The 123,291-nt window shown below is 39.9% G+C and overlaps 10 protein-coding genes across 16 annotated transcripts; 9 read left to right on the plus strand and 1 right to left on the minus strand.

Moving 5' to 3' along the window:
- Positions 1-8,677: 8,677 nt before the first annotated feature.
- dnaaf11 (dynein axonemal assembly factor 11) lies at positions 8,678-54,938 on the minus strand. Of its 4 annotated transcripts, XM_042427827.1 has the most exons (13): positions 54,920-54,938; positions 54,404-54,487; positions 52,641-52,808; positions 52,484-52,561; positions 51,140-51,312; positions 50,131-50,354; positions 48,648-48,812; positions 33,572-33,649; positions 31,106-31,171; positions 30,129-30,198; positions 26,849-26,944; positions 26,003-26,094; positions 8,678-9,271 (listed from the first exon to the last, which is right to left on the minus strand). In XM_042427827.1, the coding sequence occupies exons 2-13, from the start codon at positions 54,411-54,413 to the stop codon at positions 9,085-9,087; spliced, it is 1,407 nt and encodes a 468-aa protein (XP_042283761.1). In that variant the 5' UTR covers positions 54,414-54,487; positions 54,920-54,938; the 3' UTR covers positions 8,678-9,084. The 4 variants fall into 4 exon arrangements, with proteins under 4 accessions (XP_042283761.1, XP_042283762.1, XP_042283764.1 ...); XM_042427828.1 differs by lacking the exons at positions 54,404-54,487; positions 54,920-54,938 and adding an exon at positions 53,510-53,585; XM_042427830.1 differs by lacking the exons at positions 8,678-9,271; positions 54,920-54,938 and adding an exon at positions 22,937-23,018.
- A 999-nt stretch (positions 54,939-55,937) lies between these two features.
- Positions 55,938-57,932, plus strand: LOC121908109 (tripartite motif-containing protein 16-like). The gene is made up of 2 exons (XM_042427822.1): positions 55,938-56,674; positions 56,756-57,932. The coding sequence occupies exons 1-2, from the start codon at positions 56,209-56,211 to the stop codon at positions 57,877-57,879; spliced, it is 1,590 nt and encodes a 529-aa protein (XP_042283756.1). The 5' UTR covers positions 55,938-56,208; the 3' UTR covers positions 57,880-57,932.
- Positions 57,933-68,990: 11,058 nt separating this feature from the next.
- Positions 68,991-70,742, plus strand: LOC121908113 (tripartite motif-containing protein 16-like protein; the record flags this gene model as incomplete). The annotated part of the gene is made up of 1 exon (XM_042427826.1): positions 68,991-70,742. A coding segment is annotated over exon 1 (1,665 nt), but the record flags the coding sequence as incomplete, so codon positions are not given.
- A 2,452-nt stretch (positions 70,743-73,194) lies between these two features.
- On the plus strand, positions 73,195-77,935 carry LOC121908118 (neurotrophin receptor-interacting factor 1-like). 2 transcript variants are annotated; one of them, XM_042427836.1, is made up of 4 exons: positions 73,195-73,709; positions 74,953-75,062; positions 75,398-75,518; positions 76,628-77,935. In XM_042427836.1, the coding sequence occupies exons 1-4, from the start codon at positions 73,436-73,438 to the stop codon at positions 77,452-77,454; spliced, it is 1,332 nt and encodes a 443-aa protein (XP_042283770.1). In that variant the 5' UTR covers positions 73,195-73,435; the 3' UTR covers positions 77,455-77,935. The 2 variants fall into 2 exon arrangements, with proteins under 2 accessions (XP_042283770.1, XP_042283771.1); XM_042427837.1 differs by having other exon boundaries at positions 76,634-77,935.
- Positions 77,936-82,919: 4,984 nt separating this feature from the next.
- On the plus strand, positions 82,920-87,823 carry LOC121908117 (zinc finger protein 648-like). Its single transcript, XM_042427835.1, has 3 exons — positions 82,920-83,919; positions 86,089-86,152; positions 86,752-87,823. Exons 1-3 carry the CDS (start codon positions 83,557-83,559, stop codon positions 87,681-87,683), a joined length of 1,359 nt encoding a protein of 452 aa, XP_042283769.1. The 5' UTR covers positions 82,920-83,556; the 3' UTR covers positions 87,684-87,823.
- Positions 87,824-90,215: 2,392 nt separating this feature from the next.
- LOC121908116 (zinc finger and SCAN domain-containing protein 31-like) lies at positions 90,216-94,678 on the plus strand. 3 transcript variants are annotated; one of them, XM_042427834.1, is made up of 4 exons: positions 90,216-90,694; positions 91,197-91,294; positions 91,376-91,466; positions 92,363-94,678. In XM_042427834.1, the coding sequence occupies exons 1-4, from the start codon at positions 90,376-90,378 to the stop codon at positions 93,217-93,219; spliced, it is 1,365 nt and encodes a 454-aa protein (XP_042283768.1). In that variant the 5' UTR covers positions 90,216-90,375; the 3' UTR covers positions 93,220-94,678. The 3 variants fall into 3 exon arrangements, with proteins under 3 accessions (XP_042283768.1, XP_042283766.1, XP_042283767.1); XM_042427832.1 differs by having other exon boundaries at positions 90,217-90,694; positions 92,360-94,678; XM_042427833.1 differs by having other exon boundaries at positions 90,219-90,694; positions 91,379-91,466; positions 92,360-94,678.
- Positions 94,679-97,906: 3,228 nt separating this feature from the next.
- LOC121908110 (tripartite motif-containing protein 16-like) lies at positions 97,907-99,722 on the plus strand. Its single transcript, XM_042427823.1, has one exon. It carries the CDS (start codon positions 97,985-97,987, stop codon positions 99,653-99,655), a length of 1,671 nt encoding a protein of 556 aa, XP_042283757.1. The 5' UTR covers positions 97,907-97,984; the 3' UTR covers positions 99,656-99,722.
- Positions 99,723-104,152: 4,430 nt separating this feature from the next.
- Positions 104,153-106,017, plus strand: LOC121908112 (tripartite motif-containing protein 16-like). The gene has a single exon (XM_042427825.1). It carries the CDS (start codon positions 104,302-104,304, stop codon positions 105,970-105,972), a length of 1,671 nt encoding a protein of 556 aa, XP_042283759.1. The 5' UTR covers positions 104,153-104,301; the 3' UTR covers positions 105,973-106,017.
- A 3,470-nt stretch (positions 106,018-109,487) lies between these two features.
- On the plus strand, positions 109,488-111,400 carry LOC121908111 (tripartite motif-containing protein 16-like). Its single transcript, XM_042427824.1, has one exon. The coding sequence runs from the start codon at positions 109,660-109,662 to the stop codon at positions 111,328-111,330; it is 1,671 nt and encodes a 556-aa protein (XP_042283758.1). The 5' UTR covers positions 109,488-109,659; the 3' UTR covers positions 111,331-111,400.
- Positions 111,401-116,331: 4,931 nt separating this feature from the next.
- Positions 116,332-118,080, plus strand: LOC121908108 (tripartite motif-containing protein 16-like). The gene has a single exon (XM_042427821.1). It carries the CDS (start codon positions 116,342-116,344, stop codon positions 118,019-118,021), a length of 1,680 nt encoding a protein of 559 aa, XP_042283755.1. The 5' UTR covers positions 116,332-116,341; the 3' UTR covers positions 118,022-118,080.
- The last annotated feature ends 5,211 nt before the right edge of the window (positions 118,081-123,291 follow it).

A 123,291-nucleotide genomic window follows, 5' to 3' on the forward strand; every position in this document is an offset into this window, starting at 1 on the left:
TTATCACCTTCTCCCTTCTTCACTTCTATTACTATCTACTACTCCAAACACACTTTTAATAATAACGATGGTTTAAGGATCTTTTTCTATACATAAATAAATAAAATCACAAATCACATTAGAAATACTGGCTCCTTTGATGGTTTAAATATATATTTTTAGTGATAAAAAAAATCATTCATAACAGACAATATATAACTAAAATAAACTGCAAAATCAGCACACCCATGACGACAAAAAGCACAAAAACTCCCTAAACAATTTAAATATTTATACATGAAATCATTTTAATAATCAGTCTCTTGTTGTTTCCTGTCTGTTTACGTTCAAAGGGGATCTATTATGCTTTTTGTGATTTTCTGTTATTTTTATCCTGTTATGATGTTAAACATGGTCAAAGTTTCAAAACTTACTTATATAAACTTATACATGTAGAAATGCTGCCTGCAAGTCAGAAGTCAGGGCTTCAACCTGCTTTGCCTCTAATTCCTCCTCGTGATCAGATTGTTCACACATGCCTTCAAACAGCCAATCAGAACAGAGTGGGCTCATCAGGAGGCGGGTCTTAAAGAGACAGGAGCTGAAACAGCCTGTTTCAGACAGAGGCTGAACTGAGGGGCTGAATAAAGGTCCAGTAGAAGATAAATAAGGAGATTTAACAGTAAATCATGCAAATATATTCCAGTAGAGCCTGATCTGCTGCATGCATACTCTGTACTGTTTAAAATGTTTATTTTTTCTTGATATTTTCTGCCAAAAGCTGTATTCTTTTATTGATTATTCACTCTTAAATATAGGTTTGTTGTTCAGACCATATATGAGGAATATTTTCACTGGAAAACAGTTTTAAACTGAGTCAGGTCCACAGCTGCAAATGTTTTTCATCACTCTGCAGTTTTTCCTGCTAAAAAAATTAAAATAAAGTGAAAATGACAAAAAAAAAACAAAGGATGGAAAACTAAAAGCTACACTGGCCAGTCAATCAGAAAGCTAACAAACTATCATGTTTTTATGCAGTTAAATGTTGTTTTTTTTAACTTCTTTTTTTACTATGTAGGTTTAATATATTCACTCATTTTTTGGGTTATGATTACATCAAAAAATGGTCGATTAACAGGCTTCATTAAACAGCTCCATTAACGAGAACTGGGGAGGTTAAAGAGTAACTCAGCTTTGTTACAACTTAATTTTCATAGTTTTGTTCATCGTTCTCTGTGATGTCACTGAGTTTGTCATGTCTTTGGTATCATTTATGAATATTTGGGGATTTTTTTTTTTTGACCTGAGGAGCACAAACTGTAGTAAATCTCAGGTTTCAGCCTGATGAACGTCACCTGTTCACGATTTCATCATTAGCATCATCGACGCCCCTAAAATGTCCATATCAGGCGACCTGTTCCGCTCCGTTTGTGGATGAGTTTCATTCACAAACATGTTCCCAAAGACTCAAAAGTAGAGTTTGAGGTTGGACACATTCATCAGTGTCAGTAGTCGGATTAGAGGAGCTGAAACTATTATAAAACATGAATCCATCAGAGCAGCAGCTGTGACAGAAATAAACTTTGACATAAAAAACGTCTTTCTAAAGCAAAGCGCTCCATGACTAATATAACTAACACTAATATATATTAAGGACTGGATGTCAAACAACTTCCTACAGCTCAATACTGACAAGACAGAGGTTCTCATCATTGCTTCTGACAGTAAAGTTCCCAAGGTAGCGAAGAGTACTGGGTCCCTTTCATCAGATGTTAGGTGACCAGGCTGTGCATTTTGATCAGCATTTTAAATCATTACATGTCCATCGTATCACAACCGGAACTAGAAATGATCATCCAGCCTTCATATCATCCTGTTTGGACTACTGTAATTCCATCTTCACTTGTTTCAGCAAAGCATCTCTGAACCGGCAACAAATGGTCCAAAATGCTGCTGCAAGACTGTTAACCAGCAGAATGACTCACATCACTACTATTTTAAGTTCTTTGCATTGGCTTCCAATCCGTTAGGATTCATTATAAGGTTCTTGCTATTACATATAGAGCCCTGCATGGACCTTATCTATCCCTACTGGCTGTCCTTCGCTCACGGCTGAAAACTAAAGGTGACTTTGCATTTGTGGCTCCAACACTATGGATCTCTCTTCCTGTATAAATACAGTCAGCAGTCTCTGTAGAAGCTTTTAAAAAACTATTGAAGACTCATCTTTTTAAATTGGCTCTTGTGTCTTTTTGAGTTGTGTGATTGGTGTGTGTGATGTGTAATGATCATTTGTTTATGTGTTTCTACTTCCTGCCTGTGGGGTTTTTTTTTGTTTTGTTTGTTTTTTTTGTTTTGTCTTTTTAAGGTTAATTTTAACTTGTGGCTCATGTTTTTACTCTATGTATGTTCTTACGGTCTTATTTTTAACTCTTATTCCCGTGAAGCACTTTGTGAATTTCATTTCTGTGAAAGGTGCTATACTATATAAACTTATTATTATTATTATCATTATGAGTAATATGAAAGTTGTTACACTGTCAGCTGTAACACAACATGATGCTGGACAGAGAGAAGCAGAAACACACTGAAGCTGCTCTCATGCATGTTTATAAAGCACCTATCAGTTTCTCTAAATCTGATCTCAGCGATGAAGTTGGTGAATAAAACGTTTCATAACTAACAGAAATGATCTGAAAGTGAAAACCCAGCCAGGATATATTAAATAAAACATATAATTTTCCTTAAAAGCAGCATCAGGCGTCTTCAAACATCAAAAAAAAAAACACTGTTTGAACTTTAAAACCCAGAAATCCTGTAAAGTGCAGACATGCTGGTGTCTGACTGGTCTGTGATGCTTTAAAGCAAAACAAACTGAAGAGACGAGAGAAGACGACACAAGAAAGGAAACGTCGTCTAATGGTGGGTTGGTTTTTTTTTTTTAACTCTGGATGTTTCCCATCATGCTTCACCACTCAACTGTTTGATGTTTACCAAAAACCACACACACACAGTCTTAGAGCTTTAATATCTGACACTGTGAGCCCCCCCCAACACTCCCACACCCACCTCCCATCATAGAAAACCAACTTTCATCTGGAAGTTCACTGGTTTTCAACTCCCTACAGAAAATATGTGAATATAAACGGACAGAGGAGAGTGTCAGATTAGAGATGTCACAAAAACTATTAATACTAATAAAAAAAAGTTCATATTAATGGATTTGTTTGTTCATTTTCTTCACTTTTGGGCTGCTCATGCTCCCAGTTTTGGAACCGTAATGCTTTGAGGGATGTAAACAGGAAGTTGCCACAGATTTAGTAAATCAGCTGTGAGCTACAACTTTTACATTTTGGCAAGTTGGCGCCATTAAAAGTATGCAGAATGACCTGTTAGCAGCTCCTGTTTGCAGTGTAATTATGGATAAACACACAACTATCACTGGATTACTTTGATACTGAAGGAAACGTAAAACTGTGAAGATTTACAGGTAAGTTCTGCCTGTAAAGCCTCTTTTATCTATTATTTCTAATCAGATTTATGGATATTTATTCAAGATGCTGATCAGAGATGATGATATCTTTGGGAAGTGTAAGTCACACTGAATATAAACATACGTGTATCATGTCTGCGCTCAGCTCGAAATATACCTTAAACATCAGGTATGTTGAATGTTGTATTATTATTAAATTAATACAATTTGTAACATGTGAAGAGATACCAGACTTTCTGAGGTATTTGTCTACAAAATGAAAGTGATCAGTGGATTTAAGGGTAAAGGAAAAGCTGCAAAAAGGAAGCAACAGTGTTCATGTTTTGTCAGAAAAAAAGTGTAAAATAAAAATCTTACCCTTTTTCAAAAAGATGGAAGTACAACTGAGAAGAATCGATGGAATAAAAATGGCTCGTGGGTAGAGAAGCTCAGGAAGCTTTTGTGTGTCGGGTAGGTCTGAGTGAACGTGTAAAGAAAAAAAAAAAAAAAAGAGGAACAGGAAAGTTACGAGTCAGATCTGTCTGACCCGGATCGACACAGTGAGTCGTCGCTGCGTACTGAAAACAAGAGGGACCTTCTGCTGTCATGGCAACAGACAAAAATCAATGAGGCAGCGATGGAGCTCTGGAAGATAAGAAACAGACAACTGAGCAGAGAGACAGCAGGTGGTTCGGGGTTTTTTTTATTTTTGTGTCTTTAATCGCACAGGAAACAAAAATCTGACTTTAGATTCTTTGCAGTTTGAATCTGATCTGCTTCATAAACAGGAAGCAGGTTTCTCCTGTTGAGTTAGAATTTAGACAGAATGACTGAACGACGGTATGAAGAAAGATCCTCCAGATGGCAAAAAGGTAAAAAAATGAAAGGGACCAGATCAGAATCAGCCTCAAACAGACAGACGGGTTCAGGCTCAGTCAGACAGACGGGTTCAGGCTCAGTCAGACAGACGGGTTCAGGCTCAGTCAGACAGACGGGTCCAGGATCAGTCAGACAGACGGGTCCAGGATCAGTCAGACAGACGGGTTCAGGCTCAGTCAGACAGACGGGTTCAGGATCAGTCAGACAGACGGGTTCAGGCTCAGTCAGACGGGTTCAGGATCAGTCAGACAGACGGGTTCAGGCTCAGTCAGACAGACGGGTTCAGGCTCAGTCAGACGGGTTCAGGATCAGTCAGACAGACGGGTTCAGGCTCAGTCAGACAGACGGGTTCAGGCTCAGTCAGACGGGTTCAGGATCAGTCAGACAGACGGGTTCAGGCTCAGTCAGACGGGTTCAGGATCAGTCAGACAGACGGGTTCAGGCTCAGTCAGACAGACGGGTTCAGGCTCAGTCAGACGGGTTCAGGATCAGTCAGACAGACGGGTTCAGGATCAGTCAGACAGACGGGTTCAGGCTCAGTCAGACAGACGGGTTCAGGCTCAGTTAGACAGACGGGTTCAGGCTCAGTCAGACAGACAGGGTTCCGGCTCAGTCAGAGAGACGGGTTCAGGATCAGTCAGACAGACGGGTTCAGGCTCAGTCAGACAGACGGGTTCAGGCTCAGTCAGACAGACGGGTTCAGGATCAGTCAGAGAGACGGGTTCAGGATCAGTCAGACAGACGGGTTCAGGATCAGTCAGACAGACGGGTTCAGGCTCAGTCAGACAGACGGGTTCAGGATCAGTCAGACAGACGGGTTCAGGCTCAGTCAGACAGACGGGTTCAGGATCAGTCAGACAGACGGGTTCAGGCTCAGTCAGACAGACGGGTTCAGGCTCAGTTAGACAGACGGGTTCAGGCTCAGTCAGACAGACAGGGTTCCGGCTCAGTCAGAGAGACGGGTTCAGGATCAGTCAGACAGACGGGTTCAGGCTCAGTCAGACAGACGGGTTCAGGCTCAGTCAGACAGACGGGTTCAGGATCAGTCAGAGAGACGGGTTCAGGATCAGTCAGACAGACGGGTTCAGGATCAGTCAGACAGACGGGTTCAGGCTCAGTCAGACAGACGGGTTCAGGATCAGTCAGACAGACGGGTCCAGGATTAGTCAGACAGACGGGTTCAGGCTCAGTCAGACAGACGGGTTCAGGATTAGTCAGACAGACAGGTCCAGGATCAGTCAGTCAGACGGGTTCAGGCTCAGTCAGACAGACGGGTTCAGGATCAGTCAGTCAGACGGGTTCAGGATCAGTCAGACAGCAGGTTCAACCTTGTTACCATCGATACTCTGAATCTGTAGATTTGGTGTGAAGCATCACTTTAAATCCGCTGCATTGATCTGATCCAACATGTAATTCATCACTCAAATATCTGTTCAGGTGTCAAACTGAAACGAGGTTACAACCAACCACAAGCAAACACACTCTGATATATGAAAGATGAAATGTTAATTATCACTAATGAAGCGTCTATCACACTGATTAAAAGCCGCTCTGATTGGGCATTGTGGGCATTTTTCATGAGCACAACATGTTTTATCTGCACAACCACATGACAGACGAGGAATATTATTTATCAATAATTAATGAAGCAGAGCAGTCTGTGCTGCAAACAGACCGCTGATCAGCTCCTACTGTCTCAGATCTGGGTCAGAGTAATATTTGAATATAATTAGTATTCTTTGTTCATTTCAGAAAAAAACTGTTATATTTCACTATTTAAATTTCCCCCCTCAGTACCGTGAGCCATCTGACTCTCAACACTCAATATTTTGACTGACTGAGACTCTATTTGGAAAATCTGGCATCCAAAAGATGAAGATGAAATCACATCATCAACAAGATAAAATCAATATTGTTTTTCTTAGAGTCACGATAAGAAGTATCAGGTCAGTCACAGTCCAGCAGGTGAAATGATGTGTTTTATGTTGATCGATCATCTTCCAGACCAACAAAGTAAAAATCATCTGGTTTAGTGATCGTCTGTGATGGTGAATGTAAATAATGTTAATAACACACGTTAGCAACAGAGCTCTTTCACCAATTTTTCACCATAGCAACAGTAGAGAAAGTAAACTCGCTGAGTTAATGTAAATTTATCCAAACATCATCTTTTTAATCTGATATCTGTGCTCTGATACACCCAACGAGCACTTTATTAGGAACACTTGATGCAACCCAATACAACATAAACATAAAGCAGAATTATCACCTTTCTGACAATGTCAACAAAAACTGAAAATGTAGAAGCTTCGTAAGAGGAGAATTATTGGCAGAACTGTTGTATGTGTATATGGATTACATCAGATTGCACAGGTGTTCCTAATAAAGTGCTCAGTGAGGGTTTATGAACACGAGTTCCCAACTTTGAGAAATCTATATCAGGCTGTGTGAACCATAGATGTATGAAGAGAACTGGAAACAGCGTCGGAGGCGGGGCCCCGTTCATTCCTATGAATTGTTGCTCAGTGGCACATGAAGCGCTACTTCCTGGTATGAAAGTACTTGGATCATTGTGTGGCCCATAGAGCTTGTGCACTAGTGACTTTCGCTGGCCGAGTCGGCTACTTCCGGTTTAGCCCTCCGGCTAACTTGAACTCGCGGGGGTTGTGACGCTCAAAAAAATGTATCCGCTGATTTACAGACGTCTCTTTCACAATGTACGTCTGTGGGAAAAAGTCTTTTTGGGGCCAATAGCATCACATGACGTAATTACACGGTTTAGCCGCTATGTCAAATTGGCTTCCTGTATCCAGTTCTCTTTATACATCCATGGTGTGAACTGATCAGGACCAAGATGTCTGACTTGTGTTTACTACAACCAGCTGCGGCAACAGGAAGTTAAAAGACAAAACAGGAAGTTGAATAAACAAAACAAAAAAAAATGGGCCACATGAGTTATCATCAAAAATATAGTTATAACAGAAATAGCTTGCAATATTGTGATATTATTTTAAGTCCATATCGCCTATTTAACACTCATTTGTTTGGCTGAAAACCGAGAGCTCTGTTTGTGCATTAAACACCCAAAGTAGCGCCGTCAGAAAGCGTAGAAAACATGGACTAAAGCCGACCGCTGTCTGACCATATCACCGTCTTATTTTAGCGGTGTGTGCTGGTGACATCATATCATCACAGACTGTATGTACCTGGATCTGGCAGCTAAATACATAAATACAAACTCTGCTTTTCTACAATCAGCTACATCTGCAAAGTAATCCGATATAAAACAGAAGTGATTCTGCAGCAGAACCACAGTGTTGGTCCGGTACTCTGCAGCATCATACGACACTCACACCTGTGTTTCTGCATTTAAAATATATAATATTACAACAATAAATCCTCAGATTCAAATCTAAATACATATAATACAGTATAAACCTTTTCTGGACAAGCTGTTTTTCATGAAACACACAAGCACAAACATAAAAAAAAAAATCTCCTGGATGATACGAGCCACGCACTCCAAATATAGAACGCCGGGATGATAAGAGAACAGCGGAGCTGTCAGGAGGAAAAATGGTCCGACGCCAAAACGGTCTCTCAAGGCGCTGCGGCTGTAACGGCGCTCGGAGCTGCTCTAGGGGGACGAGAGAGAGAGAGAGAGAGAGAGGAGGAGAAGATGGAAGTTGTGACCTCTGAGCTTTTCGGGTGACAACTCAGAGAAAAGTAAAAGGAGAGCGAGGAGACTTCAGCAGGAGTTTTCAAGGAGAGATGAACAAGCTTCAAAATATGTTTCGGTTCCTCTTCTCCTCTTGGCACAAAGAGGAGCCTCAGTGATCAAAGTCTGGCAGGATTTCGCTCTCTGAGCATTGAGGAGGGCACTCGGGACGAGCATCACAAGGAAAAAAAAACAAAAAAACAACAACCGGGTAAAGTACATCGGCTTCCAGAACAAATGGGCCACAGGCAAAGCAGACATAACTGATTGATTTTTGCCTCTCTGCAGTTTTGCCCTCTCAGCTGGAGTTTACAGGGTGAAAAACCAAACATCTGCAAGAAGTAACAAAGAAAAAGAACTTCTATTTTCTCCCCGATGCCTGTTTATTCTTGAGTATCAACATCAGGGTTTTACGGAGGTTCGAGACTCACTAAAGTTAAATCATATAATTATGGTACTTTCTCAGGTTTATTGAGGTCTTATTTGTCCAAAAATTTGTCCAAAATCAATGATCAACATCCACATTTTCCAACTTCTTATCTGGAATATTTACTTTTTACAACAACAAATGACGACATGTAAGAAGATATTCGGTTTACTGATACAAACGATGTGCAGGAACATCCGCGTCAGGATTTAACGTCAGTATTTTTACTGTTTCTTTGTGTGAAGTTTCCAATATTTTCAAGAGCTGAAAAATAAACAAGTTGATGAGAAATTTTGCTGAAGTTTAATGCTTATAAATGTCATCAGTGGCTTGTAGGTTTATTTACGTCTTTTAGTAGGAAACACAAAGTCATTTAAAGGTTCAAACAACTCTCAAAGACTCACATTTCTACAGTATTTTCATAGCGATCCTGCTCAGTTTAGACTGAATCAGGGGCTCTGACCACGCATTTACTCCCATAAAGTCTTTAACGACAAATTAGTTTTTTTAACACAACAATTGAAAGCTTTGTCAGCAATGTGTACCTGAAGGATTATAGGGTTAAACCTTCAGGGACGAGGCTTGTCTGTCTCGTTGGTTTTTTTAGTCTTATATGAGTGGGGGGACATCAGGATCGTCCACGAAGCCTTCAGAGCAGCTGCTGTGAGTCGTTGGAGAGACTCTAGATGTTTCCAGCGGACCTTCTTTGGCGCTCTGACGTGACACGATGTTGGCGAGGTCGACGGCCGTGTGCTTGCTAGGGTCCACTTCCAGCCTTTCGGGAACGGTATTTTTTCTGTGGAGTGAAAACGTCAGAGACTGAAATAAGTCAGAACTACTGACATTTTATTCTAATTTAATAACTTCAGTAAACAAAAGAGCACTCTGAAGTGACCATATGTCTGTATGGAGACACTATGATAACTTCCAGTTCACTTCATGGTTTAAACTGGTCATTTTAATCCATGGTGTGATTTACCTGAAGCTTCAGTATTGTTGCCATGGTTACCTGCAGTTTAAAGGTGCTAGGTGCAGTTTTTTTGAGCACTAGAGGCGCTATGATGAATCGTCAAGATGATATAATAGTACATGAGCACAGAAATGCATTCGACATGCTTGTGAAGCCTGAAGGACACAAACTGTGTTCTGGTGAAAACAGTGAAACAGGAGAATTAATAAGACTCCATTAAAGGTCTATCCACAGAGTACCTTTAGATGCAGCTGAAAGTCCTGGAAAAAGCTAATAAGTTGACCTTGAGCTCAGATTAACTGTTTCAAAAAGAAAGGATGAACTTTCAGGCTGAAAGACTTTGTTTGCAAGAAAACTCCACCAGATACCTCGAGCTCTGATTTAGAGCTGGAATTAAACGTTTGACTGGAGCTCAACTGGTATCTTCATTTTAAGATTTTCTCCATATGAACAGTGAAAGAGGTTTTCCTCGCTGTAATCATTCCTCCTGTTCATACTGGATATTAAAAGATCCTTCAAATGTGCTTTCATGTAAGTGATGGAGGCCAAAATCCATGCGTCCGCCCTGTCGATCGCACAGCTGTTCAGAAAGTCACTCGTGCTGCAGCTTGATTGGTTGTCTTGATGTGAGCAACGTTAGAATTTTTGAATTTGTCCTGCCTTCTCGTCGCACAGCTTGGTTCGAGTTGCCAAGTATCCCAGCATGCTTTGTGCAGACAATGAATGCGTGCAAATTTTGTCAGTTTGTGTACAGTGAGGCTGCACCATCAGTCATATCAAGTGGATATCTGACACATTTACAGTCTTTTTAGCATCAAATTCCCTCTTTGTGTTTCCTCGGACAGTGTTTCCCTGTTGAGCTGCAGGCGGAAGTATAGTAACAAAAAGAGGAACTTTGGCACTAAAAAGACTGTAACGTTGAAAGATATCTACTTGATTTGACTCATTTGGACGCTGAAGCTTCATATTAGCTTCAGATAAACTTTTAAATTAACTTCTCAGTGACTTTTGTGAAGCCAGCGAACAGTTTAACAACTTTGAATTTAAGCAATATTCTGCATGTACCAGTCATTTCCTCACAGGGATGATAAAGTTTAGGGCTGAAACTAAGAATTATTTTCTCAAATTAATCAATTGTCTATTAAAACATCGAAAAGAAGTGAAAAACCTCCATCACATCTTCCCAGAGCTCAAAGTAGTTCCCTTAAATTGCTGGTTTTATTCAACCAACAGTCAAAAATAAAAAAATAGTTTAATTTACTTTCACATGATAAAAACATGCAGCAAATCTTCATGTCTCAGAAGCTGGAAGCAGCAAATATTTGGCATTTCTGTGTTTAATCAGTTATCAGAGTAGTTGTTGATTCATTTTCTTTCAGTTGACTAATCACTGCAACTCTACAAATATTACCTGCTGTAATAAACATCCAATTATCATGAGAGTGACACAGAGCTCATGTTTAACAGATGAGAATCTCAACCTCTCGTCGGTTGTCTTGGTAACGTTGGTGCAGAGTCGTCAAAGTTTCATGATTTAGAGGTGAATGAAGGACCTCATATGTAGCTCATATCATAAAGACACAGTGCAGGACGTGTAGTTAAACCCCCAGACTATAAATATGACTTGTATGCATATTTGTTTTGCATTTAAGGTGTTGCATTATAAAGTCTCAAACCTCCAGTACATCAGGCTGTATGGATGGATGATATCTGTATACTGTGAAATAACAAATCACCGGATGTCAAATAAAGCAGGTTTCATATCTTTAAAGGACATAAATTCTCTTCAGTTTCCCCTCTGAAGACGTCTGATGTCGTAAATATCTGATGAAAACATGCTGCAAAGAGAAGGCTGATCTTAAAGGATACGTCTGGAGATATTCTTTATTTTTCTTATCATCAACAAATCCCATATGCAGACTAAAACCAACACTGAACTGATCTACTGACAAGTGTTGTCTGATACGTTTCTTATTCCTCTGTGTTAAAAACACGTCAGTTCCTTCATCAGCATGAACACAAACACTCTGCAGTTTATTTGGACTCAGATAAACTCACAAGAACACCTAATGTGGATTCATCCGCCGCTGAAAATAGTCCCGAACAAATGTACTATTTCCTCCTGTTTGTTTGTTAAAGAGGACGTGTTCTGCACATTTCCAGGTCTGTGTTTATATTATACTGGAATATCTATTATAATATGAATATGATTTACAGTTGAAAACACCTTATTTACATTTATTACACAGCATAACAGAGTCACAGGATCTCCTCGCTGTAGGGCTCAAGCATTCAGACATCACCCGTCACTCGTCTGTATATGAACTTGTTTACTTTTACATCATAATTTTACAGATGCTTATATTTAGAAAACATTTAATATTTGACAATTTTGGCTTCTTTTGCTCTGCTGATTGAGACATTTTTACCGTCTTTTAAATCTCTTCTTAAAACTTTCTATGCTGCTTGTTGTTCTGTGTAACTTAATTTTACTCTGCAGTGTTTTATGATCTCTGTTTGTTTTTAATTTTAATTGCTGTTTGTTTACTCTCCGTTCTCTCCTCACACTTTGTAACTTTGTTAAGAAAAGTGTTATATAAATAAAGTTTATTATCATTATTATTAATTATAAAAAATGGTCTTTTTTGGTAAAAACATGTTTAAATTAAAGTAAAATACTAAAAAAAAAAGTAGATATCTGCACCTGTATCATAAAATACATACAGTTGGTTAAAGCAGATCTAAGTGATCATGTTGTAGCTTCAGATGCAGCGCAGCCTTGTTATGTAATGAGTTATGAATGTCATCAGTCTGTCTTCCACTGCTGCTGACTAACCAATTAAACAGAAATAATTAACGACCTTTAAAAAGTCATTTGTTTCTCTCTGCTTGTGTTTAAATGAAGCCACTCGACTCCTGAAAACGACCACAGAGACTCTGCAGGGAGAGAAGAGTCCAAAGATCTCACTCTGTTTGGAGTTTAATCTGTTTAATCTGGTTTCAGAAGCTATAAGATTTTTAAAAAAACTGATATGTAATGACTTCATGCTGCCGTGTTACTGGATAGAAAGAACATCCATGAATTCATCTCCACTGGGATGATCTTACCACACGATCTGTTACCAGTAAACCCAATTGATCCCACTCCTCCCTCCCAAAACTCATCACTTCAGCCCACAACAATGAAGTCATTCCATTTACCAATTAGTCACTTTATAATGTTTAAACCAGAGGCCTCGAACCACACAGTCAGAGGAGCTGAGTGTGGCAAAATGATTTTAAGAACATCTCTGGGGATTCCTGTGATTACTCAATGTGTATGTGTGTGTGTGTGTGTGTGTGTGTGTGTGTGTGTGTGTGTGTGTGTGGACAATAATGTCAAGTAGTGACAGCGTGGGATTGGAAGGTCACATAAATGTCATGTATCAGACAGCGTTTTACAGTATGGACACATAAGGATGAACAGGAGTTCAATTTTTATGTTACTGTAATATAAATACAGTCAAACAAAACTATTAAAGCTATAATATGTAATTATTCCACATTAAAATGTCTAAAAACAACTAGACCTATGTTATATATTTTATATTCCAACATTTTTCAAACCCAGAGAAATCTGTAATTTAATCAAAGTAACGGACCGTTTCATTTGGTCGCCTGTCAATGGCGTCATACCTCCTCTACCAAAGAGTAAACACGCACCAGATGCATACGGCGGCGCTGTGTTTGTCCGCTACAATGACGTCTACCAAAGAGTAACTTACACACATACAAGATAATACATCGGCGTTGTGGTTGTTCCACACAAACTGTTATAAATGGACTTTTATTCAGTTTTAAGACACATTTTCATGATAAATTTAGGTGGTTTTTAACTTTATCTTTTAGCCGGAAGAAGGATTTTAGTCATTGGACGTCTGGATCTTAAATTATCAGAGAAATAAACTGGACAAACGTTAGCAGCAGCTCAGCTAACAGCCCCTCCAGGAAGTCCGGTGGTCACCAAACATCGTCGGAGAAATATTGATTTTTTAGATGAAACAGCATGAAACACATGTTTTTACCTGTAATCTCCGGGTCCGTTTGTTCTGGAGAGGAGGAGACCTCCGCGGGTAAAAACATCTCGAATGATGAACACTGGAGTAATCCTATCCCGGTGAAACTGGTCATTTAACAACGAAGACAACAACTCCCATGATCCCTTGCTACTTCACACCGTCATCACACTCCGTCTTTTGTTATTGTTTTAATTGAGACCCCTAGCGGCTGAAATTACATATTGTGTGTTTAAAGATCTATCAGGAACAATGGAAGGAGGAAATTTGTAAGGAGAGAAAAATTACATTCAAATCAAAGAATATTGATTATTACATGTACAGTGAAGTTAACAGAGAAGACAGAGGTCTCTGTGTGGTCAGGTAAGAACTGTTAATATAAAGATATTCCTGAAGAGCAACGTCTGTGTGTTTTTTTTTTTTTTTGAGATGTTAAAGTGACTTGAGGAATTATATGTTTTAAAAGATCCAATCAAAGAATTTGTTTCGGTTGTCTGAAGCTGAAATATGCTGAGTTGCCTTTTTAACCCATAAGAACCAACCAACCCTTTCAATGTTCTGGAAAATTCCTTATACAGCTTTTATCCTTGATTTTAACTCATGAAGTCCCTGAGTGACGTCTACTACATTCAACCTGTTCTGACCACGTTTCTTGGACAAATTGATATAAAACAAGTTAGGGAAATATTGTTATGACATGGTCCATTTGCTCTGTTTTATATTCCCCATAATTTTCCTTTAAGGAGAAACGGGTTCTTATGAGTTAATGTGGAGATTTTTGTTTTTTGGTGAAATTTTTTGAAAATGTAGGTAAGACAGAAAACACTGCGTCCATCATAACTGGACGTTTCTGTCATGGAAACTGAATGTTTTTCAAATGTACTCTTTTTGACTGTGTGGAACTGAACATTATCATGTGTCATGTGGCTCTTTTAGAGCTTTTTCTCTGAAAACAGCTGCCTGCTGTAGCTGAAAACGACGCTACGAGAGCGCTGAGAGTGAACCGAAACAGTAAAGTTGATGAGCTGAAACTCACTATAAAGCTCCGTAAAGCCGAGAGAAGCTGCCACAACCAACACATTACACACTGACAATATATACAGTATATTATTTTATAACCAGCCAACCTAAACTTAACTTATTTTAAAAACTGATCATGTGTTTTCTAAGTAGATCTACTAACTATAGCAGTCAAATAAATGTAGTAAAGCAAAAAGTAGAATATTATAAGTATAAGAAGTTCCTTTTTAACATTAATGTAAGTAAAAATACATAAATTAGGTGTATTTTAAATGGTTCAATATCGCAGACACCTTTGACCTTTGACCTTTCCCTGGTAATAAGCTACTCTGTCAACTACCCTTCCCCGTCGTATGATAAAGTCTACGGTGTGGGCACCAAAGGCGAGACAATATTAATGAAATATGCTGATTTTTTCCTGGAAGAGCGCTGCAATTATAATTTAATTTCCTGCCCAGCAGCTGACAGTAAGCATGAGCCGGACGCAGGAGGAGCTGCTGCTGCTGCTGCTGCTTCATTACTTTGTGCATTCTGCTGCTTGTTTATTGAGAGGGGAATAAAGCTGCCAGAGGACACACACGCACCAGTATACTGTACGCTGAGCACGACGCCGCTCACGTCACGTCTTCCTTCACTGCAGCAGGAAAATTAACCAGCTGGGCCACAGAAGATGGAGAAAGTAATTTAGACCATTTTTCCTGCAGATATAATCGGAAGTGAATCTTTATTTTTAGAGTAGATATACTTAATAAAACCGACACGGCGGCCAAACAGCGTTTTAACTGCCGCAGCTTGAGTCCTTCCAACAACACCGACACCAAAAAGACAATCGCTACAGTTGTTATTCATTGAGTTTAACTGTTTTATTATATTTTTGAGGGTTTTTATTTAAATTGATGTTAATTAAAAGTTCTTTCAAGGAACATCTGGAGATTAGAGCTGCAGTTTTAGGTTTTAAAAATGTCAGAAAATGGTACAAAAAATAATAATAGAATAGAAAAATGTCCGTCATAATCACCCAGAACCCGAGGTGATGTCATCAGATATTTTGTTTTGTTTTATTTACATGATAACAGAGAGAGAATACAGTCCACACATGTCATCATCGCCCCTCCCCAGGCCACAAACAAACAACCAAGCAAACAAACAAACAAACAAACAAACAGACACAAAGCAAAATCAGCACTTTAATTATATACAATGAGCCAAAATGACGTCTTCACCAATATCTTTTATCATAAATCATTTACTCTTTTTGGCATTTTTGCATTTTCCAAATATGAGTTAAAAGGCGAAGTTTGTTTTCCATTGATAACTTCTCTAAGGGGAAGAAAATAAGATATCTGATCAAGAAATACATTAAAAGTTGGAGCCGTCTTCTCTTTCCAACACAACAAAATACATTTATTTAGCAAAAGAAGTAATGATGGTAAGTATTCTTATTTTTTAATTTATCTAAATTGTGATGAGTTAATGGGATTTAACAAAAAAATAAACAAGGATTGAATTGAATTTCAGTATCAGTAGCTCTGATTTTGTGGAGTTATATATTGATCTCAAAAGGTTTAATATCTCTCAGTCCCAGAAAAGATGAACCAAAGTGCCACCTGCTGTCTCACATCTCAGACATTTTGGGGAGTTTTCTTTAAGAGAGCTTGTACATCCTGACTTGGTTTATATCTTTTATAGCTGTAGAAGAGCTCCAACTGTCAGTCACTTTGTCTACAAGACTTTTTTTACTGTAAACTCCTAAATCCCAGATGATGTGAAGCTTCAGTGGTAGCTACACTCAATATTAATGTAAGAGCAAGTCTCATGGACGTCCGCAGAAAGACGACGACGCTTCTGTCTTGACTAAAAGCTCCTATAAGGTTATCACTCTCTGTTCGGGGGACGGGGGGGGGGGAGCTAATTGAGTTGTAATCGGTTGCTGTAACGACATCAGCAGGTTCTGTTCAGCGTCTGCAGCCTTCCCGATCCGCAGAGGATTAGGTTTGGATGGGAGGTGATGTGATGTCACAGGTCTGATCTTAATCCCATCTGCTCACATTAAGATAAGAACCAGACTAAACAAGTCACATGGACTCAGAGAAGGCTGTCATGTTCTGCATGGTCTGCTTATCAGTCACTTTCCTGATACTTCAAACACTCTACTGTGATGTGGATGTTTGTGTTTTTGTGAGTCAGGAGCAAAAGAAAAGTCTTTAGGGTCGCGGTTCAATAGATTTTAATCGAGTACAAGATTCTGTTTACATCTGAAATCGGCTTTTATTGGCTAAGACGCCAGATATGTCGAATCTGATCTATGCTTAAAACTTCCAGCTACAACCTGCAAGAAAGATGAGCAGCAGAAGATATGAAATGATGATTAAATATTTATCTGACACGTCTGAAATAACAGCTGTAGTCTGCAGAATTTTTACACCTTCATCCAAAAACTGAAGGTCCTGATTCAGAATTTTTAAGTTGATAAAGGTCATAAAGTCCAGAGAGTGGTGCTTCTCTCTCTGTCGAAAAATCTGTGTTCACTGGATGTTATCAAGTTTTATTTTGGCTTTTTGGAAAATTACTCACAGCACCGACAAAAACCAGCAGTCAGCTTATCTAAAAATAAGAAGCTGCTACCTGAATGTTTTGCTGATACAAATGAACGAACAGAGATTAAAGATTAGATTAGAGTCTCAGAGGGAATCCAGGTGTTTCATCAACCAGGAACCAGATCCAAAACAAACACTAAATGTCTTATTCAACATTAAAAGGGCTGGTAAATTAAATAAAAAGATCAGATATACAGAGAGGTTGGAAAAGTCATGGCTGGTGATTGTTTAAAGATATTTCATGTCTGAAACTGAAAACAGCTGAGTCTCTTTATCGTCTTCACACAAAAAAGTGATGTTAGCTGTTAGCTAGCTAGCAACTAACGTCCTGACACAGTCTGCTGGAGTCTCTGCTTTTTCTTCTCGTCGCTGTAAGTTAATGAAGTAGATCTATAAAGAACAGGGATATGCACATACTCTTTGCTTAAGTTGAAACATTTTCTACTCTCCTTTTATGTCTTTCCATGACTTTGTATGCAGTCGTGCCTCTTCTAAATTCATTTAGCGCGCTGTCTGAACACACAGAAAGGTCGAAATACCTTTCAACCTTTTCTCTACTTGTTTATTCATCACTTGTTAATTTGAGGGTCACAGGATTTTCTCTAAACACCGGGTTTGACATGTGTTTGATTTTCATTTTGGTGATCTAAGAACTCAATCTCATTTTGTTGTTTGACTCATTGTTACTGTGTGTTGAGACAGAACACAAAGCAAATATTAGAGGCGGCGTGACTGCATATAAAGTCAATGAAAAGACGGGTAGTAGACACAGATTTGCCCGGGCAGCATGAGTGAAAAAAGTATGTTAGATTCTTATCCATAATGCAACACCATCAGGGAGGCGTCTGATCGTCTGCAGCATGACAACGAGCCCAAACATCCAGCCAGAGTCCTACAGAACTATCTTCATCAACAAGACAAACAAGGAGTCCTGCGACAGATGGTTTGACCCCCACGGAGATGCAGGAACAACCGACCTGCCGAGTCGGTCAACTTTAAATCAAGTTAATTGATAAATAAAAACTATTCATGACATTATTTTGGTAAGCAGGCTCACTTTACTTTTAGCGCCAAAAACTTTTTACACAGTCCTGTATATTATGAATCTGTTGTGCACAGAGGCGAGAGGGAAAAGGAGAGAGACTGGAGGGAAAGTTAGAAGTTAGAAGATGAACTGAACACAGACACACATACACTGCTAGCTAGCTGCTAGCTTACAGCTAGACAAACACAAACACACATACGCTGCTAGCTAGCTGCTAGCTTACAGCTAGACAAACACACATACGCTGCTAGCTAGCTGCTAGCCTACGGCTAGACAAACACAAACACACATACGCTGCTAGCTAGCTGCTAGCCAACAGCTAGACAAACACACATACGCTGCTAGCTAGCTGCTAGCCTACGGCTAGACAAACACAAACACACATACGCTGCTAGCTAGCTGCTAGCTTACAGCTAGACAAACACACATACGCTGCTAGCTAGCTGCTAGCCTACAGCTAGACAAACACAAACACACATACGCTGCTAGCTAGTTGCTAGCCAACAGCTAGACAAACACATACACACATACGCTGCTAGCTGCTAGCTTACAGCTATACAAACACAAACACACATACGCTGATAGCTAGCTGCTAGCTTACAGCTAGACAAACACAAACAGTCCAGCGGCCTAACTTGTAGGAATGACGCTTTCTGTCTGAACACACATTTAGTCGTGAATGATAAACTGGTTGCAATTATGAATGGAAAAGCGTACGGTAATGTTTCTCTGTTCATAAAAGTCTCCTTTACTAACAACATGAGAAGGAGGCTGAATGAATCTACAGTATGATCATGATAAGGAGGTGGAGTTAAGATTTATGACGCTTGGTCTAAGTTTAGCCCTCACACTCATCTTAGTAACAGGCAGGTAAACCTAATCGTCAGCACTTCCCTATGCAAGATGGATGGACTCATTACTCCAGAGCTCCTCTACTGATGCCCTCCCTGGTTAGGAAGTCCGAAATGGCTCCCTGTAATAGGTCACCCAAGGCAAAGGGCCCGCTGGTCATTATATCTCACAGGTAATGAGGTCTGTGGACCGTCAACAGAGAGGAATCAAGTCTCTCTCTGCCTTTCGCACCTTATTATCAGACACAGAAGACGTTATAATGAGAGAGCTGGAGACTGATAACTGCGGATGGTGCAATATTGATAAAGTCATTTGCTGTAAAGTTTGCAGCCTGGCCGATGCGGAGATCAGGAGGCGTGGAGGAGGAGGGGGTCAGGGGTTGGAGGATGAATGCAGCGGTTATTCTCATGATGGTGTAAACAAAGATAATCGAATCAGTCCTGAGGGACACCGTCACTGGGTCAGTTCACTCGTGCGTCATTATGAGTCCACTGCAGAGGCTGCAGGGCTGCCTGCTGCTAAGAAGGATGTGATATCTGTGATCTCCTTCTGACAACTCGCTTCTTATTTTCACAGTTTTTCTATCAGTTCTAATAAAATTACACTCAACAGGAGAACCACCGAGATCTGGGAACATGGTGACATCACTATGAGCAATCTGACAGGTCGGAAACAAACCGATAAGTTAGACAAAATTATTTAGAAAAGGAAAATTATTACACTGCATGTAGAAACATTTATGACAGCTTATAAACTCACTTCCTGCGTCAGCTACCGTACTTACTGTGGCTGTGTGCAATGATTAACCAGTAAAGTTCCCCCAAACTTTGTTATATGTAATAATCCATTATTTTTGTTTTGCTATAACAAAAGAATACATAATAGTAAATATATGAGCATATTTCCAGCTCATTTGTACATATATAATTACTGGGAGATTAAAATGTTTTCATATGATTTGCAAACAGTTGGGACACATTATTAAGTCTAGTTGATTACTGCCAAATGTTGTCTAGCTTCTGAAATGTCAGGATTTGCTGCTTTTCTATTTTAAATAATTTTAAATAATTCTTTAATTTCCCTTTTGGATTCATAAAGTTTATTGATCTGTAATTGAATCTCTGAGGGTGCTCTGACGTCGGACAAAACAAGACATTTGAAGACATCTTCTTGACATCTTGAGCCTGTTTAATGGACATTTTATAGATGTGATGAGTCATTGATTAATTGCATACATGACAAAATCAAAAAAACTAATTGATCGATAATGAAAATAATCATTGGATGCGGCCTTAGTCTCTGGATCTCAAGCTGCTCCGTCACTCTGCTGCAGGAAACGACTTCGATATAATAACATAAAGATCTGGCTTTGCAGTTGACCCTGACCTTTGACCTTTATAAACCTCTGGGGGGATGTGAGCGGTGGGTTTTAGATAATGTCTGATAAACCATTTCATGATACAATTCACACGTCGCCCTGCCTTGTGTCATCAAGCAAATCCATTTTAAACACAATCACGGCCTTCAGATCCATTTCCATCCACGCCAGAGGCTGGTTATAGAATTTGCGGGTAAGCCCGGGGTCAAAGGTCACCCCTAATCATGTCCAAATGATGCAATAACTCAGCAGCCGGCGGCGCTGCTCACCTGTCACCTTGCTGCGGTGCAAGCAGCAGCAGCAGCAGCAGCAGCTTAGCATTTTTATGTTTAATTTAAAGGTGCGGGATCGCACCGGAGCTCTTTACCGTGTTTGATGGGGCCGGATGAAGGACAAGAAGTGGACGGCGGTCATAAAATGTTAATGATGGTAGTGCATAGTGACGAGCGCACCTCCAGGCAGGGAGAGGAAACAGAGCTCAGTCAAACAGCACAGCGGTCTAATGTGAACATTAAGAGGTGAAGCTGCTCTGAGTGATCCTACACTAACCCTCACTGTCTCTACTGCACAGAGGAAACAGCAGAGTGACTGTGTATAATTCACTATACCGCTGATTCATACTGTACCTTTTTATCGTAATGTGTCAGATATAAACTTGTACAGATGAAAATTTTGTATCGAATATATATGTATATATATATATATATATATATATATATATATATATATATATAACTCCACAGAAGCTGAATAAAATGAATCCTAATGGATGGATGGATAACATATGTTATGAAATTGTTTCTTTCTGTGAAAAGGATCATTCTTATGAACTGGAAAGTAAGGAAATTAAATTGTTTTTGTATGAATCAGGAATCAGAGGCTTTATAGAGACAATGGCTTAGACGGAGCAGGGACACTTATAAAAGACTATATAAATAAGAGACTTCAGTGTTTTTGACTGTTTAAGAATAGAACCAGCATAATTAAATAGAAACCTGATCCTTGTAGGTAGAATGGAGTAGTCCTGTTGAATGTAATATATATATATATTATATATTTCCTTTGCTTATTGTCTGTAACCTGTCTGTATGTCAGCTGATTTTGGATCATTTCACCTGTTTGTCCAACAAGGAGAGCAAAACAACAGCAGTCATTTCAGCAAATATACAAAATTTGATTATGTTTTGATTATAGTCGGGTCAGCAGAATGTCAGACTTTGTTTCCTGCCGACAGTCAATGTTATTTTCTTTTAAATATCTCCTCCTGACATGTTTTAAGATTTATAAAAAATACTTCTTGCATGGAATAATAATTTGTGTCTGATATGGTTTTTCTGTTAACTAGCCTCTCCTCTTTCTTCCCCATTACAAAAACATCCAGAATGTCTGAATATGTAAATATTATTGATCTGTAGTTTTCCTGCTGGACACCAGATGTCTCAGTGTTTGTTCACTGGAGGCTTCAAGTTTCCACATCACACTTAACGTGTTAAGTTGAATACTGGACCACGATTGGCTCCAAACTAGCTGTGATGTCACAAATCTTGCTCATAGGTACACGTGTTAAACTCAGATTTAAGGTGAAACTTTCCTCCGACCAACATCCAGCTGACGGAACAAGAAGAAAAACATATTTTTGAGTGGAGCGGGACTTTAACCTGAACCTTAAAGCTGCTATAATCCATATTATTATAATAGTGTTGTGGTTCACTGTCAACGCTCTCATACAGAAAAGTTCCCCTGTTTTATGAGTTTATTCTACAATTTTGACAAAATAATCCAAATCCTAAACAACTGCGGTCATACCAAACAATGTCCAAATGCTGATGAAGACCATAACATATGGTTGAAAGCTCCAGAAAAGCCAGCAAGTGGGAGTTGAGATTATTTTGTCAACTATTCCCGTCATCAAGAATCATTTTAGTTTCCCTGTTTCACTGATCTGCTCCTGTTTATATTTATATTGTCTTATTTGTCTCTCTAACAGAAATATTGTTTATTTTAATCACTAGTTAATTTAAGTCAGTTCTACTTTGTCATTTTTTTTTAGTTTTTTTAGATTTTTTAGTTTTTTTAGATTAGTTGTTTGGTGGTGATCACAGTTTCCCAAAGCCCTAAAATGTCTCGTTCTGTCCTGACCGACAGTCCTCAAACTAAATATATTCAGTTTACTGTCACAGAGGACTAAAGAAACCAGAAAATAGTCACATTTAAGAAGCTGAAACTGTTGAATTTTGGCTTTTTTTTCTTAAAAAATGACTCAGAATGATTAATAGATTATTAAAATAGTTGCAGCTCTAAAGAAAACAGCAACTTGACAGAGTTTTGCCTGAACTGAAACATCTCTCTCTCCACACTGTAACTGAAATGTGTTAACAGATAAAAAATGAATTTGAGTTTCTTGGTTACTCGATCACTATCAGTCGATATCAGAACGGGATATGGGTCACATTTAAGAATAGATATGAATCCTGATCCAAAAAAGTATCAGAAAGCAGCAGCTGTGTTGCGTTTTGAGCCTGAGAGCTTGAAGCTGTGACTCACCAGAGTAAAAGACTTGTTCAGCTGAGTATTCGAGCGAGTATTCTCTCTCCCAGCGCGATGCTGCAGCTCCGGTCAAGGTTATCTGTGGCCGATACGCTGCCATTAGCAGGGAGAGCGCTTTCATCAACATAGCTGATAAAATGAATCATGCACAGTGTTTAATATACAACAGGAATCTATAATTAGGTCAACAGGGACCTGATAAGCCAGAGGCATTAGAATATGTGCGTATTCAACTCAAGGCCAAACAAATACTAACACCAGCATCAAGTGAGACCAACACTTGACTCGGATAAACTCATACAGACCATCCAGCTGCCCGCAGGCCACGGCTCAGCTGCTAGTCGCTCTTTATGCCTCATTAATATTATAAACATATTGTCTGTTAACACAACAAACAGTCAGATAAACAGAACTAAATGTTTATCACTTGATGAAATGACAACAGAACCTCCGTTTAAAAATCTGAACTCAAAACTTTAAACCATGAAGCAAATATATTTACCTTATGAGGAGAATATTCAATTAAATGAAAGGATATGGATGAAATGCTTTTATTGTGTAAAACTACTGTATATATCCTGTATGTGGGTGGTGACTTTATTTTGTTATGTGCTTCTGTTTCCTGTTTTCTCTCATCTATATACTGTGTAAATAAAATACTCAACATTACCACTGATGCTTTTTCACTGCTACATGTTACCGAGAATTATGAGAAATTGTATATTATTACACTACAGTTTATTGCACCTGCAGAGCAGCCGCCCTGCACGTAACTCTTAGAACAGGTCAAGTCTTATATTTTAGTGCCTTTAAAGAGGAACTTAACACCGTCTGAAAAATGTGTTTCTGAAGTGGTTTAACTTCCCACCTTGCTGCTGTGATGCAGGCGTACGTCAGGATACATGAAACAGCATGTCAGCCTGTTAAATTACTCTTTAATCATCATCTGTGATGTGAAGAAATTAAAAATGTGTGTCCTAATCATGGTTAAAGAGGTCATATTATGCCCCTTTCCTACTATTTACAAACATTTCCATGTTTTTTATGGTCAAAAAGCAGCTGTATAGAAGTCATGGATGCAGCGTCTCTGTCTCACTCAGCTGTTTTGTGTCTGCTCAATCCTTCTCTCTTCTGATTGGCTTCTGAGTGACGTACGCCCAGGCCAACCACAGGTAGCCTAACAGATTGTGGCCTACTGTAGCGAGATAAAACCAGGGCTCTGGGTAAAACTCACCGATGGCCGCCACTGAGGATAACGTTATTACCTTTCAGGAGGGAGGCGCTGTTGGAGGCGCGGGCCCCTCCGAGGCTGAGCGTATAGTTGTGACATCACAACCTGACGGAAGTCCAAACGGCTCATTTAAAGGCACAGTGTCACAGTTCCTGAATACGAGCTGTATGCATTTCTCTGTGGACTGAATGTTTTAATACTTCCACAGTATTTATAGAGCACACAGACCTGCTTTATAATCAAAAAAGAAATGGAAATCTCCCGTTCTACAATATGTCCCCTTTAAGTAATAACACTGTAACGCTCTGCAGAGAGTCTCTCCTGTGTGGCTGCTGTCAGCTGAAGTGTTGTTCCCTCTGGATGGGAGTAAAGGAAGTGGTAACTAGTCTGGTTCATCAGTAGTTTGGCTGATTTTGCTGGAACTCAGCAGTAAAGCAATAAGCAGAGAAGAGAATGAAGAATCACCAATCCTACTTTTTCTCTTCTGTTACAGATTCTGATGCTGATGTAACTGCTGACTCCACAAAATGTGCTTTCGATTTGATATCAAATAATACCAGGGCCCGTATCACTGATACCGATATTGATACTTCTGATTAATAAAAGTGGATTATGGTGGGGATGAGCCCTGTTTCACCATTTAATATAACTGCATAATTAATGACCTACTTCTCATTACTGCCACATGATTTACCAGACATCAAGCATTATTTCTACTATTCTTCATGAATCATTTAAACACAGAACAGCTTTAAAGGTAAATATTTGTCCTCTTCCTCCTCCTCCTCCTCTGTTCTTTTCTGTTGCAGCTCCAGGTTTTCTCTGTCAGTTTCTGGTGTTACCACAGTAGTGAACATCCTCCTTACACACCCAGTTTGCAATGTTTTCATTGAGAGCAGTGAAATGAAAATAAGTTGTTTGCAAGGACTGATCCTTTTTTTTTTGTATCAATCCTATTGATGCTAGTATTACTCAATACAAGACATGATATTAGATGTACCGATACTTTAGGGATCGATCCACCAACCCTCATTTTAAAATCTGTACAACAGGGACGCCTCCATGGTTTAAGGGGTTAAAATGCCAACCATGAACTCCTGGTTCAAATCCATCTAAAAACTGACAGAATAATTGCAACTTAAAGCAGGAACAGTGACATTGACAAGGAAGTAGGACGTGGATAAGCACGCCATGGCTGATAACCAGGGGCCAATACCCTTTCCATTAGTTTGCATCATGCATCCCTATCTGCACCCTGCTGCTCTGCTTTCCTTTCCCATCAGCCCTCTGTGATATCGTTTCAGTTAGTTGTGCAGGCAGGTCATTTTAAGACATGACTAGCTTTGTAAAACCTTCAGTTGCTCTACGTACAATGACGCTGAATGATTCGACTGACGTTATAACGTTGGAATTCGCGACTCCTCCGCTGATGAATCATTCATGTTTAGGAAGCAGCTTTAACACAAACATTAAAAATATCATGTCACAAGAAATGAGGCTCGTTTGTGTTTTTAATTCCTTGAAGTTTAAGTCAATTTTTCATTGTAATAATATATTTATTTATGAAATGTCATTTGAGCCTGCATGTTTATATTGTCATTATTGCGCTGTAAAGATAATTTAATGAAAATGTCAAGTAAAAAAAAGAAAAACATCCATATGAGCAACACGTCTAACAGCACGGCAGGCCGAGGATAAAATACCACGTAGTTGTTTGTTGGTTTGGAAGCTGAGGAGCGTTTCTGATGTTCATTTTCCTTCCCGTCCACACATTACAAGGACATCTGTATCATGAGCTTTGCAGCTGCAGTGGGTGTAGTGAATATCTTTACCTTTTATTGTCCTCAGGCGGGCTGCTGCGTCTGTTTTGACATGCTCTGGGTGGACGTGGGATGGTCTTTGTCACTTTGATTTCACCTTCAGCCTAAAAGCAAACAGAGAGAGAGAGAAAAAAAAAAAAACATGTTTATTTGTAGCAAACAGCATCTGCGCGTTCGTTTTCTGAGAGTTTACTGGCGCCGTGGTGCAGGATGCATCAGAAGCCATATGGAAGATTAATAGTAGCAGCTCAGACACTGCAGTATCAGCACCTGTCTCTCTTTATAGAGACTATATGAAGAGTTCCTTCATTAAAGGGGACGTTTCAAGCACATTTCCAGGTCTAGAATTGGTATATCTTTGCATGATTTACAGTTAAAAACTAAGTCTTTTTAGTATGAAATCCCCCTCTTTGTGTTTCCTTGCAGAGCCACAGTGAAGGAATAGTAACACAAAGCCAGAATTTCATAATTCTAAGACTGTAACTCTAAAACTCAGCTGCAGCTGAGCATCACAGAGGATTATTGATTTTGTCCTCATGCCTTACATTGTAATTGCTTTAAGAAGGCATGTTCTAGCAGAGAGTATGGGCAGGAGGAGTAATTACAGCAAACAATAATGCTTTCAGTGTAGATACGGATGTGTCTGTATCGTATTAAGCTACATGACATCACCATCTTTAGATTCACATCACTAGTGTGGCTGAAAGTTCAGCTTGTATTTGCAAGAAAGCACAAAGTGCTTCAGCTCCTGAAAGTTTGACATGTGCACTACTTCTGTCGCAGCCAGCAGCTTCTCCTCTGTTGCCTGCACCTGGCTCAGGTGTGCACGTGTACTAGCGGATGTGTGACCGTACGTACTCTGGGCATGGTGAGGACCAGGTGTCCGGTGGTTTGGGACCTCTGTGCTGTCGAGCTGTCCGGCTTCACTTCAGCAGGCAGGACCATCTGAAATATCTGCAGAGTAAATTATTCATAACTTTAATTAGCAAGATTAATGCGCTGATCTGGCACCAACACTGTCCCAGTGTGTCAAATGACTTTAATCATTAGCTGGGCCTTTTTATAGGTACACTTTCCAGAAAAGACTCGGGGAGAGAGAGAGTGACCAGAATAGCTCCGACTCAGAACGGTGGCAATCAATCATCAGAATGAAATCCCATGAGAGCCTAAAATGATCCATGTGGGAGGAAAAACAGCATATGATAATTATATAATTTCAATATTTTATCATTAAAGGGGGGAATTTAAGGGGAAACCACGCAAACAGCAGGACAGAGAAGAAGAAAAACCGCCAAAACTGAAGGAGCTGCGGTTGTCGAGATGTGGTTGACGTGATCTACGCACCTCACGGATGACTCCTCCGGTCAATTCCCAGCGCTGCCTTAAATGAGTTCATATTAAGAGGGGATTTTAAAGGCTTGAGTTGATGTATCACTGCGTAAATCACCGCACCCCCGTCCAATCAGGCTGACCCCCTTGGCGTAAAACAACCATCCATAAATACGCTAACGGCTTGAAGCGGAGCCATGACATTCTGCACTCTGGAAAACTGAGTAGCTGTATGTGTAATTTGTTTTCTGGAGGGTGAAAACAGGAACAGAAACAAAACAACAACAACAAAAAAGATTACAGGTCTTGGATTTATGCGTGGGCTAACAGCTGTTTAATCAGGCTTAAAGGTCGCTGTGGTCTGTTAGTGGGAGATTAAAACCTTCAGCAGCGGCGCTGAGGGAGATATGACGGATTGGACACCTGGAGGTAACTCTGTGGTTACGATGACATGCAGAACCGAGTCTCTCTTTACAATAAACCACGCTGATAAAATGCACACCTGACACAGAATAAATACTGCTCAACTTCTGCTGACACTGAATCTTCCACTTGTGGCAGGTAACTCAGCCGATTACAGGTTGTATTTTATTCTAAACATCAACGCTCGGCTGATCAATTTTTGGGACCAGAGAGAGAGAGAGAGAGAGAGAGAGAGAGAGAGTCACTGAGGGAAATCACTCCACAGCAGGTGTAATAAACTCTCTCCATAAATGTATCAGAACGTCATAGTTAGGAGCAGGTTTGATGATTCAGCTGCTTCTGACAGCCTTTTTATTTGCTTTAAATCTGACTCTTTATCCATCACGCTTCTCTCTACGTCAAACTCGGCATCATCGTCATGAATTCACAGCAGCCTGCAAACACATAGATCACTCTGAACTGTTGACAAATCATCGTATCATAAGGTTGTTAAAGCAGAAACCTGCGACATGCAAGAGGAACACTGGGATTTTAAAGTGAAAAAGACAGAAGAAGTCAAGTTTTATCCAAAATTGCTGCTTTTGTTTTACTGTAAAGGTGCGTTAAAGGATAAGTCTGGTGATTTTCTATATTTTTCTTATTGTGTGTGTATCCAAAGCCTGATATGTCTTATTCCTCTATGCTGTAGACCTCTGTTGTTGTACAAAAACTATTAAAAACATGTCAGTGAGTCACACGGCTGCACTGGGTGACATGTTCCTTCATTATGAGGAGTTTGGTTGTTTAGAAACGGCTCCAAAGACTAATAACAGCATCATGTTTTCAGTCTCCGGAGAGTAGTTCTGTGTAAGTTCAGAAGCCACTGAGCATGTGCAGGAACGCGGATCGCTTCGCTAGCTTGTTGTGCTACATATCACAACCTCTTAACTTTGTGCTAAATTGTTAATTTCTCAAAGAACGTAAGTGCAGTTCAGGTTTTGTTGACACTGTCAGAAAGGTGATAATTCTACTGTATTTATATATATATATATATATATATATATATATATAAAAATACAGTATACATATATATATATATACATATATTTAATATTGAGTTAGTCGTCGTTATAGTTATTTTTTAAGCAAACCTGCCTTTAATTGGCAAAGCACAGAAACAAGAGGTAAAAGATGAAAACATGGAGTTCCTGGTAAGGTGCATTGGCTGTTTGTGGTAAATAAACCCAACTGTACTGTCAAACTGTCAAACTGTCAAATTTGCTTGAAAAAGACGTGGTGGAAACACAGGAACAACTACACTCACTGTAATACTGAACAAATAGAACAGCCACACTGTAATATTTGGATGTTTGTCTGTGCAGAAACGTGTTAATTCTGACAGTCGATGTTTTCCTGACAAGCAACTTTTTGTGCTCGTGTAAAAATGTGAGTCTGAATAAATAATAATCTCCTCCCTTTAGAAGGATAGGTAAAACCTTTTAGAGAGGTAGTCTGAGTTGACGGTTGGATGTATAAATCATGTAACATCGACACTGGAGACAGTTGGTTTCTTTCAACCTTTAAAGCAAATCTTTCTCTGACAAACATCATCATGTGGTTAATCTGCAGGAGATGATCTTGGACTTGTCAGCTGCATCAACACTTCCAGGCACAGTGAGAAACGTCTACGTACTGTTGTGTTTCTGCAGGATCCAAACCAACAAACCTCTGCAGCTACACATATATACTACTGTCGACTGGTACTGTAATATGCCATCAACTTAACTCATCCATATTTGTGCTGTTGTCAGCTGGAGGGCCATTAGTTTTAATCTCCAAACTGGCTGAGAACATGACTAAGTTTCCTCGCCAAAACTACCGTCACAGTGCCCTTGAGCAACGACCTTCGCTGGCTGACAGCAGCAGTCTGGAACAAGCCACGTTTCTGTGGGAACATTCGGGACTGAACGTGTGGAGAATGAAACTGAAACTGGAGCTCTGAACACTTTTCCTGAAGACATGCAGGTTAAAAAGTAAAACGTCTCCAAAATACATGAAAATTACATGAAATCAATACATTTTTCATTAAATATTTTCCTTTACGTTAATCTGTAAAGAAGATCTTTTGTTCACTCTACAGATTCTTAATTCAAAAACACACAAGAATATGTAGACTGACTCAGCATAAACTCATTTTACATATTTATCGATGATGGAAACGTTTCTGAGCAACAGTCTGACCTATAAACTCCAGACGGTGACAAAGATTTAAGACCAATGTTTCAAAAAAATCTCTCCTACTGCCCTTTAAAGCATGAATGAACGTGTCCTTCGGAATGAAACGGTGGTTTTACCAGGTATGAAAGGTTTTTTTAAATGAATCTGATGATTAAAAGCAGCAGAGTACCTTCCCTTTGACGCTCACTCTGGCGTACGTCGGCTGAACATCGATGTCTATCAGGGAGGTGTCCATGTGTCTGTGAGGAGGGGGAGGGGGGGGGTCAGGTGAGTTTATACAGAGAGACACAGGTACAGGTGATCCTCCACAGGTGGACGACTTACACATAAAAATAACTGTAACGAGGATTAATACAAACGAGAAGGTGTTTGTGATGTTTTGGGACTCAGTAACTCAGGTTCACAGGTGCTCATATGATAATTAACAGATGTTAACTTCCCCTCCTGTGCTTTCAACGTAAGTGATCGGGGATAAAATCCACAGTCGTCATTTTGAGTAAAAATATACAGTATTTAAAAATGGATATGAAGCTTCTATGAGGCTCCAGCAGACTGAGTTAGTGGATGTCAGGGATGTGCAGAGAGCCCAGTATTTGTATTTGTATCTGTATTTGTATTTGAATAAAAGTAGAAAGAGGCTTAAAAATCCTGTTTTTGTTTTTATTGCACTTTTAATTTTAGAAAATTAAAGTGTTACAATAAGTGTATATCTTATGAAGGAGTTCCCCACGACAGGTTTTGAACTGGAGTCTCCCAGATCATAGATGACTGCGCTGATTACAGACCTCTACCTATTTATACCCCCATAACACAGAGACAGCACACCATGTAACATGTAGGGAGGAACTTCAAAGGTGATTATTGCTTTGCACTTTTCATTTATTGCCTATTTTTTACAACCTAACTTTGTGGAGAGGAGAAGGGGAACAACAGGTTATGGAGAGTCCTTTGGGAGCACTTTGCTTGTGTCAGTAGCTCAGCTTTATCTCTGGGGAACACCCCCAACACATAACTTTTAAAATATTTGTATGAAACAAATATCTGTATAAAACCCACTATTTGTGCTTTGCCGAACAATGTATTTGTATTCGGGCACACCCCTAGTGGATATCATCCAAAGTTACAGCCTCTTTGTGTGGCTCCTACCTGTACACCGCCAGGTCTAAGACAATCCTGTTGTTTTCATCATCTTCAGTCAGACAGAAGTCGAGCCTGGAAACACACACAGAGGCAGAAATCAGCTGTTAAAATGATAAAATCTCAACCAACTGCAGAGCTAAAAACAGAGTATTATTTGAATATTTAAATATAATTCACACATGGAAATATAAACAGTACAGCCTCTTTACTTGTAAGAAACATTCTGTCCGAGATGCATCGACCCACAGATCACGACTTTACGAGCTGCTCGTGAACGGTCGGTAAACGTGTTACAGATCAGATGTTTTTGGCTGTTATCAGCGGTGCTGCAGTGAACCGCGCTGTCCTGTCTGCCTGCTGATGTAAAGTGATACATCATATAAAGGATACATTGCTGACCTGAGTGTGTCCTCAGCTCAGATTACAAATGAAATCAACCGTGTTTTAGGGGGCCTCGACCCCTCGTGGCCTTGCTCTGGATATAAACCTCTGGCTAATGGAGGGAGACTGGGGGGGGGGGGGGGGGGGGTGGCCCACAGCTATCAGGTTCCCCCCCCCCCCCCCCAACAACACAACACACTGCTGTAGCTCTCCGATGGCAGCAGAGATCAAAAAACCGAAGGCTGCTAATAAAGCAATCGCACAGTACCCGTCCTCGCTGTCTGAGCGGTTTGACCCGGCGTCAAAGAAAACAGCTGTTATGAAGGACTGTGAGAGTAAAATGTGACAGAGGAGCCGTGACCTGTTTCCTTTATTGATTTTTTTTGATAACAAAATTGAAGCAGTTGATTGTTTTTTTTCTGGTCTGTCTGATCGGCAGAGAACAGAACTCGAACCAATTATGTTTCTTTGCGCTGCGTTCGCCGCTGCAGCGCCGAGTGGTTTGGTTGATTTTCCTCTCAGTCAATCAAAGCTGGAAACACTGAAACATTACAGAGCTGCTGGAGGTTCAGTCTACTGCACAACAAAACCTGTTTCTGTAAACAAGAAGGCGTTTACTGACCAGGCTGTGCTGCTCAATTCAGATCTTTTAGTCTGATCTGATGTTTTTGTGTTGATGGTTTACATTCATGTGTAATTTGTCATGTATCCGACTCCGGCATGAAAACTGCTGAGGTCCTAAACTGCCGCATATGTGCAGATTTAACTGGAATGTGAGCTGCAAGCGTATAAGAATAACAACGATAACGTCATTTGTGTGACTGTCGAATCATAAACAGAGATGACACGGCTGTGCTAGTTTACATCTGCAGGATTATTTGTTGTGGAGAAGCTTCTCCATAAGCGTCCCACAAATTTGAAACTTCCTCGTCTCTCTGTTCATTGACCCCGTTGCCGTTGTTTGTCTCCTCCATGTTTGTTTGTCTCAAGTGAGACGTTAAAAAAAAACCCAAAAAACACATAAAGTCTGATCTGATGTTCTGACAGCGGTCACACAGCCAGAGATCAGATATGAATCAGATCTAAGATCATAAATACAAGTGTCCCAGATCTGATGTGAAGATGAGATCAGACTCTGTTTGTTCACACTGAGTCATCTGGAGGCAAAATAATCAGATTTCAGCCACTTCAGCATTTAATGTGAATGTAGTCTATCAGTCACAAATCCAGAGATAATCAGTTTATTATAATAGAGGAGTATCACCTTTGAGAAGCTGGAACCAATTAATTTTTACAACTTTTGCTTTTAAAAAAATCCTTAAATGATGATTCGATTAACAAAATTGTTGCCTATCAATTACTACAATAATAATCAGTTAATTGTTGCAGCTCTACTGCAAAGAATATTAAAATAAGGAAAAATGCATCTTCAAAGTTGTAATCCTGTGTATCTGTGTTAATTATCTAACGGATGTTTACAGCTCATGTTTTGAACATCTGGAATATTTGCACACAAAGCTTTAAATAATAAGTTAAACTAACGGTCGTTGTTGACTGTTGACAGCGAGATCTGTGGATCATCACTGTAGAGTTTCTAAAACTTTACTTTGCTTCTCCAGTCACATATTAGTGTGTCAGCAAAAGTTTTAAGATTTCAAAACCAAGACTACACCCAGAGAGCAGATCTGCTGTGGCCCAGATCCGGCCCACACCCGACACTTTCATCTGGCCCTGCGTGGAATGATGACACTTGGGCCGTCTGCTCCTGTTTCCCAAATCTGGGCCACAAGCGAGCCGTATGTCAACCAAGAACAAACCAGATAAACCAGAACTGGCCCATATCCAGAACACACATACCTGAGAGCACCGCATCTTTACCAAAAAAGGCCCACGTTTGATTTGGGATATTTGGGCCATATTTACTATTTTACATGTGAGCCATATTGTCCGGACCAGAGGAAGGTCAGCAGTGCAGCATCAGAGTGGCCCACTTCTGTATGCTCTCTGGGCATCAGCACTGAGCTAAATGGCGTATTTAACCCTTTAATCCTGTATATATTGTGTGTTTCTGTGTCTGTGTTCAGTTCATACTTGGGTTCGTTGACATTCATGACTCGTCCATCAGCAGTTATCAGAGTCCTCGGCGGCTTCGGCTTCTTCTCTCTCTGCCTGCAAGGAAACAGCAGAGCGTGAGTGGGGTACGGAGTGTGTGTGTGTGTGTGTGTGTGTGTGTGTGTGTGTGTGTGTGTGTGTGTGTGAGGGTGGATTGACAGATGACAGTACCAGTGTTATGGGGTCTGAGGTCTGAGGGGTGAAGGAGAGAATCTCTCCTCCTCCAGGAGCCTCCATAAAGAGACGCAACAGATAACACTAACGATCATTTTCATTATCGATTAGTTGTTTGGTCCATAAAATGTCCAGAAAATGGTGAAAAATGTCGATCACTGGTTCCTAAAGCCCAAGATGACGTCTTCAAATGTCTTGTTTCATCCACAACTCAAAGATGTTCAGTTTACTGTCATCAAGGACGAAAGAAACCAGAAAATATTCACATTTGAGAAGCTGAAACCAGAGCGATAAATGGATTAGCGAAGTAGTTGGTGATTAATTTAATAGTTAACAACTAATTGACTAATCATTGCAGCTCTAGATAACACACACACACACACACACACACACACACACACACACACACTTTTAATGTACTTTTGAACTGACGCCATATTTTCCTCCAGACCTCCACCTCTGAGGTAAAAGGTTTCCTGTATTCTCATTACCATCTGCTGTACAAACAGTCGCTCCATTAGTCACATGAAACACACACACACAAACATCCGTCTATTAGACCCAGTCGGCGGTCGAGGGGGACGAGGGGGACGAATGTGACGGTATGTTCAATCTGCTGAACTTCACCACGTTAAGTTCACGTTTTTATTAGAGCAGTGGGCTGCAGAGAGACCTTTAATGAGTTTAAGTGGTGCTGCGGAGCAACGAGACGAGGCGCTAACACTTCCTGGGTTAATGCTTCCATTAGCGCCATGGTCATCCGTGTTAACAGCCGAACGGCGAGGAGGAAGCGGAGCCACCCTGCGTTCTTCCTCAGATATCATATCGATCCTCAGTTACAGTCATGAAAACATTGTGCTGAAGCTTTTTGTTAATAATCTGGCTTGCTGTTAATAATTTGTTTGCAACATATTTCTCATTATGCAGTGTAGTGCTGCACGGTATACTGATACTAGAAAGGTATCGCAATACTGTCATCTAATATATTATTTCAATACTTTTCCTGATGTTTCAGGTTTTTTCATTTCAGTACTGAGATATTAAAACACGTATCATATAAAAGTCATAACTTTGACATCATGACAACACTGACATGGTGAGATTTTTTCTTCAGTTATAGCCCCATCTCTCTCTCTCTCTCTGACACTGTCCATGGTTCTTCTTCTTCTCATCATCACCTCAACTGACTGGTTCATTTCTGAAGTTGAAATAAAGTGAATGAATTTGTTTTTAACCGTTTTACATTTTGTCTACACGTTCATGTAGCAATAGCAGAGTACTTCTAAACATAACTGGGCAATGACCAAACAGTTTGGACGTTTTTCTGACCTTGAAACTCGTTTTGTCCTTCTGTGTTGGTATTTCGGTCACCAGCGCAGAACGAACAGTGCGATGAAGCAGCTCAAAGTGAGTCGTTGGTATGTTGGTGGAAACTGAAAGAACGTCTGTTTCTGGCTCAACATCGTGACACTTGCAGCAGAAAATGTACAAAAACAGAATGATGCTTAAAATGTAAATAAACTATTTAGGTCTTTTTGTTACTATACTTCCACCGCAGTTCAACAGGGAAACACAAAGAGGGAATTTGATGTTAAAAAGACTGTAAATGTGTCAGATATCCACTTGATATGACTAACTCAGACTGCTGAAGACTCATATAAGCTTCACATCAACTTTTAAATGACTGTGTGGACACACTGTGGATTTTGGCCTCCATCACTTCCATTGAAAACACATTTGAAGGATCTTTTAATATCCAGTATGAACAGGAGGAATGATTACAGCGAGGAAAACCTCTTTCACTGTTCATATGGACACCTGACTGCTGGTTTAAGACACACTTGAGAAAAATGTGAATTAATTTCTTACGGTTGTCTGTTAGTCCATAGATTCTTTATAGTCTATGAAAAGCTTCTTCTTCACTTGAAACATGAACATGAACACATGAAATCCCTGCAGCACCTGAAGGCAGCAGGACAGATATGTAGATAAATCTGCAGCTTCTGATTTTAGAAGTGCTGCGTCAGAGCGCAGTTCCATTACGCACGGACGTTCATTGTGTTCATTAAATCACACCTACAGACGACACCGGGCCGCTACAGAGAACCACACACACACCTCTGCACACATCACACCGGTCTGTTATAACTCGATATTCTGCCTGTGAGGCTCATTATCTCCCTGTGCGTCATGACCTCCGGTGTTTTATTCTTGAAATGCACGACGGTTTAAACGTTGCTGTGTCACGTTTTTGCGATGTGACGTGAGATGACGACTTAGAGTCTGTAAAACACATGTGAACAGTGACAGTGTGTGTGTGTGTTGGTGATGAGTCGGGGTGAGACAGAGGGCAAGTATCTTCATCACTCTGACTCCGGCCCTCCATCTCATTCAGCGCCGTATACTGCTGACTTGTCAAGGTCAAACTGTGTGGCTCTCTGCGCTATAAAATCCTCTTCTGTAACTTTTTTTTTTTTTTTTTTTTTTCTCAGGGGTGTGACGGGGCATCTATCAAACTGCTGAGTCAGGGAGAGATCAGTGCTGACAGCTCTACTGCTGCTTTCTGAAGAGTCCGGAGAGCTGAGGACGATCTGTTCAGACAGCTTTCAGTTAGCCACCAACAACTCAGAGCTGCAGAGGAGTCTTCATCTGATTTATGTACAGCAGCACCATCTCAGCCGGGAGGACGCACACCTTTGTTCGGTGGCGTATTGTGTTCGTATACCGCGCACTGTGAGAGCCGAGCACGTCATGTTATCATGGATTAGTGGTGAAACAATTAACTGAAGCAAGATGCCAAACATCCTCAGGATTTGCTGCTTTTCTCTCTTTTATATCGCTGTAAACTGTATAACTTTGGGCTGTTGGTTGGATAGAAAAAGAGGATTTGATGGAAATGTTTCATTGGACATTTATCAGACTGAACAATCACTTAAATTAATGAAAAAACTAATCCATGAGTGTGAAAGTTCATTCTTACCATCAGAAACAGGAGTTAATCTGAACTCAAGGTCCAATTACAAGCTTTTTTCTGGGGCTTTCAATCAGAGCTGCAACAATTAGTTGATTCATCTATCAGTCAATCAATAGAAAATCAATCAGCAAAAGTTTTTTAAAGAAAAAACACAAAAATTCTCTGGTTGCAGCTTCTCGTGTGAGAATATTTCTGGTTTCTTTAGTCGTCTAAGACAGTAAACTGAATATCTTTGAGACACAATAAGACATTTCAGGCTTTGGGAGACACTCATCAACATTTCTCACCATTTTCTGCCACTTAACATAACAAACAATGAATCAATTAATCAAGAAAATCATCAACAGATTCATCGATAATGAAAATAATCGTTAGTCGCAGCCCAACTTTCAACTGCACCTCATGACCTTCATCAGCAGACTCAGGTCTCATTAAGTGACTTCAGTGTGAAACTTCAGTCACATTATAACAGGAAACACTAATACAACCGATCGATGTTGTTGTTGATAAATGTTTTTGTTCTTCTTTGTTTTATATCTTTGGGTTTTGAACTGTTAGTCGGATAAAATAAAACATTAAATTACCTACAAAGTGACGGACGTTTTTCAATATTTTGTGACATTTTATCACTCGTAAATATAATCAGGAGATGAATCTATAAGATGATACATATTAAACGATTGTTAGAGGCGAGAATCACTGCAGGGATTCAGATAAATCCACACAGGAAGAAGCGTTTCTGACGTCCGTCACTCATCCGACTCCTTGAACAGAAACATTTTATCAAATGTGTCTGACTCAGAGACTCGCTCGTGTCACATTTGTTCTTTCCTCTCCGGTGCACCAGGTGAAGTCTAATCTCCACAGACAGCTGTTTAAATCACACACATCTCCTTCTGTTTATTAATCTGTAGTGATTGATCAAGACTCCCAGTGCGCCTATGAGCGAGCAGATTCCTCCAAACAACACGGGAAATAAAAACAATGAATCAATAAATCAGAACAAAAGCTGCTTTTAACTTTGACGCCTACATTTGAAATATTTTTGTCTAGTAAATTTCAGTAAAACGTGGTGAAGACGGCGGAGACAGAAGGCTTCAACATCACTCACGTCTTGTTTTTAATGTGGATTCTCATTTAATGTTCATCGTGTGGAGGATTTTGTCTGTTTTAGTGTTATTTTGTCAACCAGGAGCTCAAGATATCAACCTGGTGTCTCAATCTCTTCATTTAAACATTCAACAACACATCACACGTTATCTCACAAACGCTTCCCGTCCGTCAATTATAACTTCCTCGGTTTATCGGTTTTTCCTCGACTTGTGGTTTTTTTTTTTTAAGTGGAGCTCTACTAGACTGCAGGTTGGATCTGCTGCTCGTCCGGGTGTTATCCTCTCCTCTCAGAGGGAAACAGAGCGGCCATTAAACACAGAAGCGTCTCCTGGCTGACCTTATCCACCAGAATCCACCTCAGGAGGAGGAAATTCATCTTTCCTGACAACCCAGTGACGGCACGACTGCATGCATCAAGTCAGCGCCGCTCTGACAGCCGCGCGCAGGGAGACGATAAAAACGGCAACGGCCATATCACCCTGATTTTTTATGCTTGGACAACATGCAGGCCCGCGATGGTTTTATATTATGGGATTAGGAACGCCAAAGTCACCGGCTGGCTTCTTCGCCGTCACGCTGGGTTTCTTCAAATCAGGCTTATCCGGGTAGAACCTGACTTCTTATCGTTAGAAAGGCCTTTTATTACCAACCTGTGGATGAAATATCATTAAAAAAGGATAAAGCATTTCTCTGCACGTATTACTGATGGAGCGATTCCACCAGGATTCAGAAACTCATACGATAACTGGTGTTATAAACAAGAAAGTAGGTTTGGTTTCGATTAATCGATCAGTTGATCGTCAGAAGATTAATGCCAAATATCAGCTTGATGCTTTTCTTCATCATATATGACAGTAAACTGAATATATTTGGGTATTTGAAGACGTTATCATGGGTATTTTCACTATTTTCTGATATTTTATAGACAAAATTATTGATTGGGAGAATAACTGGAAGATGATTTCTATTTTCAGCACTTTAAATATTTATATTAATCTAGAAAATAAGACATTATTATAAAAATTCATATCACGTGGCTCCAAATTAACAGTAATGTATTCAGGAAGTAGAAATGCTGCGTTTGTTGCTACTTTACGATAGATGAATATTGTATTATATGTATGACCTTTACTGTTGATATTTAATATTTGATTGATGTTTAATTCCAGCATTTTTATGAGAATATTGACCGTATAGAGGTGAAACGTTTTTGTTTGTTTTTGTGTTTTAGTTCATTTTATTTTTCTATCAACTTGAAGTCGATGAGTTGATATCATGAATTCTTAATGTCATGAATTCTTAATGTCATGAATCTTTAGTGTTTATTATCAGTAGTTTGATACAGGTGCAGTGATGTTAAGGTATAATATGTGACAGGTGCGTCTGAGGTAAAGCTGCAACAGTTACTCTATTAATCAATTAGTTGCCAACTATTAAATTAATTGCAGAATATTTTGATGGTCGATTAAAGGTTTGGAGTCTAAATTCTCTAACTCCAGCTCCTCATTTGTGAATATTTTCTGGTTTCTTTAGTCCTCTATGATAATAAACTGAATATCTTTGGGTTGTGGACATAACAAGACTTTTGAGGATGTTAATTAGGCTTTTTCACCAGAATAATCGCTAGTTGCAGCTTCCTGGTTGTAGGAAAGCACAACTTGAATAAAACAAGCAGAAAACTTCAGCACAGTCTCGCTTACTGCTGGAGTATTTATTAGTTTATGAGGTTTTAGTCATAAACCAATAATTGTTAGTTAAAAATAGAAATTCTTCTGCAGTCGTCCTCTCAGGCTGCAGGTGTGTATGTAGCCTGACAGGTGAAACTCAGGGCAAATAAAAGCCCAATGACTTACTGTTGTCTTATAGCTGTGAATGCACAGTATCGGCATTTTTATCACCTCATCTTTTCTTCTCTCATCTGGATTTTGACAACTGGACAAGCTGATATTATTTAAATAAATCTTAGTGACTAATTCTGCCCTAAAAAAAGCAAATTACAGTAACAAATATTTGGTCAAACATGAGTTATGATCAGTTTTGGGCCTGAAAGTCTGGAGATTAGGATCGATTTGGATAAAAAATGACGCCATGACAAGCCAGTAAACCATAATCTATCAAGTGTTTACACCTTTAGGTTATAACTGACACATTCTGCTGCAGAAGTGTGTCAGAAACAGCATCAGAGCCGGAGGAGGAAACGGACAGTGAAATAACTTGGAGCCGATGTAAAGAGTTTCCTCAGCAGGAGACGGAGCAGAGGTGAGAGCACTGACACAGCTGGATACTTGTACAGTATTCGTCATACGCGGCTCAGATATTCATGACTCTGTGGCTCGAGGTGTTATGAGAACTAAACGCTGTGAGTCAGCAGTGTCAGTGAGGTGGAGGGAGGGGGTGGGGGGGGGGGGGGGGGTGAAACAGAAAGGTTCGCTGTGGGATAGAAAAATGGGCAAGAAAAATATATCTGACACACCTTCACCCACCTTACACACAAACAACAGAAAAGAACAAATTCAGCTACTACTGCAGTCTGTTTGATCAAGACTTTGTTGAGTCGCAGCCAGAAAAAGCTGATTCTGAGTTTATTAAGATGCTTTATTCAATACTTGATCTACTTCCTCTTTCTGTCCAACTCTTAAACAAAATATACAGTATGAATCCCTGCAGGTAGAGATGTGAGAGATCGAGTAATTGGACGAGAGTTAACACTATAAATCCACCTTTCTCAGTTAATGAAGTCTATGTGCATGTTTACTATACTATCAGTTGATCCTGGTCTCGGTATCAACGGCAGTTATTTTCCCTTTTTTCCAGAGAAAGTCAAGTCATTCTGTGAATCTGTGAAATAAAGAATCTTCGAGCTCAAGCTGGTTGTTAATTTGCTCTGTAATAATTCTGTGCGATGGCAATATGGCACTATATCCATAAAAACTGGGTTTAATTATCTTAATTATCTTCAGTGGCAGGCTTTGGTTGATGTGAGGCGTGGAAAATGCAGAGTTTCCTGTCGAAATTACAACATGGATGTTGAAGTGAACGGTATTTATTTATTACTACAGTTGCTAGACGGCATCTGTCACTAAAACGTTACTATATGCAGCTTTTGGGTGCCTGATAATTACACCCTGTAATGAGAGTCTCCCTGTACCTGATCCCCTCAACGCATCAGCCAAAACATGATCAGATCACATTAAACACCATTTCTTTATCTAACCGTCTTACTTCTATCAGTTACATTCATTCAGTCATTGTGTCCCAGTAATCCCTGACCTCATGTTACCTCACATAAAGATTATTTGAATGACTTCCTTCCAGTGAAGTTTATAGATTTGATATTTGGGACAAAGACAGCTCTGGATCAGTACTCGGATACCTCCAGCTGATAGAAGTTGTATTGGTGTGAGGCGGAGCAGTGCTGCAGTTCAGATGACGTCTATATATATGTAGACAGATTTCTTCATTCAGAGGAGGAGGAGGAGGGGTGGATGAAGACATTAACCCAACGGTTGACTTTGCTACTCTTCGTTCCTGCTGATTACTGCTGATAGAAAACGCTCCTATGTGTCATTCTGGAGTCACATGGTCAAACCACGATATTTGGACGTTTAATTTGGAGGACTCGTTGGTACGGGAGATGATACCGATCCAGTAACTGGCATGAAAGCTGCATAACCTGACCCGAGGAGGACGGATCAGTAGTTATGTTAAGTTTTTTCTATAAATTTCTGCAGGAAAAAAACGTAAATCAGCGCATGCGTCTGTTATCTACATTTATACGAATATGTTGGAGAGGATGTGACAAGAAGATGTCATCATTTTTAAATGAATCAGTCTCTTCTGATCGATACGGATCGTTTGTTTTTGCCGGTGGAGTGGAGGCCAGCAGGATGAGCATGTTTTGTTTCAGTAGAGGAAGAAGAAAAAACAGGAACAGAAGCATTACTGTTCAAAAAATGTTCCATCGGCCTTTATCACTTCTTCTCCCTTTCCAACTTTTCTACCTCAAGCAAACACCAAAACGTTTTTCCAATATTCTTTTCAAATGTCAAGTATTTCCATCCCTTGAAAAAACACATGAAAACAAATAAATATAAGACTATCGCAGTGCCACACGTATTCTGTCCTGCAGCAGCCTGATCTACAGTAGAAGTGGACAGTTTGTCCAGGAACCAGAGGGCTGATGGTTTAATAATCAGACCCAGCAGGAGGTTTTATCCCCTCGTGAACCGGAGGCTCCGGGCCGGTATCACAGAGCCCACTTCCACTGTCAGAGTGCCCTTGGACAAAGCTCGGACCGACCCTGAATCCTCAGAGGAGCTGGATTGGAGTGTAGGAGGCTTTGTGTATTTATTATTCTGGAGATGTATTACATGTCAGGTTTATTTGTATGGTCTTTAATCACAGTTACAGTCCTGGCTTCACAACACCCACATCATGGAACAACAGAGGATGGTTGTAGCAAAGACCGAGCCGGCGTTTTAAGATTTATATACGCTCTGGAAAACTGTTTTGGAGGCAGAAAAAGAGAGAGAGAATGAGAGAGAGAGGGAGAAAGATATGTTTACAATTTAACTGGCTTATTGTGGATGTTCTCTCAGTAAAACTTCCCGGAATAAATCATAAAAAAAAACAATAAATCACTAAGTTTTGTGCCTGTTTGTTAGTTGTAAGCGACTGCTGACTAATGACTGATATAATCAGAGACTTGGCTGTAACTGTGGATGTCTCGGGGTCAGCCCATCAGTCCACTAGCTGCTCTCACTGAGTGAAACCTCACAGCTGCCAGCTGATATAACTGCAGTGACAGAGAGACAGAGGGTGTGTGTGAGTGTCAGAGAGAGAGAGAGAGAGAGAGAGAGAGAGAGAGAGAGAGAGGAGGCTCGGTGAGAAGAGGATGTGCAACACACACACCCAATTAACACCCCGGCACCAGGGTCACCTTAAGGGTGAGCACTAATTAGCGGCATGGCGGGAAAATTAATTAGACTTTGACAAATAGTTTCCTCACTCACCACCAACCGGCCTGAAACATGCTGAGGTTTTGATTGGTGGACACGACACGTCTGTTTTACATGTGATTGGTTCAGGAGGGCGTCAGCGGTGACTTTACATCTAAATTATTATTTTTTTAAACACTCCACAGACACACTGAAGTATTAACAACCAGCTGCTTACTTCCACATCCAGCAGACACAGAGCAGCATGAATGTTTTACGTCCACCTGATGAATGGAAGTCCAACGTCTGTTCACTCTCTGTTTAGCTCAGTTTTGGTCTCAACCAAGTGGCAACCTCCGGGGCTGTAAAATGAAGCCAATGAGGAAGTGCGAAAAACTGCAGTTCCTTGAACGACCACTTGAGACTCCAAAAGCGAGTCAATCCCCATAGACCCCCATGTTAAAATGTCCAACTTTACAACAGAAATAAACATGTTTACAGCCTGGTACAAACAACGGTTTTGGTCTCTGTAGCTAATTTCCTCTTTCATGACAACTGTACGGGGGGTGAATTCTTTTATAACTCACCCGTTTAAATTTTATTAAGCCGTAAAGTTCTGCATAATGAAGGACATGGCTGCTTTGAGTGACAGGTCCGCCAGCCGCTAGGTGGCTTGTTTCAGCCATTCGGCCCCGCCTCTTTGCCCATTTTTGATTGGCTGGGAATTAGACAGAGTCACGCACTGCCAAGATGGCGACGGCCGGAGCTTCAAAACCGCTCTTCAGAAACCAACGGGTGACGTCACGGTAACTACATCCATATTTTTATACAGTCTATGGTCTCAACGCTTAAACTGCAAAATGCTGCATTTTCTTCACCAGCCAGTCTCTAACTGTCATTTTGCTGCTGGGCAGGTAAAGTACAGTAGGTTTATCAGAATGTTCCTAAATCAGACAGGAAATATGCCACAGAAACAAAACTAGGCGCTAAAAGGTAGGTACAGGAAGCAGGTATTGTGCAAAGTTGTCCAAACTCAAGGTCCCACCCAAAATAAATTAAAAAAATCAATGCACAAAAGAATGTCCATATTCTACGATTCTGAATCGATTCACAAAGGTTAGTAAAAGGTTAGTTAATAATGTTATGTTGAAAAAAGGTGGAACTCAACTGTCCAAAAACTATTAAAAACACGCCGATGAGCCACACCGCAGCACTGGGTGACATGTTCCTTCATCATGAAGAGTTGACTAATAACAGCGATCACAGAGAGAAGTTCCTCGTACAGCAGAAGCCAATGAGCCTACAGACAATCACCAGTCTTATCCTTTAATAATGATCCTTCGGACAAAGTATTTAATGATTATTTAATGAATCCTTGGTACCTCATCACCCTGAGACTAACTTTAGCGGAGCAGAGCAGTGAACTCCAGCACTAACTGACCAAAAGACGCTGCAGCACTTTACAAAAACCTCTACCTGGGAAGAGAAGAAGTGTCTCTGTGGTCAGTTTCATTTTTACAGCGTTTAGGAGAAAGATGTCCCCGGTACGAGCGCTGCAGCAGAGAGAGAAGAGGCTCTCTTACTCCATCATACACACACACACACATACACACACACACACACACTGCTGTTTCTACTACAAACACTGAAGCAGTGATGTTGGTCAGATGGTCTGATTTCATTCTTCTCATACGGGCAGAAGACTGTTAAATGCTCTCAGACACTTTTTCTCTGCTGTTGTGACCTTCATTAACACCAGTTAGCTTCACTCTCACTTACGTTTCATATTGCAGTTCAGAGGACGAAGGACTACAAAGGAGCCTTCATATAATCCCCTCTTTCTATTTACTGAATCAAGAATTGATTCTGAATCAAATCGCGAGACACCCAGAGATTCACCGCTACTTTAAAGCTGATATGTGAATGAAATCATTTATTTTATGGTCTTTTTGGAGGCTGTACTTTGAGGTGTTTCTATTATTTTGTCCGTTTTATGAATTAAGGTAGACTAAATGGAGCTTAGTGTAAGTTCAAGCAGGAAGACTATTACTCATTCATTCATTCTCGTTCCTCTCTCTCTCTCTCCTGCTTCTCCTTCTCTCGTATCAGCTGATATGGGGCGTTACTCTTCATTAACAAATCAGATTCTGCTACGATCTCTATCAGCCTTTCATGTCTTAGCTGCAAACTTTAAATCTGTTCTTCTCTCTGTCGCTGTCAGCAGTCATTTCAGCGCGAATCGTCACGACCCTCGTCCGCCCCGTTCGCCTCCACTTCATCACGTCAACGCCCAGGTCTGAGACCACCAGAAGTCTGGTCCTCTTCTCATCATCCAGATCTCAATATTCCTTTATTTATCTGGACTCCGTTAGAGACATCCTTCTCTACTCACACCTTCACTTCCCCTTTATAAATATGATGACATCACGACGGGGTCTAATCGCCAAAGACTTTTAACGTTTTCATCTTATTATCTTACGTTACAGTCCGGTATAGTTCAACAGCTCCACAAACTACAACCTCTGAAATGACCATGAAATAAATCTCTAAAAATAGATTAAATAGAAAACTGAATATTGTAGCCGTCATGACGGGAGGATTTATTGCAGGCTGATGTTTTAGACCGCAGTAGTGTCGTCTAGCTGTACCTAATAAACAGTGTGTATAAATGAAATGGTGATGACTTTGTGTGACTTCCTCTGTCAGCCTTTTTACGGACGGTGCTGAGAATCAACATGACAACAAACTATGCCTTCACGTTGTCCGCAACATTCGAAACGTGAACATGTCAGCAACAATTATGCCCCCCCCCCCGAAACACTTCTGTTGAAAATGCTCCATTTATGTCTTATGAGCGCCGTGTTCAGAGTCTGTTGAGCGTCTGTGGCAGCCGGACAGTTTAACCTTCACAGTGTCACGTTCAGGTCTTATGTACATCAAGTGTGTACTAAAGGATGTGTCTGGTGATTTTCTATATTTTTTGTTTGCTGTCAGAAAATCTCATGTTGGGATCCAAACCAACAAAGAACTGATCTACTAACAAGTATCGTGTGTGTGTATACAAGCCTGATAAATCTTATTCCTCTGTGCCGTAGACCTCCGTTGTTTCTCATCATGAAGAGTTTGGTCACGTTAGTTTATTTAGAAACGGCTTCAAAGACTAATAACAGCAATAAGATAGTAATTCTCAGGAGAGTAGATCTTTGTAAGCCAGATGCCACTGAGCATATGCAAGAACACGGTTCTGTTTACAGCTTCGTTAGCTTGTTGCGCTACATATCACAACCTCTTGACTTTGTGCTACATTATAAATTTCTCAAATAACTTCAGTACAAGCTCTGTAAACTGAACAGCTTCTGATTATAGCTTATTTAATCTAATGTTACAGAGAAATTGTTAAGATTTGAAAGCAAGTTTTGAGGTGCTTTAAATCCAGTATTTCAGGTTAGTTCAATTAATTAAAATAAAGTTCCTCCTCTGGTCTCATACAGGCGTCACTGACAGTCTCTTCTGCTCATTGGCACACATGCACCGTCAGTAAATCATCCAGGATTATTGGCAGCCTCCACCTCACCGGCTGATTCATTAGTCACAAAGACATAAACAAAAAGTCAGAACAAAATCCTCTCTGACCCGCTGAATCTGCTCACGTCTCCTCCAGCTGACGCCACCGAATCATGACGGCACAGTTTGTTCCTCTGAAAACTCCTCATTAACCCGACAGATGAACCTGTACTGACGCACCTGAGGATGAAGCCTCATCTGTCCCGCTAATTTTGTTGTGTCAAATGTAATATTTATGTCTGATTTTGCTGTTGAACTGATGTCTCCTTCCATCTCATACTGAAAAACAAATGATTCCGACCTCAGATGTGTGGTCATTTAAGTGATTGATTGATCTGTTCCCTTGACGATTGACTGAGAAGACAGCAAGCCAAAATCACCTGTAGCCTCAGCACATTTCACAGTCAATATTAAGGACAAATGGTTTAACATCTAAATGAAGCTACTGAGGTATATAGCACTACATGGCCAAAGTTAATGGACAGCATTCAATGATATTTTAGAGTACGCATCTAACTTTAAGTCAACAGTTTGTGTCTCTGCCCTGCTTTAACATGAAATTGCTAATGTGCACAAAGCAGCCCCTTAAAGAAATGGTTTTCCCAGTTTGGTGTGGGAGAACTTGACCCATCCAACACCATCGAGCCAGGCCTCATCGCCCAGTGTTAGACCTCACTAATGCATTCAGCAAATCCCTGCAGACAGGCTCCAACATCTGCTAGAAAGACTGAAACCACAGGAGTGGAGGCTGTACATATCTGCTCTGTAAGTAACTTGTCCTGTGTTCTCCTTTGAGGAAAAAAACTGAATCAAAAGGGAGGAATTTATATTTTAAAGTCTTTACGTTTCATGGTAGTGCTCCCTACTTTTACATTATTTCAGTTAAATACAGTTCTATCAGCCACTTACATAGCTGGAGTTCTTATTTCCACACAGTAAGTCAAATGTTACATAAAGCAATAACGTGTCTTTCTATCATAGGCAGAGCAGACGGTCACACTGAGCCTGATTGCATCCTGCTACACAACACAAGAGCCAAAGACTCCGAACAACAACCCACGTTAGCTTATCTGCTCAAGTCTCCTTCTAATCTAACTTACAAACATGAACACACGTCTTGTCCTGCAGCTTAGCTTGAACAAGTCACCAAGCAAACATTCGCAGGGGAAAAGTGCACCGCTAATGTCAGTTAGCAGGCTAGATAGCTAAATAGCTGCTCAGCTGCAGCACATTAAATAGCATGTTAACATTCCTGCAAATGTCACTTCAGACCTGTTAGATGCCGGTTTGTTCATTTCTCTTCAAAATCCCTGTTAGCAACACATTGTCTGTCCATAACTTGTATCTACAGCATTTTGTTTAGTTTTTCTCTGTTCATACAGTGTGACACCGGTAGCCTGCCAGCTGTTGTCAATCAAACACAGACACCGACACAACCCACCAGCTGCAGTCAGTTAAACACAGACACTGACACGCCCCTCCAGCTGCTGTCAATCAAACACAGACACCAACACGCCCCTCCAGCTGCTGTCAATCAAACACAGACACCAACACGCCCCTCCATCTGCAGTCATTTAAACACAGACACCGACACGCCGCCCGCAGTCAGCTGAGACAAAAAGGAACATTTCTGATATTTCCCCAAAGACCTTTTTTCTTCATTCCAATAATACAAAACTATAAACAATACATTTAAAAAAAAACATGTTGACATTATTTCTGACTGCAAAGAGGGACGATTACATGTGTTTTCAGTAGAAGCTCATTTAACTGAAATGTTCAAGTGTTCACATACTTCTGGCCAGGAGGTGCATGTGTCAGGTTCAGTTATCTTGAACAACTGGTTTGTTCTGTTGAAGTGTCATTTAGAGGAAAACTGAACCTGCCTGCTGACTGTAAGTCAGTGTGTATTGCAGCATCAGCTGCATAATGTTTGATGTTACAGTGACATCCAGTGGTAAAAACAGAAAACTGCATCTCTACATCACTCTAATGTCTCCAGAGTCAAAGACCTGACAAAAACCTCAATAAATCTCTGATATTGTAAATATTGTTTAGTGTTATTTAGGTGATAGTCATTAATAATACCTTCTTGGGTTGTTTCTTCTCTCTCTGCTCACTGTTTTCAATGTTATTTTTATGTCCTCTGCAAATGATTAAAACTCAAAACTCTTCTGAAACACCACACAGGTGTTTCTGTGTGAGAGTTATAAATATTGATAATAAAATCACATTTACACGACAAAAACATCTAAATCATCTTCTAAGTTGGATGAAAGTCCGGTGCACTTACTTCTCTTTGGCCTTCCTCTTCTCCTCCAGGTGGCGGTGAGCCTCCAGACGAGATTCGGGGGTGAATGAACACGGAGTGTGCCAGAACTCCCTCTCCCGTCGCTCCTCATCCGAGTCCATGTTCTCCTCCACCTCCTGGTTCTCCTTATTCTCCATCGACCCTGGACTACAGCGACAGAAAACACTCTGAATTACAGGTACACAGTGATACTTCAGCTAGAGATCATTGTGAAAACTTTAATTCCAGGTCGGTGTAGTTTCATTTAATGTAGTTGAAAAGAAGCCGTGGTTGTTGACATCTCCTCCTGGTTTGTACCTCAGTATCAGATGTGAGAGACTTTCTACTCCTTTACGTTTATCTGACAGCTGGAGTTGTTGCTTACTTTGAATATTCAGATTTTATATTCAACATTAGATAAATATGGCTGTTGTGGGTTGAATCTTTTCTCTCTGAACTTAAACAAACTGGTTTCTTTCAGCTCAGTGACACAATCATCTTCCTCTTTCTTCCTTTCATCTTTCCTTCTTTGTCTTTTCATCTCTCTTTTTTCATCTTTCTCTTTTTTTCTCTTCAACTGAAGTGTAAAAATCCCCAAACTGGATATACAAATGTGGCAAAATAATCTCAATAATTAGTAATTTGGTTAATACACAAGTTTTTTCCAGACACTTACTATCACTATTTTTTACTTTTTATAGTTTTTACTGCTTGCACTTATTTAATTGTATTAATGTAAATGTTTAAATACAGTAGTTTTACTTGTAATAGAGTGTTGTTCCGCTGTGGCACTGATACTGATACTCCAGTGAGTGTTGCACCGCCATAAAGTTGTTGGACTTAATAACAAAGCTCAAAACTGAAGCAGCAGAGACTGTGATATTCTGATTCCTCTCCTACTAACAACCTTATTTTGGAAGTGTGGCTTACCGGCTTTTAACTATTAGTCATGACGCTGCTTCCTGATTTTTATTTTTTTGAAGTGTGTGTTTTGTTGTCTGAATTTAACAAACCAACTTATTTAGACTTCGACAGTGTTACTTTATGTTACCGTTTCAGTCTGACTTTGGTTGGACTTATTTGTAATATGCGGATGCATCCGTTTAATGATCTCTGCTTTCATCCAGCTGCTCTGCACTGTGCTTCCTGTCTGCAGTCTTTTGTTATGCACAAACTGTATGTACTTGTAAAAAGCCAAGTAATCAGCGTTCTCCAGGAGAATCTACATGAGGAAAACAGCTTTCTCTAATCCTCGATTATGACAACAAGGGTTTCGTTTACATGATAATTAAGAAATCTCCTTCATATAAAGGATTTGACTTCTTCTACCTCTTGCTTGTAGAAGCGGTGCTGTCACTGAATAGTTGCCCAGTTTTACACATTTAAAAGCTTCAGGAGTAGTATAGTAGTAGGAAGTATAAATGTGTTGATTTGCTTTTGACAAACGTGTCACGAGTCAGCAGGAAGTCATCGTGCGTCTCCTCACACTGTGTTGTTGATGTCAGTGTACCAGCGACCTTCGAAGTCCGGTTTCCCCTCCTTGTCTCCTCTCTCCTCCTCCGCTGCCGCCTTCCTTTGCGCCTCCTCTTTCTCCGCAGCTCTCCTCCTCAGGTATTCCTGCTCCCGCTGCCGGACTCCCCTCCTCACCTCCTCCAGGCCCTGAAGGGCTCGAATCCTCTCCGACCGGCTGATCTCCGTCCCGTCCAGACACTGAGGACAGAAACGAACCGCAGAGGCCAAAACCTTTGAATCTGCATCAGAATTATACAGATTTCCTGATTGTCTTTCATTTAAATCCAGCAGCAAACTGCTCTTGTTGATTTAGTCTTTAAGCTATGAATTCTAGCTTATTCTAACAGTTATTATAACATTATACTTCCTGCTTATGTTTGTCGCCTTGCCGTGTCTCTGAAGTGATGTGTGTTAATCTCAGCAATTAATAAGTAAGTTCAGTATTATCATACAGACAGAAATTACACTCAGATTCAGATTTATGGTCAAAAAGTAAGAAATGTTCTAATGAAGTGAGTTATCCTTTAAAATCTACAGTATATTCAAACTGTATAAGCCACATTTCTCATAATCTTCATTGTTTTGGTTCAACACTATCTGTGGATCATTTGGTTTAAAAACTGTTAGAAAATAGTGAATTATAGACATATTCAAAACACCCAAAGATATTTAATTTACAATGATATAAAACCAAGAAAATCAGAAAATACTCACATTTGAGAAGCTGGAAACAACAAACATTTTGGCTTCTCTGATAAAAAACGTGTTCGCAAAATTCACTGATTGTCAAAATTGATTGTTTTAGCTCTAAAATGTCATTAAACGCCCCCATCATCATCATCAACAGACTGATAAATATGTTTAGCATCATTGAAAATAAATAAAAAATGAATAAAAGTAAAGTTAGTCTTTGAATTGGTATGTTCAGAGATGTTTGAAAGGTTGGCGGTTTGTTTTAGAGTCTGCAGGTTGAGTAAAGTTACCTTGAGCTGAGGCAGAGACGCCACCACATACTGCCTGTAGCCTTCAAACTCAGTGCAGGGGTTTCCCACCAGAAACAGCTCCCTGAGGTGGACGTTGTGTTTCAGAGACTCCACGCTGCTCAGACGGCCGACAAAGTTCACCGTCAGATCCAACTTCTGGAGGCTCTCGCAGCCTGAGGACACACGGCGACGACACGGACACTGAAACACTTTATTTTACTGACTCAACGGGGATGTGAGGTGAGAGAACAGGAAGTTAAATAATGTTGCTCGACCAAATTTCACAATGTAAACAAAACATATAGTCCAGCGTTTCTGCAAGATCTTTTTAAAACTACACAAGCAAACCTTTCATACGTTTGGTGAAAGAGCAGCTGCAGAAAAAGTGGACAAATACAAACAGTTCTTCTAACACCACTGAAGGTTATCTTGACTAAATATTGCATGTTGTATAAACCAAAGCCTTCATTTAGTAGATTAAGATTTTATTTTTTCATTGAACTGGTCAGGTAGTTGTTTGAAATTGTCTGATTCAGATTAGTTTTGTGAACACAAGTCTTCAAAAGTGCATTTTTAATCTGACACCAAGAACTTGTTCTGTAGTCAGTACGAAGATAACAGTGATATCAAGTAAAATTTATTGTCATTTTACCTCATTTTACATCTCTGTGCAAGGCAGAATGAGAGAATGTTTCGCCTGCATACCTAAGATGTGTCGAGTGCAAGTTAAAATAGTTTAAACAATAGTAGAATAAGTATGAATATATAAACAGTATAAAAGTGTCCGGTACAGGTATCCAGAGATAAAAATATACAAATTAAGAGTCTTATATGAAGTTACAGCCTGAGCCGTGAGGGGCCGCCATGTTGTCTGCTGACATCATTGTAGTGTTTGGGGGATGTAGGGTCTGAATTCAATACTGACCTTCATCATGGTTTGCATCGTTTTTACCGTTGTGAAAAGAAACAACATGACAGCAAGTTTCCATCATGTATGTTTTTTTTTTCAAACTACAAAAAAGAAAAGTTTTAACTCCCAAACAATGCATGCTGGGAAATCTATTTATATACTGATCGTGTTTATTTAAAAAGTTAATGAGTTGAGTGAACTTACAGCAGTTCATTCATTCATCTCATCATTTCACGTCAAATGAAACTCTAAATATATCTTAAATATATAAGATACATATTATATACAGTATCTTATATATTTAGATGAAGTTAATGACAAAATATTAGTTGATTCCACTAAATGTCTGTCTGATATTTTACAGAATATACAGTTAAAACATCTTTAGCAGTGGATCCAAGTTTAAAAGAAACTCATCTGCTCCGTAAACTGACCTTCAAGGTTTTCAATGACTTCAATGTTGTTCAAGGCCAGATTCAAATACTCCAGCTTCTTCAGGTGACCGAGATTCTCTAAAGGAGGAAAAAATTTTTTTAGATGTTATAAGCATGACAGAGGAAAGTTATTTTCATAATGAGATGGATGTCTCACCTATCCTGGGGATCAGGTTGTTCTGCAGGTAGAGGATCCTCAGGTCCCTGCACCACCTGTCGATGTGCTCGATCCTCTCGATGTCCTGCTGATGCAGAGAAACTTCCTCCAGGGAGAAGATCTCACACTCGTTGTGCTCAGCCCGCCGGCGAACCATGTCCTCTGTGACTGGACGGACACACACACACACACACAGAGTCAAACATGTCTGCTGTGGATAAACTGTAATCTTTGTAGCATGAAATATCCTCTTTTTTGTCTCCCATCTCTTACACTACATTGGATTCACAGGCAACACTTCATGACTGAACTGAAAAGGAGGAATGATTGCAAATAACACACAGTAAATATCTCTCAACGTTACCGTCTTTTTAGTGCCAAAGTCCCTCTTTTTGTTACTATACTTCCATCGCAACTGTGGTTCAAGCTTCTCATATATGAACATTTTCTGGTTTCTTTAGTCCTCTATGACAGTAAACTGAATATTTTTGAGTTGTGGACATCATACATAGGTGGGTAAACTTAATGTTAATATTGGAAATAGCTAACATTAGCTTGGACACAGTTATGGAAAGTAACTAAGTACACTTACTAAATTACTGTACTTAAGTACAATTTTGAGGTACTTCTACTTTACTTGAATATTCCCATTTGATGCTACTTTATACTTCCACTCCACTACATTTCAGAGGGAAATACTGTGCTTGCTACTGCTCTACAGTTATTTGACAGCTTTAGTTACTACTTACTTTTCAGTTTTATTAGTTATTTTTCATTTGATTAAAATCTTGTGTGATATATCACACGCTAAGCCTATAAATTACACTGAAATGTAAAAAAAAAAAAAATTGAACCAGTAATTTCCAAACCTTTTGGCTTTTATGAAAAATGTGATGTTTCAGATGTTCCACCAAAGAGACATCCTCCCTCTAAACCTCTGAAATGGTTTCAAATAAATAACTGCTTGTGGCCTGAAGAGGTAAAACTTTATAATACTGTAATAATGTATCCAGATTTATGCAACAGAACTTTTTTTTTCTCCTTTCAAACACAAATGATCATCTCCTGACTGCTCAGCTCCACCTCCTGCAGCTGCAATAAAATGCTGCTTACACGCTGATGCTTCAGTAGTAATAATGTACTAATTATGTATCTTATGTACTTTTACTTAAGTAGGATGCAACCTGTTATGGAGTATTTTTTCACTGTGGTATTGTTGAGTGAGTGAGCCAAGTAAAAACGTATACAAACTGGCCTTCAATTGACTTCCTCCCCTACTGTGTTTGTTGTACTTTTGCACTTTAACATGTAATTTTTAATGTATCTTAATGTTTTGGGGTTACTTTTATGTATTTAAATGTCTTTCTTCCCTATTTTTAATGTTTTTCTTATGTGTTACAACTACTGTATGAAAAGTGCTAAACAAATAAACTTAAATTACAACATTTCTTCCATCACTGCTAATGGACCCAATTAACAAATAAGACTTAGAAGCAATATGACTAGCGTTAATTATCACGAAATTAGCTAAAAAAAATTTTTTAAAAAGTCAAAACAAACAGTTAAAGTTAGTTGAACCAGCGCTAACTACCGCTAACAAGCTTCCTAAACTGCAAACTGAATCGCTGAAAGATCATTTTAAGCGTTAAAACGGACAATAACAAGCCAGCAGTGATTATTAACAACATTACAAAACACAAAGATGTTCTAAGTTCTAGGTTCTAAGAGTTAAACTGGGTTTTAGTTTATCTTTTGTAACTTACTGTAAACCATCTTCCTCCTGTTGTCAGGCGTTGCTATAGAAACCAACCTGATGCTGCCTTCAGGCGCTGTGGGAAATACTACAACTACAAAGCCAAAAAGAGAGAAAGTATTACTTTTGGGCCGTTCCGCCGAATCGGTGCCATTTGCATGTTGTAACTTTTCAAAATTTAACTTAATTTTTTATCTTTTTTTTCAGCACTGTATCTCATAGTACACATGTTTAACTAGTCCAAAATGTGTTATGGTAAATTTCAAGCCATTTTATTTATTTTTAATTAACAAATTCTTCATATAAATAACAGGACTGAAAGTAACAGGACTAAGTTTTTAGCACAGTATTAGCAAATACATGAAATGTAGCCATATGGGATCAATGCTAATAGCGTGAGAACATTTAGCACCTTAAGGTGGTTTACCAAAACTGTCTTTAAAAAACAAACAAACATTATAACATCCAAGAAAAAAATTAGGTAACAGGACTGAATGTTGAGATTGACATCCTCAGTCATACTTACAATATGATAAAAAATACAGAAAATAGAGTGAGAGAACTTATTTTTGGTCTTCCCACTACTTACTGTTGATCGTGTGACTTGTGGGATGTCCCAAATTTTTAGAGTGGGGAACATGTCAGGGTAACAGGACTGAATGAAAACCTGGGAACACGACTAAAATCTGTATTGTAACTAACATATTATGAATTTTCTGATGGGGAAATATTTTTAATGTCTAAATTGGAAGTAGAGTGACACAATAATACAAAAAATAAGATTTCTGAAGGATTCTAATCGCAGATTCACCAAAACCTTAATGTCACCAACTGAACCACAGACCCAAATAATCTAGTGCATTCATGTTCTGTGGGATTCAAAGCTGCAACAATTTTACAATTGATTTATTTAAATGCATCTAACATTAAAAATGAACCTTTTACTCAAATTTACATTCTGATTTAACCTGTTTTTGCACAAATACTTTGAGAATGTTATCAAATACAGTAATTTCATTATATTTTTATTACGTTATTGGAATTTCATAATTTCTACAACAGTGATTCATTTTTATGTTGTTTATCTAATGTATTTGCTTTATTGCAATCAATATAAAGTTTAACAGAAATGAATACACCCCTGATCCAATGTATTTATTGATTGTTTATTGATTGGTCAGCTGGTCTGACGGGAAAGTAAACAGTAGGGCTGTTGTTGTAATACCACCACCGGCACCACCAGTAGCTTTTCATATTTATTCGGTTATCAGGTGTTCTCTTTCTAGCTATCAATATGTGGAAATGATTAAGTAACAGTTTAAAGAATTAATTAACTGTATATGAATTTCAAGTTTAAACTTAATACATACTGATAGCTGCCTTCTTCATAATAGACAGTTGAGATGCTGTGCATCATTGTCGTCTCCTCAAAATAACACTGGCATGAGTGAGGACGTCCCTTTAGATGAATTAAATTCCTCCATCCTCACTGAGAGGAGTCGAGACATGATCGAGGGAATCGAGTAGTCACGTTAGCCAAATGGAAAGCACCCAGTATCCCTTTAAATCAGTGCTTGATAACTCCTCCCTCTTCTTCCTGCTCTCAAACACAACAAGCTCCACTCTGTTCTCATATTTCCTTGTTCGCTCCCCTTCAGATCTACAGTTTGGAGATGAGTGTAGCCAACATGTAATGTAGTACAACAGCTGCAGGCTGCATTCACTGCAGTAACACATGTTGTTTAGATCAGAGGTCAAACTTGTTCACCTTCTAAGGGAGTGAAACTCAGACAGTCGTTGCCACTGAAAGGTAAAATGGCACAAAGAGGAGTTCAGCTGGACCGAGAAAACTTCTCTTGTTCGATCTGTTTGGATCTACTGAAGGATCCGGTGACTATTCCCTGTGGACACAGCTACTGCATGAACTGTATTAAAAGCTTCTGGGATGAAGAGGACGAGAAGAAAATCCACAGCTGCCCTCAGTGCAGACAGACCTTCACACCGAGGCCTGTCCTGGTGAAAAGCACCATGTTAGCAGATTTAATGGAGGAGCTGAAGAAGACTGGACTCCAAGCTGCTCCTGCTGATCACTGCTATGCTGGACCTGAAGATGTGGCCTGTGATGTCTGCACTGGAAGGAAGCTGAAAGCCCTCAAGTCCTGTCTGGTGTGTCTGGCTTCTTACTGTGAGAAACACCTCCAACCTCATTATGATGCAGCTCCATTAAAGAAACACAAGCTGGTCGACCCCTCCAAGAAGCTCCAGGAGAACATCTGCTCTCGTCATGATGAGGTGATGAAGATATTCTGCCGTACTGATCAGCAGAGTATCTGTTATCTCTGCTCTGTGGATGAACATAAAGGCCACGACACAGTCTCAGCTGCAGCAGAAAGGACTGAGAGGCAGAGAGAGCTCGAGGTGAGTCGACAAAACATCCAGCAGAGAATCCAGGACAGAGAGAAAGATGTGAAGCTGCTTCAACAGGAGGTGGAGGCTGTCAGTCGCTCTGCTGATAAAGCAGTGGAGGACAGTGAGAAGATCTTCACTGAGCTGATCCGTCTCATCCAGAAAAGAAGCTCTGATGTGAAGCAGCAGATCAGATCCCAGCAGGAAACTGAAGTGAGTCAAGTCAAAGAGCTTCAGGAGAAGCTGGAGCAGGAGATCACTGAGCTGAAGAGGAAAGACGCTGAACTGAAGCAGCTCTCACACACAGAGGATCACAACCAGTTTCTACACAACTACCCCTCACTGTCACAACTCAGTGAACCTACAGACTCATCCAGCATCAATATCCGTCCTCTGAGATACTTTGAGGATGTGACAGCGGCTGTGTCAGAGCTCAGAGATCAACTACAGGACATCCTGAGGGAGAAATGGACAAACATCTCACTGACAGGGACTGAAGTGGACGTTTTACTGTCAGAAGCAGAACCCAAGACCAGAGCTGAGTTCTTAAAATATTCACGTGAAATCACACTGGATCCAAACACAGCAAACACAGAGCTGTTATTATCTGGTGGGAACAGAAAAGCAGTGCGAATGAAACAACAACAGTCTTATTCTAGTCACCCAGACAGATTCACTGTATATTGTCAGGTCCTGAGTAGAGAGAGTCTGACTGGACGTTGTTACTGGGAGGTGGAGTGGAGAGGAATAGGAGTTTGTGTAGCTGTCGCATACAAGAATATCAGCAGAACAGGAGACTGGAAGGAATGTGGATTTGGATGTAATGACAAATCTTGGGTATTACGTTGTGACGCTAACAGTTATATATTTAGGTTCAACAACATCCAAACTCTCGTCTCAGGTCCTCGTTCCTCCAGAGTAGGAGTGTACCTGGATCACAGAGCAGGTATTCTGTCCTTCTACAGCGTCTCTGAAACCATGACTCTCCTCCACAGAGTCCAGACCACATTCACTCAGCCTCTCTATGCTGGACTTTGTGCTTTTTATGGAGCCACAAGTGAGTTCTGTAAACTCAAATAGACAGAAGTCATTTCAGACTTCATGTGTCAGATTCTTTGTTGTAATTCTTCATGTTTTTGTCTCCATTGTTTCTGACAGCTCGTTGCTGTGGTGTTTCTGAACTGCACAGAGATCAGCTGTCAATCAAACTGGGATTGTCAACACTTTTTTATCATTTGTTGTTCTGATGATGTTTTGAGTTTCTTTTAATGTCACTTTTTCCTGTGTGTTTTTATCCATGGAGGCTATCGCTGCTCATGATGACGTCTTTTACTAACCTTTTACCTGACGTTTCTTCAGATGAAAATATAAACTTCTTACTTACAGTGATCAATTTGACACAAACAGAAGTGATCACTATAAGCGGTTTCCAATGTACTCCATTATAAATAGTTTTGCTTAAAATTAAGAATCTTTTTTTTTTTTTTTAGTACAGATGATCAGAGAACTTTAATACTTTCAGCTATTTGCCTAAAATATTAAAGTCAAGTGTAGGAATTTGTGCACTCAAATATCTTCATGATTTTATGGGGGAATAATGAATTATTATTGTGCACAACTCAAACATGAAATTATTCATCCAGTGACATAACTCATATTAGAGTAGGTATAATAATAAGGAAATAATCCTCCTTGTTGGCCACACAAGAGAGATCAATTAGAAATGTGATTGTTATTAATCTTAATTATGATTTTGCAAGAGTACAGGTCTTTTGACACAAACAAGTCCACTTTAGTTACATACACATTTATTACTAATTTTGGCATGGCAGAAAGCAAGAAGACAAAGACAAAAGCAAACAGCAGCCAAAAAAAACAATTTCGGTCTGCTCAGAAGGTGCATCCTAGCCAATCCCAGGGGTTGCAGAGCTCTGGGGGAGCAGAGTCAGTCCCCCCCCTGTTCATGGACAGGTGGGTACAGTTCCTGAATACAGTTACTCCATTAATCAAAATATTTACAATTTAACAATTGCATGATTCCTAATTTTGCAATTTTCTGAACATGAAATCATTGAAAAAGAGTCATTTAACAGACTTTACTGATTGGATGTGTGAACAATCTGAAGCTTTACATAATCAATAAAGATGTTTTTTCAACAATGAGCAAAATATTTTCTTCTGTCTTCATCTCAGGATCTCATTCAAAGCTTCTGAAGAAAATGTGAAACTAATATGAGAGTTTATTTGAGGCAGTTTTCCTCCTGAAACACCACAAAGTACAGAGTTCATGTTCAGAGCAGAAGAACGCTTGTCAGTCAGTCTCTGTACTTTCAGCTTTCTTCACTAAAACATTTTAATGCTTTAGAGGTGGAACTAATTTTAACACCTTATACTGTTGAATAGTCTGATCTATAACAATTTGTAGATGACAAACTGATCAAATGCTGTATGTGTAAAATATTGATCTGAAAAGTAACTAAAGCTTTCAAATAAATGTAGTGGAGTAGAAAGTACAATATTTCCCTGTGAAATGTAGTGGAGTGGAAGTATAAAGTAGCATCAAATGGAAATATTCAAGTTTGCCCAGATACAAATACATTATTCGGCAAAGCACAAATAGTGGGGTTTTTTTTTTTTTATTTTTTTTTTTACAAATATTTGTTTCATACAAATATTTTAAAAATTATTTGTTTTCGGGGAAAAAAAAAAACCCAAGTCAAATACCAGTGTCGCAAGTCAGATCCTTTACTTAAATAGAAGTAGGAATACCAGACTATGAAAATACAATGATGAACCAAAATGAAAAAGCTTGGGACAGAATCATTCCTATACAAATCCTTTAATTCGCTTATAGTAATCAATAGTCAGTTTATAGTGTTCATTTTGGGTCTTTTCATACATGAAAACATATGGAAAAAAACATTATAAACTATGGTAATTCTATTTTCTTTTTACCTTACTCCCATAGTCAGTCCTCTCCTGTTCATGGACAGGTGGGTACAGTTCCTGAATACAGTTACTCCATTAATCAAAGTATTTAGAATTTAACAATTGCATGATTCCTAATTTTGCAATTTTGATAGTAGCTTTAGCATTCTGACAATGAAACAAGCAGAATGATACCAAACATGATAGTGTTATCATGGATGATGGGATTATGTTAGTGGTACATTTCTTGGCTTAAAGGTAGTGGAATAAAAGTCTGACTAAAGTACATAACAACACATATTGTAATATAAACACATATCAACATACAACAATTATTGTCATTAGACAAAGTCTAAAACTACATTTGTAAGTCTATGGGTTTTACAGTCCTCTGTTTTCCTTGATCTGACTGCAAACGGCAGGGGTCCATGCCATTTGAGGGTGTGTGTGCGTGTGTGTCTGTATGTCACTGGAGCACAGCATATTATGCAGCATGTCTTGTGTCTTATGCTGGTTTGCCCAGTGATCAATTCTTGGATTGGTCATTCAAGTCCTGAAAGTCAAAATCCACAGTGAGATTAAAGTTGGTGCCAGCTCTTCTCTGTGTGTGACTGGCTCTTAGAGGTGAGTTATGATAGCCAATGGTGGGGGTCGTTTATCCAAATGGTACTATCAATTCACACGGGTGTGAATTGGTCTTCCCATCTTGCTGGATCAAAGGTGGTTTGGGTCAGTGGTCTGGTTTGGTGACCATGCAGGACATAGGGGTTCTTTATCTGATCCTTTTCTGTTTGCAGGAGGTTGTTTAGATGGTCTGGTCAGTGAGGAGTTTTAGACTCTCACTTATATATTATTGGCCAGCATTCATGGGGTGTTGAAGAAAGTGTTGGTCTGTTGTTTGACGCTTGTGCTGTCGACCTTCAAAACATGCAGGAACTTTACCCTACAGTTGATAATACATACAACACACAGTGATGTGTTTATCATCACCCAGCAGTGGTTGGTCTGCCAGAGAGAGTAGGTGGATCTAATGCAACAGACTTGCTCTCTAACTAAAAATAGGTCTATCTGTGCACTCACAGTATCTACACCACACACCTACTTCACTACATGACACACTCACTTGGTCAGGTTTAGGTCATGTAGTAAAGTGGGTGTGTTGTGTTTGTCTGGCATGTTGGCACGTTGGTTATGTTCTTTCAGTAATTAACAGGTTTAAATTGTCTATTTGTGTCTTATTCTGTGACAGACAGATGTTACTATAGATTTATAATCAAATGATAAAACATTGGAGCAGTATGCCAGGTGTTATCAGGTGTTTTCCTTCCAGCTATCAATATGTGGAAATTATTAAGTAATAGATCAAAGAGTTTACTTACTGTACATGAATTTTAAGCTTAAACTTAAGAGTTTAAACTGTTACTTAACCATTTCTACATATTGATAGCTGACTTCTTCATAACTGACAGTGGAGATGCTGTGCATCATTGTTGTCTCCTCAAAATAACACTGGCTTGAGTGAGGACGTCCCTTTTGGTGAATTAAATTCCTCTGTCCTCGCTGGGAGGAGCTGAGACATGAGTGAGGGAAACGAGGAGTCACCATAGCCAAATGAAAAGCATCCAGTATCCCTTTAAAACTGCTCCTCCTCCTGGAATGACTCAGTGCTTGATAACTCCTCCCTCTTCTTCCTGCTCTCAAACACAACAATATTTCCTTGTTCCCTCCCCCACAGATCAGACAGGCGTTGCCACTGAGAGCTGAAATGGCACAGAAAGGAGTTCAGCTGGACCGAGAGACTTTCTCTTGTTCAATCTGTCTGGATCTACTGAAGGATCCGGTGACTATTCCCTGTGGACACAGCTACTGCATGAGCTGTATTAAAACACAATGGAATGGAAAGGATCAGAGAAAGATGTACAGCTGCCCTCAGTGCAGACAGACCTTCACACCGAAGCCTGTTCTGGGGACAAACACCATGTTAGCAGCTTTAGTGGAGCAGCTGAAGAAGACTGGACTCCAAGCTGCTCCTGCTGGTCACTGCTGTGCTCTCAATGATGATGAGATGATGAAGATGTTCTGTCGTACTCATCAGCAGCATATGTGTTATCTCTGCTCTGTGGATGAACATAAAGGCCACAACACAGTCTCAGCTGCAACAGAAAGGACTAAGAGGCAGAGAGAGCTCGAGGTGAGTCGACAGAAAATCCAGCAGAGAATCCAGTGCAGAGAGAAAGATGTGAGGCTGCTTCAACAGGAGGTGGAGGCCGTCAATCGCTCTGCTGATAAAGCAGTGGAGGACAGTGAGAAGATCTTCACTGAGCTGATCCATCTCATCCAGAAAAGAAGCTCTGATGTGAAGCAGCAGATCAGATCCCAGCAGGAAACTGAAGTGAGCCAAGTCAGAGAGCTTCAGGAGAATCTGGAGCAGGAGATCACTGAGCTGAAGAGGAAAGACGCTGAACTGAAGCAGCTCTCACACACAGAGGATCACAACCAGTTTCAACTCAACTACCCCTCACTGTCACAACTCAGTGAACCTACAGATTCATCCAGCATCAATATCCGTCCTCTGAGCTACTTTGAGGATGTGACAGCAGCTGTGTCAGAGCTCAGAGATCAATTACAGGACATCCTGAGGGAGAAATGGACAAACATCTCACTGAGAGTGACTGAAGTGAAGGTTTTACTGTCACAACCAGAACCCAAGACCAGAGCTGGATTCTTAAAATATTCACGTGGAATCACACTGGATCCAAACACAGCAAACACACAGCTGTTATTATCTGAGGGGAACAGAAAAGCAGAACGAATGGGTCAACACCAATCTTATTCTAGTCATCCAGACAGATTCACTGATTGGTGTCAGGTCCTGAGTAGAGAGAGTCTGACTGGACGTTGTTACTGGGAGGTGGAGTGGAGCGGGAGAGGAGTTTGTGTTGCAGTTGCATACAAGATTATCAGCAGAGCAGGACACTCATATGAATGTGGATTTGGATTTAATGACAAATCTTGGGCTTTAAGATGTGACACTAACAGTTACACGTTTTTGTTCAACAATGTCTCAACTCCAGTCTCAGGTCCTGGTTCCTCCAGAGTAGGAGTGTACCTGGATCACAGAGCAGGTATTCTGTCCTTCTACAGCGTCTCTGAAACCATGACTCTCCTCCACAGAGTCCAGACCACATTCAATCAGCCTCTGTATGCTGGATTTTGGCTTCATTATGGAGCCACAAGTGAGTTCTGTAAACTCAAATAGACAGAAGTCATTTCAGACTTCATGTGTCAGATTCTTTGTTGTAATTCTTCATGTTTTTGTCTCCATTGTTTCTGAGAGCTCGTTGCTGTGGTGTTTCTGAACTGCACAGAGATCAGCTGTCAATCAAACTGAGATTGTCAACACTTTTTTTTATCATTTGTTGTTCTGATGATGTTTTGAGTTTCTTTAAATGTCACTTTTTCCTGTGTGTTTTTATCCATGGAGGCTATCGCTGCTCATGATGACGTCTTTTACCTTCACTGACGTTTCCTCAGATGAAAATATAAACTTCTCTTTGTTCTAAATGTTAGTTTTATGTTTGTATTGATGTATTTGTTTGTTGTTGTTCCTTAAACAGAGAAAACAGCAGAACTTCCTTCATCATAGATATTTTGTTCTCATCACTTTGTAAATTAATATGGAAACGTACAATCAAACTATAATTATCCTGATAATAATCAAGGAGGAGATCATTTATTATGTTGTTGTACATAGCTGACATTCTGGGTTAAACTAACTGATTGTGTGGATGAAGTGAATCTGAACATGAAATCATTGAAAAAGAGTCATTTAACAGACTTTACTGATTGGATGTGTGAACAATCTGAAGCTTTACATAATCAAGTTTTTCTCAAGAATGAACAAAGTATCTTCTTCTGTCTTCATCTCAGGATCTCATTCAAAGCTTCTGGAGAAAATATGAAACTAATATGAGAGTTTATTTGAGGCAGTTTTCCTCCTGAAACACCACAAAGTACAGAGTTCATGTTCAGAGCAGAAGAATGTTTGTCAGTCAGTCTCTGTACTTTCAGCTTTCTTCACTAAAACATTTTAATGCTTTAGAGGTGGAGATAATTTTAACACCTTATACCTTATACAATATGTAGATGACAAACTGATCAAATGTCTTATGTATAAAATATTGATCTAAAAAGTAACTAAAGCTGTCAAATAAATGTAGTGGAGTAGGAAGTACAATATTTTCCTCTGAAATGTAGTGGAGTGGAAGTGTAAAGTAGCATCAAATCGAAATAATCAAGTAAAGTACAAAACTCAAAATTGTACTTAAGTACAGTACTTGAGTAAATGTACTTAGTTACTTTCCACTACTGCAGGACTTTTACTTGTAATGGAGTATATCTATGTATTTTCAGCATGTATACAACACATCCACTTAGTTAGGTTTATGCATGAGCAGTGAGATGGTTAGGGTTAGGGGTCAGGGGTCAGGGGGCTGATATTGTGTAACTTGACCTATGTCGATCATTGAAACACCCACAAAATGTCAGGCCACCAGACAAACAGGAGACATCTGGGAATATTGAGAAAGGGGGGCAAAGTACACCACACACACACACACACAGCATGCAAAGACGAAATTAAGAAATGTCCTACTCTCATGGGTCAAAATCCAAGTGATCATTGACTCATGAAAGTGCCGAAAAACATAGGCAGGAAGTCATGTCCGCTTTGGTGTAAATAGGGGTTGGGTGTGAGTTGAAAGGGGCTGTATTGGTGATTTTCTGAGTTTTGTATGTTCGTGTGTAATGAAATAAACTCCTGTTGGTTGTCTGCACATCTCTCTGGTCTCAGCGTTTGGTGTGAACGTCTTAAATATAGTCTGATTTGAAACCCCTATATGTATTCACCAAGTTAATAGCAAACATCTGTTTAGGGAACGACAGCTTCAAACATCCAATGACAAAAGTATTTTCTGGTTAGATCTGACTCACAGAAAAGCTGCAGGGTTCCTCTGCTGTAGGTGTGGTTGTTGTTGGGGTCTTGAGTCCAGCTGACAATGAGGAGGTCGATGGATCAGCAGCCTGAAGACACAGTAAGGACAAATGTTAATGTTCTTAATCTGTCAGATGTCAATAATGACATTATCACTGATATAAATGATGGACAAAACTACGGAAGTAAGACCCAAGTTGTAATAAACTTTAATAAAGTGGAATTACTATTAAGTGCCATGAAAATGTGATTTGTGAACAGTGTATACTCAGCAAATAGTATATTACAGTTATGGTTATATCTGTAGTCTCTATTCTGTTATTAGTTACTCCATTTATTTTTTTATATTTGAGTTAGTCTATTTGGTTATTGTATATAATTTAGCTTTTCACTGTATTTGTTTCTTTTACCGACCTCACTGCTTTTGTATTTTGATTTATGTCAAGTGGCTGCTGTAACACTTTTAATTTCCCTCTGGGATTAATTAATCAATCAGTCAATCTATCTATCTATAGTAGCCTATAGCATTCTGCTAAAATCGTTTGAATTCATTCTTTCCCTCATCAGTCTACACTCAGTACCCCTTAATGACAAAGTAAAAACAGAATTTTAGAAATTTTGGCAAATTCATTAAAAAGGAAAAACTGAAATATCACATTGACGTAAGTATTCAAACCTATGACACTTGAAATTTAGTTCAGGAGGAAGAGGTATTCATATCCTTTACTTAAATAGAAGTAGGAATACCAGACTATGAAAATACAGTGGAAACCGCTTATAGTGATCAAGGTTACAGTGATGAACCGCTTATATGGACGAAAAAGCTTGAGACAGAATCATTCCTATACAAATCCTTTAATTCGCTTATACTAATCAATAGTCCGCTTATAGTGTTTATTTTGGGTCTTTTCATAAATGAAAACATATGGAAAAAACATTTTAAACTACGGTAATTCTATTTTCTTTTTATCTTACTCCCATAGTTCACCTATGATGTGTATTTAGCAGCTGCGGCACCATTATCAGGCTTTGTGGCGCACCTCTGCAGGGTTGTGTGGAGGTGCAGGGTGTGGGTGTTTATTTGTAACTGCCGTGAAACAATCAGAAAATAACGTTTTATTCCCCTCATTCACCAGCTTTCTAACTTCCGCTGCTCGCGCTCCTCATCCACTCTCTAGATCACTTGACCACTGCTTCTCTCTCTCTTTCTCGTCTTTTTAAAAATGAGTTGGAAGCCGCTAGCAAAGCCTATCTTTCTTTTAACATTATCAAACAACAAGAAATGTCCTCCCCTCTTCCTAGTAATGTTTTAGTCCTCCCTCAAGGCAGGGTTGTACAGCGTTACCAGTGTTCTCCAAAAGTTGATTCTGGTCCGACTTTCACACTACGGCCCCTAACCCCGCAGCCTCAATGCACAACGCACAACCCGTCTGCTGCCAGCTGGCGACCTGAGGCTGGTGACGCGTCCACATTGAAATCATGACGGGAGAAAGAAAAGGAAAAAATAACTTTCTCTCAATGAAAAACGTAGTCTCCTTGAAGCTCATGACAAACTGCCAAATTTGATGGTAATCTGCATGAAAAATTAAGAAAAAGAAAAAAAATCAGGTATAATAATCACCTGCTTACAGTGATCAATTTGACACAAATGGAAGTGATCACTATAAGCGGTTTCCACCGTACTCCATTATAAATAGTTTTGCTTAAAATTAAGAATCTTTTTCTTTTTTTTTTTTTTAGTACAGATGATCAGAGAACTTTAATACTTTCGGCTATTTGCCTAAAATATTAAAGTACATTTATTTATAATGCAGGATGACTTCTTAACAGAATATATTATCTATATAATATTTTTTGTTGCTGATGCATTAACTTGTAAACATTTGGTATATTTGGAAATTGTGCAGCCAATTTTAATTATTTTATATACTACAGTATGGGCTAGTTTAACCTATAGTAATAGTAATCAAGAGTGCTTGATACTTTAAGTTTTGTTGTGTAGGTATTTGTGCACTCAAATATCTTTATGATTTTATGGGGGCATTATGAATTATTATTGTGCACAACTCAAACATGAAATTATTCATCCAGTGACATAACTCATATTATAGGAGGTATAATAATAGGGAAATAGTCCTCCTTGTTGGCCACACAAGAGAGATCAATTAGAAATGTGATTGCTATTAATATTAATTATGATTTTGCGAGGGTATAGGTCTTTTAAGGTTAAGTGTCTGAGATGCAAGCACAAGAAAACACAAACAAGCCCACTTTAGTTAAATACACATTTCTTACTAATACTACAGGTACAAGTACTAAACACCACAACATTTTACAAACAAGACACAAGAGGGAAAGGGAAACTGGTACACAAGGCTATGGCTAGTGAATAATTGAAATGCATGATGCAGAGTTATCTACTGTGCAGTTGGTATGAGAGACCTGACAAACAGATGAGATGACTGTTATCTGAGAAGCAGTGAGTCAAATCAACGGTACAACAGCTTAGTTCTGAATTGTTAATTGAAATTACAAATCATGAAAGCACCAGGGTTCGAGCAAGTTGATGAAGGTTTTGTACAAATGCTTGCTTCCTGACGTGGCTTCTTGTGGAGAATGCACTGGGATGAGGAGCTGGAGTCTCAATCTGGTAATGATGAGTAAGTTGGCTGGTCCAGAGTTGAAAAGTTTCCATTGGAAGAGAGCTCCTGGTTCATGCTTTCCAAGGCTTGATCCTCAACTCATGACTCTAGACTTTTGAGGTCTAGAGTCCCCCTCCCCCCCCCTCCGTTCATGGACAGGCGGGTACAGTTCCTGAATACAGTTACTCCATTAATCAAAGTATTTAGAATTTAACAATTGCATGATTCCTAATTTTGCAATTTCAATAGTAGCTTTAGCATTCTGACAATGAAACAAGCAGAATGATACCAAACATGATAGTGTTATCATGGATGATGGGATTATGTTAGTGGTACATTTCTTGGCTTAAAGGTAGTGGAATAAAAGTCTGACTAAAGTACATAACAACACATATTGTGATATAAACACATATCAACATAAAACAATTATTGTCCTTAGACAAAGTCTAAAACTACATTTGTAAGTCTATGGGTTTTACAGTCCTCTGTTCTCCTTGATCTGACTGTAAACGGCAGGGGTCCATGCCATTTGAGGGTGTGTGCGTGTGTGTCTGTATGTCACTGGAGCACAGCATATTATGCAGCATGTCTTGTGTCTTATGCTGGTTTGCCCAGTGATCAATTCTTGGATTGGTCATTCAAGTCCTGAAAGTCAAAATCCACAGTGAGATTAAAGTTGGTGCCAGCTCTTCTCTGTGTGTGACTGGCTCTTAGAGGTGAGTTATGATAGCCAATGGTGGGGGTCGTTTATCCAAATGGTACTATCAATTCACACTGGGGTGTGAATTGGTCTTCCCATCTTGCTGGATCAAAGGTGGTTTGGGTCAGTGGTCTGGTTTGGTGACCATGCAGGACATAGGGGTTCCTTATCTGATCCTTTTCTGTTTGCAGGAGGTTGTTTAGATGGTCTGGTCAGTGAGGAGTTTGGGACTCTTACTTATATATTATTGGCCAGCATTCATGGGGTGTTGAAGAAAGTGCTGGTCTGTTGTTTGACGCTTGTGCTGTCGACCTTCAAAACATGCAGGAACTTTACCCTACAGTTGATAATACATACAACACACAGTGATGTGTTTATCATCACCCAGCAGTGGTTGGTCTGCCAGAGAGAGTAGGCGGATCTAATGCAACAGACTTCTCTAGTTTAGTTCTCTAACTAAAAATAGGTCTATCTGTGCACTCACAGTATCTACACCACACACCTACTTCACTACATGACACACTCACTTGGTCAGGTTTAGGTCATGTAGTAAAGTGGGTGTGTTGTGTTTGTCTGGCATGTTGGCACGTTGGTTATGTTCTTTCAGTAATTAACAGGTTTAAATTGTCTATTTGTGTCTTATTCTGTGACAGACAGATGTTACTATAGATTTATAATCAAATGATAAAACATTGGAGCAGTATGCCAGGTGTTATCAGGTGTTTTCCTTCCAGCTATCAATATGTGGAAATTATTAAGTAATAGATTAAAGAGTTTATTTACTGTACATGAATTTTAAGCTTAAACTTAAGAGTTTAAACTGTTACTTAATCATTTCTACATATTGATAGCTGACTTCTTCATAACTGACAGTGGAGATGCTGTGCATCATTGTCGTCTCCTCAAAATAACACCGGCATGAGTGAGGAAGTCCCTTTTGGTGAATTAAATTCCTCTGTCCTCGCTGGGAGGAGCTGAGACATGAGTGAGGGAAACGAGGAGTCACCATAGCCAAATGAAAAGCATCCAGTATCCCTTTAAAACTGCTCCTCCTCCTGGAATGAATCAGTGCTTGATAACTCCTCCCTCTTCTTCCTGCTCTCAAACACAACAAGCTGCAGTCTGTCCACATATTTCCTTGTTCCCTCCCCCACAGATCAGACAGGCGTTGCCACTGAGAGCTGAAATGGCACAGAAAGGAGTTCAGCTGGACCGAGAAACTTTCTCTTGTTCGATCTGTTTGGATCTACTGAAGGATCCGGTGACTATTCCCTGTGGACACAGCTACTGCATGAGCTGTATTAAAACACACTGGAATGGAAAGGATCAGAGAAAGATGTACAGCTGCCCTCAGTGCAGACAGACCTTCACACCGAGGCCTGTTCTGGGGAAAAACACCATGTTAGCAGCTTTAGTGGAGCAGCTGAAGAAGACTGAACTCCAAGCTGCTCCTGCTGGTCACTGCTGTGCTGGACCTGAAGATGTGGCCTGTGATGTCTGCACTGGGAGGAAGCTTAAAGCTCTCAATGATGATGAGATGATGAAGATGTTCTGTTGTACTCATCAGCAGAATATGTGTTATCTCTGCCCTGTGGATGAACATAAAGGCCACGACACAGTCTCAGCTGCAGCAGAAAGGAATGAGAGGCAGAGAGAGCTCGAGGTAAGTCGACAACAAATCCAGCAGAGAATCCAGGACAGAGAGAAAGATGTGAAGCTGCTTCAACAGGAGGTGGAGGCCGTCAGTCGCTCTGCTGATAAAGCAGTGGAGGACAGTGAGAAGATCTTCACTGAGCTGATCCGTCTCATCCAGAAAAGAAGCTCTGATGTGAAGCAGCAGATCAGATCCCAGCAGGAAACTGAAGTGAGTCGAGTCAAAGAGCTTCAGGAGAAGCTGGAGCAGGAGATCACTGAGCTGAAGAGGAAAGACGCTGAACTGAAGAAGCTCTCACACACAGAGGATCACAACCAGTTTCTACGCAACTACCCCTCACTGTCACAACTCAGTGAACCTACAGACTCATCCAGCATCAATATCCGTCCTCTGAGATACTTTGAGGATGTGACAGCAGCTGTGTCAGAGCTCAGAGATCAACTACAGGACATCCTGAGGGAGAAATGGACAAACATCTCACTGATAGGGACTGAAGAGGACGTTTTACTGTCAGAACCAGAACCCAAGACCAGAGCTGAGTTCTTAAAATATTCACATAAAATCACACTGGATCCAAACACAGCACACACATATGTGTTATTATCTGAGGGGAACAGAAAAGCAACAGTAACAAGTCAACACCAGTCTTATTCTAGTCACCCAGACAGATTCACTGGATGGAGTCAGGTCCTGAGTAGAGAGAGTCTGACTGGACGTTGTTACTGGGAGGTGGAGTGGAGCGGGAGAGCAGTTTGTGTAGCAGTCACATACAAGAATATCAGGAGAGCAGGAGGCTCAAATAAATGTATATTTGGACGCAATGACAAATCTTGGGCTTTAAGATGTTACACTAACAGTTACACGTTTTTGTTCAACAATGTCTCAACTCCCGTCTCAGGTCCTGGTTCCTCCAGAGTAGGAGTGTACCTGGATCACAGTGCAGGTATTCTGTCCTTCTACAGCGTCTCTGAAACCATGACTCTCCTCCACAGAGTCCAGACCACATTCACTCAGCCTCTCTATGCTGGACTTTGGTTTTTACAGTTTGGAGTCACAGCTGAGTTCTGTAAACTCAAATAGACAGAAGTCATTTCAGACTTCATGTGTCAGATTCTTTGTTGTAATTCTTCATGTTTTTGTCTCCATTGTTTCTGAGAGCTCGTTGCTGTGGTGTTTCTGAGCTGCACAGAGATCAGCTGTCAATCAAACTGAGATTGTCAACACTTTTTTATCATTTGTTGTTCTGATGATGTTTTGAGTTTCTTTAAATGTCACTTTTTCCTGTGTGTTTTTATCCATGGAGGCTATCACTGCTCATGATGACGTTTTTTACCTTCACTGATGTTTCTTTAGATGAAAATATAAACTTCTCTTTGTTCTAAATGTTAGTTTCATGTTTGTATTGATGTATTTGTGTGCTGTTGTTTCTTAAACAGAGAAAACAGCAGAACTTCCTTCATCATAGATATTTTGTTCTCTTTACTTAAATTTATAAAGAAATGTGTTATAGAACTATAATTATCTTGATAATAATCAATGAAGAGATAATTTATTATGTTGTTGTACATAGCTGACATTCTGGGTTAAACTAACTGATTGTGTGGATGAAGTGAATCTGAACATGAAATCATTGAACAAGAGTCATTTAACAGACTTTACTGATTGGATGTGTGAACAATCTGAAGCTTTATATCATCAATAAAGTTGTTTTATTTTAAGAATGAACAAAGTATTTTCTTCTGTCTTCATCTCAGGATCTCATTAAAATCTTCTGGAGAAAATGTGAAACTAATATGAGAGTTTATTTGAGGCAGTTTTCCTCCTGAAACACCACAAAGTACAGAGTTCATATTCAGAGCAGAAGAACGCTTGTCAGTCAGTCTCTGTACTTTCAGCTTTCTTCACTAAAACATTTTAATGCTTTAGAGGTGGAGCTAATTTTAACACCTTATACTGTTGAATAGTCTGATTTATAACAATACGTAGATGACAAACTTATCAAATGTTTTATGTGTAAAATATTGATCTAAAAAGTAACTAAAGCTGTCAAATAAAAACAGTGGAGTAGAAAGTACAATATTTTCCTCTGAAATGTAGTGGAGTGGAAGTATAAAGTAGCATCAAATCAAAATATTCAAGTACAAGAACCTCAAAATTGTACTTAAGTACAGTACTTGAGTAAATGTACTCAGTTACTTTCCACTACTGTGGACTTTTACTTGTAATGGAGTATATCTATGTACTCTCAGCATGTATACGACACACCCGCTTGGTTAGGTTTAGGTATGAGCAGTGAGATGGTTAGGGTTAGGGGTTAGGGGTCAGGGGTTAGGGGTCAGGGGGCCGGTGTTGTGTAACTTGCCTCTGGGTGTTGCGTTCCAAACCACATACGTTTTTACTTTTAGTATGTACTGCAGCTGCCCTTACAAAGTACCAACTGTTGCATGTGGTATACATAGAATTGGGACGTAGTTCATCTGTCATTGCGGCTTCCGTCATTGCAGTGTCAATGCGCTGTCACTGGTCTGTGCTCTCTCAACGGCTCAGTCGATGTGATGTATCTTCCGCTCAGAGGATTGTGGATACTGCAAAATGCAACCGGATGTAGTAGGACATCCTGGTACTACATACTAAACCTTTTTCTGGCATACTAAATAGTATGGTAGTATGGGTATCATGGGTATCAACACACCAAGGGTGACAACAAAGGCGGAGGGGACATGATACTTATTGTCATATGTGCTGCCAAAGAGAATGAAACTGAGATCATGGAGATTGTTATTTTAACTCTTATTACTATTATTTTCTTTATGTTGTGTGTTCTATGTCTTCATATTATAGCACCTTGAGTTTCACTGTGAATGAAAAGTGTGGTACAAATGACATGTATTATTATTTTACTAATTTATGTTGTCAAAGAATTGATTTTAAGACATTGCTGTTGGTTTATAAAGCACTGAATGGTTTAGGGACAAAATACATTTCTGATCTGCTGCTTCGTTATGAACCATCCAGACCTCTCAGGTGGTCTAGGACAGGTCTTTCTGTCCCCAGGGTAAAAACTAAACATGGATGCTCCACATATCTGGAGCAAATTCCCAGAAAACTGCAGGTCTGCTGCAACTCTCAGTTCTTTTAAATCTCAGCTGAAGACTTTTCTGTTTGCCTTTTATTAAACCAAATTTGAGGGTTAATATTTTACAATGCACTGTGACTTTTATTCTCTTGTCTTATTCCCTTTTTAGCTTCTTTTTATATCCAAATTTAACACTTTTTAATTGTTTTTTTTATGTTTGTTTTTTTTACTTGTGTTGCTTTTATATTCTGTCTTGATGCCTTTTATGCTCTATGTAAAGCACTTTGAATTGCCTTGTTGTTGAAACGTGCTATACAAATAAACTTGCCTTGCCTTGCGATGCTGGAATTTACGAAGCGCACTCCAAGGCAACACTCTGAACCTTTATTTTGAAAGTAGCATTGCGGAAGTTACCCTACGACCCGTAAAAAAGGAGACAACCGACCGACCGACTGACAACAAACAACAACGGCTACCCGCAGCATCCCTCCGGTACCCGCAGCCGGTCACACCGGTTAAACACGCTCAGACTTAGCCGCGCAGAGCTCACCGGACGCCGGAGCTGACCCGCTGGCTGTTTGTTGATGTTTATTTAACGGACATTTCGACAAAAAAATTGTTGTCGTTTCAACGTCCGTTCACGATGACGAGTTACCGGGCGTTTCATTCTCAGCTGACGTCCATCATGGAGGCTCTGGCCAAAGCCGCCGTGGCGGAGATCTGCGAGCTGGTGGACGACAGCTACGCGGGGCTGCAGCTGGAGATCAGCCGCAGCCGCAAGGAGAACGAGGCGCTGCGGAGGAAGCTGCAGCTGATCGAGGGCATCATCCACCGGGGACACCGGGGGACCGTCGCGATGTTGGATTACGGCGGCGAGGAGGAGGCCGACGGGGGGCTGATGATGGATTTCACTGTCGGTGAGTTTCGGGGGTGTGGGGGGGCAGGGGGAGGGGGTCACTCAGTCAGTCCGTCAGTTGCGCTTCGTTATCAGTGGGAACTTCCAGGAGTCCCAAATAAAAGGGCCCCAAACAGCTGGAGATTTATTATGATGTTTAGATATGAAAACATGTAAACCATGTTACTTTTCTAACACATTTTACCCCAAAATAACTTAAAAAAGCCCCACAAAGCACTTAAAACATGTAACTGTGTACTTCTACTCCAGATGTAAACATTGTACTTCAACATTTAACTGAGAGATTAATGTTATTGGTTACGCTGCAGATTTAATATTTTATTTTCAAGGTACAACAATTAAAATATGATGCATTATTATTCATGAAACTATCCAGTATTATATAAGAATTAAGAGTTCCACCTTGAACAGATATTTATTAAATGTAAGTAAACTGTACTGATAATTCCTCTCTTTCATGCTTCACTTTTAAGTAAAACTTTACTGTGCGTTATTGATATGAAAAATATTGAATTATGTGACTATTCTAACTTTTTATATAATAAAATAAATTACAAAAGGCTCCCAAAGCACTTAAAAAAACATGCAACTGTTTACTTCTACTTCAGAGGAAAACACTGAACATTTAACTGACAGATAAATATTACAAGTTATGTTACAGATTCAGATTTTACTCACAAAATATAACAATTACAATATTTATTATTCATGAAACCATCCAACATTGTACAGAATAGTTAATAATATAATTAAATAAGAATTAAAAGCTCCACCTTTTACAATGCAGTATTAATAGTCGAGTACTTCCTCCACCACTACCACTTACCACCATTCCCAGTTAGAGAAAGGTTGAAAATAAAGCAAGATGGTGTTTGTCTGAAGGCCTTCAAATCACTAAATTTAGCTAAATTTTCATTACAATACACCTTCTTTCTTACATTGATGATCCAGAAAATACACCGATACATATTATCCAAATCATGTGGTGTTTCTGAAAGGAAAACAACTTAATAATTGTACATTTCTAAACAGACTTCCTGGCATTCATCACCTATTTCTGACACAAAATATGCCAAATAATCACAGTTTACAGCAAGGAATTCCTGTTGAAACATGACCATCACATCAGTCAGCCTTACACATCCCACTGGGACCAGTGTAACCCTCCGTAGTGGTGCTCTGGCTCTTGTATAAGGAAACTTTTCTCTAACTTTCTTTTTTGTATTATGATTTTTTTTTCTCAGAACGTGCCTTGCCGACCGTTGCGGTGCAGCCGAAAGCCTCGAGTCTCAGAAGAAGCAGAAGGGTTCCTGCGTTGGAGGCGACGACACCTGTGACCCCTTTAACCAAAGAGGTGAGAGGACGTTGCCACGGCGCAGGTCTGAACGTTTCCTCTCTGCATGAACGCCCACATAAACACCGTAGTATTTCTTTAAGGGTTACAGTTGGTGCCTTTGTTTAATTTTATCCCTGTTCATTTGAAGAATGAGTTTCGGCTCTTCCTTAAGACCAGGAAAAGACAACCACCTTCCTGTTTTTCTTGATTTACTGGATGTTTGTTGGCACCGGTTTACCACCGGTTTCTTTGATCCTGTGAATGTTTTGATAAAGGTTTGAATAAACTCCACAACTGCCTTTAGCAATTTTAGAGTTTAGAGCGAAATCATAATGGTGGTTTTCTACTCTCAGGATACTTTGTCGGAGGAGCCGAACGACGAGGACGTCGTGTTGATAAAGGAGGAGACGTCAGGCGAGGAGGCGATGAACGGTACCGACGCCACAGACAACAACCTGCTTCTCAACGAGGACGGTAAGAGAAGAAACATTACAGACACCAGGAACTAACACTTTGAATTTACTGTCGTCATTCTGAGAAACAGAGAAACAACTGAAGGAACGAGAAGAGTTTAACCAGAAGAGTGAGAAACAGAGAGAGAGAAACCAGTAACAACAAGCAGTTGTGATGGTTTAGACCAGTTCACACTGTGAATCTGTCGTGGACTGTTTAGCTAACACGTCTTTTCACTGGTCGATTAGTTGGTCGATATGCTCTCGTCTAATGAATTCTCATTGGTCGAATAATCTCTGTGTTATTTTCATAAGGAGAAAAGTGCTGCATCAACAGCTTTCCAGGATTAATCCATTATTTCCTGCGGCCCAACCTAACGGAGACTGCTGAGTCTAACTACTGAACGTTTACTGAATCAGCGTTTCTCCTGTAATGATAACAACAAGAACCCCCATCAGGCCAAAAAAAACTTTTTAATCTCAAAAAAAAAGCCAAACATCTCTTCATTCAGAAATCAACAGTGTTTAGGGGTCTCAGAGCAGCGCTGTTCCGAAACGTGAGTTAACCTCTGTGTCGTTGCCTGGGAAACCGTTGGTAGCGTAACCCTGTTTAAGAATAGAGAAGTGCTTAGTATGTTAGTGTAGTGAGCGGGAAACAGCGAGAGGTTAGTAGTAAGTTGTCAGTCTGGCAGTAAATGTACAGTACAGACTACAGTGTGTCAGTTAATAAATGCTAAAAAGTCACGTCTGTTGTTTCCCCCAAATGCTGATAAAGTAAAGGAGGTTAGCTCCAAAGTTAGCAACAATGGGTTAGCATAACCTGAAGATGCTAAACAGAGAAATGTGTAGCTGCTGAGTTTACTGTGCACTCTGTCCCGTTACATCCCCCCATCTGTTTTTTGCTGCTTGATTGTTGTCAGACAGTTTGAAACGTCACTCGCTGAGAGTTGATTTGCTGCCCTGATCACACCAATCACACAGCTCTGATTATCACCTGTAACATCTGTCTGTCCGTCACCCAAAACACGTTGTTTCTTCTCCTAGTGCATGCTGGGTTTTCATATTATATTTTGACAGAAGTGTTTAAATGTAGAATCCTCACTAATCACTTGTTCTGCTCTGTGTGTGAAGGAACAGAGGTGCATCTGTCAGAAGCGGACGACAGTGAGGAAGGACCCTCGGGGATGATGATCTCCTCCTCGTCAGCTGACGTGAGGAACACGTGGGAACACGGCGGCGGCGGCGGCAACAGGCCGCCGGAGCGAGTCGAGCCTCGAGAATCCCACAGCGCACCGGGGTCTCCGGGCCCAGCAGGGGGCGCCGAGGACAACTCTTCAGACGTCGTGTTTGATTTGGCGTCGGAGTCGGACTGCGAAGCCACAAGAAAACCGTTCCTCTCCGGGTCGGGGGGAAGCCCCGCCTCCCTGCACGGGGACATGAAAAGAGGCGTGTCCCTGATCAGCTCCCTCCCCTACGACACAGAGCTGGATCTGTGCTCCTCCTGGACCAATCAGGGGCTGCCGAGCATGGTGCCCGTCCCTCACCAGCAGTACCTCAAGCCGGACCACCGGTCGACATTACTGGACAAAGTGTCTGACTTGAACACTGCCAGTTTCCCGTTGGCGTTGGGCCTCGCCGCGTCCAGACTGGAACCTCTGGACCTGAACCGGTACTGCAGGGACAGACGCTTCGTCTGCAGCTACTGCGGCAAATGCTTCACGTCGTCGCGGAGCCTGGAGACGCACGTGCGCGTTCACACCGGCGAGCGGCCGTACAGCTGCGCTCAGTGCGGGAAGCGCTTCACGCAGTCGGGTCACCTGAAGACGCACCAGAGCGTCCACACGGGGGAGCGGCCGTTCGCCTGCGAGCACTGCGGGAAGAGGTTCGCCGGGAAGCAGAACCTGAGGATCCATCAGCAGAAACACCATCCCGCCGAGCAGAGCGCCGCTCCCGTTTAACCGTTTACCTCCCGTGTACCTCGGACGCTGCAGGGCCTGAACGTCAGATTGACCTGCTGAATTTTTTTATGCACTCATGGTACTGAGAGACCAGAACCTCACTGCTGATACTGAACTTCTGATTTCAACAGATGTGTTTTTTTTTAAGTTGACAGCCTTTTTTAAAGATGTTTTAGAAGAATGTTGCTTTTAAAAAAAAACAAACTGATCAATACTTGTGACTGTTTTCATCCTGTCAGGCCTTACAGACTTTTAACTGATAGAAACCCGACACGGAGCAGAACCAGAACCAGACTGTGATCCAGATCAATTCTTACCTCAAACAGAACGCGGGCCGTTTTGGGTCCGCTTCCATACTTTAGGAAAAAAAGTGCCGACTGCGCCTGATGATGAAAAGTGATTCCTGTAGCGAGCCGACATGTAAGAAGCATGTGAATGTTCATTGGTTGGTGTATATCTGGAATTAAAAGCGTGCAGTTCACTTCCTGTTTGTCTCGCTTTGTGTCGTAGACGCAGTTTGTCCCGACTTCATCTATCTGCTAGTTGCTTTTATTCAGACGTGAGAGGTCGGCATGGAAACTATCAGTCGATCGACCAAGAAACTGAAAGAAAATGAGTCGTCAGTAATTCTTATAATATAAATATATTATATTTTCTGCTTTTCTCTCTTTTATTTCATCATAAATTGAACATCTTTGGTTTTTTGGACTTTGAAGGCGTCACTTTGGGCTCTGAGAACATACTTCTGATATTTTATAGGTGGAATTATTTTATTATTTTTATTTTTATTATTATTATTATGGATGATATTTGTAATGGAGATGATCTTTAATTGCTGGTCTACACTAAGTTTTGGGAGGATTTTTCTTGGTCTGAGGTCCCACATGTGCTTTTATTGATAAGAATATTTATTTTTCTAGAAAAATGAGCAATGAGGAGGCCTGTAGTGAGACTATTTAATCAGATACATTAGAGTAGTGTCTGTTTCATCTGTTAGAGGTGGAGTTTCGCTCCAGATGATAATCCTGGTTGACAGCGCGGGTTTCATTTTTGTAGTTTTGTCCAAAAAAAACCAACTAAAATTCTCTGATTCCAGCTTCTTAGATGTGAATATTTTCTGGTTTCTTTAGTTCTGTATGACAGTAAACTGAATATATTTGTCGTTTTAGACTTTTGGAAACAGTGATCGTCATGTTTCACTATTTTCTGGCCTTTTATAGAACAAACAACTCATCAATTAATCCAGAAAATAATCCACAGATGATTTGATAGTAGAGCTGCAATGATTAATCTTTGTCAAACATGATGAAACAAGACGTCTGAAGATTTTATAGAGCAAGCAATTAATCGAGAAAATAAATTTAATTAGATTAATCGATAATGAAAATACCAAAATGAATATGTGAGATCTGTCAGACTTCTTTTTAGTGATATTATTATTTTACGATATCAAATATAACTGATGCAATGTCGTAGTTTTTTTTTCCGTACATCTCTCCAGGCTTTATGTGTCCTTTCTGTCTGTCTGTGTGTCTCTCTCTATACAATGTCTGATAGAATCACAAACAAATGCCTTTCACACAATAGAAGCACAGAGAAACACTGGCTGACTGGACTCTCACTGGTTCCACTGGTTTCTGAGAAATCCACACGCTGAAAGGCTGAAAGTTCAACTAGCAGCTCGAAAAAAAAAAAAAACAGCGTGAATACGAATACATTTGACTAAACAATCTCACCACAGGGTCCATTTATAATAATAATAATAATAATAATAATAATAATCTTTATTTATATAGCAATGAAAACAAGATTACAAAGTGCTTCACTGATATAAAAACAGAAAATACACAAATTAAAGTTCAAAGCAATCAAGAAATAGATGATGAATAAAAATCTTAAGGATAAATGAATTAATAAGAGGACACATTTGTACTTGAGCTTTCAATCATACCACATGATCTTCATCAGCAGATGGAGCTCCCAACCTGTCATGGAATATAAGATTTAACAACTTCTCATCCATGTTTGCTTAAAAGTTGAGACTGAATTCTGCTGATGAGGTTTGTGTGATATGATCGAAAGCTCCAGAACAGCTACTAAATAGACCTCGCAGTGCAAGTGTTTCATCAGCTGCAGATGTTTGGGTTTTTTTTTAAATATATATACTGTGTTTTTAAAGCTTTTTTTTAAAAAAATAAATCAGTGAAAAGTTTCTTTAATTGTGACACAAAGAAAAGTATTAAAACCGTCTTGAGCGACACCTCAAGAAGGTGAAATAACATAAAATTAAATCCAGTTGTTGGGCGTGTTGTTGTGTCTTTGTGGACACCCGGGAGTCCGTTCTGTCTCTTCCGACACAGAGGTCGGCTGCGTTGAAATCCTCCTAAATGTTTGAAAGTGTTTGAAGTCTGTTTCACCACTCAGTTAAACCGCTAACAGAGGCCTGGAGCATCACTACTGTCGCCATGGCTACCAGCAGTTCACAGGACAGGTTCACGGTTTTTCAAGTGTGTCTTAAACCAGCAGTCAGGTGTCCGTATGAACAGTGAAAGAGGTTTTCCTCGCTGTAATCATTCCTCCTGTTCATACTGGATATTAAAAGATCCTTCAAATGTGCTTTCAATGGAAGTGATGGAGGCCAAAATCCACAGTGTGTCCACACAGTCATTTAAAAGTCTCTGTGAAGCTTCTATTCAGCTTCAGCAGTCTGAGTTAGTCATATCAAGTGGATATCTGACACATTTACAGTCTTTTTGGCCTCTTTGTGTTTTGGGGCTCCTGATTGTTTAAGACAGATATGAAAAATTGCGAATCCGCCCTTTAATAAAAGGACTAGTATGAAACCCGTTTATCATCCAGCAGTATTCTGGTCTAACGTTGAGTTTTGTCTTTGTTTCCTTTTTTACTGTCTAAACAATAGCAGCACACATGAATGCTGCTCACTATTCATACAGTAGAAAAACAGCTTTTCACCGTGTAGACAATAGAGTCTATTTACAACACACACACACACACTCACACACACACACACACACACACACTGTCCCAGGTCACTTTTCGGGACATTACATAGACTTACATTCATTTCCTGGAAACTTAACCTAACCCTTACCTTAACAACTGACCCAAAAATCAGCTTGTTCCCAATTGGACAAAACATCCCCAATTAACTGGTCTTTGATCTGAAATTTGTCCCCGAGAGTAGCCTATGACAGAACCACACACACACACACACACACACACACACACACAGAGGCCAGCTGACTGCATTAACAGCCAGCTGGAGTCAGTTTGAAGACGTAGTAAATCATCGTTCACTCAGTCGTGTTTGCTCATGTTTGGCAGCAGAAGTTGCTAAATCAAACAAAATAACGATTTATTTATTGATCATGAAGCAGACTCTGGTTTTTTAAGAATGACTGATGAGAATTTATTTGTGTGTCATCAACAAATGTAGCTGCAGAGAAATGTTCCAAATCACTGACCGACCTTCAAATTTACAACACCATCATGATCAATACGAGGAAATGTTGAAGATGTTAATCTCGTGTTTGACGATGTAATTTTTTGGTGGGTCGAGATTATGCAGCATTGAGACAGATTTAAATTTAAAAAAAAGCTAAACTAAAACTAAACATCCCTCACATCTCTATAAGCTTTTGACAGGAGGATATTAACAGAAAATGGAAAACAAAGTCATAGAATTTGTGGAACTTTATCTCAGTTATATATTTATTTATTTCTCTGTTTATTTAATTTCCTATTTATTTATTTACCTGCCATTTAAAAAAAAAAGAAAAAAAATTACTCTCACCTGGACAAGGGGAGCGGTGCTGTGAGGATCATATTCTTTCATTTTTTCCATCACCACCACCCAGCCCCTCCTACTGAGAGACAAAATGACAGAGATGAGGGTGGACTCACACCTGGTGACCTGGATCACGGACTATCTCATGGGGAGACCACAGTATGTCAGGCTGAGGGACTGCTCCTGCACACCACAGGGGACTGTGCTCTCCCCTGTCTGGTTCAACCTTTATACTTTTGACTTCAAGCACAACTTGAAGATGATTGTAGGGTTTATTAGTGGTGGACAGGAGGGGGGGTACAGGAGCCTGGTGGAGGACTTTGTGACATGGTGCAGATTGAACTATCTGCAGCTGAACACCTCCAAGACCAAAGAGATGGTGATGGACTTCCAGAGGACCAGGCCCCATCTGCAAACGGTCTCCATGTAGGGGGTTGATGAGGAGGTGGTCAGGACCTACAAGCACCTGGGGCTACAGCTGGGTGATAGACTGGACTAGTCAGCAAACACTGACCCTCTTTATAGGAAGGTCCAGAGACAGCTTTCTTTCCTGAAGAGGTCCTTTAGGAAACTCCTGCTGATGTTTTACCAGTCGGTTGTAGCCACTGTTGTTGTTCTCTATTCTATGGTGTGTTGGGGAGGCAGCATTAAGAAGAGGGACGCTATGCGGCTGGACAGACTGGTAAGGAGAGCTGGCTCTGAGGTTGGCCCGGAGCTGGATTACTTTATGTCAATCAGGTACTTTACAGATGAAGATTTGACACAATGGATAATATAACAAGCTTTTAAAATACAACACATTGTTAAAGATGAAACCAGTGGTTTCCAACCTTTTTGGCTTTTGACGTCTTACAAAAAGCAGTGTGTAGTCGGGGTCACATTTCACATGTCTATGAGTTGTTAACAGCTCCACCAAATAGTGATTTTTCCCTCTAAACTTCTCACATGCTTTCATTTCAGTAAATGTTCAAATGATCCAATATTTCAGCAAAGTCAAAGATTAGAGAAAAAGTCCAAAAACTGAAAACAGATTTGTGTATCAGAACTTTGTTTTTTCTTCTTTCCTCTCCCATTAATCATCTCACCACCCCTCAGAATTATCTGCTGACCCTTTGGAGGGGCCTGACCCCTAGGTTGGGAACCACTGGACTAAACTAGCTAACTGTATATAAAGTAGTGTAAACTAGCTCCACCTCCAGCAGCTACAACAGTAACATGCTGCTCTAACACTGATGCTTCACTATTAATAATCTAATGATGTCATATATAATAATATATCAGTCAGAGGGACCAAACCACTACTTTTACTGCAATACTTTCACTACATCAAGCTCATAATACTTATGTACTTTTACTGCAATACTTTCACTACATCAAGCTCATAATACTTATGTACTTTTACTGCAATACTTTCACTACATAAAGCTCATAATACTTATGTACTTAATTTTACTGAAAGTGGAAAGTTTCTCTGAGCTCATTGAAAACCCAATTTTAAGGGGCGGGCCAACGAGCATGATTTGTGATATCACAACTGGTTTAAAAGCCAATCCTGGTCCAATATTCGACTTGCAGAAATGTGATGTGGAAACTTGAATCCTCCAGTGCACAAACATAGAGAATGACCTTTACAGTGAAGTAGGAGACATCTCGTCTGTTGTGAAATATAGTCGTATATTTTCTGGGATTGTTAATGAAGGACAAGGAGTAGATGCTATTTTATATTTCTGACAAGAGTATTTTTCAAAGTTGAATATTTTATATACATCTTAAAACATGCCTGGAGAGGATCTTTAAGTAAAGGATCTGAATACTCCTTCCAACAGATGCTGTTGTCTTTCACACCCAACAAAAACAACAACAGACTTTTAGTTTGAAGTCAAGGAGTAATGTTATTCCGGAAACGCGAATTGGAAGGGAAGCCAAATTATTTTTCCTAGGAAGGCGAAGTCATGGCCCTCCCTACTCTGCCTCTGATTGGCTAGTGCTCGGTACCTTCGTTGTTTAGGTTGGTAAGGATCAGACATGAGGAGTGAGACTGGTTTGGGTTAGGGGTAAGAATATCAGGCTAAGCCAATCAGAGGCAGAGGAGGGCGGGTCGTGGCTTCGCCTTCCTAGGAAAAATATATCGCGGAAGGCAAGGAAACAAAATATTTCCCCTCCTTTGTGGTCAGAGGCGACAGGCAGATTTAACGTACGCACCCAGCTCTCCGGTTGTTTCAGAGCCCGCTGGAGCTCCGTGGTGCCCGTTAGCAGGAGTCTCGGTCCGGCCTGGTGTCCTCTCGAGCGACGGGATGTCGGTTTTATCCAGCAAGGCTCTGCACGAGCAGCTGTCCGTCATCATGGGCGCGTTGACCAAAGCGGCGGTGGCGGAGATCTGCGAGGTGGTGGATGAAGGTTACGCTGTGCTGCAGATGGAGATCAGCCGGAGCCACAAGGAGAACGACGACCTGAGGAAGAAGCTGCACCTCATCGAGTCCATTGTGGTCCGCGGGAGCTGCGGGGGGAAGAAGGCGGAACCCGGGGTCGTCGTAGCGGCCGCGGAGGGCTCAAAGCAAGCGGGAACACCGCAGCAGCAGCAGCGGGGCGATGATGGAGGAGACACCGCTGCTGCTGGAGGAGGAGACGGAGGAGCTGCTGTCTTCCTGCGGGAGGAGGTAAACACACGCCCGGCCTGGCTCCATCATTATATCCCTCAGCTCCGTTTCATTATTATGAATATTATTATATATTTTTATCCCTCTCATCGATTTTATTTGTCTTTTTAATCTGTTTTTATCTGTTTTTAAAAAAAACTATATTATTATTATTATTATTATTGTTATTATTATTATTATTATTGTTGTTGTTGTTATTATCATCATCATCATTATTATATAGATAAATCTATTTTAGTGTATTTCATTGTCATCATTTTTATTTTGTTTTGTCTTTTTAATCTATTTTTATTTCACCCTATTTTACTACTGTTACTGTGTTATAGCTTTTAAATCTATTTTACTACATTTTCTCATTGGTCACATTGGTTTCAGATAGTTTTTTTGTATTTTTTGTTGTCTTTGCGGTGTCGATAGATAAATATTTATTAGGCTAGTCCTCTCGGAAATCAATCACTTGCTCTGTCTTATTATTGGCTTATTATCGGCTCATCTGTGGTGCACATTGATCAGCGCTAACCTGTATGAAAAGCTCATACAAATAAAGACTGATTGATTGATTGATAATATCGTTACCGTAGTTCTGACGGTATTTTCAGAATCACCAAAGACTCCTCCAAACATCCGGGTCACAACATATTCTGTTCTCTGAATTATAAATAAGATTTTCAACCTGTTTCCATCTTTGTTGGGAATCTGAAACAGAGTCTCAACTTGGGAAACGCAGCGGTGGAAGAAGTACAAAGATCCTTTACTTTAGTAAAAAATACCAATACAGCGACGAAAAAATACTCCATTACAAGTAAAAGTCCTGCATGAAAGTAAAAGTAAAAGCACATGAGTATTATCAGTAAAATGTAGTTAAAGTATTAAAGTAAAAGTACAGGTTTGGTCCCTGACCAGCTGGAACTGGACAAAGTTTAGTATTTTTGTGTGAAAATGAGAACAATTAATAAATTAGTTGCAGATTATTTTTCTGTGAATCAAATAACCAATTGATCAACTAATCATTTCAGCTCTAAATTTGGATTTCAGCCTGTTGACAAAACAGACAGACATGTGACTATGTCACCTTGATCTGCGGGAAGTTGTGAAGGATATTTTTTCACAATTTTCTAACAAAATGATTAACCACTAAAATGAATGGCAGACTTATCTTTAATAAATAATTGTCATCATGATTATTTTTTCCATAGGAACACAGCAGTAGACGTGTTTTTATCAGTTAAATGTAAGATTTTTATCAGCTCAGCAGCACCCTCATAAATACTAAACAAAAGTGACGTCTTGGCTCGTTTGTTTTGGAGCTCTGAAGGTCAAAATTCATCTTTAAAATGATGCCTTGTAAATATATATATATATATATATATATATATATATATATATATATATAATATATATATATACAGTTGGAACAACATCCAACAAGTTATTATCACAATATTAAACCTCAAGTTAACAAAAACATAAAATAAATATATACATATATATGCATATTTTTGGACTTAATGGACATTTAATTTCTACTGTAATAATATTATTCATCATGTGGAAGGCGACAAGTCATTGCATCCTTTCATATTGTGCCATTACGCCTTAAAAATATACATGAAATGCTGCATATGGTGCAGAAGGTGTGTATATAATCTCTAGATCAGAAGTTAATTATCACCTTATCTCTGCTGCAAACCTCTGCACATGCTCTGTGCATGCTGACAGGGGGGGTGATGTTGATAACTTATCTCAAGATAGGCATTTTTAAATTTATTTTTATCTCAGCCTTGTTGCCTTGGGCTGAAAGTCGTTTTCTCGTTGTTAATTACCTCGTTATCTCCAAAAAAAAAAAAAAAAAAAGTCAGAAAGCTGCTGTTGAGATAACGTGATCATCAATGAGATGTTGAGATAATGAGGATTAAAAATATAATAGCAACAATGGTCACTCTAAAGTTTCTATAGAAAAGCACCGATGTGGAAGCTAATCTATGGTCAGTGTATTAATATTTCAATTAACCGTCGGTCACAACATTTGTATAGTATTAGTGAACTTTTACAGATATGAAATCAATATCTCATGTATTAAACACATAACTCTCCTGGTTGCTTACTTTAATTGTTTAAATTTGAATAATAATCATCAGATGTGACATCAGTGTTGTTCATCTTCTGCAGCTTCCAGACGTGGTGTTGATCAAAGATGAAGACTCGGACAGTAACGACACCTTCGAGGGGGAAGGTGAGTTTCTCAATCTCTGGGTCTGGACCGCGTGTGGAGTCGCTGCATATGAAGCTGGGTACTTAAAAAAATAACCTTCAAATTCATGGATCTGTCACCGTCTTGCCAACACAGCAACTTTACTGCACTGTTTATAATTCAGTGTTTTTTTTGGCTTTTGATGCATTTTTAATTTAAAGAATAAATGTGTTTGAAAATTCAAAGTGCTGCCTGTAAAACTCAGTGAAAACCAGGGCTCATGAGAACTTTGGTTCCAAAAAACATAAGGAAAGAGAGGCATGATAACTTAAAAATACTAACAGCAAAAAACCAAAAAACAACAGTGACTCCTGTGACGGTGGCAGCTCTCGGCCATCAGTTATTGTATTCACACATTTCTGCAACTGAGAAGCATTTAATCTGCATGTCAGCTGTTGCTTCAGTGACTTTCATGTATATATTAAATATAACTGGCTTGTTTTGCTGCATGTTTTTCACTTTATGCTGAAAACATAAGGCCTGACTCAGCGCTAAAACACTAAAAGCTTCATTCATATGGACTGGTTCAGTGTTGTGATCTTTCTTAGCTTGGTGATAATATGTTTTGTCTTTTCTTTCAGGGGACAAAGCACCCGCTGACAGAGCGACAGCTGCAGCCAGAGAGAGCGCCACGTCGTCTCCAACCGGCCGGAGTATGAAGAGACCCTGGCCGGGAAACGAAGACGCTGAGAGGAAGTCGTCCTCTGAGCTCACACTGATAAGTCCGACGACATCCAAACAGACGCAGAAGAAGAGCGTGTCCGTCTACAGTCTGGACTCTCCTCGCAGCGAGCCGGGCTGCTCCGCTCAGCTCGGCGGTGACGAGATGGAAGCCGGCGGCGAGCTGGTTTGTTCGTACTCCTCGCAGATGGACCCTGACATCCATTTGGTCCACCAGGAGTGCTCGCTGGTTCCTCCCATGTCGAGCGCCAGCAGACAGGTGTATTACGCCAACAGCACTCTGATCGACTCTCAGTCTCAGTCTACAGACGGAGCAGAACTGGATCTCACTCCGACGTGGAGCAAACAGTCCAAAAGCCACATGGCCTTCGCTCAGTTTCACCAAAACGAAAACATGGACGGCGACGCTTTCGGCCTCAAGCTGATCAACGTCTCGGGATCGACGCCCACAGACTGCCAGCTATCTGAAAGCAGCAACTCCGCGTTCGGGTACGACGAGGCCGACACGATGAACTTCGCCGTCTACAGGGACCAATCAGGTCCATCGCAGCGCTGTAACGGGGCGGGCAAAGTGAAACGCTTCATATGCTCCATCTGCAACAAGACGTACGCCACGTCTCAGAACCTGGACGTTCACATGCGGATCCACACGGGGGAGAGGCCGTTCAGCTGCAGCCAGTGCGGCAAGAAGTTCACGCAGTCGGCTCACCTGAAGTCGCACCTGAGCATTCACTCTGGAGAGCGGCCGTATGCCTGCACCCGCTGCTCCAGGAGCTTCATCGTCAAATACAGCCTCACGTTACACATGAAGAAATGTCACCCCGACGTCTGAGCCATTTCACATCAGTCATAGGTTTTATTCCAAAACGTTATGTGCTCTGTATATCCATTTTTATATTAAGGAAAAGCCACTTAAAACAAAATTATGGAATTATAGAAATGATGCTTCTCCAATTGTAAGTTTTACTTTGAGCCCCCCCCCCCCCGACAGATTTCCAGCCAACCTGGCCTGGGTTGGGCCAATCACAGCCGTTTATATAAAATGGGACAGGTTTGATACGATGACTGTACAGGGGAGCGTCATTGATGCATTTTTGTAAACAACCAAGATGGCTGCCGCTGATGTGGGACTGTCTGTTGAATCCACTGTTGTGACAGTATTAAATGCACTGGACGGTATATTTTCTCTAAAGGAAGAAAAAACAACTGCACTTAAAGATTTTATTGTTAAGAAAGATGTGTTTGCTGTACTTCTGCCGCTCAGCGCTACGTGGCTCAGCGCTACGTCCCACATTTCATAGCTCTGATTGATTGTAGGTCTATCCAATTGCGTCCAGAGGCATTTTGGTCTGCACCCTTGGAAATCAAGAATCAACAGAGAGGTTCCAGACTAATCCGCAAGTGGTCTGGCAATGTCAGGCTATAAAATCATGTCTCATTTTTAAAATAGCTTCACTTTGGTGAGAAATTTGAAAGAGGTTTCTAATGATTTCTGTCTTTGCTGTTAAAATATGTCTGAAACACTGAAAGTCTGTTGCACAGGTCAAACACATTTCAGGCCAGTTAACTGTTGTGTGAGAAGCAAGATACTGTATGAGTCACATACAGTACAAGTTTGTCATTCTTGGTTAATAAACAAGTTCTGAAATTTGTTTTGTATCAGTTATTACCTTTGTAACAACAGATTTGTGTTTGTTGAAGGTATGTGCAGCAGTAACACGCCACACAAGGTATTTAAGGTATTTAAAACCCAAAGGAGATGTTTGACAGTATTTAAAGTGAGTATTTTGTTAAACTAACATGACAAACTTTTGTGACACTCTTATAATAAGTCAGATAAGAAGAGGGATGTCAGTTTCATCATCGAGTTAGGTCCAGGGTGTGTTTAGCTTAGCTTAGCACAAAGACTGGAAGCAGAGGGAAACTGCTAGCGTAGCTCCATCAAATGGTAAAAAATAAACCTTCCAACGACTCTAAAGCTGTCTGATTTACATGTTGTATCTTCTTTATAAAACTGACTTATAAATAAAAATGTAAAAAAAAAACCTAAAAGCAGCAAAGATTGTGATTTCATTTTTTTTAAATGCTGCTGTTACCTCAAGGTCACAAGTTTGTTTTTGTTTTTGTTTTTTATCTCGTTAAGGTTATAAGAAACAAAAGGTGATTAAAAAATGTTATTGAGATAAGGTTCTCATGTTACATGATGTATGTGTCTTAGTTAATCAACAAAAAATTAATCACGAACATAATCAGTTTATCTTTTATTTCATTATCAAGCCAAAATACCAACTATTCTGTTGTTGCAGGACTTGTTGCTTCTCTTTGTTTTATATCATTGTAAATAAAATATCTTTGGGTTTTGGACAAATTTGACTGTAACATATTTTTACATCTACTTGCCCGCCTTCTTTGAGTACATATTTTTAAGCAAATATCCCCAAAATTTGCTGGTTTCAGCTTCCCAGATGTGAACATTTGCTGGTTTCTGTCAGCATCTATGAGTGAAAATGTTGGGTGTTTTTAAGAATAATCTATTATGAAAATAATCATTAGTTTGAACTCTTACATCTCTTGACATCTGGAAAACTGCACAATCTGTGCAGAAAGGTCCCATCCATATTTATGAATATTTACTGAGATTTGTTCTCTTGATATTTAGCCACATTTTAAATACTGAGTGTTAAAGTATTATAGAACTATAGTTAAACTCAAAAATCCACAGCACGCTCTTCTTCAGCAGTTAGGGTTGCTCAGTTTTCATGGAAATAGTGTTAGTTTGGGAGACTGAGAAAGCTCTAAAAACTAGTGGTGGACCTTGAGTTAAAGAATAAGTTCACAGTTTAAGTGTTTCCTAAAACACCATATGAACACTGAGAGAGGTTTTCCTGTTATTATTCCCTTCAAATGTGCTTTCAATGTAAGTAATGAGGAAAAAAATAAAATATCTTTGGGTTTTGGACAAAGTTGAGTGTAACACATTTTGACTTTTACTTGCCCCCCTTCTTTGAGTATAATTTTTAAGCAAATGTCCCCAAAATTTGCTGGTTTCAGCTCCTCAGATGTGAATATTTGCTGGTTTTTGTTATCTTTTCTGAGTGAATATTGGGTGTTTTAAAGAGATTAAACAATCGATAATGAAATAATTGTTAACTGTTACTGAAAATCAAATATCAAATAAATATGTATTTGAACTCAATTATCTTTAATTCATATATTTCATTGAGGCATGTTTTTCGTGCATGTGTGAATGTGCGTATGATTACCATTCTAACGTTGTCACACCTGCAATATTTCTGAAAATACCGAAAATAATGTAAAAGGATACTTTGCACATGCGCAGTCCGTGTTGTCTCTGGTTGTTTTTACTCTCGCATCACTTCCTGGTTTGTCTCGAAACTGTTTACATCAGGTGAGAGGCCAGTCAGATAAACGCAGCGGGCGCGTGCGTTTCTGTTTTTGTCACCTGCCACGAGGCCGTAATCTGGATTATTCTGTTTCGACAAACGCACGCGGAGGAATAAAATATGTCTCCGGCCGCCGCCTTCCACGCGCAGCTCGCATCCATCATGGAGGTGCTGGCCAACACGGCAGTGGCGGAGATCTGCGAGCTCGTGGACGGCGGCTACGCGGTGCTGCAGCTGGAGATCTCGCGGAGCCGCAAAGAGAACGAGGCGCTGCGGAGGAAACTGCGGCTCATGGAGCTCCGAGCCGCCCGCGCGACCGCCCTGCGAGCCGTGGCCACCGCCAGCGGCACCGCGCTGCTGCTCGCGAGCGGCCGCGCACGAGCTCCGCTGCCCGCTCATCACCCCGGCAACGAACCGCGGAGGAGCAGAACACCTGGAGGTGACGGTTAAAATTTGAATTTACTGACAGTTAAAAAAAAAAAAAAGTAACCGTTAAAATTTGATTTAACTAGAAAGCGAATGAATCTCTGTTTTTTTAACGTTAAAATATGAATGCAACGCTGATCCGGCTTGTGTTGTGTTTGCTTTACATCTGGAAAACTGCACACCCTGCGCAAACACTGTCCCATCGGTATTTACATGGGATTTGTTATTATCCAAACAATGTTTAGTCACTTAAATGAGCGTTAAGTTCATTTTTCTTGACCTTAGAAAGCGTAGTTTGATACCATTCTCTTTACCGTTTTGTGATGACAGAAAATGAGAAGTTTTTTTTATATTAAATGGGAATTGCATTGTGGGACAATAACATCAATCAAGAGCATGAAAAAACAAATAAGTTAAAACCAGCAAAAAAGACCATGCATTATGACATTTCTTCTGTCGTTGTTTTGTAAAATACCTGCTACCTTGCTCTGTACCTTTAACCGTGTCTCCTCCAGGTGGGGCGGCGCTGTCCAGAGTGTCCCCCCAGGAGACACCACGGTGCAGAGATATTGACCCATCCTCAGACTCCGGACATGAAACCACACAGCAGGCGGTGAGTGGAGGAAGACAAGTCTTTCACAGATTTCCTTCATTGTCCTCTTCCCTCAGTTTTATTCTATCTCTGCTCTGACAGCAGCCTGCTGCAGGTGAGTCGGCCAAACTGACGACCGCAGTGATCAAGGTGGAGGATGACGATGAGTCCTGGTCTCAGTCCGAGCAGGAAAGTGAGTACAAGTTACACACAGAGCTGCAGCGATAATCAGTAACTATTCTGATAATCAGTCAATCATTTCAGCTATTTTACAAGCAGAAAACAATCTCTGTTTTTCTTCAACATGTATAACAATTAAGTGAATATATTTAGTTTTCAGACTTCAGTGATGGAAAGTAAATAAGTAAATTTACTCAAGGACTGTGCTGAAGTTTTGAAGTGCTTTACTTGACTATTTCCATTTGATGCTACTTTATGCTACTTTATAAATATTGTACTTTCTACTCCACTACATTTATTTGACAGCTTTAGTTACTTTTCAGATGAAGATTTGACACAATGGATAATATAACAAGCCTTTAAAATACAACACATTGTTAAAGATGAAACCAGTGGTTTCCAACCTTTTTGGCTTTTGACGTCTTACAAAAAGCAGTGTGTAGTCGGGGTTTTGATAATTGATTAATTGTTTTGAGTAATTCCTTAAGAAAAAAGTCTAAATCCTCTGATTTTAGTTTCATAAATGTGAATATTTTCTGGTTTCTTTACTCCTATATAAGTATAACCTAAATATCTTGGTTTTGTGGACTGTTGGTTGGGACAAAACAAGACATTTCAGATTGCAGCTTTGGGGTTTGGAGAAACATTTTTCACCATTTTTTGACATTTTATAGATAAAATAACTAATTAATTAACCAAGAAAATAATCGACAGATTAATCTATAATGAATCATAAAAGATAATCGCTATTGTAACTAAATGAAACAGTTCTCACAATATATTTATTGAGCCAAATAATTGTGATAATGTCAACCGTAATCGTGCAAAATACTGTTGAAATCTGCTGATTTGTATGCTTGAAAAAAGTATAAAAATCGTGATATCCTGCTTTCCTTTTCTCTCCAGAAGATTTCTGTTGTGTTGTTGAAGGACAGCAGATGGAAACAGAAGCTCCGCCCCTGCTGGCCAAACAGGAAGTAGTAGAGGACAGCGGCGCGTCTCTGTCGTGGACGGGTGGTGATGTCAGCTCCAACACCAGCAAGATGTCAGACACCAGCGACGCGGCCAGTTATGACTGTCTGATGTACGAGCCACAGGTCCAACATGCCCCCCGCAGTACCCAGAATCCTTTACGTGAGGACCCGGGCTGCTCATACGTGTTGAACACCAGCGAGAGTGTTTCAGCTGCGTCTGATTTATGCAGCAGCTTCCCGTTTGCCGTCAGTGAGGTGACTCTGTCTGTAGCAGAGCACCAGCAGCCTGCAGGCTTCCAGGACGGCCAGCAGAGGGCGCCGTTACCTGCAGATGAGCCAAGGAAAGAGACAGCAGAGACGCAGCATGCTTTTATCAGAAGGGACGGGTGGAGACGTCAGGACGGCGTCAGCAGAGAGGACAGTGGCGGGAAGGCGTTTGTCTGCAACTGCTGCGGTAAAACTCTGGCCTGCCTGAAGAACCTGAAGACGCACATGAGGGTCCACACGGGCGAGAAGCCGTTCGTCTGCGCACTCTGCGGCAAACGCTTCTCCGACTCCAGCAACCTGAAACGCCACCAGAGCGTTCACACTGGCGAGAAGCGCTATGGCTGCATCCACTGCGGCAAACGCTTCGCCCAGTCCGGATCCCTGAAGGTCCACATGACCGTGCACACGGACTGTAAGCAGTTCAGGTGTTCGTACTGCGGTAAGACCTTCATCTCCGGCAGCCACCTGCGCCGCCACGTTACCGTCCACGCAGGAGAGAAACGCTTCGCTCCGACGTCTCAGTGACAGGTGGGCTCATGGGAGAATGAGGTCAGGGGTCAAATCCTACAGGAGCCACGCACACTGACAGTGAAAGACGTCACTACAGCTGAAACGATTAGTCGATTGAAAGAAAATCAATCTGCAACTAGGAAAATATCAAAACTCTTTGGTTCTAGCTTCTCCAATGTGAGGAGTTGCTGCTTTTCTCTGTTTTGTATCAGTGTGAACTGAATAATTTTGGGTTTGGACTGTTTTTCTGTCAACACAAGACATTTGAATACTTCATCTTGGGCTCTGGGATAACTGGACGGGGATTTTTCACTGTTTTATAAATCAAACAATTAAAAGGTGCAACATGTGACATTCAGCCCCACTAGATGTCGCACTAGAGCACCATCTCAGACGAAAATAAAAATGTGCACGTCGTTTACTCAATAAAGTTTAGGAAAAGAAGAATCACCTGACCAGCTACATCAGGAAACTCAATTCAATTAATGTTTAGCTGTAGTTTGAGAAAATTTGTGACACTGTGCCGCCATGTTGGAAACGGACACACGGCCGGACCGGCTACTAAAACAAAGAACAGAGAAACTCGGATAACAACATACACAGATGGAGTGTGACTTCATTCTCTGCTCAGGATGCCATTACTCTGCTATATCTCTACATAGCAAATAGTTGCTGACATCCAATGAGGCTGAATGTCGTGTATTACACCTTTAATTGATGAATCAAGGAGATAACTGGCAGATTAATTGAAAATAACTGTTATTTGCAGCCCTACACCTCACAATACAACACAACAGCCCTGCAGTGAACTGTGGTTACGAGTCACTCCACTGTTAATAAAAAAGTCACCAGTGGACTGACAGATCTGCTGACGCGTTTTGATGTAAAACCTCATCTGGTGTCGACCGAAAGCGGCCCTCCTTTAAGCAAGTAGCAGCTTGTGTTTGCAGCTGTTGGGGATTCCTTCTGCATACAATATGTGAAAAAAAAGTTCAGATCACAAACTGCTCCAGAATTAGTTTATTATTGGACGTTTGTTTTAGTCTGAGTACAATCGCTGCATTCAGATCTGCCCAAATAAATCGTACTGAGGAGGAAAGCTTTGAAAACACCGTTTGTCTCTGAAAAGCTGATATTTTCGAGATATGTAACGTTGTAAAGTTGCGATAGTACGAATTTCGTCTTTAAACATTTTTACATCAGCAATTAAAATCCTTCAGAAGCATAAAATTGTTTTTGTTATTTCGGATGAATCCATCATCTGCATGCGTTTGTTTGCAGATTAAAGGTAACATCTGCAACTTTTCCCCCCATAATAACTCCTGTATGTTCACTATTAATCAGTTCAAAGTTTATTGTGGAATGAGGAAAAACACAATAAATGCCATGTTTACATTTTGTGATACTGTCATGAACAGTTTTTTACGATTATCATGTCATTTTGTAATAAATAAATAAAGGCAGCTCTAAACTCTGGTGTTTCTTATGATTCATAAAGGTTATCTGACAGCGTGATGTTTCTTTGGGGTTAGAATAACCACACAGAGAGCCAACAACAGCAGCTTTTGTTCATCATCATCTCTGAGAAGGAAGTTCTTTTGTCATCACGTTTGTATTTTAACATATCTCGAAATCTTTTTTTTTTAAGATACCATCTCTTCACATTGTGAGATACTGAATATTTTCATTCACAAATGTTCCTATTAACCACTGCACTTACCTGAATAAAGAATAATATGGTACATGCATCACCAGCCTGTTAACCAGTGTATATTTTGATGCAGTTGTGGATCAAGATGCTGATTTATAACACAGATAATTATTTAAATAACAAATGTAGAGGTTTGTGCAGCCTTAGTGGAGATTTGCATCTTCTCAGCCCTTTCTAGTTTTCTTATGGGGCAGTTTGTTACAGTGTTAATGTGTAAAAACCTGAATTTAATGATTTTACTTTAATTACTGGCTCACTTTCCTCTCTCCTCTTTAAGGTTGAACAAATTGTCCCAACGTTTATTCTAAAGTTCACCCAAATTACATCAAACAATGTCATTCCAAGCATTAAACTTGTTTTAAAGTCTACATTGCATTTAATGTATATAGTGCCTTTCTAGTCCACTCAAAGCGCTTTACACTACACGCCACATTCACCCATTCACACACACATTAATATGCAAGGTGCCAACCGGCTCATCGGGAGTTTTCTAATCATTCATACTCACACACTGATGGCACAGCCTTCATTCAGGAGCAATTTGGGGTTCAGTATCTTGCCCAAGGACACTTCGACATATGGACTGGAGGAGTCTGGGATCAAACCTCCTGAGCCACAGCTGCTCCATCTTCCTCCACTCAAAAACAAGTTTATGAAGAGTTTGGTCATGTTAGTTTGTTTAGACTAATAACAGCGATCATGTTTTCAGTTCTCTGGAGAGTAGTTGTGTGTAAGGCGGACGCTACTGAGCATGTGCAGGAATGCAGCTCTGCTTACAGTTTTACTAGCTTGTGGTGCTACGTATCACAACCTCTGGACTTTGTTCTGAAGTTTGTTGAGAAATATATAATGTAGGAGAAAGTAAATTGGTAGTGATATGCAGCACAACAAGCTTCTTTAATCTTTAACAATATGTTGTATTTGACAAGCTTACCTCTATATTTTATGTCAAATCACAGCCATCAGATAAATGTAGTGGAGTGGAAGTGTGAAGTAGCATGAAATCGAAATCAGGTGAAGTACCTTAAAGATTGTTCTTAAGTACATTACTGTACTGCTGAGGACTATATTCCAACCTTCATGGAAAGAATACAGCCATGTGGAGACCATAGTACCACTTAACATTATTTTCCCTTACTATTATACTGTGTTATTTTGGGAGACAGCGTGTGCCTTTAATCTTTAAAAGAAGCTTTGCCAAAAGAGGTCAATGCAATATGTGTGATTATTAGATTCCAGTAAACGAATCTGATACTGACACCTGCTGTTTTGCTGCTCATCTCCTTTATCATGTTACTGTTTGTTAATCATCCAAATCATAATGAAGTAAAGAGCAGGGATGTGGGTAAAAGACAAACCAGAGTTTGGCTTCATCAGTTCCCAAATTTCAGCCAGTTTGTGGCTCAGAGACACAGAGGTGTGTATGATGACAGGAAACAGGGGAAGTTGTGACGTTTCAGTATCCTCTCATTGGTCCACTTCCTGATGTTTCATCAGGACCGACCGATGTTAACAGCTGCACTGAAACACCAAACAAGTCAAAACAACAAGAGTCCAAAAAAAGAAGTGAAGTGAAGCTAAAAACAGATCAGCTGTGTTACCTGTGGACAGGTGTGAGCAGTGACAGGAAGCAGCCAGCAGGTGGCAGCACATCATCATAACAGTAGTGGGATTGTCATGACAACAGATTGATATCACAGCGTGTGACTGGTTGACCCTGAGGGAGACTGGTGTGCAGTCCATACATGTTGGTTCTGTTTGTCATCATGAACCCACCATGAAAATTAAAAGCTGTTTAACTTTAACAGAGCAGAGTTTCCTGTGTAATAAATGTGAGGATTTTCCAAACATGAAGAATGGTGTTCCTCAGCTTTGACATTGATTCTACAGTCTCTGAACTCTACTGGAGGGTTAAACACCTTTCTTTAAAAAGATATTCCCTCATTTGGTGTTTTGATGATGGTGGTGGAGAGCGCTGTCTAACACGTCAGTCCAAAATCTCCCATAGGTGTTGACTGCAAACTGGGTTGAGATCTGGTGGCTGTGAAGGTCATAGCATATGATTCACATAATTTTCATACTCAAAGTTGATGATTCAGAATGACTTTGTATTGATTTGCAGTGACCCTTTCCTCTAAGGGGACAAATGGACCCAAACCATGACAGCAAAATGCCCCCCACAGCATAACAGAGCCACCAGACCCCCTCACTGTAGGGGTCAAGTATTCAGGCCTGGACTTGTGTTTCCTTTAACTTGTCAGCTGTCTGTAGATATAAAAATAAAAGTGAAAAAGTTTTGGTTTAATTTCTATTCTAATTGCCAATTTGAGGACGAAAACAGCACATATATTTCCATCTTTTAAAATTCATGTGAAAAACAGAAAAGCAAAATAATATATATTTCTTAACTGCAGAGCCAAATAATCTGGTGAATTCATGTCCTGTGGGTTTCAGAGCTGCAACAGTATTTACTTTTTGTATTTTTTAGATCTGACATTAGTATATAGCTTCTAGTCAATTATCTTAAAACAGTTCTGAGTTAAAAATGCTAAAAGGACTAATACTGAACATTAATTGATCAACATTTTGGGAAATTCAATATTTTACAACATTGTTTCATGTCTTCATTCTTTATCTATTCTGTTTGAAATGTTGTATTTAAGAAAAAGTTGATTTGAGCTTCATCTGTAGATCTCTCCCAAATTCCCAAGATTACTTTGACACCAGAAAGCAGGTGACCAGTGTTTTCAAATGAGACGTGAGCTTCATTGTTAAAAAAGGGTTAAACACACAGTATCTCTTTCAAACTGCTCCTCTTCCTGGAATGAATCATAGCTTGATAACTCCTCCCTCTTCTTCCTGCTCTCAAACACAACAAGCTGCAGTCTGTCCACATATTTCCTTGTTCCCTCCCCTTCAGAACTACAGTTTGAAGATGGGTGTAACAAACATGTAAAAGCGCTGCAGCCTCCATTCACTGCAGAAACACATGCTGTTTAGATCAGAGCGCAAACTAGTTTCACTTCTCAGAAAGTGAAACTCAGACAGTCGTTGCCACTGAGAGGTGAAATGTCGCAGCAAGGAGTTCAGCTGGACCGAGAAACTTTCTCTTGTTCGATCTGTTTGGATTTACTGAAGGATCCGGTGACTATTCCCTGTGGACACAGCTACTGCATGAGCTGTATTAAAACACACTGGAATGGAAAGGATCAGAGAAAGATGTACAGCTGCCCTCAGTGCAGACAGACTTTCACACCGAGGCCTGTCCTGGGGAAAAACACCATGTTAGCAGCTTTAGTGGAGCAGCTGAAGAAGACTGGACTCCAAGCTGCTCCTGCTGATCACTGCTATGCTGGAGCTGAAGATGTGGCCTGTGATGTCTGCACTGGAAGGAAGCTGAAAGCTCTCAAGTCCTGTCTAGTGTGTCTGATATCTTACTGCAAGAAACACCTCCAACTTCATTATGAACTGCCTGCCTTTGAAAAACACAAGCTGGTCGACCCCTTGGAGAAGCTCAAGGAGAACATCTGCTCTCGTCATGATGAGGTGATGAAGATGTTCTGCCGTACTGATCAGCAGAGTATCTGTTATCTCTGCTCTGTGGATGAACATAAAGGCCACGACACAGTCTCAGCTGCAGCAGAAAGGACTGAGAGGCAGAGAGAGCTCGAGGTGAGTCGACAAAACATCCAGCAGAGAATCCAGGACAGAGAGAAAGATGTGAAGCTGCTTCAACAGGAGGTGGAGGCCGTCAGTCACTCTGCTGATAAAGCAGTGGAGGACAGTGAGAAGATCTTCACTGAGCTGATCCGTCTCATCCAGAAAAGAAGCTCTGATGTGAAGCAGCAGATCAGATCCCAGCAGGAAACTGAAGTGAGTCGAGTCAAAGATCTTCAGGAGAAGCTGGAGCAGGAGATCACTGAGCTGAAGAGGAAAGACGCTGAACTGAAGAAGCTCTCATACACAGAGGATCACAACCAGTTTCTACACAACTACCCCTCACTGTCACAACTCAGTGACCCTACAGACTCATCCAGCATCAATATCCGTCCTCTGAGATACTTTGAGGATGTGACAGCAGCTGTGTCAGAGCTCAGAGATCAACTACAGGACATCCTGAGGGAGAAATGGACAAACATCTCACTGACAGTGACTGAAGTGGACGTTTTACTGTCAGAACCAGAACCCAAGACCAGAACTGGATTCTTAAAATATTCACATGAAATCACACTGGATCCAAACACAGCAAACACATGGCTGTTATTATCTGAGGGGAACAGAAAAGCAGAGCGAATGACACAAAAACAGCCTCATTCTAGTCACCCAGACAGATTCATTGATTATTGTCAAGTCCTGAGTAGAGAGAGTCTGACTGGACGTTGTTACTGGGAGGTGCAGTGGAGAGGGACAGGAGTTAGTGTAGCAGTCACATACAAGAAAATCAGCAGAGCAGTAGGCTTAAATGAATGTATATTTGGATACAATGACAAATCTTGGGCTTTATTTTGTGACACAAACAGTTATGAATTTTGGTTCAACAATATCTCAACTACCATCTCAGGTCCTGGTTCCTCCAGAGTAGGAGTGTACCTGGATCACAGTGCAGGTATTCTGTCCTTCTACAGCGTCTCTGAAACCATGACTCTCCTCCACAGAGTCCAGACCACATTCGCTCAGCCTCTCTATGCTGGACTTAGTCTTGGTTCTGGAGTCACAGCTGAGTTCTGTAAACTAAAATAGACAGAAGTCAATCAGACTTCATGCGTCAGATTCTGTTGTAATTCTTCACTTTTTTGTCTCCATTGTTTCTGAGAGCTCGTTGCTGTGGTGTTTCTGAACTGCACAGAGATCAGCTGTCAATCAAACTGAGATTGTCAACACTTTTTTATCATTTGTTGTTCTGATGACATTTTGAGTTTCTTTAAATGTCACTTCTTCCTGTGTGTTTTTATCCATAGAGGCTATCACTGCTCATGATGACGTCTTTTACCTTCACTGATGTTTCTTTAGATGAAAATATAAACTTCTCTTTGTTCTAAATGTTAGTTTTATGTTTGTAATGATGTATTTGTTTGTTGTTGTTTCTTAAACAGAGAAAACAACAGAACTTCCTTCATCATACATATTTTGTTCTCATCACTTTGTAAATTTGTAAAGAAATGTGTTATAGAAGTATAATTATCTCCTTTTCACCTTTTCTAGTCCAGAAGTAATTTAGGAATCATTTCATCATAATGATACCAAACATATGAAAAGCTGCATTCAGTCTAATCAGAATCAATATCAGGAGAACTTGACATGTTCATTCTAGTTTTAAGCCATTAAAAGTTCATAATAGATGTTTGGTGAAGATTTGTGTTGACACCTGCTGTTTTGTTGCTCATCTCCTTTATCATGTTACTGTTTGTTAAGCATCCAAATCATAATAAAGTAAAGAGCAGGGATGTGGGTAAAAGACAAACCAGAGTTTGGCTTCATCAGTTCCCGACTTTCAGCCAGTTTGTGGCTCAGAGACACAGAGGTGTGTGTGATGACAGGAAACAGGAGAAGTTGTGATGTTTCAGTATCCTCACATTGGTCCACTTCCTGATGTTTGACCAGGACTGACTGACAGAAATCAGCTCCTGTGAACAGAAAGACACACAGATGTTAACAGCTGCACCGAAACACAAAACAAGTCACACAACAAGAGTCCAAAAAAGAAGTGAAGCTAAAAACAGATCAGCTGTGTTACCTGTGGACAGGTGTGAGCAGTGACATGAAGCAGCCAGCAGGTGGCAGCACATCATCATAACAGTAGTGGGATAGTCATGACAACAGATGACAGTGTGTGATTGGTTGACCCTGAGGGAGACTGGTGTGCAGTTCATACATGTTGGTTCTGTTTGTCATCATGAACCACCATGAAAATTAAAAGCCATTTAACTTTAACAAAGCAGAGTTTCTTGTGTAATAAATGTGAGGATTTTTCCAAACATGAAGGAAAAAGGTGAAAAAGTGTCTCCAACCACGACTGAAGCAGAGAGAAAATAATCCAGAACAAACAACTTCAAATCACCACAGAACTCTGAAATAAAACAAGTTTAGATTTTTTCAATTTATAATTACACTTTAAACATTTTAGAAACTGTATACAGTATTTTAAACATAATTTTATTTCAATATTTGTTAAATTAAGCAGCAAAAGACAAACCGATCTGTTTGACCTGCAGTCGGTTGTCTCAGAGGTCACATGATGAAGCAGCTCTGTTACACAGTTTGTGTCTTTTTGTCGCGCTGCAGCTCACATTCAACAGTCACATTCACAAGTTATAAAAACTCTGATATCACATTACTCGGTCGTCATAGAGACCCATCTGTAGTACAAACTGTGTATATACAGGGCTCATTATTTGTTATTCAATTAGGTAATTAAAATCACTTCTGTCTCTGCACTGCTGGAACACTTCTACATTTCAAATTGGACATTTACTATTAGCTTCATAGGGTTGCTGCACACTTTTTAATGCTCTTTAAGACCTCAACATGGAAAATGTAACAAAACCAACAAATGCACATTAGGTCTGAGCGATACCTTTGAAATCAATATCACTATTATTATTGATAGGGATGTTTTTGTTATTCAAAGTAAATAGTCAACATGAGCCTGAGACTGAGTCAAGGCCAACAGAAATAGTCCTGTTCTAATACAAAGCTTCAACTGATTAACCAGCAGCCACTGGAGCACTTTTTAATTTTGTTATTTCAGAGTTAATTCTGTATGAAACCTCACGACTCAAGAAATTACACAAGTTTTAGACATTAAGTTAACTAGCTCAGCAGTTCTGGACATACAGAATATCTACCAACCTTTCATCCACTTTAACAGCCCATTAAACAAGTAGGAAACAAGATTTAATTAGTGTTTATTTTGATATTTCAGTAATACATAGTAAGCTTCTGTCAGTGAGTTGGGAGTTCTGTCCTACTCAATGATGGTCTGAAGGTGAAAAATGCTTCGGTTGTTTCTTTATTTTCTTTCTCTGTTGTTTGACAATGTACAAGCTGTCCTCTGGTCCTGGCTTGTTTGAATTTATGGTGTCTTGTAAACCAATGCAGGCTGAGCAAAGTCCTCTCCTCTGTTTTGTTTACTTCCTCAATCTGTTACCTTCAGCCGGACCTGACTGAGTCGAAACCAAAGTCCAAAGTATTTTATATTTAAACAAGTTAATCCTGTGAGTCTGCATTGATTCAGAATTTAAGACCGACCATAATTCAAAATAAGGATCTGCAGGAAACCTGAGATAAAATGAACCTATTTCTAAATGAAAATCTGCAGGATCATTTTTTTTTTAAAACTGAGGCTGGTTGTTCCTTGTGGGTGGTGCTGTACAAGCTCCAGTAACGTGTCTGACATTAAGTCCTGACATGAATTGCTCTTCGTCTGGCTCATCACTGGGGACCAGTTTGCCGTGGGAGACCCTACCAAGAGCTTTGCTCCAGATAACACAGCTGCCAGCATCCTCTGAGCACACAAACCCCTCCACCACAATAAGGTGGCGACTCACAGAGAGGTCACATGGTCAGATGGTCTGTGCACTGACTGGTGGACCAGAACTGAACATCGACTCACAAGTTGAACTACAACTACTCACCTGTGAGTAATAACCAGTAGAATTGTTTCTGAAAATTTCCCTGACAGATTGTCTTTAGTGGATCCAATAATCAGTTGTTTTGGGGACATTTACACCAACGTTTTTACCTTTACTGGTGTTTCTATTAGTCTTTTCAGTGGTGGATCATGAATCAAGGCTCACTGGTTTTTCTGCTGCTGTTACAGAAAGAAGTTTAGAAAGCAAAGCCAATGACAATGTTTCTATAGAGATGCAGTCGGGGCAGATAATATATATATATATATATCAATATATCAATAAATGTGAAAAACAAGTTGTTTTCTGGTTTTGGTTTAATTTCTATTCCAATTTGCCGATTTGAAGACAAAAACGGGAAAAGCACGTGGATTTCCTTTTCTTAAATTCACACACAAAAAAAAGAAAAACAAAATAATATACTGCAAACGTTTTAGTCATTAAAAGTAAAGTGAGAATACTTACAAAAATATTGCTATAAATTGTTTTAATTTATCAATTAACTTCTTACAAAGTTGAGTAAACAGCAGAAAGCTAAATGAAATCAATATTTGTTCTGAGCAGCTTTGCCTTTAAAACAGCAGCAGTTCACCTTGGTTTACTTTAACATGGTTTTTCATGGTAACTTGCAGGTAGGCTGTTGTAACCATCCTGGAGAAAAAAATGTTCTTCTGTGGATTTATTATTTAGGCCATCTGAGGTGCTTCTACATGTAATCCCAGATTGAGTCCATGATGTTGAGATCAGGGCTCTGTGGGGGCCAAACCATACCATTTGTTGCAGGACTCATCATTCTTCTTGTTGCTGAAAATAGTTCTTTATGACTCTAGCTGCATGCTTGGGGTCATTGTCATGTCATGAATAAATTTGGGACCGATCAGACACCTCCCTGATGGTATTGCATAAGGGATAAGAATCTAAACATCTAAGGTGCCTAAAACTTTTGCACAGTACTGTATATTTCTTTGTTCTGTGATGAAACAAGTAGATCACAGCTTTGGACGGAGGGTAACACGGATCATTACAGTTTTATTATTTGGCTCTCCAGTTTAACTGCAGAGCCAAATAATCTGGTGAATTCATGTCCTGTGGGATTCAGAGCTGCAACAACATTATTTACTTTTTGAATTTTTTAGATCTAACATTAGAATATAGCTTCTAATCAATTATCTTAAAACATTTCTGAGTTTAAAATGCTAAAAGCACTAATACTGAACATTAATTAATCAACATTTTGAGAAATTCAATATTTTACAAGATTGTTTCATGTCTTCATTCTTTATCTATTGTGTTTGAAATGTTGCATTTAAGAAAAAGTTGAACTGAGCTGGATTTTAGGAGAATACAGTGATTCAGAAAAATGGGGAGTCATCTGTAGATCTCTCCCAAATTCCCAAGATGACTTTGACACTTGAAAGCAGGTGACCAGTGTTTTCAAATGAGACGTGAGCTTCATTGTATAAAAAAAGGTTTAAACACATAGTATCTCTCTCAAACTGCTCCTCCTCCTGGAATGAATCATAGCTTGATAACTCCTCCCTCTTCTTCCTGCTCTCAAACACAACAAGCTCCAGTCTGTCCACATATTTCCTTGTTCCCTCCCCTTCAGATCTACAGTTTGAAGATGGGTGTAACCAACATGTAAAAGAGCTGCAGCCTCCATTCACTGCAGAAACACATGCTGTTTAGATCAGAGCTCAAACTAGTTTCACTTCTCAGAAAGTGAAACTCAGACAGTCATTGCCACTGAGAGGTGAAATGGCGCAGCAAGGAGCTCAGCTGGACGGAGCAAAATTCTGCTGTTCAATCTGTTTGGATCTACTGAAGGATCCGGTGACTATTCCCTGTGGACACAGCTACTGCATGAGCTGTATTAAAGGTTTCTGGGATGAAGAGGATGAGAAGAAAATCTACAGCTGCCCTCAGTGCAGACAGACCTTCACACCGAGGCCTGTCCTGGTGAAAAACACCATGTTAGCAGATATAGTGGAGGAGGTGAAGAAGACTGGACTCCAAGCTGCTCCTGCTGATCACTGCTATGCTGGACCTGAAGATGTGGCCTGTGATGTCTGCACTGTGAGGAAGCTGAAAGCTCTCAAGTCCTGTCTGCAGTGTCTGATCTCTTACTGTGAGAAACACCTCCAACCTCACTATGAATCACCTGCATTCAAAAAACACAAGCTGGTCGACCCCTCCAAGAAGCTCCAGGAGAACATCTGCTCTCGTCATGATGAGGTGATGAAGATGTTCTGCCGTACTGATCAGCAGATTATCTGTTATCTCTGCTCTGTGGATAAACATAAAGGCCACGACACAGTCTCAGCTGCAGTAGAAAGGACTGAGAGGCAGAGAGAGCTCGAGGTGAGTCGACAAAACATCCAGCAGAGAATCCAGTGCAGAGAGAAAGATGTGAAGCTGCTTCAACAGGAGGTGGAGGCCGTCAGTCACTCTGCTGATAAAGCAGTGGAGGACAGTGAGAAGATCTTCACTGAGCTGATCCGTCTCATCCAGAAAAGAAGCTCTGATGTGAAGCAGCAGATCAGATCCCAGCAGGAAACTGAAGTGATTCGAGTCAAAGAGCTTCAGGAGAAGCTGGAGCAGGAGATCACTGAGCTGAAGAGGAAAGACGCTGAACTGAAGAAGCTCTCATACACAGAGGATCACAACCAGTTTCTACACAACTACCCCTCACTGTCACAACTCAGTGAACCTACAGACTCATCCAGCATCAATATCCGTCCTCTGAGATACTTTGAGGATGTGACAGCAGTTGTGTCAGAGCTCAGAGATCAACTACGGGACATCCTGAGGGAGAAATGGACAAACATCTCACTGACAGGGACTGAAGTGGACGTTTTACTATCAGAACGAGAACCCAAGACCAGAGCTGAGTTCTTAAAATATTCATATGAAATCACACTGGATCCAAACACAGCACACACACAGGTGTTATTATCTGAGGGGAACAGAAAAGCAACATTTATGAGTCAAAAACAGTCTTATTCTAGTCACCCAGACAGATTCACTGGATGGTGTCAGGTCCTGAGTAGAGAGAGTCTGACTGGACGTTGTTACTGGGAGGTGCAATGGAGAGGGGAAGCAGTTCGTGTAGCAATCGCATACAAGAATATCAGGAGAGCAGGAGGCTCAAATGATTGTCTATTTGGATGTAATGACAAATCTTGGGCTTTAAGATGTGTCAGTAACAGTTATACGTTTTGGTTCAACAATGTCTCAACTCCCGTCTCAGGTCCTGGTTCCTCCAGAGTAGGAGTGTACCTGGATCACAGTGCAGGTATTCTGTCCTTCTACAGCGTCTCTGAAACAATGACTCTCCTCCACAGAGTCCAGACCACATTCACTCAGCCTCTCTATGCTGGACTTAGTCTTGGTTCTGGAGCCACAGCTGAGTTGTGTAAACTCAAATAGACAGAAGTCATTTCAGACTTCATGTGTCAATCAAACTGGGATTGTCAACACTTTTTTATCATTTGTTGTTCTGATGATGTTTTGAGTTTCTTTAAATGTCACTTTTTCCTGTGTGTTTTTATCCATGGAGGCTATCACTGCTCATGATGACATCTTTTACCTTCACTGATGTTTCTTCAGATGAAAATATAAACTTCTTTTTGTTCTAAATGTTAGTTTCATGTTTGTATTGATGTATTTGTGTGTTGTTGTTTCTTAAACAGAGAAAACAGCAGAACTTCCTTCATCATACATATTTTGTTCTCATCACTTTGCAAATTTGTAAAAAAATGTGTTATAGAACTATAATTATGTTGATAATAAGTAGGAGATCATTTATTATGTTGTTGTACATAGCTGATATTCTGGGTTAAACTAACTGATTGTGTGGATGAAGTGAATCTGAACATGAAATCATTGATCAAGAGTCATTTAACAGACTTTACTGAATGGATGTGTGAACAATCTGAAGCTTTATATAATCAATAAAGATGTTTTTGTCAAGAATGAACAAAGTATTTTCTTTTGCCTTCATCTCAGGATCTCGTTCAAAGCTTCTGGAGAAAATGTGAAACTAATATGAGAGTTTATTTGAGGCAGTTTTCCTCCTGAAACACCACAAAGTACAGAGTTCATGTTCAGAGCAGAAGAACGTTTGTCAGTCAGTCTCTGTACTTTCAGCTTTCTTCACTAAAACAGCTTCATCACAGAGAAATGAGCAGAGTTTTCTATCACTTGTTGCTTTTAACAAACTGAGATTTTATTTGTGCATTCAGTCAATAAAGAGGATTTGTTACACAGGCCTAAAAAAACTGAAAAAAATAGTTTTAAAAAATTAATTTGGTCAAATTTGGGTGTGAAGATGTTTTGTTGAGTCGTGACGAACATAAAACAACATCTATGTGTAATTGTGAACTTGAGGTCATTTCATTAATGTTGAAGTTGATTTTCATGAAGATGAAAGTTCAGAATGAGGCTGTCATGTTGGTTCAGTGTTTAGCTCTGTCACCTCACAGTCAGACGCTTCTGGGTTGTAAAGTTTGAATCCAGACTTGATTCAAACTTCTTGTGACTCATTTTGTTCGGGGTTTAATCTCTCAATCCACAAAACTGCCTGTTGTGCTGAAGACTTTCTGTTATTGATGCTTAACTGACAACAAAGAAATGCATCTAAAACTGTCATGATTAGTGTTTCTGACAACTGTGATTGATTTATTGCACCATCACAGGTAAAGTTACTCCACCTTTTCTAGTCCAGAAGTCATTTAGGAATCATTTTCTCATAATGATAACAAACATATGAAAAGCTGCATTCAGTCTAATCAGAATCAATATCAGGAGAACTTGACATGTTCATTCTAGTTTTAAGCCATTAAGAGTTCATCATAGATGTTTGGTGAAGATTTGTGTTGACACCTGCTGTTTTTGTGTGTGAGCAGTGACAGGAAGCAGCCATCAGGTGGCAGCACATCATCATAACAGTAGTGGGGTAGTCATGACAACAGATTGATATCACAGTGTGTGATTGGTTGACCCTGAGGGAGACTGGTGTGCAGTTCATACATGTTGGTTCTGTTTGTCATCATGAACCCACCATGAAAATTAAAAGCTGTTTAACTTTAACAGAGCAGAATTTCCTGTGTAATAAAAGTGAGCATTTCCAAACATGAAGAATGGTGTTCCTCAGCTTTGACATTCTACAGTCTCTGGACTCTCCTGGAGGGTTGAACACCTTTCTTTAAAAAGATATTCCCTCATTTGGTGTTTTGATGATGGTGGTGGAGAGCGCTGTCTAACACGTCAGTACAAAATCTCCCATTGGTGTTAAACTGGGTTGAGATCTGGTGACTGTGAGGGTCATAACAAATGATTCACTTCATTTTCATACTCATTAAACCATTAAGTGACCCCTCATGCCCTGTGAAAAGGGGACATTGTCATCCCAGAAGAGATCGCTCCCATCAGGATAGAAATATTTCATCATAGGATAAAGGTGATCACTCAGAACAACTTTGTATTGATTTGCAGTGACCCTGTAAAGGCAATGAAAGACCAAAGGATTGGCTAATCATTTTAATGTGCAGAGTTGTGCAAGAATGATCATTTGCTTTGTTAATGTGTGCATGTCCTTGGGAGAAGGAATGTGTTTTAGGATGCCCAATCTTCTCTATCCATTCTTGTTTAGGCTCAGATGAGGTAACATCCTGGGTCTTGGAGTAGACAGGACAGGTTAAGGGGTCAAAGGCCACATATAGGTGAGGGCTTTTGCCTTCCTGTGTCCTATGGAGATGTGGCTCTTATCTAGCATACATGGGCATGTAAATGTATACCTTGTGGCTGTTTGCCATTGGTTGTAATCCACAAGTTTATATGATTTGACCAATCACAGATCATCTCTCTGTTCCTTCTCTCACTATAATAGATTAGGTTTGCTCTTCGTTCGGTGAGACAAACTGATGCAAATCTTTGTGTGTTCTGTCTCCTTATTGCACAATAATATTTTTTAATCTTCAACCCAGCAGTGTTTTGTGTATTATTTCATGTGTGTTCAGTGTTTTCAGACAATTTCCACAACAACCCTTCCCTCGAAGGGGACAAGTGGACCCAAACCATGCCAGCAAAATGCCCCCCACAGCATAACAGAGCCACCAGATCCCCTCACTGTAGGGGTCAAGTATTCAGGCCTGGGCCCGTTTTTTCATTTAATTTGTCACCTGTCTGTAGATACAACAATGAAAGCAAAAAAAACAAGTTTTGGTTTCATTTCTATTCCAACTGCCAATTTGAAGATGAAAACAGGAAAAGTACAAGGATTTCCATTTTTTAAAATTCAAACGACAAATAGAAAAGCAAAATAATGCATATTTCATTGTCATATTATCAAACAAGTTGATCACAGCTTTGGACGGAGGGTAACACAGATCATTACAGTCTCCAGTTTAACTGCAGAGCCAAATAATCTGGTGAATTCATGTCCTGTGGGATTCAGAGCTGCAACAAAATTATTTACTTTTTGTATTTTTTTAGATCTAACATTAGAATATAGCTTCTAGTCAATTATCTTAAAACAGGTCTGAATTTAAAATGTTAAAAGGACTAATACTGAACATTAATTAATCAACATTTTGGGAAATTCAATATTTTACAAGAGTGTTTCATGTCTTCATTCTTTATCTATTCTGTTTGAAATGTTGTATTTAAGAAAAAGTTGAACTGAGCTGGATTTTAGGAGAATACAGTAATTCAGAAAAATGGGGAGTCATCTGTAGATCGCTCTCAAATTCCCAAGATGACTTTGACACCAGAAAGCAGGTGACCAGTGTTTTCAAATGAGACGTGAGTTTCATTGTAGAAAAAAGGGTTAAACACCCAATATCTCTTTTAAGCCGCTCCTCTTGCTGGAGTGAATCAGAGCTTGATAACTCCTCCCTTTTCTTCCTGCTTTCAAACACAACAAGCTCCAGTCTGTCCACATATTTCCTTGTTCCCTCCCCTTAAGATCTACAGTTTGAAGATGGGTATAACCAACATGTAAAAGAGCTGCAGCCTCCATTCACTACAGAATCACATGCTGTTTAGATCAGAGCTCAAACTAGTTTCACTTCTCAGAGAGTGAAACTCAGACAGTCATTGCCACTGAGAGGTGAAATGTTGCAGCAAGGAGCTCAGCTGGACGGAGCAAAATTCTGCTGTTCGATCTGTCCGGATCTACTGAAGGATCCAGTGACTATTCCCTGTGGACACAGCTACTGCATGAGCTGTATTAAAGGTTTCTGGGATGGAGAGGATGAGAAGAAAATCTACAGCTGCCCTCAGTGCAGACAGACCTTCACACCGAGGCCTGTCCTGGTGAAAAACACCATGTTAGCAGATTTAATGGAGGAGCTGAAGAAGACTGGACTCCAAGCTGCTCCTGCTGATCACTGCTATGCTGGACTTGAAGATGTGGCCTGTGATGTCTGTACTGGGAGGAAGCTGAAAGCCATCAAGTCCTGTCTGCATTGTCTCATCTCTTACTGTGAGAAACACCTCCAATTTCATTATGAATCACCTAGATTTAAAAAACACAAGCTGGTCGACCCCTCCAAGAAGCTCCAGGAGAACATCTGCTGTCGTCATGATGAGGTGATGAAGATGTTCTGCCGTACTGATCAGCAGAGTATCTGTTATCTATGCTCTGCGGATGAACATAAAGGCCACGACACAGTCTCAGCTGCAGCAGAAAGGACTGAGAGGCAGAGAGAGCTCGAGGTGAGTCGACAAAACATCCAGCAGAGAATCCAGGACAGAGAGAAAGATGTGAAGCTGCTTCAACAGGAGGTGGAGGCCGTCAGTCGCTCTGCTGATAAAGCAGTGGAGGACAGTGAGAAGATCTTCACTGAGCTGATCAGTCTCATCCAGAAAAGAAGCTCTGATGTGAAGCAGCAGATCAGATCCCAGCAGGAAACTGAAGTGAGTCGAGTCAAAGATCTTCAGGAGAAGCTGGAGCAGGAGATCACTGAGCTGAAGAGGAAAGACGCTGAACTGAAGCAGCTCGCACACACAGAGGATCACAACCAGTTTCTACACAACCCCTCACTGTCACAACTCAGTGAACCTACAGACTCATTCAGCATCAATATCCGTCCTCTGAGATACTTTGAGGATGTAACAGCAGCTGTGTCAGAGCTCAGAGATCAACTACAGGACATCCTGAGGGAGAAATGGACAAACATCTCACTGACAGTGACTGAAGTGGACGTTTTACTGTCAGAACCAGAACCCAAGACCAGAGCTGGATTCTTAAAATATTCACATGAAATCACACTGGATCCAAACACAGCAAACACCTATCTGTTATTATCTGATGGGAACAGAAAAGCAGAGCGAATGACACAAAAACAGCCTCATTCTAGTCACCCAGACAGATTCATTGATTATTGTCAAGTCCTGAGTAGAGAGAGTCTGACTGGACGTTGTTACTGGGAGGTGGAGTGGAGAGGAGGAAAAGTTCGTGTAGCAGTTGCATACAAGAATATCAGCAGAGCAGGAGGCTCAAATAAATGTATATTTGGACTCAATGACAAATCTTGGGCTTTAAGATGTGACACTAACAGTTATATATTTTGGTTCAACAACATCACAACTCCTGTGTCAGGTCCTCAGTCCTCCAGAGTAGGAGTGTACCTGGATCACAGAGCAGGTATTCTGTCCTTCTACAGTGTCTCTGAAACCATGACTCTCCTCCACAGAGTCCAGACCACATTCACTCAGCCTCTCTATGCTGGACTTGGTTTTGTAGATACTGAAGTCACAGCCGAGTTCTGTAAACTAAGATAGACAAAACTCATCACAGACTTCATGTGTCAGATTCTTTGTTGTAATTCTTCATGTTTTTGTCTCCGTTGTTTCTGAGAGCTCGTTGCTGTGGTGTTTCTGGACTGCACAGAGATCAGCTGTCAATCAAACTGAGATTGTCAACACTTTTTTATCATTTGTTGTTCTGATGATGTTTTGAGTTTCTTTAAATGTCACTTTTTCCTGTGTGTTTTTATCCATGGAGGCTATCACTGCTCATGATGACGTCTTTTACCTTCACTGACGTTTCTTCAGATGAAAATATAAACTTCTCTTTGTTCTAAATGTTAGTTTCATGTTTGTATTGATGTATTTGTTTGTTGTTGTTTCTTAAACAGAGAAAACAGCAGAACTTCCTTCATCATACATATTTTGTTCTCATCACTTTGTAAATTTGTAAAGAAATGTGTTATAGAACTATAATTATTGTGATAATAATCAATAAGGAGATCATTTATTATGTTGTTGTACATAGCTGACATTCTGGGTTAAACTAACTGATTGTGTGGATGAAGTGAATCTGAACATGAAATCATTGAACAAGAGTCATTTAACAGACTTAACTGATTGAATGTGTGAACAATCTGAAGCTTTATATCATCAATAAAGATGTTTTATTTAAAGAATGAACAAAGTATTTACTTCTGTCTTCATCTCAGGATCTCGTTCAAAGCTTCTGGAGAAAATGTGAAACTAATATGAGAGTTTATTTGAGGCAGTTTTCCTCCTGAAACATCACAAAGTACAGAGTTCATGTTCAGAGCAGAAGAACGTTTGTCAGTCAGTCTCTGTACTTTCAGCTTTCTTCACTAAAACAGCTTCATCACAGAGAAATGAGCAGAGTTTTCTTTCACTTGTTGCTTTTAACAAACTGAGATTTTATTTGTACATTCAGTCAATAAAGAGGATTTTGTACTCAGGTATGAAAAAACTGATGAAATAATTAGAATTAATTTGGTCAAATGTGGATGTGAAGACGTTTTGTTGAGTCCTGACACACATAAGACAACAGATATTGTGTCGTCATGAACTTGAGGTCATTTCATTAATATTGAAGTTGATTTTCATGAAGATGAAAGTTCAGAATGAGGCTGTCATGTTGGTTCAGTGTTTAGCTCTGTCACCTCACAGTCAGACGCTTCTGGGTTGTAAAGTTTTAATCCAGACTTGATTCAAACTTCTTGTGACTCATTTTGTTCGGGGTTTAATCTCTCAATCCACAAAACTGCCTGCTGTGCTGAAGACTTTCTGTTATTTATGCTTAACTGACAACAAAGAAATGCATCTAAAACTGTCATGATTAGTGTTTCTGATAACTGTGATTGATTTATTGAACCATCACAGGTAAAGTTACTCCACCTTTTCTAGTCCAGAAGTAATTTAGGAATCATTTTATCATAATGATACCAAACATATGAAAAGCTGCATTCAGTCTAATCAGAATCAATATCAGGAGAACTTGACATGTTCATTCTAGTTTTAAGCCATTAAGAGTTCATCATAGATGTTTGGTGAAGATTTGTGTTGACACCTGCTGTTTTGTTGCTCATCTCCTTTATCATGTTACTGTTTGTTAATCATCCAAATCATAATAAAGTAAAGAGCAGGGATGTGGGTAAAAGACAAACCAGAGTTTGGCTTCATCAGTTCCAGACTTTCAGCCAGTTTGTGGCTCAGAGACACAGAGGTGTGTGTGATGACAGGAAACAGGAGAAGTTGTGATGTTTCAGTATCCTCACATTGGTCCACTTCCTGATGTTTGACCAGGACTGACTGATAGAAATCAGCTCCTGTGAACAGAAAGACACACAGATGTTAACAGCTGCACTGAAACACAAAACAAATCAACACAACAAGAGTCCAAAAAAGAAGTGAAGCTAAAAACAGATCAGCTGTGTTACCTGTGGACAGGTGTGAGCAGTGACAGGAAGCAGTCAGCAGGTGGCAGCACATCATCATAACAGTAGTAGGATAGTCATGACAACAGATGACAGTGTGTGATTGGTTGACCCTGAGGGAGACTGGTGTCTAGTTCATACATGTTGGTTCTGTTTGTCATCATGAACCACCATGAAAATTAAAAGCCGTTTAACTTTAACAAAGAAGAGTGTCTTGTGTAATAAATGTGAGGATTTTTCCAAACATGAAGGAAAAAGGTGAAAAAGTGTCTCCAACCACGACTGAAGCAGAGAGAAAATAATCCAGAACAAACAACTTCAAATCACCACAGAACTCTGAAATAAAACAAGTTTAAATTTTTTCAATTTATAATTACACTTTAAACATTTTAGAAACTATATACAGTATTTTAAACATAATTTTATTTCAATATTTGTTAAATTAAGCAGCAAAAGACAAACCGATCTGTTTGACCTGCAGTCGGTCGTCTCGGAGGTCACATGATGAAGCAGCTCTGTTACACAGTTTGTGTCTTTTTGTCGCGCTGCAGCTCACATTCAACAGTCACATTCACAAGTTATAAAAACTCTGATATCACATTACTCGGTCGTCATAGAGACCCATCTGTAGTACAAACTGTGTATATACAGGGCTCATTATTTGTTATTCAATTAGGTAATTAAAATCACTTCTGTCTCTGCACTGCTGGAACACTTCTGCATTTCAAATTGGACATTTACTATTAGCTTCATAGCGTTGCTGCACACTTCTTAATGCTCTTTAAGACCTCAACATGGAAAATGTAACAAAACCAACAAATGCACATTAGGTCTGAGCGATACCTTTGAAATCAATATCACTATTATTATTGATAGGGATGTTTTTGTTATTCAAAGTAAATAGTCAACATGAGCCTGAGACTGAGTCAAGGCCAACAGAAATAGTCCTGTTCTAATACAAAGCTCCAACTGATTAACCAGCAGCCACTGAAGAACTTTTTAATTCTGTTATTTCAGAGTTAATTCTGTATGAAACCTCACGACCCAAGAAATTACACAAGTTTTAGACATTAAGTTAACTAGCTCAGCAGTTCTGGACATACAGAATATCTACCAACCTTTCATCCACTTTAACAGCCCATTAAACAAGTAGGAAACAAGATTTAATTAGTGTTTATTTTGATATTTCAGTAATACATAGTAAGCTTCTGTCAGTGAGTTGGGAGTTCTGTCCTACTCAGTGATGGTCTGAAGGTGAAAAATGCTTCGGTTGTTTCTTTATTTTCTTTCTCTGTTGTTTGACAATGTACAAGCTGTACTCTGGTCCTGGCTTGTTTGAATTTATGGTGTCTTGTAAACCAATGCAGGCTGAGCAAAGTCTTCTCCTCTGTTTTGTTTACTTCCTCAATCTGTTACCTTTAGCCGGACCTGACTGAGTCGAAACCGAAGTCCAAAGTATTTTATATTTAAACAAGTTAATCCTGTGAGTCTGCATTGATTCAGAATTTAAGACCGACCATAATTCAAAATAAGGATCTGCAGGAAACCTGAGATAAAATGAACCTATTTCTAAATGAAAATCTGCAGGATCATTTTTTTAACTGAGGCTGGTTGTTCCTTGTGGGTGGTGCTGTACAAGCTCCAGTAACGTGTCTGACATTAAGTCCTGACATGAATTGCTCTTCGTCTGGCGGGGACCAGTTTGCTGTGGGAGACCCTACCAAGAGCTTTGCTCCAGACAACACAGCTGCCAGCATCCTCTGAGCACACAAACCCCTCCACCACAATAAGGTGGCGACTCACAGAGAGGTCACATGGTCAGATGGTCTGTGCACTGACTGGTGGACCAGAACTGAATATCGACTCACAAGTTGAACTACAACTACTCACCTGTGAGTAATAACCAGTAGAATTGTTTCTGAAAATTTCCCTGACAGATTGTCTTTAGTGGATCCAATAATCAGTTGTTTTGGGGACATTAACACCAACGTTTTTACCTTTACTGGTGTTTCTATTAGTCTTTTCAGTGGTGGATGATGAATCAAGGCTCACTGGTTTTTCTGCTGCTGTTACAGAAAGAAGTTTAGAAAGCAAAGCCAATGACAATGTTTCTGTAGAGATGCAGTCAGAGCAGATAATATAGATATATATCAATATATCAATAAAAGTGAAAAACAAGTTGTTTTCTGGTTTTGGTTTAATTTCTATTCCAATTTGCCGATTTGAAGACATAAAGAGGAAAAGCATGTGGATTTCCTGTTTTTTTTTAATTCACGAAAAATAGAAAAACAGAAAAACAAAATAATGCATATTTCTTTATCTTGTTATCAAACAAGTAGATCACAGCTTTGGACGGAGGGTAACACGGATCATTACAGTCTCCAGTTTAACCGCAGAGCCAAATAATCTGGTGAATTCATGTCCTGTGGGATTCAGAGCTGCAACAACATTATTTACTTTTTGTATTTTTTAGATCTAACATTAGAATATAACTTCTAGTCAATTATCTTAAAACAGTTCCGAGTTTAAAATGCTAAAAGCACTAATACTGAACATTAATTGATCAACATTTTGGGTAATTCAATATTTTACAAGATTGTTTCATGTCTTCATTCTTTATCTATTGTGTTTGAAATGTTGCATTTAAGAAAAAGTTGAGTTCAGTTGGATTTTAGGAAAATACAGAAACTGAGAAAAATGGGGAGTCGTCTGTAGATCTTTCCCAAATTCCCAAGATGACTTTGACACCAGAAAGCAGGTGACCAGTGTTTTCAAATGAGACGTGAGCTTCATTGTATAAAAAAAGGTTTAAACACACAGTATCTCTCTCAAACTGCTCCTCTACCTGGAATGAATCATAGCTTGATAACTCCTCCCTCTTCTTCTTGCTCTCAAACACAACAAGCTCCAGTCTGTCCACATATTTCCTTGTTCCCTCCCCTTAAGATCTACAGTTTGAAGATGGGTATAACCAACATGTAAAAGAGCTGCAGCCTCCATTCACTGCAGAAACACATGCTGTTTAGATCAGAGTGCAAACTAGTTTCACTTCTCAGAAAGTGAAACTCAGACAGTCGTTGTCACTGAGAGGTGAAATGGCGCAGCAAGGAGCTCAGCTGGATGGAGCAAAATTCTGCTGTTCGATCTGTCTGGATCTACTGAAGGATCCGGTGGCTATTCCCTGTGGACACAGCTACTGCATGAGCTGTATTAAATGTTTCTGGGATGGAGAGGATGAGAAGAAAATCTACAGCTGCCCTCAGTGCAGACAGACCTTCACACCGAGGCGTGTCCTGGTGAAAAACACCATGTTAGCAGATTTAGTGGAGGAGCTGCAGAAGACTGGACTCCAAGCTGCTCCTGCTGATCACTGCTATGCTGGACCTGAAGATGTGGCCTGTGATGTCTGCCCTGGGAGGAAGATGAAAGCCCTCAAATCTTGTCTGGTGTGTCTGATCTCTTACTGCAAGAAACACCTCCAACCTCATTATGAACTACCTGCCTTTGAAAAACACAAGCTGGTCGACCCCTTGGAGAAGCTCCAGGAGAACATCTGCTCTCGTCATGATGAGGTGATGAAGATGTTCTGCCGAACTGATCAGCAGAGTATCTGTTATCTCTGCCCTGTGGATGAACATAAAGGCCACGACACAGTCTCAGTTGCAGTAGAAAGGACTGAGAGGCAGAGAGAGCTCGAGGTGAGTCGACAAAACATCCAGCAGAGAATCCAGGACAGAGAGAAAGATGTGAAGCTGCTTCAACAGGAGGTGGAGGCCGTCAGTCGCTCTGCTGATAAAGCAGAGGAGGACAGTGAGAAGATCTTCACTGAGCTGATCTGTCTCATCCAGAAAAGAAGCTCTGATGTGAAGCAGCAGATCAGATCCCAGCAGGAAACTGAAGTGAGTCGAGTCAAAGAGCTTCAGGAGAAGCTGGAGCAGGAGATCACTGAGCTGAAGAGGAAAGACGCTGAACTGAAGCAGCTCTCACACACAGAGGATCACAACCAGTTTCTACACAACTACCCCTCACTGTCACAACTCAGTGCTTCCACAGACTCATCCAGCATCAATATCCGTCCTCTGAGCTACTTTGAGGATGTGACAGCAGCTGTGTCAGAGCTCAGAGATCAACTACAGGACATCCTGAAGGAGAAATGGACAAACATCTCACTGACAGTGGCTGAAGTGGACGTTTTACTGTCAAATTCAAAAACAGAGCCCAAGACAAGAGCTGGATTCTTAAAATATTCACGTGAAATCACTCTGGATCCAAACACAGCAAACACAGAGCTGTTATTATCTAAGGGGAACAGAAAAGCAGTGCAAATAATACAAAAACAGTCTTATTCTCATCACCCAGACAGATTCACTTCAAGTAATCAGGTCCTGAGTAGAGAGAGTCTGACTGGACGTTGTTACTGGGAGGTGGAGTGGAGAGGAGGAGCAGTTCGCGTAGCAGTCGCATACAAGAATATCAGAAGAGCAGGAAACTCAAATGAATGTGGATTTGGATACAATGACAAATCTTGGACTCTAAGATGTGACACTAACAGTTACACGTTTTTGTTCAACAATGTCTCAACTCCCGTCTCAGGTCCTGGTTCCTCCAGAGTAGGAGTGTACCTGGATCACAGAGCAGGTATTCTGTCCTTCTACAGCGTCTCTGAAACCATGACTCTCCTCCACAGAGTCCAGACCACATTCACTCAGCCTCTCTATGCTGGATTTTGGCTTGTAGATTCTGGAGTCACAGCTGAGTTCTGTAAACTCAAATAGACAGAAGTCATTTCAGACTTCATGTGTCAGATTCTTTGTTGTAATTCTTCATGTTTTTGTCTCCATTGTTTCTGAGAGCTCGTTGCTGTGGTGTTTCTGAGCTGCACAGAGATCAGCTGTCAATCAAACTGAGATTGTCAACACTTTTTTTATCATTTGTTGTTCTGTTGATATTTTGAGTTTCTTTAAATGTCACTTTTTCCTGTGTGTTTTTATCCATGGAGGCTATCACTGCTCATGATGACGTCTTTTACCTTCACTGATGTTTCTTCAGATGAAAATATAAACTTCTCTTTGTTCTAAATTTTAGTTTCATGTTTGTATTGATGTATTTGTTTGTTGTTGTTTATTAAACAGAGAAAACAGCAGAACTTCCTTCATCATAGATATTTTGTTTTCATCAATTTGTAAATTTGTAAAGAAATGTATTATAGAAGTATAATTATCTTGATAATAATCAAGGAGGAGATCATTTATTATGTTGTTGTACATAGCTGACATTCTGGGTTAAACTAACTGATTGTGTGGGTGAAGTGAATCTGAACATGAAATCATTGAACAAGAGTCATTTAACAGACTTTACTGATTGGGTGTGTGAACAATCTGAAGCTTTATATCATCAATAAAGATGTTTTTGTCAAGAATAAACAAAGTATTTTCTTCTGTCGTCATCTCAGGATCTCATTCAAATCTTCTGGAGAAAATGTGAAACTAATATGAGAGTTTATTTGAGGCAGTTTTCCTCCTGAAACACCACAAAGTACAGAGTTCATGTTCAGAGCAGAAGAATGTTTGTCAGTCAGTCTCTGTACTTTCAGCTTTCTTCACTAAAACAGCTTCATCACAGAGAAATGAGCAGAGTTTTCTATCACTTGTTGCTTTAAACAAACTGAGATTTTATTTGTACATTTAGTTAATAAAGAGGATTTTGTACTCAGGCCTGAAAAAAGTGAAGAAATAATTAGAATTAATTTGGTCAAATGTGGATGTGAAGATGTTTTGTTGAGTCCTGACACACATAAGACAACAGATATTGTGTCGTCATGAACTTGAGGTCATTTCATTAATGTTGAAGTTGATTTTCATGAAGATGAAAGTTCAGAATGAGGCTGTCATGTTGGTTCAGTGTTTAGCTCTGTCACCTCACAGTCAGACGCTTCTGGGTTGTAAAGTTTTAATCCAGACTTGATTCAAACTTCTTGTGACTCATTTTGTTCAGGGTTTAATCTCTCAATCCACAAAACTGCCTGCTGTGCTGAAGACTTTCTGTTATTGATGCTTAACTGACAACAAAGAAATGCATCTAAAACTGTCATGATTAGTGTTTCTGACAACTGTGATTGATTTATTGCACCATCACAGGTAAAGTTACTCCACCTTTTCTAGTCCAGAAGTAATTTAGGAATCATTTTATCATAATGATACCAAACATATGAAAAGCTGCATTCAGTCTAATCAGAATCAACATCAGGAGAACTTGACATGTTCATTCTAGTTTTAAGCCATTAAGAGTTCATAATAGATGTTTGGTGAAGATTTGTGTTGACACCTGCTGTTTTGTTGCTCATCTCCTTTATCATGTTACTGTTTGTTAATCATCCAAATCATAATAAAGTAAAGAGCAGGGATGTGGGTAAAAGACAAACCAGAGTTTGGCTTCATCAGTTCCAGACTTTCAGCCAGTTTGTGGCTCAGAGACACAGAGGTGTGTGTGATGACAGGAAACAGGAGAAGTTGTGATGTTTCAGTATCCTCACATTGGTCCACTTCCTGATGTTTGACCAGGACTGACTGACAGAAATCAGCTCCTGTGAACAGAAAGACACACAGATGTTAACAGCTGCACAGCAACACAAAACAAGTCAACACATCAAGAGTCCAAAAAAGAAGTGAAGCTAAAAACAGATCAGCTGTGTTACCTGTGGACAGGTGTGAGCAGTGACAGGAAGCAGCCAGCAGGTGGCAGCACATCATCATAACAGTAGTGGGATAGTCATGACAACAGATTGATATGACAGTATGTGATTGGTTGACCCTGAGGGAGACTGGTGTCTAGTTCATACATGTTGGTTCTGTTTGTCATCATGAACCCACCATGAAAATTAAAAGCTGTTTAACTTTAACAACGAAGAGTGTCTTGTGTAATAAATGTGAGGATTTTTCCAAACATGAAGGAAAAAGGTGAAAAAGTGTCTCCAACCACGACTGAAGCAGAGAGAAAATAATCCAGAACAAACAACTTCAAATCACCACAAAACTCTGAAATAAAACAAGTTTAGATTTTTTCAATTTATAATTACACTTTAAACATTTTAGAAACTATATACGGCATTTTAAACATAATTTTACTTCAATATTTGTTTAATTAAGCAGCAAAAGACAAACCGATCTGTTTGACCTGCAGTTGGTTGTCTCAGAGGTCACATGATGAAGCAGCTCTGTTACACAGTGTGTCTTTTTGTCGTGCTGCAGCTCACATTCAACAGTCACATTCACAAGTTATAAAAACTCTGATATCACATTACTCGGTCGTCATAGAGACCCATCTGTAGTACAAACTGTGTATATACAGGGCTCATTATTTGTTATTCAATTAGGTAATTAAAATCACTTCTGTCTCTGCACTGCTGGAACACTTCTGCATTTCAAATTGGACATTTACTATTAGCTTCATAGCGTTGCTGCACACTTTTTAATGCTCTTTAAGACCTCAACATGGAAAATGTAACAAAACCAACAAATGCACATTAGGTCTGAGCGAGACCTTTAAACAATAACACAATATTAATAGTTAATAGTAATTCAAAGTAAATAGTCAACATGAGCCTGAGACTGAGTCAAGGCCAACAGAAATAGTCCTGTTCTAATACAAAGCTTCAACTGATTAACCAGCAGCCACTGAAGAACTTTTTAATTCTGTTATTTCAGAGATAATTCTGTATGAAACCTCACGACTCAAGAAATTACACAAGTTTTAGACATTAAGTTAACTAGCTCAGCAGTTCTGGACATACAGAATATCTACCAACCTTTCATCCACTTTAACAGCCCATTAAACTAGTAGGAAACAAGATTTAATTAGTGTTTATTTTGATATTTCAGTAATACATAGTAAGCTTCTGTCAGTGAGTTAGGAGTTTCTGTCCTACTCAATGATGGTCTGAAGGTGAAAGATGCTTCAGTTGTTTCTTTATTTTCTTTCTCTGTTGTTTGACAATGTACAAGCTGTACTCTGGTCCTGGCTTGTTTGAATTTATGGTGTCTTGTAAACCGGTGCAGGCTGAGCAAAGTCCTGTCCTCTGTTTTGTTTACTTCCTCAATCTGTTACCTTTAGCCGGACCGGACTGAGTCGAAACCGAAGTCCAAAGTATTTTATATTTAAACAAGTTAATCCTGTGAGTCTGCATTGATTTAGAATTTAAGACCGACCATAATTCAAAATAAGGATCTGCAGGAAACCTGAGATAAAATGGACCTACTTCGAAATGAAAATCTGCAGGATCATTTTTTTTAAAAAACTGAGGCGGGTTGTTCCTTGTGGGTGGTGCTGTACAAGCTCCAGTAACGTGTCTGACATTAAGTCCTGACATGAATTGCTCTTCGTCTGGTTCATCACTGGGGACCAGTTTGCCGTGGGAGACCCTACCAAGAGCTTTGCTCCAGACAACACAACTGCCAGCATCCTCTGAGCACACAAACCCCTCCACCACAATAGGGTGGCGACTCACAGAGAGGTCACATGGTCACATGGTCTGTGCACTGACTGGTGGACCAGAACTGAACATCGACTCACAAGTTGAACTACCACTACTCACCTGTGAGTAATAACCAGTAGAATTGTTTCTGAAAATTTCCCTGACAGATTGTCTTTAGTGGATCCAATAATCAGTTGTTTTGGGGACATTTACACCAAAGTTTTTACCTTTACTGGTGTTTCTATTAGTCTTTTCAGTGGTGGATGATGAATCAAGGCTCACTGGTTTTTCTGCTGCTGTTACAGAAAGAAGTTTAGAAAGCAAAGCCAATGACAATGTTTCTGTAGAGATGCAGTCGGGGCAGATAATATAGATATATATCAATATATCAATAAATGTGAAAAACAAGTTGTTTTCTGGTTTTGGTTTAATTTCTATTCCAATTTGCCGATTTGAAGACAAAAACGGGAAAAGGACGTGGATTTCCTTTTTTTTTTTTTTTAAATTCACAAGAAAAACAGAAAAACAAAATAATATACTGTACTGTATACACACACACACACACACACACACACACACACACACACACACACATATATATATATATATGTGTGTGTATATATTCAGTACTTTGCAAAAGTTTTCGGCACTAAAAATAAAGTGAGAATGCTTACAAAAATATTGCTATAAATTGTTTTAATTTATCAATTAACTTCTTACAAAGTTGAGTAAACAGCAGAAGGCTATATGAAATCAATATTTGTTGTGAGCAGCTTTGCCTTTAAAACAGCAGCAGTTCTCCTCGGTTCACCTTAACACGGTTTTTCATGGTAACTTGCAGGTAGGTTGTTGTAACCATCCTGGAGAAAAAAATGTTCTTCTGTGGATTTATTATTTAGGCCATCTCAGGTGCTTCTACATGTAATCCCAGATTGAGTCCATGATGTTGAGATCAGGGCTCTGTGGGGGCCAAACCATACCATTTGTTGCAGGACTCATCATTCTTCTTGTTGCTGAAAATAGTTCTTTATGACTCTAATTGCATGCTTGGGGTCATTGTCATGTCATGAATAAATTTGGGACCGATCAGACACCTCCCTGATGGTATTGCATAAGGGATAAGAATCTAAACATCTAAGGTGCCTAAAACTTTTGCACAGTACTGTATATTTCTTTGTTCTGTGATGAAACAAGTAGATCACAGCTTTGGACGGAGGGTAACATGGATCATTACAGTTTTATTATTTGGCTCTCCAGTTTAACTGCAGAGCCAAATAATCTGGTGAATTCATGTCCTGTGGGATTCAGAGCTGCAACAACACTATTTACTTTTTGAATTTTTTAGATCTAACATTAGTATATAGCTTCTAATCAATTATCTTAAAACAGTTCTGAGTTTAAAATGCTAAAAGGACTAATTCTGAACATTAATTAATCAACATTTTGAGAAATTCAATATTTTACAAGAGTGTTTCATGTCTTCATTCTTTATCTATTGTGTTTGAAATGTTGCATTTAAGAAAAAGTTGAACTGAGCTGGATTTTAGGAGAATACAGTGATTCAGAAAAATGGGG

This window comes from Thunnus maccoyii, chromosome 12, assembly GCF_910596095.1.
Source record: "Thunnus maccoyii chromosome 12, fThuMac1.1, whole genome shotgun sequence".
In the NCBI taxonomy this organism is placed as follows: Eukaryota; Metazoa; Chordata; class Actinopteri; order Scombriformes; family Scombridae; genus Thunnus; species Thunnus maccoyii.

Coding starts and splice junctions, on each gene's coding strand:
- dnaaf11 (XM_042427827.1), bottom strand. Junction 48,813..50,130: donor ACTGACATCAACAACACAGT/GTGAGGAGACGC, acceptor CTGTCGCTGTAG/TCCAGGGTCGATGGAGAATA. Junction 31,172..33,571: donor ATGAATGTCAACGAACCCAA/GTATGAACTGAA, acceptor GTGTGTTTCCAG/GCTCGACTTCTGTCTGACTG.
- LOC121908109 (XM_042427822.1), top strand. CDS start 56,209: ATGGCACAAAGAGGAGTTCAGCTGGACCGAGAAAACTTCTCTTGTTCG. Junction 56,675..56,755: donor CCAGGAGAACATCTGCTCTC/GTCATGATGAGG, acceptor ATGAACATAAAG/GCCACGACACAGTCTCAGCT.
- LOC121908118 (XM_042427836.1), top strand. CDS start 73,436: ATGACGAGTTACCGGGCGTTTCATTCTCAGCTGACGTCCATCATGGAG. Junction 73,710..74,952: donor GATGATGGATTTCACTGTCG/GTGAGTTTCGGG, acceptor TTTTTTTCTCAG/AACGTGCCTTGCCGACCGTT. Junction 75,063..75,397: donor TGACCCCTTTAACCAAAGAG/GTGAGAGGACGT, acceptor TTCTACTCTCAG/GATACTTTGTCGGAGGAGCC.
- LOC121908117 (XM_042427835.1), top strand. CDS start 83,557: ATGTCGGTTTTATCCAGCAAGGCTCTGCACGAGCAGCTGTCCGTCATC. Junction 83,920..86,088: donor CTGTCTTCCTGCGGGAGGAG/GTAAACACACGC, acceptor CATCTTCTGCAG/CTTCCAGACGTGGTGTTGAT. Junction 86,153..86,751: donor CGACACCTTCGAGGGGGAAG/GTGAGTTTCTCA, acceptor CTTTTCTTTCAG/GGGACAAAGCACCCGCTGAC.
- LOC121908116 (XM_042427832.1), top strand. CDS start 90,376: ATGTCTCCGGCCGCCGCCTTCCACGCGCAGCTCGCATCCATCATGGAG. Junction 90,695..91,196: donor GAGGAGCAGAACACCTGGAG/GTGACGGTTAAA, acceptor TGTCTCCTCCAG/GTGGGGCGGCGCTGTCCAGA. Junction 91,295..91,375: donor ATGAAACCACACAGCAGGCG/GTGAGTGGAGGA, acceptor CTGCTCTGACAG/CAGCCTGCTGCAGGTGAGTC.
- LOC121908110 (XM_042427823.1), top strand. CDS start 97,985: ATGTCGCAGCAAGGAGTTCAGCTGGACCGAGAAACTTTCTCTTGTTCG.
- LOC121908112 (XM_042427825.1), top strand. CDS start 104,302: ATGGCGCAGCAAGGAGCTCAGCTGGACGGAGCAAAATTCTGCTGTTCA.
- LOC121908111 (XM_042427824.1), top strand. CDS start 109,660: ATGTTGCAGCAAGGAGCTCAGCTGGACGGAGCAAAATTCTGCTGTTCG.
- LOC121908108 (XM_042427821.1), top strand. CDS start 116,342: ATGGCGCAGCAAGGAGCTCAGCTGGATGGAGCAAAATTCTGCTGTTCG.